Consider the following 138,007-nt stretch of genomic DNA (forward strand, 5'->3'; position numbering starts at 1 on the left):
TTCTAGGCGTCTTTTCAGTTTGTCCCAGATTTTAGTCAGCATATCATGAGTTACAGACGACACAGAATTCCTGAATTTCTCCCGCAAGTGTGTGTAAATTATGAACCCGGGAAGACTAGACAATGTCCTTGACAAAAACCCACAACAAGAAACCCATGGGGGTTACATGGTGGGAACGAGGTGGCCATTTGGTCGGGCCATCACGCCCGATCCAGCGACCGGGAAAGTAAAGATTTAAAAAATCCCTCACGGATATGATTTAGCCCAATGAGGTGGAGTGCCTTCTTGCTGGAAAATTATCATAAGTTGCTGTTCTTATAATTAAGATACTACATACAACCCCAACAAAACCAAGTAAACAAACCAATTTACATTTTTTTCGGCAAAGAAAAATTATTCAATGATTCCATCATGCATTACACCGCACCAAAGATTTAGTTTAGGACTGGCCCTTTAATTTTCAATCACCCAATCTGGGATTTTAACCCCCCCCCCCCCAAATTCTACAATTATTGTGTCTGATAACCTTCCCACTTAAATGGATAGTCGTTGAACTGCTATAGGGGATTGGATTTCGTGAAAAAACAACACAAACCGTGATTTCTCTTGTAAACTCACCATTTCTGTTTTGTTATTATATTGAATCATGATTGTATTGTTGTTAATCAGCTGTGTTTAGGCATTACCAATTTTATTAAACAAAACTTGATTAATCCCTTCAAAACAAGGCATACAAGTTAAGTGTGGCTCTAAAGCTCTCCGGACGCCAGCGTCCTAGTATAATCCTAGCCTAATGGTTTTCGTACAGCAAAGCTATTAAATCAGACCAAGGCTTTGTGGACACCCGATATTTCGATACGAATCGTAGGCCTACTAACTTTGTCCATCGTGTCACTCACAGTTAGTTGTTGTCACTCACTTTGGTGTACTATGGGTGTATTATGGGTGTACGCGAAACGAACGCAAAAATAATAACAATACAACAATGAATGTTTCAATAATAACAATGAATTTTTCGATTATTTATAACCGAATGCATTTTAATCGATTTATGACGTCCTCGAATCAAAACTATGATCAACAATTATCTTTTCCTACAGTTATCTAACAATGTACATGTTCTCTCATTGATTTGAGAAAGCAAAGTGGCCAATTCGCTCATCAGTGAGACAAGAGACATCAGTGTTAACATTGTCTCACTCTAATTACTTTGTCTCACTCCAGATTTGCAACGTGAAGGCACGGAATACTGAGCGCGTAAAATGCAGGCAACGTCGTATGCGCGCGAAATACGTTGGCAGCACTGGCTGTAAATCAGCTAGTGAGCTGTTGTACTGTTGTATTTGTCACTTCACATTGAAGGTTATATTAAAAGTTCACTTCTGTGTAAAAATAGGTTATGTTTCTTCACCAATTTATTTGTTTTATGGTAACTGTAGGAAAAGTATAATGTGCAACTCAACTCGAGTTCCAGGGCCGATTTACCGAATAGGCACGGTAGGCACGTGCCTAGGGCGCGAGGCAATTGGTTTTTTTTTGGGGGCGCCAACAATTTGGTAAATAAAAAAATTGGTGTTTGCATGCGATCACGGTAAACTTCTGATAATCCCTCGCGGCCGTGTAGACATCGTAATAGTCTCCCGCGTTTGCGGCAAGATTCTTACTATTTTCCGTGGTCGGGTCGTTTAGACATAATTATCGTCTTCCATGATCGAGGCAATACATAAGCATATCCAGTGGTCGTGAGGAAATTATCATCGTCTACCGTGAATGAAGGAAAATTCTGATCTTCTTCCCGCGGTTGTGTGGACATTATCCTCGTCTTGCGCGATCGCGGTCAAATTCTGACCACCCTTCGCGGCCGTGAAGTCATCAGTATATCGTCCCCTGCGGTCTTGTGGACAAAGTAATCGCCTCCCGCAATTGTGGCAAAATGGTAATTATCTCCCTCGGTCTTGTGGGGATCATCATCCTCTTCCGCAAATTAGGCAAAGTTCCGACCTTTTCCCGCGACCGTTTGGCCATTATCATCGTTTTCCGAATCGCGGCAATATCTGATCACCCCTCACGGCCGTGTATAAATCATTATCGTATCTCCCGCGGTCCTGTAAACATCGTAATCGTCTCCCGTAGTCGTGAAGACATTGTAATCGTCTCCCGCGATTGCGGAAAAATGGTAATCATTGTCTTCCACGAATGAGGCAAAATTTTTCCCACGGTCATGTGGACATTATCATCGTCTTGCGCGATCGTGGCATAATTCTGATCATCCCTCACGGCCGTGTAAAAATCATTATTGTATCTCCCGCAGTCCTGTAGACATCGTAACAGTCTCCCGTGGTCGTGAATACATGGAAATCATCTCCCGCGATTGCGGAAAAATGTTAATCATGTCCCGCAGTTGTGTGGAGATCATCATCGTCTTCTGCAATCGCGGCAAAATTCTTGCTGTTTCCCGCGGTCGTATGGACATTATCATTGTCTTCCGTGATCGTGGTAATATTCTGATCATCCCTCGCGGCCGTGTGTAGACAAATTATCGTCTCCCGCGGTCACAGAAACATCACTGATGTTGTCATGTGCGATCACGATACATTGAAAACTCTAGGCAGAAATACAAAATTCAGACATAATTCCCGGTTCAAAAAACTCCCGCATGATTCCCGGATGTCCCGGTTGGTGGACACCCTGTTATATATATTGCAAAGGGGCGCTACTGTTAGTTGTGCCTAGGTCGCTGACAGGATCAAAAACGGGCCTGTCGAGTTCAAAGTACAATTGCCTCACTCGAGAAACCATTCCTAAGGATTTCTCTCGAGTGAGTCAATTGCTCACTTTTCTCACTAGTTGCACAAATAACTATTTCAGGACTAGTACGGTATAATCATCAAAACATCTGAATTATCCAAAGACTGAAAGAACTTTTAAATCTCAACGCATGTGTCAAAAACTGTTGATTTTAAAGCAGTGTGACAAAAAATATAAACTTTTGCAGAATCTCAACGCTGTATAAACCGTTTTGGAGTTAAGCATATTTTTGTAACAAACACATACAGACAGTCAGCCGCTATAAACGGAACGAGATCGAACGTGGGTACTTAATTCATACACATTTGTGCCTATTTCGACCCAAGAAATCCCTTCGAAAAATTATGTCCCCTCCTTATTTTCTTTAACACCTATATATAAAACTTTATTTACTACAGTGTCAATACATATTTTATTACTGTAGTAGTAAAGCTATTTTTAAATCACTAAGAGCGCTGTATTGAGAAGCACATATGTCCTGGTAAACTAGGAAGTTCTAAAATTCTTTGTCTACCACGGCTTGTAGCTATAAACTATTGTTGGGGTACAATATAAGATAGTTATCTCAGACACAATGACCAATTACATTGCGTCCATCGTCAGCACGACTCCTGAGCAGCGGAAACATATTGTCGCTGCTGTGGTTCGTCTAACACAATGCTGAAAGTGAAAACATCCATCTCATATAAATATGTAGAAAACACTATGGCCCCGGAGTTGTAGTTCAGTGTTCTATGTTCTAACTTAGGAACCACACCCAAGGTACGTTAGCTGGTTTAATTACCTGTATTAGTTTCGTGAAATTGTTATTTATTTAATCATTAGGAATTAAATTTTGTTATGTGTTAGGAATTGTAAAAATATCATTTTCTAAGCTTATTGTTAAAACAATTGCATCCTAGGAAGTGAACCGAGAGTGTATTGTTGATAAGGGTTACTTACGAAGTCGCAGGACAGTTTGTTCTGTGAAAATAAAATATATTCCAAAACAGAATAACTTGCAGACAGAGTGTACGTTTTCCCCCCTATAATGCTAGGCACGAGCCTGGGATTGTTTTTCACATTACTTCAGGCTAGACCTAGGGATTGCGGCATTATAACTTAGATCAAATCCATAGGCGATTTGGTGGGATTTGAACCCGGGACCCCAGGAACCGAAGTACCGTGCTCTAACCACTACACCAGCTCGCTCCCCTTTAATTTGTACTTGCACGTACTTGCTATAGCAATTAATAATCTACTCATTTCTAGTGTTTGTCTTAAGTTTATATATATGTTCCATCCTGTAACCTCTTCAAATGTTTATTTTTAAGATCTTGTTGGATTTGACAGAATGCAATGTTAATTTATGTTTTACCATTGACTATTGGATAGAAGTTGTATTAATAGGCAAAGGTATTACATAAAACATAAGATTTGTTAAATTTAACCTGCTTTAAAATATTAATGCTGGAAATTTTTAGCCTAGGGTAAATAATAATCATAAAATTGTTTAGATCTTTAATAGCCAAAGGATCTATTCAAAGAACGTAGTGAAGGACTTAAATAGAAGATTTAAGAAACCATATCAAACGCAAGATTGTTCTCTATTTCTTAAATAAAACTGATTAAAGGATTAGTCCGTGGCGTTGGAAGATGTACTTAAATGTGGAAGCACAATTTATTATAAAATTTTCAAATCATGATTTTTATTTAAAATGCTTTCTCTAGAATAATAACAGTAATTTGAATATGATCTTTAAAATTAATGTTATTAAAAAACATGTTCAAAAATAGTAGTTATGTGAACCTCAATAATAAACTAAACTTTTAACTAGAGTTCAAACCAACAAACCCTTCCTAACTATATTGTCAATTATATAGCCTACACGCGATGCACTTTGCAGATCCTAGGGAAGTTCAGTCGAGATCAATAACATCTAGATGGATAATACTTAAACCAGCCATGAATATATAGACATCAATAGAATCTATATATTAATAAGCAAGCAGTTTTCTTTTCACAGTCATAACACGATAACGGCTTGACGGATTTTAACGTTTGATGTATCAAATTAAAGGTATTTTCATGTAGATGTGCAAATACGTCTCAGAATATATAGAAACGGCATCACTTAAGTACAGTTAAGGGCTAAAGTTTGGGAATGGCGCTATCTGTTGACATTATATCAAACTCAATTCCCTTTGTTTACAACTAACATATGGACGTAGTTTGAAATAATTTTTAAGGTTAACCACAGACTGCAGGACTTATTACTTCCAGAGCAAAGCTGGAATTTATATTTGTATTCAAACGTGTATTAATTATGTCTGATTCATAAATTAATAGTTTCCTAGCAAAACTTGAAAACAAATTGTTTGTAATAGTTTAACTTATTTACCTAACATCGCATTTTCCAAAATCGTGTTGTTTTGGTTTCAGTTAGCTGTGATGAAATGAATGTTTGAAAGTGATTATTTACAGTGCAGTTACCCATTACATTACCATATCGTGTAATTTACACTGTATATCAAAATTCCGTTGTAGTGTTTTATGTTGTTTGGTTTAACTTTCGTATTTTATCTAAATTTAAGATTAAATGCCACCTGTAAGACGAAGAACTGTGAGTGGCTGGAGGAAATGCGAACGTGACCACTTGCATCAACCTCCCAATACGTTAAATTGTTTAAATTGTGGTTGCTTCCATTTTAAGCACACACAAACTGGCCGAGACAGTAAACTTAATTGGTACTCTTTGTTACCACAAATGAGAGAACCCTTTACCTCATATGCGGAATTCATCATACTTTTATGAACTTAATAGAAACTCCCAATTTGAGAACAAGGCTGTGAGGCTAGATCTAGACATTATTGGGACGAAATTCGTCAATTAAATTCCGCCTTTGCCATGGTCAGCTCTGAAGCTCATTTATATGAGAGGATCACCCAGGGGATCTACAATTTCAAGATCCATGACACGTTTTACCTCCGAGTAGGTAATCTAATTCCTTAAGAAGGTCATCCTGAACACGCACAGGTGTATAAGTACGACGTTGGCACCCAACAACGCATGAAACCCAATTGAAAGAAGGAATGGAATGAAAAATGTGCGGGAAATAGGGCCACATTGCCTACCCATTTGCCCAATCTTTTAAAACTTTGGCAGAAATGTGTAGGGACGAGAGCTCCGAGGAGTCAAGTGAGATTCTTATGTACATAATAAGAGACAAAAGAAGTGACTTTCCTAGCCACAATAATGCTATACCTGGATAGATGTCGCAGCAATTTTAAAGGCTGAAAACAGTGCACCTCCTGGCCAAATAAATCTTAGTTTCTTTTTTCAAAAAATAGTGTTAAACGCGAATCCGTTCTAGATCGGTCGTTGGATCCACTTGCATACCTTCTAATATTCCCAACCGGAGACTTTGGTTAGACCCCCTAATTTAAATACGCCTAAAACAGAACCTTACCGTAGTAATAATTTAACAATGCTATAGTACGTGTCAAACTGGTTGGCGTTAAAAGAGGGATTTAGGTCTGGACATATCTACATTAACAAATCTGAACAGGTCTACATTAGGTCTTAAAAACTCACTTTACAGTGTGTGGTTGACATCTACGTTCTCATAGAGGGCACCCGCCTACTGCACATAGAGATAACCAAAGCAGTGTGAGAGCGGATCTATATTTAAATATTGTAGGCTACTTTTATAATTTTTTAAAACATAATATTTTTCATATTTCTTTAATCAGTCATAGACTTTAGAATGACTCTTTGATTGAGGTCTTGATGTTTGTGTTTTTGTTGTTTATTTTTCTATTACAAGTTATAGTTTTGCTCGATTTCGAGCAACAGGTTATCTAGTCAAGATTAATCAGACAACTCTTTAAAACTTTATTGAACATATAATTCATTTGTGGTTGTCGTTAATAATCGACTGTTGGTTAAGAAACCAATAACTGTGCATGAGTTGACCCTTAAGAAAATTGAGTCAAAACTAACGTGTTAATCTTAGATAACATCTTAATCTTAGAGTTAATAAGACAACATGTTATTAACTAACAAAATTCATATTTTACTTGATTTTTTCATCAAAATTTTAGAGTTTGAGTTTTGAGTGGATATATCCGTATTGGGTCCCCCTGAATCCCAAAAGGGGTTTTCGAAGTGATGTCTGTATGTGTGTGTGTTTTTGTCTGTATGTATGTGTGGATGTGTACAGAGCTGTATCAGATTGTGATGAAAATTGGAATGTATTAATCAATGGTATCTCCAAAAGTTTTTATATTTTATTTTAAATATTTATTTATAATGGTGATTTCCCGATAAAAACCTATTAAATAACGGAAAAATTGAATTTTCTCGAAAATGGCCCAAACGATGTTGATAAAAAATAGTATGTTATAGACCTTTATATTCCGAACAAAATTATACAAATCCTATTGCTGTACAAATCACGGTTCAAAAGTTATTGTAACTTATGTTATCCCCCCCCCCCCAAAGAAAACCATAAAATGACGGAAAAATTAATTTTTGAAAAATAACCGATTTAATTAAAATTAGTAAACTAAATCGTAAAAATCTGTTAAGTAGGGAAGAAAGGGATGCTACAGAGAAACCCCTGCATGTTTACCTGTCGAACCTGAAGAAACGAAATAACTCATCAATTACCCGAGAATAAAATGTTTATAAATAATTCCTGAAATATGAGACCCTGATTTTTTTACATGGGCTTACACCACGAATACTATAAAAATCTTTTACAGTATTCATGGTTTAAACTGTACAGCACTGCCAGCACAATTACTTTCGGTGTCATTGTTAAATTAGCATACTCGTACTAGCAATCAATTAAACAATTAATGGATTAGTTATCTAGTGTATACTATTTAAACGAGTTCAAATAATAAAGGAATGGTTTCGTGTTTGTGTACGTATACAGACTTCTATGATAACATACAGTTTTAGTGTGAGTGATTGTTGTGTTTCAGATGTTACTAAGGCTACTGATTCCTTACCTTGCAACCTGCTTCGCTACAACCAGGTCTGCTGTGTCTGACATGTACACCCAGCTACCAGGGTGAGTAGACTAAGTGAATTTCCATTTGCCCGATTGGATTTTCAATTAAAATCTATTTAAATAGCATTATGTTTAACAAGTAGCCTACCTAGGTTTGCTGCTACAAGGAGGGTAATAACGTGGGACTACAACAGTTTACTTATTTTCCATAAGAATAGCGTGGTAATTTTTAATTTAGGATGTGTTGAATTTTCCCCATGACCAATAACCGTAACAATATACAAAATTATTTGTTTTTAAGCTCTAAAAAAATTGTACTAAGAGAAATTGGGACTTTGTTTGTTTTGAGGGTCAAAAATGAGAAAACCCAATTTTTACCCCACAAAACCCCCATAAAATATATAAATAAAAATTTGAACGAATAGTGTTTTTGGCCTCTGGGGACATCAAAATGAAAAAGTAAATCGGTTCCGGGCCCAGGTCTTACCATGAGAACTACGGTAATAACTAGTTCCCTATATGGGAAATTCGCTAAAACATCTAAACCAGCTGTTACAGATATTAGTATAGACATTCGGGCTAGTGACGTCTTTTGTTTATGTTTTTGATCAATACCGTTTCTGTTCTAATATTCGTGATTTTTACTTTAGTAATCGTGCAAAGTAAAGTATAGTTGATAGGCCTCTGAGGACATCAATAAAAAACATTAAATCAGTCTTGGGTTGAAGTCTTACATGGTCTTACCATGAGATTTTGGCTTACAGTATAAGACAATAAGACAATAGCATTCCCTATATGGGCAATTTCATAAAAAGCTGCTATAAAATACCACTGTCATTGTCTTTCTAATACACCATATTTGAGAATGTCAAATTAAAAGGCCAACTTATTATAAACCTGTGTAAATCGTAGGCCTATACCCACATCAACCAGCCATATGTGTTTATCGAAATTTTATTGTAAACATCTTTTAAGACAATTTTGAATTCGCTTGATCTGCAGGGGTAGGCCTATTTATTTATAATGTTGAAGGGTCTGATATGTGATTTGTGACAGAGGGCTGTTGCCCAGTCCTGTGAAGTACTTCCAGCAGAACGGCGACCTGATGGCGGTAGAGACCAGTGACAACTCTGTGACCACAGCCTCCTCTGCTCAGGACCGCGTCCAGCAGCCCAGACTGGGGTATCCGCTCTACTCTGGCACCTCGCTCATGGTAAATATACTTTGCCTAATACAATAGCCCTCGCCTAAGTCCAGAGAAGAGTCGCTAGCATTTTATGGTTCGAGGATACACCCAGCTTGAACATATATTTTGATTTAATTTATTTTTGCTTCCCACATTTTCTTATTTATCCTGCTGGAATAAAGACTTTAACGTTTCATTCAAACGTTTTAACATACACTGTACCGCTGATAAAAATATATTTTCGTTAATCCCTTGTCCAGTTTATTAATTTTATTTTTATTTATTTGTGCTTACTCTTGCCAATGACACTTTCAAACGTTTTTTGAAAGGAAACGGTTGAATTAATCCCTGGTCTTATATTGTGCTTAAGTAGTAAAATATGCTTTTATTTTTCATAATAATCATGATTAGTCTTCTAATCAAACTGAGATTTTTGATTTGCAAGCTTTTACAGCGTTTACCAATAAAATCCAGTGGTTTTCGGGGGCTAATCACGTTGTTAGTTGAAGATTTCTACTAGATAGAAGAGCCATCCTCAGTAGCTAGGCTATAGACCTCCTGCTCAGTCTCAGCCTAAACAATGATACGTCTACCACTATATGTATTCTAATGTAACTGCGAGTCTTCTACACAGGGAGGGTACGGCGGCACAAGCCCCGGTGTGGTCAGCCCGGTCAAGCTGGACCTGGGAGGTTTACTCCTGGGCACTGTGGTCGGCCTCGGCGCTGTGCTGCTCATCCCCAAACTCGTCAGCATCTTCTCCTACAACCACCACTACGGACGAGGTAGTACATGAGTGTGAATGTCTGTGAAATGGCAAACCTCTGTAGCACACAACTGTGTCCGTGTTTGTGAATTAATTTTCTTCATATAAACAAATATGTTATGTATAGAACATAGAACCAAACAACCAAACTAGTTTACTAGTTTATTCATGTGCCTAATTTGAAATTAATTAATCAGTGTTACCATTAGCCAACTAGTTTTTGGGATGATAAAAAAGAGGTTTGTTTAAAATATTGGAAGGAGAATAACTTAACGTGTTAGTCACAGTTTCAGTTTCCTTTTTAAAGTCAAATAGGATACGTGCAACCCACAAAAAAGGTAATTACTAAGAAAACTATAAAAATGAAATAGTAATTAATCAAATGTTGCATGGACGAGATTTTAATCACGTAAGATTAGCTTGATCGAGAGATTCTTAAAGTTAGTTCATCAGTCTCATAATTGTCTTGTTGACACAAGTGGTGGTAGCAGTCATTGATCTATCTGTTTGTCACCCTGTTCTAGCTGAAGAGGGTGGAGTCAGTGTATCTGCAGGACTAGCAGATGTCATGTCCAGAGTAGACGAGGCTCTTGCGTCACAGAACATCAACTCCACCGCGTGTATGGAGCGTGCTGCGTGTTCTCTCAGCCAGACATCATTGGACACCATCACCAGGTGAGCACTTCAGGCCGAATATGACTAGAACTCTGTACACGGGGGGCTATGATATCTTCGCGATCACTAATGAATTTCTTGATATTACTGCTAGTACAGGAGCCGGTCTGTCGACCACGGAGGAACGTGGATACATCGCCGTGATCACGGGAAATGACGTTGACGTATTTGCGGATTTGCGGTCGTAAGGGTGCTCTAAATTTCGCAGTGATCACGTGTTATGTTAAAAACTTCGCGGAGATAGCAGGGAATGATCAGGGAATGAGGCGGAGAGCCGTGATCATGGATTGTTGTCATGATGATAAAATAACGGTCTATCTTTATCTATATAGCGGTATATAGATGACCGCAGTCTCAGGAAGGTCACGAGTGAAAAAAGTGCGGATTTCTTCAGCCACTTGGCGACCTGATCCTCGCTAATTCTCGTTAATGTATGGCCATTGCATGATTTCAAAATTACTCAAATATCGTGACTATCAATTTGCTTCCATCATTAAGTTTTGGAAATCGTAAGTTCCTTTTAAATATTTCTTATTTTCTGATAGAATGTTTTTGTTAATTTCTTTTATTAAAGCTTTTAAAGTTCAGGGTTGGTGTGGTAATCGGACAGGTTGATGAGTTTGGCGAGGAGGATGAAGAAAGGGTTGTTGTATGTAGGTGTGCAAGTAAGGGGGAATGTACTTCTGAACTTGGGGGATGGGCTTCTCTGGTCATGGGATTAACATGGGATTAAATTTTTAGGCCTCGCCACTAAGGATGCCTCTGACTGAGGCATCCTTAGTGGCAAGGCCTAAAAATAAAGATTTAATAGTCAGTACTACCTCACAAGACCAGTAAGTCAGGGTTTAGCTGATATATTTATTTATTGAACTACTCGATTGTCTACAGGAACCCCTTGGTGAGTTTCCTGGTGGAAGGGTCGCGGCTGGAGCGGGCTCTACAGGCTGGCAGGTCAGGTCAGAGTTGTGGTCTGTTGTATCCTCGGTGTGGTGTCAACTATCAGTCAATCTCTGCAACCTTCGACAACGTCGCTGCAGCACTTCAGACCTAGCATCACACAGTGCATAGCTAATGTCAGTGATATGTTTGGAATCTTGTATTATTTTACAAAAAAATGACACTTTTTAAACATTTCCATACGGTACCTTGTTCTTCTTAAATATTTAATTGGTGGTTAAAATGAGGGTTTGTATATGGTTCTCTCTGTTTGATTATCTTTATGTGTCTTTAGCTAATTTTCTGTCCACTGGGTGGTATGTGTGGTTTGATTTTAATCCTAACCAAACATTGGATACAATCCCGATTACCTTGGTGTTCAGTTTCTAGGGTCTAGTGGCACTCGTTAAAATAGTTACACTGTTCACGTTAGACTTAGGGTTGTACTTCCTATCTTTGTACCTGATGAGCTATGATCTATGTTAAGAGATCCGTTAATGCAATTGTAAGGTAGTAAAACAAAGCATTTTAACAAAGCATTTAAAAAGGCATTTTATCTACTGACTATTAATATTGTAGTTATGTACACTAGTAATATAAAGTATAAGAAACCTACGATGTATAGTTATAGACATTTGTACAACTTACCTTTCTTGTAGGCCTACCAGAATTAAATATGTATTTTTTAGTTTTAATTTTTACAGTTAATGGCTTTTTGTTATTTTCGTTTATGATTAAACAGTTTTAACTAGTGCAGAAGATTTTATCCTTCCTTTAAATTCCACGTCTTGCTTCTAAACCCTATACATAAACTTTAACCACACGAGACAAACTTTATCTAAAGGAGAAACCCCTCTACGATAAAGTGATTTAAAATAGTAATTACATCTTTAAAAAAGTTTAATATTGGAAAACTCTTTGTAAAAACACTCGTTGTGAAACCCTCTTTGACCTAACCTCCACAGTTATATAAAACTGAAGGCAATATTACCGGTAATGTTAATAAATACTTGAACATTAGTGCTCTGGGTAATGAATCTAATCGTATAACAAACACAGTTGATTTGTAAACCCACATATTGAAAGTCATAATTGTAAAATCTTCCTTCCAAAACATGGCATCACACAAGGCCACACTAAAAAAACAGGCCGTAATGCTCGTGAAGCATGACGTCACGATAGAAGAAGGCAATGACGTAGTTTACCGTTTGTGATCAGCTGCTTGTTTTAATCTTTCCTTGGAAAATAAATAAACAAAAACCCTTTGTCACAAAAATATTAAACATTACGTCATTGCCGTCTTCTATCGTAGCGTCATGCTTCACGAGCATTACGGCCTATCACATCCACGGGTAGTAGCCCATTGACAGATGACCAAAGATGTGGAAGATTAACTATACAACTGATACAGGAAATTTAATGCTCTTGAGTGTGGATCCGACTTTTAAAGCTTGAGGCCAACCCAGAGTCACTGTTGTATGCCGAGCGAAATGTTTCATGCTAAATTAAGTTAAGACTCAACGAACATTTTCGAACAAATTATTATGATAACCAAACATAAAGGGTCAGTGTTTGACGTATTATTATATGTCAAGTTGCTGAATTTTCATATTCATTTATAATGATAATCATTAAATTTATGGAATGCACGTGTTGAAGAAATTTTGTGTCTAGGGTTAGGATTTTGTATCTGGACCATCTTTATCGAACATTGTGCCTGGGTACAATTAATCGATAAATAATTATATACAATTTTTTCGTCATACTGCACCAAAAACAGCCCTTTTAAACACATGCGTTGTGGGTCTAAAATAACCCTGAAGGAATAAAAACCCTTTTTAGTACCTAGGGAGTCAGCTGTTGTTAACTCAGTTGTAAATTTCGGTTGTAAGTAATCGCATATATGAAAAGTATATATTATAAAATAAATACAGTAAAACGGTTGTTGCTTATTGTTGCCTTCATGTCAATAGTTCAACATATCGTTAGTTGTACACTAAACACAATCGTAATTGACGAAATAATTGAATCACTTACTAAACAGCTGCTTCTTTACATTAGCAAAATTAAACCAGTTGGAAGTCGTTTTGAGAGGTTATTTTTGCATACAAACTAGTTTCGTTTTGTAACATAGTTTGTTTAAATAATGGTGCAATATGAATAAAAATATAGCTCATCACAAGGGCGAAATAGTTATTTGTGCAACTAGTGAGAAAAGTGAGCAATTGACTCACTCGAGAGAAATCCTTACTCACGAGCCGTAGGCGAGTGAGGAATGGTTTCTCGAGTGAGGCAAATGTACTTTGAACTCGAGTTGCACATTATACTTTTCCTACAGTTACCATAAAACAAATAAATTGGTGAAGAAACATAACCTATTTTTACACAGAAGTGAACTTTTAATATAACATTTAATGTGAAGTGACAAATACAACAGTACAACAGCTGACCAGCTGATTTACAGCCAGTGCTGCCAACGTATTTCGCGCGCATACGACGTTACGCGCTCACTATTTCGTGCATTCACGTTGCAAATCTGGAGTGAGACAAAGTAATTAGAGTGAGACAATGTTAACATTGTCTCACTGATGAGCGAATTGGCCACTTTGCTTTCTCAAATCAGTGAGAGAACATGTACATTGTTAGGTAACTGTAGGAAAAGTGTATTTTCAATAATGTTTGTGAAATTAGCGGAATATTAACCTGTAATATACAGGGTTTTCATAAAATAATGGTGGGGTTTTAACTGTCTGTAAAACTAGTATAAAACAAATTAAATATTTCATATTGGTAGCCCTGGATCCGGTAGCTCAAACAATTTTTCTTCGCATTAATTTAACCAGCTGTGTTTATTCTTGTGCTAATCGACAACCTACTTATTCTTTAAAATAAACTTCAAGTTGTATTTTCTTATCAACATGTTTTCCGTCAAGGAAAGCTAAGTGTGTAACTAAGTGAACTAAAGTCAGTGACTCTAGTATAACGGTCATTTATGAAGACATAGTTTATTCAAAAAAAAAAAAAAATAATAATAAAAAAATGCCCTAGAAAGGACCAGAGATGCAGTCGCCATTGTAATAAGAGAAATGTTGAACGTCTTGGCTGGAATAGATAGATCATCGTCTGGACGTCTGTAGAGCAAGAAATAGTTGTCATGTTGAAACAGTTAAGGCTATGTATAAAATCTTTTTAATATCAGGAATCAACAAAATAAATAGTTGTTTTGTATCTTTCTCGCTTTTTTTATTTCATAACTAAACCAAACCATTATTTTATGAAAACCCTGTATAATACAAAACTTATAAGGTACAAAAATATGGCTATAAGAAAAGGTAAATCTTGAGGAAAGTCAAAAGAAATCATGTATGACAAAACACAATTTCGTAGTCAAAATAAAACTAAAATGTAATACAGTGAAATTTCTTTATTTTCATACGAGGTCATATACAAGATTCGAATTTTACTAGGGGTTCAAAACTTGTCTCCGATGCATAACAAATCGACAGTCAAGAAATACATTATGATATAAATAGTAGTTTTCGTTACTAGTCTCTTTAAGCATTTTGTAGGCATTTTGGGACGATATCGTGTTTAACCGGAAATTCGATTAAGTCACAAAAAAACATTTTAGGACGAGTTACGAACAATATTTTTCATTACATTGTCATATCCCTATAACAGCCCTATAAAACCAATGGATTTTATCTAAGTGATAATGCCGCAACCCCTAGGTCTAGCCTGAAGTAATGTGAAAAACAATCCCAGGCTCGTGCCTAGCATCCTTAGGACAAAAAAAATCCCTATAATAGCAGAAAATACAAAATATAGCCAAAACCATTTGAAAATGTTGACTTTACCAAACAAATCGAACGAATGTATATTATTGAAGTATTTTAAAGGATCAGAACAGCTGATTTGTTTTATAGATAAGCTTTGACATAACCATATGATTCGAGTCAGTAAAATTTTACGGACTAGTCCGCAAAAAGCTATCTTTAGGCACTCAAAACGATCCGTAAGACAGGCTGTTTTTCAGACAGTGTAATAAAATAGTATATTACGTTACTAGTCCTGAAAATACGTGTTTACCAGACGAGTGTGGTCGTTCCCGTGCGAGACGAAGTTGAGTACAGGATTACCGAGTCCGGTACACACATTTTGGACGAGTTACGTACAATAGTTTACGCCATACTACTAAATCCGTACAAATCCTTATATATTTCCACCAACTAAAGGACTAAAAATCACTATTATAACCACTCACTTACTAAATTAATTTAGTATGGCGTAAAATAATTTATGTTTGTTTGAGACAGTTATTTGAAGAATAAAACAAAAATAGGCCTATTCAATATTTAAAATGTGTTGATTGTAGAAGTACCATTTACTCTCTAAGGATTAAAAAATGGTCCTCGGCTTCGCCTCGATTGTAAAACTTGACCTCGGGCCAAAAAGAGTCACTTTAGGCCCTAGTCATGAAATATACTATTTCATCACTTGACAACAATCTGATCTAATTGAAAAAATTCAACTGAAATTAGTCAGCTGTTTAATACCAATTCGCCAATTCACGTTAAACAGTTGTAATGAAAGTTGACCAGGAGCACTGTCCCTTTGAAAGCGCTATCTATAAATAAATCATAGGCTAAAGGGTGAAGCCCTGAAGAAAACTGTCATTTTACTTACCATTTGTCCCTGCGCTGGATCACAAGCCTTAAAATAACAAATAAATAAAAAAAACAATTTTCAATTAAATCAACCAAACTTTCATTCACTGAAAAACCAATTTTGGTTTAATTGAATTGAAAAAAAACCCTGTTAAGTTAGGACAGGTGGAAAAGGGATTTTACAGAAAACACTCTTTATTGTAAAGACTTATGTAATAGACAACATCAAATAATGTACAGTATTATGTTTAAACATACTGTATATTTATACACAAGAATACGAACTAACAATGTTCTAGATGTGTTGCACATTTAATTATGTGCATTACGAATAAACTTTTTCAAGTTTTTAGGTTTTTATCATAGAATTCTTAGATTATTTAAATGTTAAGCTTTGTTCAAAGCATTTTGCCATTTTCAACGTAATGAAATAAAAGGCACATGCTTATGTAATAGCAGTATATTGAGCTGCTAGTAAGTTTAGTAATTATGTTTTAGTAAGTGGTGCAGTCATTAGATACAATTTTTGAAGTTTTAAAACGTCATGAGTCCATTCATATTTCTTCACATTTTTTATCAAAGAAACTGGTATATAAAGGTTCAACACAACCCCCAGGGATGTTTTGATGGGGGGGAGGGGTGTTTGTGGCCCTTCTTTTGTAATAAGTATTGGTTTTTATGCGGAATCAAAACTAAAGTTAATTTTGATAGCTCATTTCAAAGTTATATCTGCAAAGGTCAACTTGATGTCATAAACAAACCATTATTCACAAAATGAGTGTATTTAACCACTGGTAGAACAACGAGTACTTATTTATTTCCTTGTCTGTAATTTAACTTATACTTATACGTGTAGTAGGATTTTCACTCCGAGAATGCTGACTGTATCAGACCTTTTACATTAAGAAAATTAAAAATTACTAAAAACCAAATTGGAGTGCAGAGTTCAGTTTTGTACTGTAATAATCCACCTAATTTAGTAGAATACTAGCTCGTTCTACGCACGGGGATAGTGCAGTCAGTTGAAGTCACTGGTTAAAGTACTACCTCAACTAACTGAACACTTTATTCTGGTTGACAATTCCATTAACAAAAGTGCTCTTGTCTTTTTCGTGAAACACTGAGAAATAAAGACATTAATGCGTCACCAACACACATACACAAAAAAATATAGAATTTAATTAAGTAAGGAATTTGCTACGGTTTAACCATAGCAAAGTACATATAAAATTAGTAAGCGCCGTCAATGAGTGGAAACCTATTATGTAAGCTATTGGCGACAATGATTTAAAAAAAATTAAGTTTCCCAGTCCTAAACAACACTGATTCAAGGTCTTTTTCCCGGTTGTAAAAACTCAAGAACAATTTGATACACAAAGAATCTCCGGTTCCTGACCTGGATGATGCCTAGTAATTTAATTTCACATTATTGCACTTGCGATTAATTAAATCCGTTATGTAAGGGAACCCCTTTTTATCTCACTTGGTTTGGATTTTCTTTCAAAACGCGATCGGAAATGGTTGTGGTAATTGTAAATAACATAATGTAACATATCAGTGACAGCTAGAAAAAATTACCTTGATATTTTGTCTATGTCTTGATCCAAACTAACATCTGTTCGTTATTTCATAGATGACGTATGTGATAAACATTAGGAAAAAATTTGGAAAACTGGGGGAAACGCACAAAATTGGGTTTTTTAACGTTTGTCAATTAATTTATAAAGTAGTGAAGCCATATTTTAATGGCTATATAGACACACTAATTTATTTTTCTCTATTGTTTAGGTGAAGTGGTAGAAAATGGCTATGGTAGATGTGAAATTCTATAGTATGCCGTAAATTTAAAGAAGTAAGTTTTATCAAATCGTGTCCTCCCTCATTGCAAACGCAAAGCTTGAGTGTAACTGCAATAAGCATTTTATAATTACTGTATATGCCAATCCCGTACGAAGGACGGGTACTCTGCTAGTTTTATTTATATACAGGGTGTTTCGGTAAAGCGTAGCTGGCTATGCAGATTCAGTGATTCAGATTCTACATGCAAAAATAAACCGAAAATATAGAATAAATTTTTTTTTTCGATTTTGGCTGTTTAGCCGTAATCCGCCATTTTATATTTTTTTGAAAATAATTAATAACTCTAAAGCCCTTGGAGATATTTTTATGAAACTTGGTATACACTTTAAGGCTACACGTATTAACATTCTCCGAAAATATCTTTGGTCAGGCTCATCAAATGTAAAAATGGCGGCCGTTTAAAATTTTGTTTTAATGGCTGTTTTTAGTTGATTTTTACTTTAAAAATTTTAAATGGCCGCCATTTTTAATTTGATGAGCCTGATCAAAGATATTTTCGGAGAATGTTTATACCTGTAGCCTAAAAGTTTATACCAAGTTTCATAAAAATATCTCCAGGAGTTTTTGAGTTAAATTTATTAATTATTTTCAAAAAAATACAAAATGGCGGATTACGGGGCTAAACTAAGGCGAAATCAAAAAAAGTTAATCCACATTTTCAACTTATTTTTGCATGTAGAATCTGAATCTGCATAGCCAGCTACGCTTTACCCAAACACCCTGTAGATTAAAGATTATTATTGTACAGTAGTCTATTTGAAAATAGACAATGTATTATTTTTTTTTTGCAATAAATGACTTGATTTGATTTGAACACATTTCTGTGCGTGTTCAGGGTTCCATTTTTTATGTCAGTTATTGGGAATGAAATGATCCCATTCCATAGTTTCTATCTTGATTGGAACTACTTTTAATTTAAAAGACCTCTCTTAGCAATGACAATTACTTAGTCCTTTTTGTCAAATCGAACCAACAAGGAGCTCGCTAAGAGTTGTATGGATTAAAACTTGTTAACACTACTTACTCGTTCACTTCTTTGTAATTAAAACATCAACTGCACAGTAAGCTTTCGCATCCATCGGTGTTACGACGTGCTTTCATTAACTATCAACATTTACATAGCGCTACCGACAACATGAAAATGAGTACGCTTTCTAAGTGTAATATACACGAGGTTGTAGTTTTGTTCTTGTGGTTTTTGCCAATAAATGCTCTGTCTGATGAATTAGGCCTAAAAGTTTCTCGCAGTCTTATACTAAAAGATTACAATTGGTTTAACGACAATAACTTTAAGATGCTTTATGAGTGTATTACTAGGACAGTTTATAGATACTACGAGGGTAGGACAGTGATGATCTTTCCTGACGAAGTAAATGACGCTTTTATCGAAGCTTTCTTAGTTAAAGGAATAAATGCAACTTCTGCAATAAAGAAGAAAAATAAATTAAAAAGCTGGGAAGCCTACCACAAGTTTTATCTTCTCTTTCCAAAAGTAAATCGAAGCAACTTTAGTTACTACGAAGATTTTGTTTACAAAGTGGAAAAATCTTCCCTCGTGTTAATTATATGGCCTCCAAACACAACCATGGAACAGGTTTCGAAAGTCCATAAAAAATTCTGGCAGTTTCGGCTGATAAAAGTGGCAAGTTTCATTCAGGAACGTACCAGTGATGTAGGTGTTTACGTGTACATTCCGTTTAATAACAAACGTTGTGGCGACGGAGCTACCCCTTATCGAGTCGATACATGTACTCCGAACGGATTCCTGAACAATTACGATGTTTATTCCGGGATCACGAGGCTCACAAACTTTCACGGTTGTACGTTGAATGTCGTCGTCAACATCCAGTATCCAGATTGCTACTTGGAGGACTTACGGAACGGTTCTTGGGCAGTTCGAGGCAACATAAACTACATGTTGAACGCATTCAGGGATCACTACAACGTCAGCTTTGCATTCTACAACCTGTTCAACTTGACATTCAACTGGTATTACTACAACACCTCTATAGAGGCCACCATGCGCCAACACGAGAACGAGTCATACGAGTTCGGGGTCGGAGCGTTCTCTTTGATGACCAGAAACGACAACCCTTTCATCGAGTATACGTTCGGGCCGGACCCGGAGTGTTTAGCCTGGGCCGTTCCCAGCTTCGCCGGCGAGCGGCCGTCCATATGGATGACGCTGGTCAGCGAGTTCCCCATCGTGGTTTGGTGTCTCTTAGGTACTGCGATAGTGGTCGGCACAGCGTTCGTAGCATCGTCAAAATATGTCGAGGACAATAACCTGAGTACAATCAGAGTTATTCGCATTTCCCTGATGATGGTGTTCGCTATGACTTCCGAATCGCCTAAAATGAAGTTCCTCTTTAGGTCGCCGAACGTGTACCTTTTCGGATGGTGTCTGTGTGGTCTGGTGATCCGCTGCGCCTACGAGGCCTCCCTAGGAAGTCTGCTCACGCTCACAGTTCCAGCACAACAGCTAAAGTCAAACAAGGAGCTCCTGGAGAGAAATTTCAGGGTAGCGGGAGGCGTGCAGATGTACACATTTTTAGAGGAAGCCTCCACCAGAGATGAAGTTCTAAAGAAATTGATGAAGAGATTCGAGATTCTTCCCCCTATAGACGGAAGGGAGATGAGGAAACGAATTATATTGCACAAGAACCTCGCGATCATCCAGCCTGATCACTACACCAACTTAATCGCCACAAGAGCCGCTGCACACTTCAAGACCGGCTCAGGCATCACCTCCATCAAACCGTGTCTGCTCAAGACATTCTCTTCTCCCATGATCATCAGGAAGGGGTCGTTCATGTCTGATTTGCTCACCTCTTTTTCTACACATATCTTTGAGGCTGGACTGGGTCAATATTGGAAATCACTAGAAACTAGTGTTCCCATCTGGGAGCCGTCACAGACCCGTGGGGCACCTCTTCATTTGGACAAATTGCGTGGAGCGTTCATTTTCTATTTTACCGGAATCACAATTTCTACAATTGTTTTTGGTTTTGAAATGCTCAAATCACAATCCGGACAGTGATCACTTATACATCACATCACATCCCGAATAGGCGGCCCTCTTTTATAAATGGGTCCGGTAGGTTGTTTGTTCAATTTTCAATTATGTTCCATCGCGTGAAATGTTACAATTTGGCTAGAGAATACAGTTAATGTGGTGTTTTGCTCATAAATGTGTTTATGTTCAACCTGATAACATTGTAAAATCACTAGCTGTTTCTGTGAAATGGGCAACACGCCAAGTGGCAGGGAGTTGAGGAAGAGAGCGGCAAAATCATTTTTTAGACAGTGTAAAGGTGTTACAAAAGTCCCTAGAAAAGTAGCATTATTAGTTAATTAAAAAAACATGATCATGTGTACAGTAAGTGTTGTAAGTAACGCTAAAAATGATCTTTGATGGTGTAATTAACGAGTTTGATGGAAAATGTAAAAATCCCCAATCATGTAAAGTGTTAGTAGTCAGAGTGTTTGTAGTTACATCGTAAAACATTTGTTTGGATTAGAACTCGTGTGGTATAATTTACCAAATTTTAATTTTGTAAACCTGCCCTCGGAAATAAAAATGTGTACTTCAGTAAAAGTTAAACTAATTGCATTTAATTTATGGTTTACGTATTTACTTTACTACTTTATGCAGGCACTCTTATTAGCAATCTAAATAAACACATAAAACGATTCTTATCGTTGTTATTTCGGATGAGCGTGTCAAATCGTAAAATTCCTATTTGAATTTAATTATTCAAATCGAAGGAGGAGGATGGGGCGCAACTACAGTAGGCGCTGCTACCCAATATAATCTTCGGTTAGCATGTGACGCTCTCAGGCCCCGCGTCACATGCTAACCGCGGGCCTACAAATGAGGCCTAAAGATGAGATTAAATATTAAGTTACCAGTGTATTTTTTGTTTTGTGTTTTTGATGTCAGACGTATTCAATTCAATTATTAAAAGTATTAAAGTATTAAATTACACAGTGTACAGTGTATTGAATACAATCGTATCCATAAATATATAGCTACATTTTCAGGAAAATAGGCGAGAGATAAGTATGATTCGGATCTCAGGTCTTATAAAAATGTGGTACTTACTAATCTATTGATTGGTGAACAATTTAGTAGATTGTAGAACAACCTACTAAATTCGGATGGAAGAGTGCAGGGCTTTGGTAATCAAAGTCCACGGTTCAGACCCCTCCAATTACCAATGATTTTTTAGCGATGTTATAACGCAATGACCCTTTTAGTGTAAATCGGTTTCAGGCTGGAGCCTAACGTCTTGCGATATGAAGAAGACCATGGTAGAGACAGTTTATTCTATACACAAGATTATAGTGCACCGTGTCAAATGGTATGTGAATGTGACGATCATAAGCTTGGTTCAACCACTATGTTTGGTTATATTATTTAATACATTAATACTTTTTTAATGGAATATCGATTCACTAGGAAAAGTAAGGAGAGTACATGTACAACCCCTATAGTTTGCTGATAGCCGAATAAAGCGGACATTGCTGCGGGGAGGTGTCTCTTGCGTGTTAGACCTTATCACGAATTACGTAAACTGCACACGGACAAAGACCCTCAGAATCTTCCATCTCACAAGATCTCCACATCGTCTGGCACCTCATTGTTCGTTAAAGATGTCACTTCCTACACTTCCTTTCCTGTCTAACTATAAGGAAGTTTGTATAGCATCTGTGTGAAGTATGAGATTAAGTGATTATGAGCCTGTCTATTAATTAAATCACAGTAAACGTTTACTTATAGTTTGAAGGCCACTTTCTGAGCTGCGAGACGTAATACATTTAAGGCTCACCTCAAGAGACACTTTATCCCTCAGTGTAGACCAAATTTTTTACAATTTAATAATAACTAACTGTGGTCTATTAAAATAGTATGCAGATTTCTTATTTGATTATTTTTTATACTGGTAATGCCAGTGGCTTCGTGAGAAACCTCTAGCAACCTCTGGCCTGTGAAATGGACTGAAATATCAAGAAAAGGTCTCATATGCCATACACGTTTCTTCTTAAGCCAATTTGCAAAATACGAAAGTGTTACATAATATGATATACCACCGTTCTCATCCTCCGACCCGACATCATTTTGCATGTTCCAGCCTATAGGAACCATGGTTTGTAGAGATTTTAAAGTGCATCAGAATTGTTAAATACAAAATTGTTTATTTGAATACATAAAATGGTTTAATGAAAACACTTTTACAAATACTGGTTTACAAAAATATATGTTTTATTTAATTTTAATATTTTTTGAGGGAAATAATGAAAATTGGTTAAATGGGGTATCTGCATGCTTGAAATCACTTAGTGGTAGAATCGATCAAATCAATGCTTTTGCTGTTCATTTATAAAAACAAATGGTGTCTCACGAAATTATAAGAGTTTTCCTCCAGCTTACTGCAGTCATTTCTTTTCATTCTTCGCACAACAATAGAATAACGAGCCCATATTAAAGGACGACAGTTAGAAATCAAAACAAGAGTAAGACGAAGTGCATGGGTAGACAAAGGTCGGTGCAGTAGGCCTATGTTGCGGAGTCGTTTAGCAGAACAAACAAGTGACGTAACTTTCTCCGGAACAAGAGGCTGAAAGTGTGACCGAGGACACAATACTGGCAAGTGCTACACAGGACAGTCAGAGTAGCAGACGACATGTCGAGGTCCTGGGCCGCCGCCGCCGCTGTACTCGTCCTAGGCCTTCTACCCATCAGCAGCGCCGAGGATCACATACTCACCTACGGGTAAGTCAAGGAGTCTTGGGCACAATGCAGCTGAAAACTCTTTTGGTGGGTTTGATTGCCTAAAGCTATATTGTTAAATGACAAACCAAAATATGTTTTACACAAATAATTACCAACCTTTTAACACATTCAATTCTAATACGTTTGCACCTATGAAAACTCTTAGAAAATTTTTTTCCAGCAACTGGTGGGTTGGATTTTGTTTCAATGCAAACACATATCTGTTTCCTTTCGCTATATTTTTGGTTAAATAATTCTTCCAGGACTCTGGAGTTAAGTTTGATTAATGGCCTTTTTGAAATCAGTTTTAAACTGTATACTGTATTGTATATATCAATCTTGATTACTGTTTTTAAATGCACTAACGATTTTACCTGATGATCTACGATGTACAAACTGTAAATAATTATAAATTGTAGAGATCGATAATACAATTTTTCTTCCTCCCATAATGTGCAATATCAATAATAAACATTGGTTGCATTTTAGGAAGAAGTGTAGTAAATGCACAATAAATTACCAATAACACTAAACCATATAGACAACAATGCATATCAGCTGATTGGTAATGAAGTAAATAATCAAGGCTGCCAAATCATGAGCTTTTGTCTGTAAACAGTGCTCTTCACTTGTAATTTGCGTTGCATAAAAAAACCCTGTGCTTGAAAAATTAAACCTATTATACATACAGGTTAATGAAGTACAGGTACCAGCCTTATATATTTTATTTACATATATTATATACGTTTTCTAAATTATCAATATAATTTTTTATTAGTAAAACAATTAACAAAACAATGGTAGGAGAAGAATGGAAAGTAAAACATAAGCTGCTCTTCAACTCAAGGTGGAAGATGGATTGTATTGATTAAATTGGTCGAATGCAGTGATATAAATTAGGTTAAATACGTACAGTAGGCCTGTAAGTCATCTTCTTACTTCTTGTTATTTCAACCAAATTTTCAATATTGTATCAATGACATTTAACTATAGATTTAAGATACTCCAATTCAACTTTTACTTTATAATAGCACATAAACTGCCCGACGTTTTTATATGAGACACTTTCAAATAAATTTATTTATTGACTATACCTATGCGTTTATTCATGGATCAGCAATCAAGACTCTTAATTATTTGTAGAATAAGCAGTATTTATTTAGGGATAATAGCCTCTAGCATGTTCATTGGAAAACAGTATATTATTTCAACAGTGCGTAAACTGACTCTTTTCGACCAGAGCTCAAGTATTACGATAGAAGTGAAACCGAGGTCGGAAAATTGGTGAGGGTTGCTTACAATCGAAGTTTACAACATCTGACTATTACTCCCTAGAGAGTAAAAGAGCTATTTTGCCGCACTCGTTTTTTGCCATTCTCCAGTATTCCAACCAAACACAACACAAAACCGCGTGCTTTTATTAGGCACGTTATACGTGTACGCTTGAAAATAAGTTGGCAACACTTAAAGATAATACGACTACGATCAGCTGGTGCAGCGTAAGCGTTTGCTATTTCGTTCAGCTTGGATTTTGGATTTAACCTAATCTAAATCTAAAAACGTGTTGTAGGCCTACGTATAGTGTGTGTTTGGAAGACTAATTATATAATATGCTTTATAGCAACTATAGGAAAAATATAATGTGTAACGCCTAGTTGCACAAATAACTACAATAAAAAATTACTATCGTTGCCAACCTATTTTCAAGAGTACTCGTGCCTTATACAATCACACTATTTTGTGTTGTTTGGTTCCATACAGCCGGGTTTACACAAGGCCCCACTAGTGGTTTACACTATGTAGCAAAACCTGCTAAAAAACTTTCGCTATATAACATTGTTGTATAACTTTGCTATAAAACAATGCTATATAACTTTTGCTATACAAAAAAGTTACAGACAATTTTAGTGATTCCGGTGCTCGTGCTATATGCTATAAGAAGCACAACTTCATTCGTATTCCATATCGAAATGTCGCGCCGAAGAGACCTACACTGCTCGCGGTAGCTATCACGGTGATCTTAGGATTTTTAGGAAGTAGAGGTTTTAGATTCGATCGTTTTGTTGCTTCGAGAAATAAGTACAGTGTAGCAGATTTATTTCGGGACCTTAATGATGACGATCACAATTATGATCCATAATTAAAACGCGAAATAAGGCGATGGTAGCTTCAAAAACGTTTTACGTATGACCACAACACAACGCTGGTTGTCCACGGAACAGTTCAATTAAAGTTTATTATAAACTTTAAGTATAGCATCCCCCCAACTAAATTTGCAATGACATTCGTTGCGACAAACTAAAAATAAAACTGATAGGCCTAAAATACGGGAAACATATTACAAGTGTGATGTTGAACATTTATATTTTTGAATTATCCCGGGTAATAGCCTTATGGACAAGCGTACTTTCGTTACCGGCGTTTTGTCAGTTCTCTTTTCACAGTGTCACGTCAAATAGCATAATCATAATTGCGGGCACGAATACTATCGATGTTGACGTGATCACGGGGGCGGCTAATTACAGACGTTGATACGCTAGTTTAGGGTAGATAAGTTCAATGTTGCCGTGATTGCAACAGATGGTCATCAATAATTTCTTTTCCTACGATCACCTTGCCACTATTTCTGCGATTTCGGTTTTTCGGTTTAGACCAGTCACCATTTAAGTACAGTAAAATAGTGTACTTAATCAATACAATCATTTTGGCACCCATAAGGTGGTCGCCACCCACATTATTTAAGTATCGGTACAGATATCAACGTCTTCAGTACCGGTACTACCATCGACGATATTACCATCACCAGTACTGTACTTGTACATTTCCTAAGAACCGGTGCTATTGAAGATTGCCTTCAGGTACCAACAGCTGATAGTGACCATAAATCACTTCAATAAACTTGTTTAAATACTGTAATTTTTGTTCCAGACCTCAGCAAGAAACACTTTACACATTGGAGGGAGAAGAACGCAGTACACCCCACGTTTATAGACAAAAATTTAAAAGGTTTTTGTCTTTCAACAATGATGCGAGCAACATCAGAGTAAGTTATTGAGCATTCCTACTAACACTAAGTTATCTATATTTTTTTTATTTTTAAGGCGGGTTTATTAGCATGAATATAGTTATATAGTGATTTTGAGTAAAAACATGCTACAGGTACTCAAATTAGTTACACATACATTTTTAGACTATAGTACTGGTACTGCATTTATTTTAATTAAGTGGTCAAGTTTGTGAATTTCGATACCAGTAGGCTAATACAAATTTCAACTAACAAAATTCATTCACACCTTTGCTTCTCATACTTTGGACCCTTATTGCTGTACGGTCTTCCCAACGGCCTGGTAAAGCAATACATTTAAAGTATAGCTAAACTTTATGTTTTTTTTATTGTTAAGGATTGTCTAGTGTATAATGGCCAAATAGTAGAATAGAATATCTAGTACAGTGTCAAAAGTTGTTCTGAAAAGCTGATGTACCAGAAAAACACTTGATAGAGGCATTTTTATTTATTTATTTATTCAACACTATAAACCAAACAAGGCCAATCATTGGATTGGCCTTGGTATTGCCAAGGCTTTTTAACAATAAATTTAACTAATGTTTAAAAAAAAGACGGCAGCTTAATTAGTTATTTATTAATTAATTATTGATTAAAATAAGTATTATAATTATTTTAATTATAACATTAATTATTTTAGCACCCTTGGTTACTTTACGTATATCCCCTAGGTGTGGTACAACAAGATACTTTGATGGTTACATGCTTTTATATTTAAATTTTATAACGGATCACAAAAACCTCAAAGTTTATGTTCTATACTGTGCAGGTGGAGATGGTGTTTGCAGTGCCTTTTCTTCACATTCCCATCGGAGGCAAGACTGTGGAAGGTCCCTACGGCAACGGCGTCACTCCCGTGGTGGACATCAACGCTAAGTCCCTCCTCACTGCCAGTGTGCTGCTCTTAATGCTGTTCTTCGTCATACCCAAGATAGTCAGGGTCTTTGTACCTACAGCTCCACAGGCCAGAGGTACACAAGACAAACATATGTAGTACAGAAATTTATGAAAATTTGGACTCTACAAATGTTTTTATGGAATGTTAAACATTTTTGTTTTAACAGTCCTCAAATCTTTTTTTATACATTCTATTTTATATATTATTGATTCCAAAACAAATTTCAAGAATAGCTACTGGTCTTCTAGAGTAGATATAGTGCTCATCCTTATACTCAAATAATTATTGTGAATACTGTACTTGGCACACAAATTCAAACCTATTACCAATGAATACAGAACCTTATGAGAAGCAAAGGTTCTGTATTCATTGCTTTTACTGGCCAGCTACTGCATTTCTGAAGTCTTTCTCTCATAACTTTGTATAATAACTAGAAATACTACACAAAGTAGTTAGTAGATAAATTAGCAAAAGAAGCAATTTCAGAAGATACCACATTACAGAATACAGATACCAATTAAAAATATTAAAAAAACCACTGACAATCACATTACAAAAAATTATGGAACAAACCTTTTCTCAAAACAAACAAGCAAATAGGTACAAAATATCAAAAACTAATACAAAAAGATGGGTTAAAAAACAAAAATGAATTGATTAAATCTTAGTGTTCCTGGCTGGTGGGTTCTTCAATCCAGTTTAACCTCTTTCAGTTTAGGAAAGTCTGCTTGATAGACCCCAAGCAGAGAAAATTCTATACTCTGACCTTCATCAATGATCCCATCAGACCATTAGACAATATACCAATCATTATACTACAAAAAAAAAGTAACCATTTTGGGACTGACACATTATTCTTTTTAGAAGGCAATATCCCAAAGAAATCAACCAAAATGTAAAAAAGATGTAAAATATTGAACAATGCAGCTGCATTGCTTATACCCAGCAAAGCCGGAAAATTGATAGGCAAAACAGAAAAAAGAGTTTGAAATTATATGGAAATTTATAAATTTTCTGTAGGGAGGACTTTAGGATTATAATTTCCAAAAGTCTCAAGTTCATGTTTTCCATAAGGGATTGTTCAATCCCCAAATCCAGTTTGTGATTCCCTTTACCAAATCAAATTGTCTTTATTAGTATGCAAGTAAACATAAATAGTGTCAGTTAGTTGGACCATGTTATGATGCCGACAGTGGAAAAAGAATTTATGGGAAAACTAAGTAATGTAGAGCTCTTACACCCTTCCCCTTGGATCATTACTAGTTTATAATACAATAACTAAAGACCATTTCCCGCACTCGTCTTTATCATTATTCTGAAAATGTACTATCTTCCTAGCGGTTTACACATATAGATCTATTTATGAAATCTGTATTTACCTGTCAAAGTATTTTTACACTTCAGTTTTATGGCAAAGGACTGTATATTAAATTGAAAATTTCAAAATCAATCCTGATTTTCTTATTATGCTAGGAAGATTCTCATTTTCAAGCATGATTTCACACCTAGATCATACTTTTTACAGCGTTTGAGGAAGGTGAAGTGAGTCGTGTTATCCGAGGAGTGGAGGAGGTATTCCACGTCAACAGCACAGCCTGTTGGCAGCAAGGGGTGTGTTCTCTGGTACAGGCCGGACGACGCAACATCCACAGCGACCATCCCTCCAGCTGGGGCAAGGTGGTGGATGGAGTCTCCAGGTGAGACTGCTAAATAATATTGACAACTGGCACTAAAGTGTAAACACAAAGTAATAACTAGTAGGGAATATTATGATTCTTGTGGTAATTGTCTGGGACTTCAAATAAGATCAGACAAGAATTCTCTCACCAATCACCAATATGATGGAAAATATAATTTATTCCATACATTGTATGTTTACAAATACTGTATTGAGGGAGAACGTTTGGCTTTCGTTATAAGAGAAAAACTCTGTCTCTGGAACTTAGTATGAATTATGGACTCAAGCAGAAAACTAAAGTGTGCTTATATTTTTTCTTCAGGGAATTTTACCAACATCATTTGAAGGCAGTTTTTGGAAACTACATAGTAATAGATAAACATGATGGTGTAAGATGCATTGGCTATAGTCTGTCAACTAGGGAAACCTGACGAGGAAAATTGGAATGAAATAAATTAAAGTCATGAGTACAATAAACCTCCTAAGTATGTGCTCAGATTTCGTGGTTTTGTCAGTAGTAGCGATGTTGTGGGTTCGGGTTCTGGTTTCTGTCACTACTTATGATCAGTATTTGGATACAGAAGGTATAGTTCACCTTTGTACTGTACCAGCTCACCCCTTGCTTTGCTGGATATGTTTCACGCACAGGCCTCTGTGGCCCATGAGGACGGGTAAATGCTAAAGGTTTAAGGTTATAGACAATTAAGGAAACAGAATCTGTAAACCTCTTGAATAAAAAATAATAATAAAAGACTGTTGAAAGACATAAGATCAACAAACTGTCTGGCACGGTATATCACTGTTAAAGTACGGTATCGAAGTAGAATGGTAGCATGTGTACAATTAATTGCAATATCGGTTTGATTAAATTAGACCTACCTATGTTATATTTCTTACTATTGACATGATATAATATAATAGATAATTGTTTGGTGATCAAATGAAGAATATTGAATCTATGATCTAAAAAAGTATAATTTCAACATCTCAGTTGTTAAAATTTGTAATAAACTACGAAGGAGTTGTGTTCTGAAGAACTGTCTTACTAAATTGTGCTCTATTTACTAAGCAATTATAATTAAGTGTATTATACCAAGAACATATTTAATGTACAGTATGCAAAATTATTCTCAGGTACTGCTAGTATCTCCTATTCTTTGACCAAACGGAAGCACTGGTTAAGCTGATATCAACTTAATATGTATAAACAATGAAAGCTCTACAAACACAAGAACTGTAGAGGATTTTGAGTTATTTGTCCTTTATTCAAATAAAGTTAATGGACTTCTGAGTCTAGCCCTTTGCAACCATTCGTAAAGTGCGTTGAAGTATTTTTAAGGTAGTTACTGCCATAGTGAATTGTTTTCATTCGTCACAGACAATCTTTTCATAATTTGTTTCTTTTACTAAATTACATGATGTCCTGTTGACAGACTTGATTGTATTGTTTCAGTTTGAAGTGGGTGGAGAAGACAATGGCTGGAACATGGCTAGGCGAGGCGGTCTCCTCAGCCAAGCAGGACAATGACGGCTGCAAAGTGTTTTACAATCAATGTCCGTTGAGTCCAGACAAGCTCACTCATTTCACCAAGGAGTTGGCTAGAAGATACATGAACCATCTCATACATCTCCACAATACCAACACTGTGAAATGATCACTTTTATGTGGTACTAATCCAGGTCCAACAAATACTGTAACTTATAATGGAAAAGTATTTTATTATAGAGCCAGGTTCAGCGTGTATCATATGGAAGAAATTTACTTTTGACATATTGAGTCTATTGGAAAATTTGCACCATGGATCTCTTTGCAGTCACTGTATGTTAAAATTATAGGGGGACACTTTACCATGCAAAGTTTACATTGATGTAAGCCTGTCATGATTTTTTTTACATAACTACATTATTTAGTTGAAAATGAAAATAACAAGACCTAAAATTGCTATGATAAATTTCCTGTTGTTGTATGTTTAAAGTCTTAATTATATTGCCTAGAACACCTATGCTTTCCATAATGAAATATTTGAAATGAAGATCCAAAAAGAGACTCAGTAAACATAACCTGCGTGGTAATTTATTATGGCCATGGTAGGACCCTGAGTCGTTAAAGAGGATGTGATTCAAAATAAATTTACAGAATAGAGAATTCATGCAGTTTTCAATCATAGAAAAATTAATACGGATATTATTATTATGTCAGGTTCAGATTACAATCCCTGGAGGAAGATGGGATGTTAAGGTTTCCTTATGAAATTAATCATCTATACGTTTAATCTGCTCATTTTTATTACTGAGATTTAGCTATATGTAATTTAATAAACTACTACAAAACAAAATAGAAACATTATTTACAAACCTTAAAACTATATAAAAACATGTTTTAAAATAATTGTACTGTTTCCTATGGAAATAACTCTTGAACAAACTATTTTCCTGTATCACATTTTCTTTGTCTTTATTCCATGTAGTTTTAGTAAAAATAAAGATTGATTTTACTTTAAATCGTACACAGATCAATATACTATACAGAGCTTTTTAAAATGTCTTTGATTTCTTGGTTCTCCGTTTTTGTGGCCATTTCTAAGGCTGTTAACCCTAAGAGATCTTTTGCTTGGGGATCAACTCCATTTGACAAGAGGAATTTTGCAATGTCAGCATAGCTGTGCAATGCTGCCTGTAACAGAACAAAATCAAACATTACACATCTACAAACTGAAGACAGCTCATTTTAATAATCCATCAGTAAAAAAAACGTGTGACTGTTAAGGAATAATAATGCATTATTAAGAACATTTTATGTCTCTAGTTTGACCAAAACAAACAATCAGCTAAACTATAATCTCTTACAAATAGATACAGTACAGTAAAACCTACAAAGGTAAACATTTAAAATTTGTATCCTTTATTTAAAACACATTGTAAGAGTAGATTATTTTTATTTTTGCTTGTTTTTGCAATAATTTTTAAAGTTTTGGTTTGGTTTGCGACCACCATACAGATTACAAACAGAAAAATGATTGCAAATAAAACTTATTAAATAAATAAAATGATATAAACCCTTTTCCAAATCTAGAGACGAATATGAATTTGAAAATTCATGCCTAGTACTAAAATAGCATATGTAAAGTGGTTGTAATGTAAGTTATAACTAATAACGGAGGATTTTTTGGCACTCGAAATGCCTATGTGATTGCCTAGTTCCACCAAGACCTTTAAGTACAATATCATCTGATTTCTCAAGCAACACTGGATTATACTCCCGTCATAAAACTTAGGCGGTTTTAGGGGAAGAAACCTATCCCCTCCACTTGATCATACCTTTGAAATAAAAGCTCAACAGCAGCGGTATGTAAACATCAATCAGCTGCGACATAAACAAAATACCCCTGCCGCAGCAAACCTGCCGACTAAGCGAATTTCCATTTGTCTGAATTGATTTTCAGTTAAATATATTTTAATAACATTAGGTTTAACGAGTACCTAGGTTTGCTGCTACAAGGAAACTAATAAAGTGTGTTTTTGAGGAAAATATTGATAGCTTAGTACAAATTAAATAAATTTGCCAAGTTTGATCAAAATATATCCATAAACAAGCAAACTACAACATTTGACAATATTCTCCATAAGAATAACATGGGAATTTAAAATTTACAATTTTTTTAATTTTCTCCGTTACTAATAATCGAACAAAATACTTTTGTATACTAAATTATTTGTTTTTTTAAGCTCTTTAAAAAGGTCTAAAGAGAAATCGGGAAATTTTGTATTTTGAGGGTCAAAAGTGAGAAAAACCAATTTTTACCCCATAAAACCCCCTGTAAAGCCCCGTTCCCATGGTCCGATCGTGCTGGTTCGCGAACTCATTCAAGTTTATCCCGCTTTACACCTTTAAACCAAATTACATCAAAATCGGACAAAAATTACTCAAGTTATCGCGTTCACGGACGTATATATATATATATATATGTCTATATATATATACATATATAAAAATTTGAACGAATGGTGTTTTTGGCCTCTGGGGACATCAAAATGAAAAAGTAAATCGGTCCCGGGTCTAGGTCTTACCGTGCCACCTACGGTAATAGCTACTTCCCTATAGGGAAATTCGCTAAAAGTAGGAGAAAACTTCCCCTCAAACAGCCTAAGTTTTGTGGACGATGGTTAATATTCTGTGATGTTTCTGTCTGTACCATGTGCAGAGCAGTGCGGCCGCTGATATCTGGTTGTCCCAGGTTGGCTCCGGCTGCATGATATGACTGCAGCCTCTTCAAATTGCCATAGCTTGCAGCACTGACAAAACATCACAAACATTGTATCAACTAAATTGAAAAAACAATGCTACATTTTACTTTATTTATTTATGCTGCAAATGACCAGCAAAGATCTTACTGAAGGAAACTAAACTAATTTATGGTCATGTCGGAAAGTCACCATCTTACTTTTAGAGGGATATATCAATTAATACCCTTATGTCATGTTCAGTAGAAAATATAGAATGTTTTTTTTTTTTTTTTGCGAGGGGAGGGTAATATAAGGTTGCGTTAAGTAGTTTTAAGTAGACATCCGTACTTTATCTTACTTTTGCTTCTTATTCAGGGGTAATTTACGCTGAAAGCCACTTTTACTTTACCTGGATCATGGTTCTTTTTTGTTCTTTATTTTCTTCATATCCATATTTTATTCCCTTTAAAATGTACATATATGCATAATTATCAGATAATCTTTACTTAATTACAGTACAACTCTAATTATCTGAATCAATTAGGACAGGACCCCATTCAGATAATAAAAAATTCAGATGATTGGATTTTTACAGAAATTTCGGTCATTGTAAAGAAAATAGGCCGAGTCATGCCGAGCTTTTACTATTGCGATCGTTTGTAAATTTACACTATATCCACAATCACATAGTAATTATTATATAATTTTTATATTATTTCTGTAAGTGATTTGGAAAATCGGCGATTCGGATGGTTATTCATAGGATGTCCTTATCAAAAGACTAGTTCCATCAGTTCTACTATGTGAAATCTGGTTTCCATGTTAATATAGTGATTGAAACTTCGTCTTGAAATTCATTACAGTTTGTAAACAAGCAGAGGTACTTAAGTAGAAAAAAGAGGAAACCCTATCAGCACACTCATTTGATACCAGTTCATAATTTCAACATGGTGTTGAGATTGGGCAAAACCAATCTCCTTAACAATTATTACCTGCAAAGCTGGCAGCCGATCTGGTTGGGTGTGAGTGTGAGGTGAGCTCCGCACCTTCGTAACAGTTTGATCACTTCCACGTGATCATGTTTGACAGCATCCAACAGTGGGGTCTGATCAAACCTGTCCTTCATGTGAACACTAGCTCCGTTGAGCAGTAGAAACTTCACCACTTTAACATCACCTATCGTGCAGGCTATGTGCAGTGGCGTCCGCTTGTCTGGATTGGTAGCAGAAATGTCAGCTCCGTAGTTCTTCAACTCTGCAATCTTCCCTGTGTCACCTTTTTCCACAGCTGAGGTCAACATCGCTGGGAACAGGATGGCGTGCAACATCTTCACCTCCGTCGGGGATGAGATGTGCATTGATCTTGCAACAGCATCAATCAAATCCCAATCCTCCAAAACTGGTGTTTGGTTTATTTTACCACTCGTTAGTTCCCCTCGCAGATTGCTTTCCAGCATCTAGAATTAAAAATTGTTAAGTAGACTTTCATGGGAACTATTAAGTCACATATAACTTTAACTATACAACAAGTATATAATCCTTAATCCTTAGCAGATTTATTATTTTGATTTCCTTGTGTTTGCCAGAGGATGATGTTATCACTTATGTCAAATAGACATCAAGAACTTGACTGTCACCATATTAAATCTTACAAAGAAATCTGCTAGAATTCAAAGACAACTTAAAAAAAAGAGATTGTAGGTAAATACTGCAAGTCATCACTCACTTATTTGTACATTAAACTTTTACAAAACTGTAAATTAATTCCTAAAAGGAATAGAAATGTTTGGCACACAACAATATACTTTAATTATGTATTGTGTTTGGACATAGAATTCACATAGAAATTGCTCCACAAATTACAATGTTGGTAGAAAATCTACTTTTACCATCTACTGTGTAGTAAATTAGGAATAGAACTATGCCCTACTTAGAAAAGAATTACTGTACCAAAACATTCCTTTGAAACAAATAATACAAGGGCAATTTTACCTTCTTTAGATGCATTAGAATAAGGTCACAACACCTTAAATTATTGGTAAGTAGGCTACCTAATTTTAGCACTACAGGCAAAAACTGTTATTTTAAAAAATTTCAGAAAATGAATAACTAATGAAACAGGTCTAATACAGTCAAAAAATTAAATATTTCAATTCTGCATTGAATGTTGAAAGGTTAGTTTAAAAATAAACATCTGTAGGAAAAACGACCATAAAAACTCAGAGGTACATTTAAAAATTATTATAGAAATACCTAATCTTTAGGAAAACAAATTATTACTCATATCTCACATTTCTCTTGGTATTGAGGTCCCAGTCAGACTTTGACAGGACGTAGGCAAGTTTTGTAAGAGCAGCCTCAGGGGTCATGTCATAGCCAGGTATTACACCTGAACTATACAGCATCTGAAATAATAGTCTCAGTGTGTAAATTAGAATTTGTATATTTTGTACATTTAGCAAGCATGGTTTTTAAGAGCATGGGTCAAACACTGGTCACACTTGTTACTTTCTTACTTTAAACTTTTGTTAGGTAGCATCGTTAATTGATATACCACTAATATAAAGATTAACAGATGGCATCTAAATCCAAAACTAACTTCAATCGGATTGAACCAGCAATACATATGGATAAAATAAATATAGACATGTAGTGTGTTTCAATAACTTCAGTTTCATACAACGCTGTGCTCTCCTCACTAGCTATCCATCTTTTTAAATATGTACAAATGCTTTGCCTTGAATTTTAACTCTAATTGCTAAAAATGCTTGTTTCTTCCCAGAGCTCAGATTTTTTTCATTTACACATTGGCATTTGACATAGCGATTTTCCCATATATTCATTCGCAAGTCAGCAAGAGAATGAAAAACATTGTTGTAATTAACACTGTGCAAGTTGTTAATTAAAGGAAACAGCCCAGGTTTTCATTTTCTTGAAATTATGATTTTCAAGGGCTTTTTTCCCATAGTAAACTATAAAATGACCGACAAATTTAGTAAAAAAAACGGCTTGACCAATTTTGATTTAAATCCAGCGTGTTATAGTCCTTATGACAAGTGTTTGACCCCTATTGCTGCAACAACTACAGTTCAAAAGATATTGTAGCTTTGTGATTTTCTCCATAAAATATCATTGTTAGTCCCACCAGTATCCATGATTGTTGACAAGCTATAACGAGAGAAAGTGTGTGTCAGATTGTCAGTTGTTTTTTACTAAATTTGCATAGATATTATGCATTGACTTGACATGTCAAATACTCACAGCTTTGCATGTCAAATTCTACTCTGTCCATTAGTAAGTGTAGTCTGTAGTGCTCACCTTGCCAGTTTCGTAGGCAGGACACACAGAGCCTGTGGCACATTGTGTGATGTTGATGATGAGCACACCTCTCTTGGCTGCTTCCGCTATCACCTCCAGTAGGTCCACCCTGTTGCTGGGCATGTTGCCTGACCCGTACGTCTGCAGCACCACTCCCTCTATGGGGGGCTTCAGAAATGTCTCCACCTGCCAAATACACCCTCCCAATAGTGTTGTACTATGACATATAAATATTCACAATATGACACGCACTATACAGGTATACTCCAAGGTAAATTTGTTAGATATTTCAAGTGTTTAAGATTATAAATCCTACCTAGATAACTACTGATTCATTGAACAAGTGGTTATGGTGCCTAATTTTACAAAAATATAACAATATGATGTGAAGATTCGATTTTAAAGTTACAGTTACAGTATTTGTTTCATCATTATAATTTAAATAACTCTGCCGTAGAAAGTGGCAAAAGACAAATTTGGTTTTTAAAAACGTAGGTTGGCAGCATTTACAAGCAATTGAATGCACGGGAAACTGGCTGTGTTAGCATCGGCGCGGACAAAACTTTTTGTGTTTCTGAAAATATTTACTTTTTTCACTTGCAACGTTAATTGTTTGGCAAGGCTATTCAATAAATCAGTTGGTCAGTTAACTTAGCTGAACTTGGTAACTTAACAATCCCAAGGACCCACTAGAAAAACAGGCCTTGCTGCAGCGCGGGCAGCGCAACACTACATCACAGTGGTGGATAGTTGTACCATAGATTAAACATACTCCCTTAGGAAGTATGTTTAATCTATGGTTGTACTAAAGTTGCCGGGCATAAACAGCCAGCCTATTTACCAAAAACATATGGGATATCGATATGGCAGTAAATATATCCACAAGTGTGACGTCATGCATCCTGCAGCATGGCCTGTTTTTCTAGTGAGGCCTTGACAATACACTCTTTCTTTAATTACTTATTGAGTTGAATATGTTTGGTTATATATGTTTCCAAAACTTAAATGTATTGTAGTTTAAAACAATTAATAACAATCTGATCAGGAATTCAAGGTATTTAGTTTTATATATGGTTTTCTGCAAATAACACAAAGGTTTCTCAACAAGAATTTCCATTAAAATAGTGAATAGAGAAGAAGAAATTAATAATTTGGCTAAAAATAATAACAAGAATTAATTTTCCAAAATGATGCTTTTTTGTACTCACTGTTTTTGTTTGAATACTTGGAAATACTCTAAGAAGCCCAACATTCTGGTTTAATTCACAGTGGACAACAAACTTCTCCAAAGTGCAAGGTCGGAAGATAGAGCGATAGTCAACTGTAGAAAAAATTATTATAATAATGTCGATATCGCTATACATTATGAAATTAAATCTGAAAACTTACCAACAGTGCATTTATTAATATAGCTTACACATGAAGACTCTATAAATTAATAGAATCCAACACCCATTAAATAGGCCTAAGTAATGAGGAATTAAAAAATATATATATTTATTGTTTACTGCCCCACAGACTAAAGAAATAGGGGGGGGGGGCGAGCTAGGAGGGCCCGTGAGCAGCAGGGATTGTTGACAGGGATTTTTCGGGAAATTTTATCGGGACACAGGCCCGCGATTGTGGGAAAGGCTCAGCCACATGGGCCCCCTTTCATAAAAATATTTATATGAGAATTACCATAAGTTTTTTATGATGAAAATTTGTTAAACCCAGTGCTCCACTAGGACAAGTAGTTTAAAAGAGCTAAACTGACACTATTTCTTGACCGATCGATATGAATTCCCTACCAACCTAAGTAAAAGAATTGTCATCAGTCATGCAGGTTACATCAACTGTTCTCGTGGACTGTGTGAAGGCGCTATAATAGGGCCGTATTTAGAACCAAAGTGGCCCCCGGCCTAGGAGGATAAAACATTAATGTTAATCCTCCTAGCCCCCGGCGGGTGACACCAGAGAGGGCCGATGGAAGACGATGATGACGCCTCGGTGCCTCGGAAGATGCCGTGCCAAGCTAAAGTGCAAGTTTAGGCGGTAATACATGTGATAATGTTTTAAAGATTATTGGGAGAGGGGGGCCCGGCGAACAAACTTGCCTTGCCAACAAACACCGGCCTACGGGCTCTTATTGCCGCCACTGGATGGGTATGGGAATAATTTGTGGATAATGATAACAAATTATAAAACATGTAAATAAATTGTATAAACAATGTCTCTTTCTTAAAAGCTTTTAGAATTAAGTAATATATTTAGTTAATATGTTGAAATACCTTCAAAGTGGATGCCAGCAATGACCAGAGGAGGAGTGTTTGGTGAGTCAAAAGCATGAAAGCTTTCAGAACTAACTTTTGTAGTGCGGTTGCCTCTCAGAAGCTTGTAGTTAAAAAATAACGTTACTTCAGGAATGACAAAGTTACCAGCAATTAGTAGGGAAGACAAAAAGTTGTCTATACCATCACTTCGCACTTCAAAAATTGAAATCTGAAACACCACAGAGAAACTTATATTATAAAAACATTTGGTTAGCAATTAACATCTTCTTAAAAATAAGAAGGGCGAGGTGAAAATGGAAAACCTAATTTTTTACATTTCATGGTGAGTACCGCAACAGAACACATCTGTTATGACTATTATTTTTCTTATATGAGTTCTTCTTGCTAACAAAAGATATTGTATAGTGTTATGTTGGTAAATGTTCTTTTGACGATAGACAAACATCTTCATTAACATTATTATTATCAGTAATTACTCGTGGTAGTTAAGTACACCTTGCAACGTAGTTAGGTGAATATCTCTGTACAAATATTATTTGTTTATCATTTGGAATTGTTTTGTTAGTTTAGTTTGGTCTATTTTGTTTTTGGTGGACACTTGCATTCTTTGTTTTGGCATTATTTGGTTTGATAACTTCTTAGTTTGTTAGAGGATTTCACTACTGAGGTCTGTCACTTGCCAGACCTGTCACGTCACGTGTTGTTGCCTGTCACGTTGTTTCATAGTTTGTTGATTTTCAAATTCTAAACTACTAAAACTAGCACATTAAACAAAAATAAATGTTATGATTTTTTTTGCTACTACATTTCTTCTAAAGAAATTGAGATTATGCCTGTTTTTCCATTGGGATTTTAGTATATGGTAATAGTTTGATGCCAATTAAAATACACAGATGTAATTAGTTATTACTATAGGAATGTTTCAGTACTTCGGAGATAAAGTTTTGGTGGGATAGGACAAAGTAAATTAATCAGTAGGCGGAACTATTTTCCCCTATATCAAGTTATCTTCAGAGTAATCTTTGCTCAATAGTTACAACTGATGTTTTCCCCTCTGTACTGTATTTTGTAATTTGCTAGTATACTGTGGATGGCTTGTTATTAACACATCTGACAACTCTTTGTTTACCTTTTCCTTGTTAATTTGTTCAACCAACATAGTTACATGGCTAATCTTAAGGCCAATGTTAAATTTCTAAATTTTCAAATGAGTTGTGTAGTAAAATTAGAATTTTCTTGAGGTAGGCTTGGTATATATTACAGACAGACAACCAGAGACATAGTTCGTGTTAGAGTATAGGATTTAAATATTTTAGTCAGCAGATTTGCTGCTGCAGGGGTGGACAAGTTATTGTTGTCCTGAGACTCACCACTCACGTACCTGAGCGCCTGTGATGACCACTGTCTTGCCCAGGTTCTCCAACATAAAGGACAGAGCAGAGGCTGTGTAGGACATTGTGTCAGTCCCGTGGAGGATGACAAAGCCATCGTAGAACTCATAAGCTTGCTACAAGGTCAATCACTCTATTAGATCATTAAACAATTAACAATTACTATAATCTGTGTAATATTAATCAAAAGGGGTAGTTTTTTTGTGAGGTGCAAAAAGTACTCAAGCTAAGCTGAATTTTACACAATTTAGCTTATGAACTCAGCAATTGAGATATTTGTGTTTTTAAAGCTTGCTCAAACTATATGACCTGAGGATGTACACGATTAATAAGTGTAGGTAGCTTAGGGAAAATTAATAGTTATACTCTCCCTGGCAAAAACGAACATATTTTTTTAAAATCTTAACTTTTTTATGTTACATTTGAATTCTGTTTCTATAATCGATCGTATGGGTGAGTAAATGATTTATAAATTCGATTTAAAGAACCATATTATTCTCTACTGCATACCCCTTCAAAATGAGGGGTCACTCAATAGGGATTGCTATTTAAAAAAAATAAGTCACAACCCTACCCCCTACCCTGTCAGGGGGGTTGAAAAATATTTTTGATGGAAAAGATCACCACTTACCATCTTTTTACCGTCTTGTGAGTAACAGTATAAGCGTAAATATATGTTTTAAGTATCATAAGACGTATCTTTATGTACTTTCCGTAAAAGATTGCGGAACCTTTGTTACAATCAATGCCATAAACAGAATATTTATATCTGTTTCGGTTTTAAAAATACAGATTTGTTTCCATACTTAATATACACACATGTATATAGATATAGATTGGTAACTATGAACTCAATTTAAATTTAACCCTATAACTGCCAGAGTTTGTTTACAAGTTGGTTTACTCACATGAATGTCATAAGCTATAGTGCTCCAGTCCGCCATGGTCATGTTACTGGAGTCCAGCAGAGGTTCGTACTCCGTGATGGAGTACACTATTCTGTGCATCCCTTGAACATTCCTGAGGCATACATCATGTTTCTGTAATGTCTACATTGGTAAGAAAATTCATAAGTAAAATTTAAGATACCTACATAATTTAAGCAGGTTTCCATCATATTCTTTCATACATACACTTTTAAGGTTGAGAATAATTGAAACTTTACTGTTATATGATGCTCAACATTTCTCTGTCAAGTATGATAGTTTTTGCACATGATAGATGTGCAAAATAGATTTTTTTAACTTATATTCATCACAAAAAATCATATATTGTGTTGGTAGGTTGTGTTTAAATGAAAATAATATTGAAGATGAAGCAATCTATCATCTAAACTCAGTGACAATATTATGAGTTTGATCACTAGTTGAGTATGGGTTGTTCTATAACTTTTGTTTATTGACTGCAGTTCTATAACAAACAAATCAATATTAACTTTTTACTGTATACTAAGCTTATCCTATTGGACAGGTTTGTAAAAAAAAAAAAATTATTATTAGGGGGTAGCCTACGATAAAAAATCAACATATTTTTTAAATTTTGAGTGATTAGGATGAAAATGTGTGAAATTATAGCTTATGAGATCACAAAAACCAAGCTACTAACGGAAGAACTAGCGGTGCCATGTCCGAGGATGAGCCGAACATCGCCTTGGCGTACTTAGCATCATGCATCTGAGGATTCTGACGGAGCTTTTTCTCAAACTCATTAGGAATAGGAACCAGAGCTGCGAACATAGTTGTACATGAAAATCGTACACGGTAACACATTTTAATACAACATTTATTCTATTTTATTCTAACATTTACAATTCCTAAATGTTAGAATAAAATACAATTTTCTATTTAAAGATGAAAAATAGTAATAAAGTTAAACAGGAATATATACATCTTTATTAGATTATTCTTATGAAATCAAACATGAATAAAAACACAAATCCTTGATAAGATTTAGGTATTGATGGACACCTTCAGGGTTAAAACTAATTAAAACTAAAATTAAAACTAAATTTAAAATTATCTATGGACTGTAAATGTTTTGAACAGATCGTAACGACAAACAAGTATGTTTTAAGTTTTGAAACTGCAATACACTGCCTCTAGTGTATTTCAAGGCAGCTGGCAACTGATCATAACGTGGCTGTACATCTCTTCCTGGAATTCTTATTGTACTTACTTTGTGTAGTCAGTGGTATCATAAATAATTAGTTTGAAACCACCAACTGGGAAGCCAAGTGGTTTAGATATACAGTAGACATCCTCTTTTCCGGACATCTTTTAACCGGACTACACTCGGCGGAAATGACATCTCTTTAACCGGACAATTTTTATCAACACATTGGTTTAACCGGACTAACCGGACTACACTCGGCGGAAATGACAGCCCCTTAACCGGACAGTTTTTATCAGCACATTGGTTAAACCCAACCCAGCGAGCACAGTTTAACCGGACTAGATTGGCAGGAAGTTGGCAGTACTGAAACGACTGTTCTCGTGGGAAAGATTTGAGACCAGTGATCACGTGTCTAAATACAATGCTCTCCTAAATTTAAGTCGAATACCACAGTAAAAACAGTCCGTTTTAACGAGTTTTTGGGGACGTCAGTTTAACCGGAAAACCCGTTATCCGGACAGGCCTGGGTCCCGAGGAGTCCGGAAAAGAGATAGTCTACTGTATTTAATGGTGGCTGGTGATCCCAGCAGATTTCATTTTTAACTGAACTATTAGATATTAATTATACTTGATTATTATAACAGTTAACATACTATTATCAAAACCAGGGTCCCTTGAAAAAAAAGTTAGGAAATTAGCTAATTGCATTGGCTTATAAACAAAATGAAATAACAACATGATAAAACTAGTATTTGTTAACACTGATTAACTTATGTCACCAAAGGATGTGTCACACTTTATTAAGTAAATGTTATCTCACCCTTATCACCACAAACATTCCATCAATAGTTGTATTAATTATCTTAGGCTTGGTATGTTTGTACACATTATATTTCAGTTAAATAATATAAAGTATTTTTTAACAGAGCCATTAACTTATAAAAACATAGTACATTTTTATGGGACGTTAATTAAACAACTTTTAATTTAAGTAAAAACTAAATAAATGGGTTAAAGTCCAAGGTTACTTAAGTTTTATTCCTTAAACAATTTCAAACAATGCAGAACTCCCAGTGTGAGTAGCGAAACATTCCATTGGCCATTATTTTGCTGATAAGGTCAATCTGTTCTGTTGACCTGTAGATTATCATTATTGTATAACACTCAGTCTAGTGAGGGATATTTTATTGATTCATAAACACTTCAATTCTGTATGATAAAGGGTAATGTTGATGTCTTCTTCCAACAACTTTTAAATTGAAGTCTTTAAGAAGCAGCACTACTTATCAAGTTTATCAAAATAGATTGGAATTTTAGATTTTATTCCCACAAATTGTTGAAGATGTCTCTCATGAATACCAATGGATGTCCTTGTCCTAAACCAGCTAATTTGAATTCCTCAGACGAGTTTGCAAGTTAACTAAAACACCTCTTTCAATTCTTAGTTTCTCTTCACCTTTGGAATTTCAATATTTTGATCGCTAACAGCATACTAAACAAACCGGCAAATTCATAGACAAGGAGATGCTTTCAGACACCACAATTTTACTCATAACAGTACTTGTTCATTATCTTCTTGACAGAGCTGCGAACAAAGCACTTTGCAAGTTTTTAAATATTTGAGATAGGTGAAAACTCTGTAAACAAAAACACCATAATGTCGAGGATGAGCTGAAAAAATCACCGAATTTGAATGTTTAACATTGGTAGATTGTTCAATGGGTTCAGCTTCGGAGTTACTGGTGTTAAATATTATCACTACAGGCACAGACAATATAATACAAACGTTCATGCTTCTATTAACATTTCCTAATTTAACTTTAGTATGAATGTACTATTTGACGATTTACAAAAACATTTCAGACGATAACTCATATTTCAAGTTTATTGATTCAAAAAAGTAAAACAAAAAAATTCTAGAAAAAACTAAATTGGAGAAAACGTTGAAGAATAAGTTAATTGTAGTGGTGAAGAGAATTGAGATGGGTGTTTTGGCAAGTCCAGTTGTTCAGTCACCAAATTCTGACACAAGAGTGTGACCTTTTTAAAAATGTCCTTTTTTTATTAGGTATTAGGTGGATTAATATCATTGAGTGATAAACAGGCTTTGTTATATTAGTAGAAATTATACCTTAATATGAGCAATATTGGATTAAATATGAAGCCAAAATATGCATGAATTTAGTTTAAATGTTAGCTACAAAAACGTCCGTTGCTCAGTTTAATTAGGTTATTGATTTTTTATCACATTTTAGCCGTCCCTTCAAACCACCATTGCTCTTTTGACATCGATGTTCTTAGCAAAAAATATTGAGGCTAAACGTCTTTAATAGCCTAGGTAGTAAATTATTCATGATTCCGCCGAGACAATAAAGGGAACCCATCCTTAAAAACAGTCACTTTTATGTCACTTGTTGGAAATTAATTAAACCCAGACAGCAAACAAGGTTAGTTTGTCGAGAACGACCGTTGACAAGTAATTTACATGCATATTGACTGAACCCCTGATTGATAAATTTAAGTAATACACTTGGCGATTCACCAGGACTCAAGCTGAATATTGGATGGTATTTGCCAAGATACACATTTTACTAAGGAAAATGTCACTTTGATGTTGATCGACCTCAACATTTACTTTGTCACTAGCAGAGTACCCGTCCTTCGTACGGGGTTGACATATAATATAAGTATAAATTGCTTAAGTTGTACTCAAGCTTTGCGGTTGACAATGGGGGAGGACACAGTTTGATAAAATTTGTTTCTTTAAATTTACGGTATACTAAAGTATTACACATCTACCATTGTCATAATGTTCTACCACTTTACCTAAACAATAAAGAAACATTAATTATTAAAAATTCGCAAAATATCACAAATTATTCATGAAATTAAAAACATAACAACTGTAAACAATCCTACTTTGACAGTTCTCACTGCACTTTTGTTGTTGCCTAGCTCAAATAAGCTGTTTTCATAAATGCAAAAAAAAAATTATAGTGCTGCACCCTGTTGGTAAATCTTATAACTTTTTAATGCTTTTGCATATCATAGAATCAACTTTTTTAGTTGAAACAGCTGACAAAATTCTTTAATTCTCTTTAAATATAAATACTCATAAGGTTAACATGGGGAACTGCAGAGCCACTGGGGCGCAGCCCGAAAGGATTTTTGAGATAAGAATATGCCTATATGTTAATCGGGAATGTGAGCTATCATCATGCCAAATTTCAACCCAATCCACCCATTAGTTAATGCGTGATTGAACTTCAAACAAACAAACAAACAAACAAACACACAAACTTTCACATTTATAATATTAGTAAGATTAGAATATTCGGTACTGATTGCCCTCGATAACATAACTTTGGATGGTTGTGGTCCGAGAAATACATATCTGGTCATATTATTTATGTTCTCACTACAAAAAATATATTTTGTGTTGGTTTAATTTATTGGTCTATGGTCGGACAGCACTCCAGCAGACAACTTGTGTCACAAACTTGTTAGTCGTTAATATTGTGATACAATTTTGGACAAATCCACACGCATAAACTTTTGTTTAGTTATAGTATATTTGATACAATTTAACGACTGAGGTCGGAAAATGAGCGTGGGTCTAAATAGTAAATTATGCTATAAGGCCAAGAAATATCGGTTTACGGTAGGAGCATGTTAGTTGGTCCCGTTGCGAGGCTTGCCAAAAGCAGGATTTCATGCGAGTACCGCAAACACTTCACGGATGAAATGCCAGTTGAGTACGTTACTTTTCACCAAACTTCCAGCAACAATATATGATGGTTAAAACACAACCCCTCCATCACAACACTGTTTAATATACCGTTCACTATTTTAACATGACATTTGAACAGAATCGTCAACAGTAACGTTTCTAATCCTTTCCAAAATTTATTTTCGAAAGTAAAATGTGCCTGGCCAAATAAATGTCTAATTCATTGTGTAGCTTCGATGAGAGCTTGCCACGGATATTAGAACACCAACGGTGGATCATAAACGTGTTTTTATTAATACCGTACTGAAATTGAACTGTCAAAAAAACTTCCAAACCAGCTGTCATGGCTATTTGTTACATTGTACAGTAACGTAATTTGTTTATGTTAACTATACATACAGTTTATGTAACTGTTTCTCGTAAAGCCTAAAGAAACTCATAATTAGCTTTTTTTTAAGGTAGTGTAAATGTAGTGTGTTGAAAGCACCTCTCCGGGAGAGTCACGTGAAATATCCCTACACTTATCGTCACACTACAAAAATAATTAGCTGTACGCTTTGTAGACCACGAAATCGTTCCAGAAAAGAATTGTAAAACTTGTTGAATGGATTATGATAAAATCAGCCGAAGCACGGTAAAATCAACTGAAGTACGGTAAAATCTTCTTGATTAAGGTAAACCGGCTGAAGTAGGCTACAGTACATCAGCTGGAATACGGTGCAATTGTGGGGTAAAATCATCTGGCGTACGGTAAAAGTAAGTTGCTTTTTGCACCTATGCTTAGGGTAAATAGTAACCAAGTAGTCCAGCACTGGTTGCTCGCCATCTCAGTAAAAAACAATAATATTGTTTAGACCTGTAATGTCTTGTAAGTCTTCTTTTTATAATGTTAAGGGAGAATCGAGTCGGAAGTACCTCGCCGACGCTGCGTATAATTAACCTGGTGCTGTGTTGTATCCCATCCGCTACAACACAATAAATGCTCCTAAACTTTTTTGACCGCAGTTATCTGTTTTTAGGGACTTTCCATCTATGGATTTAGGCCAGAAACCAGCTATTATCCGGACTAGCAAGCAAATTTACTACAGTAAATACTGCAGTGAAAACGTCGTTTACACATTCACTGCATGGCTTACGTAGGCTTGTAATTTTTATTCGTAGGATAAAATAAACGATATGCAAACTGACACATACTCCCCTCCCATTAGTTTATCAACAACCTCTTAAAATGAGTAAGCGTAGGGTAGGCCCTACCAGTCGCATTGCACAAAAAATGTCACCCAAGCTCATTTCATATATCCTTGGCATCTCATCGGTCGTTAAGCTGTGAAAGTCAATTTATGTACTGATAATGAATTAGGCCTATACTGTTTTACCGTCAGTCGTTGATGATGAATCAGTCGTATCGTAATACTCAGTCAACGCCGTCATTGGATTAGTAGTCAAGATAGTAAAGATACCTACGGTACCCATTCAAACAATGTAAACATTGCCCGTCAAGTTTGTTCATTGAAAAATTAGTGTCAGTGTTATAAATCAACATAGATTATTATAGTGTAAACATTTGTTTTGGACAAGTCTCTAGTGCAATGTTCAAGTGGGTTATTTGTTGTACATACGTCACACACAGAGTACATACGTCAATTTATAACAAACATGTCAACAACGATTAAGAAAATTAACGAATTACTATTGTATGAGTATACAGATATGTCGGTTTACCAGATTGTACGAGTAAATAAGTTTACTCCGCAATACAAATATGAAATACGAACCGCAATACTAGTGACGATCAAACTAGAAATTAAAATCGGACAGAGTGGGTTTGAGCATGGCGGCATAAAAAACGTTTTGGTCTTTTTGAGTCTCTTCGCGTAATAAGATTTATGTATTGAGCAGTGAGCACATGGTCAATGAAGCCACTTCTGGTAAGCTTCTAAGCTACTTGTATATTAAGCATTATAAAAATATATCACATTGTAGAAAATATAAATTTGTTGAATTACAACATTTTATCATTCTAATTTTCGTTTGCCGTTACTACTGTTTACTTTGGCAACAGTCAATTTTTACAGTTATCGTGACGTAAAGTTTCCCAGTAGGTAATGCTTATTGCTCAAGTTTTCAATATTTCAGAACAGTAGCTCTCGAGTAATATTATTCAAAGAACAAATTATACAGCTTTAACATTTCCTAATATTGAAGCGTTTACTATTGGATACTGAAGAAGTAAAAGGCTCTAATTTTTTGAGCAGTGTCTTTTTTTAAATTAAATTATTTTTTATTCAAAAAATTGGGCAGCATCATAAACAGTACAATCAATTCGCTATATTCAACTGGGAAAGTCTTGCATACTGAGATATAGAGTAACATTTTATATGAAACTATCTAGAGTCGGTGAATAGCCCTTATTTTCACGATTGAAGGAAGAGGACAATGACTTGAGCCATTTTGTAACACAACAATGCACTTTAGGAGACACCGTTTTCCTGTTACATGAGGGTTCCGCCCGTGCAAATTCACTACCAGGAAGGGACTTGGACAGCAGAGGTTTGATTTTATCTTCTGGTCGGGAACGAATGCTGACCGCTGTACAGTGGCGAAGCACTTGCAAGAGTTTATTTTTTATAAATACCAACGATTTTTATAGACAGTGACACTACGGTAATTTCAGAAAATACGTAGCAAGAATATTGCTCAATTATCAGTTAGGTACTTACTCGTAACGTGTTAATGTTGGCTATGCTATACTTATAAGAGTCTAGAATACGTTTGGAATGTTCGAATACCGACACATCTGCCATTGATATTAGTTTGTGTTATTATATAACTGCATTGGGTATAAATCTATTTTAAGTTTGCTGCCTCATTCAGCAAGGCAATCTATATATTTTGCGTTAGTGGTCAAGCTTAAATTGTCCTAGCTGGTGTCATCACATTTATTTATAAATATATAATATTATGTAGTAATATGATTCACTGGAATACACACAATTTTTTGCGGCCTCTAATTGATTAATTATTTTCCCAAGTATATGATAAAATTTACCATTTACCGTAATGCAAACAGTCAAATGAGGATTAAAGAGTAAAGTCGTCAAAAACTATGCATTATACACTCTCACTCGCAACTTAAGTTGACAATTAGGGGAAATCAATCGATCTTTTCAGTTTACAGAACTGAACTAACAATTTACTTGTTACTGGAAAGAACATTGCGTTTACAGTATTTTGTAAACGACCTTCGAGTGAGTCTACTGCCTTAAGGCCCGTTTTGCCAGAAGCGTCTGGTGCGTCCGACGCTCAGCGATGATCGCTAGAGCGATAATCGCTCAGCGTCTATCGCTCGGGCCTATTTTGCCAGAAGCGTCTGTTCCTTGCGATTATTTGATCAGTAAGTGGTTTACTTTGGTGGGAAAAGGAGTGTTTCTGAAAATAACCTGTAAAAAGCAAATAGGTAGTAAAGTATTTGTTAGTTGAGGAATTAGACGATGATGAGATATTAGAAATGTTGTGCAAACGTAGGGAAGAAGTGCGTAATATGTTTTTAAAGAGGCCTGAAGAGGGATATTTTAAATTGTTAATTGAAAATCAATTGACAATTGACTTAACAGTCGTGTGCTGAAATGGCTTTAATCGGTTTTTCATCTTCTTCACTATTGAATCCCCACTTTGTTTGTGACATGTCACTAAACTTGAAAACACAACTCATTTAAGGAAACAAAAGTTAAGTCAACAACTAAACACGTGCTTATTCCAGTAATAATCGCTAGCGACTGCGTCTCCGTCTGCTCCAGGAGCAGTGGTCCGCGTCAGACGCTTGCGTCTCAGTTACAGACGCTGGCGGCTGTAGCGATAGACGCTTCTGGCAAAATAGGCTAACCTAAAACAATGCAAAGCAGTGGGCAGCGATAGACGCGGAGCGATAGACGCTGAGCGTCAGACGCACGAGACGCTTCTGGCAAAACGGGCCTTTACTGGGCAAAGGATTAGGCAACGTAGACGCAGAGACATCCCAACAACCAACAGCATTGTCATCGTGTCTTTTTTTGTCATTCACTCCATTGTTTCCTACGTACGAATGAGGTCGATTTCGAAATTAGCCAGCTGATAAGTTGAGGCCCTGATAAATTATTCTTCTGTACACTTAAACCATAGATTAAAGAAGTAGACAAGTTTACAGCTGTATCTACTACTACCAAAGATTACATATGCTACGCAAAACTACTACTTTCATCTATGCTTTGTTTTGTTTTAATTACAAATTCGAGGTAACTCTGCTGAACAAATCAAATCAAATTAACTCCAGAATGTTGGAAACAAATTTGAAAAAAAAACTGCGCTGATTAGTACATTAAACTACCCCCATCACAACAAACCGGCAAACTACGCAAATTTCCTGGTTGGATTTTCGCTAAAATTGTCCTACATAATGTTTCATTTATTCCCTTTTAAAAACTAAACATTAAGTTTCGTGTACCTACTTAGGTTTGCTGCTACAGGGAAGGAAGTGTGTTTAGTGAATTGTGATAGCTTACAGTATGAAAAATAAAACAAATTATTCGACAAATTCGGTAAAAATATATCTTTGAGCAAGCAATGGTACATCAGTTAACTTATTCTTCACAAGAATAACAAGGAAATATTATATTTACGATGTAAGAAATGGGGGTACCCTACCTATTATTACCCCATAAAAAATCCCCCATAGAGATCCCTGAATGTCTTAATACTGCAGATTATTCGTAGGTCAAACTTATCAGAAAAGCCATCATATCATAATAAGCACGTATTCTCCTCACCTCCGTCATCGCCGCGGACCATGCCGATGGTACCGCCTGTGTAGATGACCATGACGCGGCGATAGTCGGTGACGTCATCGTTGCTCTCTGTCACACTGAGGGCGGCGGACCCTCGACGTGCGGCGAGTGACTCCTTCCTCAGACCAGACACGTGGTTGTGAACCGGCGACTGTGACAATCCGTTCATCGCTGCACGCTACACGCTTGACTGACACAGTCACACTGCGATGCGAGATGTGGATGTGGCTATCAGATCAGCAGCACACTCACACTAACTGGCGGCGCGTGCTTGCGCGAGCGCACTATCTCTCCCCCCCTCACTTACCAGTGGAGTGGTGCCGGTGCCGTGCCGTGGCTCAGCGATGATGACTATACCACAAACACTAGAGCTGAGATGACATGGAATTAATTTACTATAGGTTTATGTACTACAAGTGTATACTTTTTATCTTCGAGAACCTAATCTGTTTACAAATGACTTTGTTTTTACTATTATCTTGTTTGACTGGTGATGATAATGCTCTGTCAAACCCTATTTTTGGTTATTAAATTAACCACGGGGGCGTTCCGAATTCCAGAGTTTTTGCCATTTCAGCTTGAAGAAACAAATATTGGTTGTACTTACTTAAAATATTTTCAACTTGCGACCATATGCCAGAATGCCACAACTATTTTAACCATTTCTGGGTTTAACAACAGCCTACTACTGAAAATTCAGTTAATCAGGACCCCATTTTTGTTTCTCATTAATAAGATTGGTTTTACTGCTAGTTTATGTTAGTATAGTGCTATTGTACATTTTTAAATTTATATTTCACTAAATTATTTGAAAAGCTTATCGTTTGGATACAAAATAATTTAAATTTTTACCTCTACAGCCAACATAGTAGACATACATGGATATTGTTTTTTTAATCAATATTTTTGAGTTTGAGTTTTGGGCCCCCTGACTTCATAAGTGAGTGATGTCGGCTGACTGTGTATGTGTGAGGGCACAAAGCTGCAGACTACATACCAATGGTCCAAAACAGTTATGATGATATTTAGTGTGTGCAAGTACTAATCCATGGTAAATCCAGTTTTTTACATTTTTTTATATATTTTAATATTTCCCATGAAACCCCAAAATAATGGAACAATATGATTTTCTCACAAAAGGGCTTGAACGTTTTTGATATACATTTTTTATGTTTTTGTCCTGTTAACTCTTAACAAAATCACAAAACCCGCAATGCTGTAAAATATACGGTAAAAAGTTATTGAAACTTTTGTGATTTTCCCCATAAAATATCATTATAACTACAGTACTCCCACTGCTAATACCCATGCCAAAGGTTGTTGTCAAGCTAATGGAAGAAAGTATGCGTCAGATTGATGATACACTGTTTATTTTTATTCTATTTCCAGTTTATTCATAGATAAAATATGAACATTAAATCATTAAATGTTGGTAAAGTGGAAAAAACATTATGACTCGTATTTAAAACGAACCAGATAAAAAATGAAAAAGACCACCGTTATTAGTTATATTCTATTTATCGTGTCATAGAACATTTTAAAGATTAACAATGTATTAGATACAAACTTTTACGTCAAACGATAATAAATAAATGTGGATTATCATTAAACACTGGGGGGTTCAAATAGAGGCGATGTTGTTTACTAATTTAATTTATACAACCTAATAATTAGTGGAATTGCCGATGTTTGGTACCCTAGAAAATGACATATTCTACCTTGTACAAATAAGTATACTTTAATGCTTAATAACCTTGATTAAAACATGTCATTTAAGGATGACAAATGGGCTATTGTTAGTGTCTGGTAATGTTGCGGAAACAAGCACTGGACTCGAACTCAGTTTGGCTAAAACTTGACCAGACGTAACACTGAGGACCACTAGAAACCCTCGTAAACAGGTAGCTTATTTAACATGGATTGATTTTTTAAACTATTTAGTTGTATTCTTTCTGTAGTCTGCTTCTTGTGGTTAATTCAACTTTGTTGGTGAGAGTTGTCAATTTCCAAGTTATCATGCCGAATCAGCTCAAATTTCTGGCTTGAGCTCACACTGTTTTAACAAACTTATAACAACACAGGGGCACTTGGCTTCTCAGTTCAAGTTGTTCACATCGAATTGACAAGCCAAAAATGTGTGTAGCCTAGGAGCCACCCATCTTGGGTGTTAATTGGGTTTATTTTATGCAAATAGATAAATTAAAATATAGTAATTTGGTTTAAGCTGAAAATGAAACCATTAATAATAATGTTCAACGAGTTTGATTCCTCAAAAATGGTTTTACATGTTAGTTGTACTTTTATCTATTGATCAACTCATCTGCTCAACAAAATATTATTGATAACTAAATGCTCAAAATTTTTTTAGCGAATTTCCCTATAGGAAAGTAGCTATTACCGTAGGTCTCATGGTAAGACTTAGGCCCGGGACCGATTTACTTTTTCATTTTGGTGTCCCCAGAGGCCAAAAACACCATTCGTTCAAATTTTTATATATGTATGTATATAATATTATAAATGTGAAAGTTTGTGTGTTTGTTTGTTTATTTGTTTGTTTGAAGTTCAATCACGCTTTAACTACTGGTCGGATTGGGCTGAAATTTGGTATAATGATAGCTCACATTCCCGATTAACATATAGACATATTCTTATCTCAAAAATCCTTACGGGCTCTGCCCCAGTGGCTCTGGAGTTTCCCATGTTAACCTTATGAGTATTCATATTTAAAATGGATTAAAGGATTTTGTCAGCTGTTTCAATTACACAATTTGTTCTATGATATTCAATATTATTAAAAGTTATAAGGTTCACCGACAGGGTGCAGCACTATTATTAGATTTTTCATTCATGACAACATAGCTAAATTGAACCAAGAACCACAACAAAAGGCTGTGATGCATAATGAGAACTGTTAAAGTATAGGATTGTTTTCAGTTAAGTTTATGATTTTAATTTATAAATAATGTTTTGATAATTTGCGGATATTAGATAATTTACTTTTAGCGAATTTCCGTATAGGGAAGTAGATATTTTATTGTTTAGATGTAGTGGTAGAACATTATTGATATGGTATATGTGTTATACTATAGCTTCCGTAAATTAAAAGAACCAGATTTTCTCAAACCGTGCCCTCTTCCATTGCAACCACAAAGCATGAGTATAACTGCATTACGCATTTTATACTCATACGCAAACCCCGTACGAAGGACGGGTAATTCTGCTAGTATATATATATATATATATATATATATATATATATATATATATATATATATGTGTGTCTGTGAACACGATAACTTGAGTAATTTTTATCCCATTTTGATGAAATTTGGTTTGAAGGTGTAGGGCGGGATAAACTTGAATGAGTTCGCGATCCAGCATGATCGGACCATGGGAACAGGGTTTTATCGGGTAAAAAGTGGTTTTTCTCACTTTTGACCCTCAAAACACAAAATTTCCCAATTTTTCTCTTAACCTTCTTAAAGAGCTTTAAAAAACAAACAATTCAGTATATCAAAGTGTTTTTGTACGGTTATTGGTTACGCAGAAAACTTAAAAAATTGTAAATTTAAAATTCCCATGTTATTCTTATGGAGAATATTGTAAAATGTTGTAGTTTGCTTGTTTATGGATATCTTTTGATCAAACTTGGCAAATATATTCATTTTATACTAAGCAATAATTATTTTACTTAAAGCACTCACTTTATTAGTTTCCTTTTGGTTTCCTTGTAGCAGCAAACGTAGGTACTCGTTAAACCTAATGTTATTTAAATAGATCAATTGAAAATCAATTCAGCCAAATGGAAATTCGCTTAGACGGCAGGTTTGCTGCGGTGGTGGTATTTTAATTTACTAAACCCGATCCGAATAGGGAATAGGAGTGCTAGTTCAATTATGTAATGTAAAGTATATTGGCTATTCTGTTGAATCTGTAAAATGTTAAACCTATTGAAATATAAAACTCAGTTCAGATGTAGGCATATTATAATCCTCATGAGGTATAGTACCTATGTTGATACTTTAGCCAATCAAATTTCACATATTCCCTTGATTTTAAACATTTTAAGAGTATTTTATGGATTTTTGCACATTTTTATAAATTTAACTTGTTGCTAGCACATCCATAATACCGGGAGTTTACTATAAGAATGACAAACTGGAAGCATCAACATTACCATTGACAGATAGAATAGAATTATACTATCTGTCTATGGTAGCGGCACATCGCAGAACCTTCCTTTGACAGTCTATATTTAATATAAACTGTCAAAGGAAGGTTCCGCTATGTGCAGCTAGAGCTTGCTCAGTGTTAGATTCGCTGCCGTCGTCGGCTCCTCGCCATATGCTACCAGCAAATGCTGCAGCGGTGTGTGCTGTAACTACACGGCACTTCTAGCGGTGGACACCAGAACATAAGCACTGCTGTCGGTCTATATTTAATCCTTTTTGTCTATGATTATACATGAACTATTTTTGTATTTATTTCATTTGAATACAGTAGAGATTAGTTTTCTAAAACATACAATTAATTAGGCCTACACTAGATAATTTGAATTAAAAAAGCTATGTAAATCCGCATAGAGAAAAAATTGCAATGCTGACTTCAAAGATTTATAAAAAAAAAAAAAAAAAAAACTAAATGAAACTGAGGTAATGTTTTATAATGAAATAATTATCTTAGATCCTCTTACAATGTGAATGTGTACATTTGAGAGTCAACCCTTATACTTAAAAAAATCAAATTAGAACAACCAGTCTGCAATTGAATAAATATAAATCAACCCTATGACTGAACTCAATTTGTCAATGCAAATAAAGTAAATACTAGCCAAACTAGTTGAGGATGAAAATATAGACGAGAAAGCTCAAAATGATGGCTTTGATATTCGCTTCCTCTCAAAATGATCTTTTCTTCAAGAAATATCATCAAAATTTATCAAATATTCAGAATGTTCGGGGGAAAACCCTTCAAGTTTTAGTATACACAATATAAGATAAACACTAAGATGAAAGGCAAAAATACAAAAATAAACATGTCTCTATAGTACCAACATTTCTTTTTATATAAATGGATCATAAATGTTAGTAATTCACAATTCTTGTACCTTTGTGGTACAATGTACAATACCCCATCTAAGCCCCAAAGGATTACAGGTTGAATGCTCTCAGCATAAGCATAATCACAGGAAATTGAAATTATTTTTTTTGTCTATAGTCTTAACATGATCCTAATTAAACTATATTAATAATTCCGAAAAATAATCGTCTACTTCTAAGTACCCACATTATTAATAGTCAAAAGTAAAATTCTGATAGAGGAACACACAGTTTTTAGTACACTGTATTGAATTGCCTGATAGATGCACCTAAATAAGAATCCACAAGGCCTTATTCTAACTTCCACCAAAGAAAGCCGCCAAGTAGCTATTTATTTCTTTTAATCATTGTGTTCAAGATAAATATAGCTTCCATTTTTATTAAAATCTAGCAGTTACCTGGTGCGAGTTGCTGCGCTAACAACTATTATTTTTAATGGTAATTTGTTCTTTACGATAAATAATAAAAATGTATACCATAAACAAAAATAGAATATTATTTTTCTTAATTGCCAGTGGATAAACAATGTTTTTTGTTTTTTCATTAGGTGTATAAATATAACTACCACCACGTGAGCACACAACATACAGCTGTCCGTGTGAAAAGTATGCATTTTCTAAATTTAAACCGACGATAGTCAGGGATTGCCCTTGTGCTTCATACCATTGATTGCGAAAGCAAGGCATAAAGGAAATTGTAGTCGCTTGAATTCAAAGGTCAATTTGGATTAAATCATCGGTATTCTTGGGATTAAGACTATTTCTTCTTTAACTTACCACTGATGATTGTTGCTTCGATCAAGTTTGGTGTCATTTTTTTAATCGTCAGTCTGGTTACCTTGGACAGCTTGGGTGGATTTAAGTTTCGCATTAGTATTATTGGAGTTCTTTCTTTTAATAACAGTAATGTGGTGGGTTGATGACAAATTGGGAGGCATTTTAATACCTGAGATAGCACACACATTTATTATTCACTTAATAATTTATGTTAGATTGTGTGGGTATACAACAAAAGATAAAACTAATAAGACATTGCCATACCTTTTATTGTTTATAATACTTTGATAAAGGTCTTTACCTTTTCTTATGTTTACATATTTAATAGTGGAGGATTTAGATGTTGTGTACACAGGTGTGCTGCAATTGGGATTTATTTAATATGTTGTTTTATACCACAAACATAGTTTCATAATTCTTGTAAGGATTCCATTTTGTTCCTTTAAAGTGATTGTTTTTTTTTTTTTTTTAAGCTTTAAGACAAATCTAGCAAAGAGATGTATATGCTGCTGGAATGAGAGATTAAAAATAATGTAGTATGTACTGTGTATTATTATATTGCCATGTACTAATAACTAATTTCAATATCATAGTTCAGTGACAATCATTTTTCTCACCGAACATTCTGTATTTTAACATTTTTAAACAGTAAAAACATTACTATACAATATAAAGACAATGTTTTATTTACTCATTGCAGGAAAACAAAAGAAGACACCAATCCTCCAAGATTATACAAAAGGAAATGAAGATCTACAAAGATATATTTATACAAGGCTTTGTACTACTTCTTTTTATGGCAGTGAAAATCAAAGGCCAGCTGAATTTTCTCTCATACTTGGTGAAAGTATACAAGCAGAGAGGTTTACCATTCAGGGACAATCCACTATTGGGAAACAAGCCGATATTGCAAGAGTACGACTTTATAGTGGTGGGTGCGGGCCCGGCCGGTTGTGTATTGACTCATCGTCTGACAGAAGTTGCTCAGTGGAAGGTATTGCTATTGGAGGCTGGACTAGACGACAGCATCTACTCGGACATTCCTCTGTTCAACACGTACTTCCTGTACACAGAGCACAACTGGAACTACTTGTCAGAGTACCAGGAGACAGCGTGTCAGGGGATGGTTGGCAAACGCTGCCCTTGGCCCGCAGGCAAGGGCATGGGTGGTGGGACCATCATCAACGCATTGATTTACACTAGGGGGAACAAATACGACTTTGATCACTGGGCGAGCCTTGGAAATAAAGGATGGAGTTATGAGGAGGTATTGCCTTACTTCATCAAATCAGAGCAGGTACTTATACCTCAGTATAAGAACTCCACTCATCACGGGCATTCTGGTCTTTTGGGAGTGGACTTCCCTCCTTTTCACACTCCCATCAGGGACGCATTTATGGAGGCTGGGAGGGAGGTGGGATATGAGTTTGTTGATTACCACGACCCTGACACTCCAGTAGGGTTTTCTCCAATACAAGCGACCATGACAAATGGTAGACGAAATGGAGCCTCTAGGACATTTCTACACTCTATTAAACAAAGAAAAAACTTCCACGTAGTAGAACAAGCTCATGTAACAAAAATATTGATTGACCCGATGAGCAAAAGAGCATATGGAGTAGAATTTATAAAAAAAGGACGTAAAAGAAAAGTATTTGTACGAAAAGAAGTTATTCTTGCTGCAGGGGCTTTTAACACACCACAAATTCTCATGCTCTCAGGTATTGGCCACAAGGATCATTTGGAAGAAATGGGGATACCAGTTATTAAAAACTCACCTGTTGGTGACAATTTACAAGAGCATATAAGCATGGCTGGACTAGCTTTTATGGTAAATCAGAAAGTAGGAGTAGTCACACGGAGATATTTACAAAATATTCGTCGATTCGCTTTGGATTGGATAATAAACAAACGAGGACCCTGGACTTCCCTCGGTTGTGAAGCACTCGGCTTTATAAAGACTAAATACGCTAATGACAGCAAGTATCCAGATATCGAATACATATTCCTTCCTGTATCTCTCGGATCCGATGGCGGTGCTTCATTGAGAGTAGGGATGGGAGTGAGTGATGAAATGTACAACGCAGTATGGAGTAACATATCTGAGCTAGACGCGTGGAGTATTTGGCCGATGATTCTGTACCCAAAAAGTCGTGGAAAGGTTAGATTACAGAACACTAATCCTTTGACACCACCTAAACTGTACCCTAATTTCCTCACACACCAGTACGACATTGATGTTTTATCAGAGGCACTCAGGCTTATAGTAGAACTGAGTAAAACCAAAGCTTTTCAAAAGTTGGGTTCTGTGGAATACAAAGTGAGGTTTCCCGGTTGTGTCCAACACGAGTACGGGTCCCGAGACTACTGGGCCTGTACAGTACGCTACCTGACTACACAGCTGCACCACCAGTGCGGCACAGCCAAGATGGGGCTCGCCTCAGACCCGGGAGCCGTGGTGGACCCAGCTCTGCGGGTTTACGGGGTGTCTGGGCTGAGAGTGGCGGACACCTCCATCATGCCTACCATCACCGGGGGCCACACCATGGCTCCGGCCTACATGATCGGGGAGAAGGCTGCCGACATGATCAAGGACACCTGGCTGCAAACCATCAAGTAGCCTCTAATAACGGTAGATATTTTGTGGGACTGCAGTAAAGATGTTAAATATACATTTAAATTTGTTTTCTCAACTTAGCTTCTATTGAAAATATATTGCTTACTTTTAGAATTGTTCTTCTTTCCTTCCAATCTACTTTTAATAAAATAAGAAACATAAGGTACGGAATGGAGTACAAAAATTAATGGTCATAGCATCACAAGTATCTACATGATTCGATCCATAAGGTTCTAAATAGCCAATCACGGACAAGAGTGGATTTGGATTTTTAATTGATAGGCCTACTTTACTTTACAATGCATCAATCTATGCTAACAACTCCAGAGTATTATATATACTTTGCTATCTTTAAAATTATAGTCAGCAAGTAAATAATTATTAACTGTAGTAATGAACAAGAAAGTAGATAATATGAGTTTTAACACAACTACCTAGCCATTGAGAGATAAACCATTTCAAACTTTTTGATTGTTTTTCCATTGAAGATGTCATAGAATGTATGTTTACTGTATTGCACATTTTAATTCAAAATGGCCACATTTAAAAATGATTTCAGTGTAAGATGATATCATTTAGGGAATCAATTAAACTGACACATTTTTCATTAATATTATGTATCTGCTTGTAAGTAATACAAATAAACTCAATTAAAGGTTTACAAATAAAATTGTAAATGACACCAATTTTTTTTGTATTAGGCCGAGGACTACTTTAACCCTCCGAGTGTCAACTGCCCGAATTTGGGCGGCTTTTTCGGACCAGGCGAGGGTCAACCGCCCGAAATCGCACGGCTTTGCAGGCAGTCATTTTCGGTCAATATATAGCCGTACGATCGCTTGATGCCGCTTGATACTTAACACGTTCGCTACTGAGCGTCGCATATATGCAATGCCGCGGTCATTGCCATAGACCGAGGTATACATTTGAATGAATCTTACACATAGACCTGCTGTCACTTGGTTAACAGTACACACAGACCACGGGTGAAAACCTGTAAAACAGTGATCATTTACATTGTACGCTACAATCGTGTTTGTAAATAATTTATTCTTGTTTTTTGTATTTTTTATAACCTTTTGTAATGTTGCATATTTGCGACACCCGGTCTACAGCGAAGACAATAGTGAAAATGATCATAGTTTTCTTGAAATAGACCAAACGTCGCATATATGCAACAGTTAATTTTTGTTTGTGTTTTGAGGTGAAAGTAAGTAAAAAAAACAGATTATCAAGAACAGTTTATAACTGAACAAAAATATAAAAGCTACATAGGATAATGCAGCATATACATACTGCAAGCATACATACATACAGTGATGCAGAAAAGTAAAGACCAGTTTTTCCAACTATCGTATGTCGTCCAATCATCATATCCACAGACCAAGCGACGCAGTTGTGCGTCAGACATCTCTGTAGACCACTGCAGGGAATTCAGTGCCTTCAAATAGACCGTTACAAAGATATAAGCATTTTAAAAACATTAGAACCCCGACGCAAATATACGACGGCAGTCTATTTTAATGAGACTAGCCGTCATGCGTGGAAACCGGCCGTCGCATATGTGTGTCGCTGGTCCATGTGAATGAAAATTATCGTACTATTGCAGTAGCGAACGTGTTAAACCAAACTGGTTAGCGGACTTTAGGCTACATGACAACTATTTGGAAGTGCCGTTTCTTACGATATTTTAATTATTATGTGTTGTTAACAAACAGCAGCTGTCAGCTGGCGACGCTGGCGTTACAAATGGCATACCTTTGTTGATGACAGATGAACTGTGTTGTGAGTTGTAATAGTGATCGAAGTAAGTTTGTATATAAAAGTCCATTATGTGTATATATTCTTTTTCTTTGTAAATTTTTAACAATATTTATATTTTAATTTTGCTGTGAGGTGTGATAGACTTTGTTTGTTATACTTGTAACATGAAAAAGTATAATATTTGTTTGGAACTTATGGATTTGAACCCATGCTGGATTTTATCAACATAAGATAAGGACACAAAATATTGGATGTTTGTATAGTCAGTTTTATTTACTTTCATAAAATAAACTACTTTATAAATGAGTTATTAGTAAAACTCCGCAAAAGTGCCAAAATTTGCGTGACATTAACAAAAATGTGACATGACACCCGGAAGGTTAATGACACTTCTAAGTAGGACTAATGACTGACACTTCGTATGGTGTTTTTCAGTTTGATTTAAACAGTCAACTACGAACGAACCCCTTTTTGGGATCGTGACATTTAGATCCCGTACTATTTTACAACTAGCTGTTACTCACGGGCTTCACCCCGTTTGACTTCATAAGTATTAATACAACTATTGATTGGTTAAGTTAAGCTGAAATAAACAAAACAGAATACAGTAATACAAACAAAATATCACACCTGATTTTCATAAGGTAAATAAATTGAAAAAAATAACATACAAATAACTAATAAGTACAGCTGAGATATTTGTAATATTAGGTATATGGAAAGTTCCCTTTAAAAAGGAATTACGACCTTAAAGGGCAATTTATGGAAGTTTTGCAGAAGGTTTCTCGTCACAAAAAACATTTTAAGTACATGGTTTATGGGGGTGTGACTTGCGATTTATATATGGATGAAATGAGAAAAATTTTAAAATTGGGCCGAAGAAGATACTTACATAAAGAACATTTTATAATCCTTGAATACAAAATAGACCTTTCAACGCAAGCCCAACTGAGACTGATTACTACCAGAAAAATTAATTACGATTATGAATTATGCCTGTAAAAGATCGTTTGAAAGAGATTAAACAATGTTATTTTTACTTACAATTATGTGTGCAGAACAAACTGGATTTTTTGAATTAATTCGTTTAAATGCATAATCTGAAACATTTGAAAACCAAAACATTTTGGCAATGAAATGACATCACTTGCAAATGACATCAAAGCCCAGCCAATCCTGCTTTTCTCCATTAGTCACTATCACCAGAGGATTAACGGTAACATATATTTGATAAAAAAAACATGTTTTTTTAAAGGTGCACTTGACGTTGATCGTTCAATATTCACTTGACAACAGTCCACTAAATCAGTCACATTTAAATATTTTGTCTTTTTTGTATAAATCCAAAATAAATAAGATTTTTAAATTTATGAAGATACTGCCCAAGCTCTGGTCTTGAACATATTTATCTAAAAATTACTTAAGGAATATTTTTTTCTGACTGTCCAATGCCCGATCAAAAAATAATTTACTTCTAGTCTAATTGTGTATGAGGAACTATGGGGTACAATTCAAATGCTATCCATAGTATGTGCATATTTTACTAGCCACCTTGGATATCAGTATTTATACTTTTGTCTCTAAGTTCTAAGTTAGCATTGTTGTCAAAAACTTCTTCTTCCTCCTCAGGCACATTGGTTTCTCTGTGAAATAGTCTGCTGAATTTTGCATCTGAAAATAGTTCTTCTTGAAGATCGTTCTGTAAAAGTCCTCCCAAAAAACTTTCTGCCGACAGGATAAAAGAAGAAGAACTAAATTCTGGCCATGATGTAAATTCTAAGAAGATCTCCAGATATTCATCTGGAGTGAGGGAGCCACAATCGGTATATATAGTGTAACCTCTTGTAATGAGGCGAACTCCACAACCCGGCACCCACCTTCTAGAACAGATTATAATTTAGTGTTAGAACTAGATCTACTTGCATGGTAAAAATAACAAGTACCATGAGAATGAATATATAATGAGAAGGGTTTGAATCTTTCCCTTTCAAAATCCTAAAAATACTTTAGAATAACAACACACATAAAATTGTATTTTTCAAGTACCGGTAACCTTTTCCTATGAAGGCACAGAAATATGTCATGAAGCTTCAGAATAGGACTTTAAAGATAACTATGACCAATACTTGACTTAATAATGCAAAATAAAAACACAGCATTCCATCAAAAAAATAGTTGGTATTTTATAATATTTTTTGCATGCGGTTAAAATAACATTTTGGCTTGGTTTATTCTCAACACAAATACCATATTTAGTTTTTTCTCTAGAGACTATAGTGAAAAGTCAATCATCTAAGAGCCTTATTATGCGCGGCCACACGAGTGGCTCCCCACCGCGACTGCCCAAAGACCACATTTAGCGGGCCATGTAATCATATGGAGCTTAGGTATGGACTGTAGTCGCTTGACCCTCGCCATTGGTCAAGCGACTGTCGCGCCACCAGCATGCAATGTTCTCATATGCTGCTTATTACAGGCCGCCACAGTCGTGGGTCTCAGCGCATCTCCCACTCGCCGCAGTTACGAGTTTTGTGCCAAAATTTTCTTATTTTTATTATATTTAACATACTATAGTATTATTGTATAATTGTTATAATATTTATATTAATGACAAAACTATTATATTTACTTTAAGGCTTTAAGGTAAGTATTCTTGTGTGTTACCCATAAGTCACCGTCTATTTTTCTAAAAGTTCATCAAAAGAATGTTTTTTGACAATAAAAAAAAACATCTTGTTATCCTCTCTGAGATCATCATAAAGTGTCAAAAATACTCCTTTTGAAAGTCTTTCTCTTAGTAACGGATGGACTCCAATCCAATACTTTTGTTTCACCTTAGTTTACGACGTTTAAGTAAAAGTAGGACAAATAGTTCATCTTCTTTGCTTGACTACTTCACCATTTACACTGAGAAACTACAAGTCTGTATAAAATTTGTTCAGACGGGCGACCTCATCACACCTGTGGCCACCCCAAGCGACTGAGCAGTCGCGGTCACGAGCCACTCGTGTGGCCGTGCATAATGAGGCTCTAACTAAGACAGCAATGTTCTTTGATCATGATTGATTCGTAGCAAACGGATTGATGTTTAACTTAATAATAACAACTTACGTCAATCAATCCAGTATGTTTATGGAGGATGCACGTTTCGACCTTTAGGTCATCTTCTGCTCCGCTTTTTCACTAGGTTGTTACGTACTTAGTTGCATTGTTGGTGTAGCAACCGCGTCAAATAATTTACATTGTGAAACATAGTCAGACCACGTAAACATAAAAACACAAAACACAACATTGACGAATACGAAAACATTTGAAATACTATCACCGTGCGCACGGCTGAACGGGCTCGGGACTGCGGCGGCACTGACTTGTCCAGGCACCCTGCTTTGGACTTTGAACATGACGTCACTCACTCCTTGTATTATCCGTCAGTCGAATAATGGTGTCATATACAGGATTGGCGTCAGAATGAATTTTTTCATTTAAAATATTTTTGTTTAGCTTGAAGTCCTTGTATATGGCCATTTCCTCTATTCTGTCAAGCCGCTGTCCTTTCTTTTCCCTCGCTAAGATTTTCAAGTTACTACTTATATTTGTATAAGTGTGTCCCAGTTCATTTAAGTGCTCCGCATATTTTGATTTAATATTTGTTCCTGGCGTTCTGTTAATATTCTCAAGCTCTTTAACATGCTCTTTAAATCTCAGTTCAAAAGATCTGCCGGTCTGTCCTATATAAAATGCGTTACAATCATTACAATTAAGTTGGTATATACCTGAAGCTTTGTATTTATTTATATTGTTGGGTTTATTCGTGTTGCTTAAGATTTTCTGTAAATTGTTTTCTGATCTGAAAGATGTGGTGATATTTTGTTTTTTAAACGTTTTCTTGATAATGTGTTCAGTTTTCTTTGAATACCTAACAGATGCATACTTCTTGTTTGATTCTGATTGTGATAAATTAGGTGATATATATTTTGCCATGCGTTTATTATACATTCTGTCAATAAGAGCTGGACCATAACCATTTTGCTGGGCTATATATTTAATGGTATTCAATTCCTTCTGTTTGTCTGTGGTACTCATTGGAATGTTAATTAATCTATGTAACATGGAATTGAAAGCTGAGAGTTTGTGTGATAACGGATGATAAGAAGTTGCGTGGATTACTTGATCGGATTGTGTGGGCTTCCTGTATATTTTAAAATGGTGCTTATTGTTAACATTGGATATGGATAGATCTAAGTAATTTATGCTACCATTAGATTCGGTTTCTGATGTGAAGGATATATTGTTGTGTATGGAATTTAAATATTTTTCAAAGATAGCTGTTTGTCTCTTATTGCCCTTGAACAGACATAAAACATCGTCCACATACCTCCACCAATAGATAATTTTACTATTGTATTGATTGCCTGCGAGTATTTTATTATTTTCTAAATTATGAAGAAATATTTCGCTAAGAATTGCTGAAAGTGGTGAGCCCATTGCCAATCCCTCAGATTGTTCATAGTAATTGTCATTGAACACAAAATAGTTTTGCTGGACGATAATACTGGCCGCGGTAATCACTTCCTTTATCTCATTATCACTTAGTTTCCCCCCTTCTGTTAATCTCTCCTTCAAAATAGTTAATGTTTCTTCTACTGGGATACTAGTGTACAAACTTTTTATGTCATACGAAATCATTGTTGTACCTTGTGGTATTTTGATGTCTTTGATTTTGTCAACTAGGTCAAATGTGTTTTTTAAACTTTTGCTGTCCTGTAAAGTGATTGATTCTCTGATGATTTTGTCAATTTTCTTTGCCAAAAAATAAGAATAAACCCAACAATATAAATAAATACAAAGCTTCAGGTGTATACCAACTTAATTGTAATGATTGTAACGCATTTTATATAGGACAGACCGGCAGATCTTTTGAACTGAGATTTAAAGAGCATGTTAAAGAGCTTGAGAATATTAACAGAACGCCAGGAACAAATATTAAATCAAAATATGCGGAGCACTTAAATGAACTGGGACACACTTATACAAATATAAGTAGTAACTTGAAAATCTTAGCGAGGGAAAAGAAAGGACAGCGGCTTGACAGAATAGAGGAAATGGCCATATACAAGGACTTCAAGCTAAACAAAAATATTTTAAATGAAAAAAAATTCATTCTGACGCCAATCCTGTATATGACACCATTATTCGACTGACGGATAATACAAGGAGTGAGTGACGTCATGTTCAAAGTCCAAAGCAGGGTGCCTGGACAAGTCAGTGCCGCCGCAGTCCCGAGCCCGTTCAGCCGTGCGCACGGTGATAGTATTTCAAATGTTTTCGTATTCGTCAATGTCATGTTTTGTGTTTTTATGTTTACGTGGTCTGACTATGTTTCACAATGTAAATTATTTGACGCGGTTGCTACACCAACAATGCAACTAAGTACGTAACAACCTAGTGAAAAAGCGGAGCAGAAGATGACCTAAAGGTCGAAACGTGCGTCCTCCATAAACATACTGGATTGATTGACGTAAGTTGTTATTATTAAGTTAAACATCAATCCGTTTGCTACGAATCAATCATGATGAATTCGGCTTGTCAAGCAGAGGTAGCAATGAACCAATATAGATACACTAGGTTGGCAATAGATCAGACCATTGAGAACATAAGATTTAACAAGTTCTGTCTGGAAAATGACATTACGCCCAACTACATCCACATACGGACGAATTGCAAAACAGTTGCAGCCAAATTAGCAATCTCCGTAGCTAAGAAAACCTGGCTAAAAACTGAAATAAAACAACTTTATTCTAAAAAAGACAGGTTAAATAAAAAATTGCTTAACTTACACATACAAATAGGACAATCATTGAACAATGAAAACATGATTGCATTTTTACAAAAGGTCAATGATTGGATTGAACCTATCATAAGTAAAAAACGAGATACTCAGAGAAATAAATTAAATAAACTTTTAAGCATTCAGAAACCTACACAAACAATTGTTTCTGACCATGAATTCTACCCCAGAGTTGTAAACAATACTGATATAAGTTTTGATAAAGACGAACAGGATCTATTAAACAAAGGTTTAAAATATTGTGTTAACATAAATGAAACAGAAAACATTGTCAGCTCTCTTCTTGACGTAGAAAGTGCCACCCAATATGTATCGCATGACAAAAGAAATCAAATTAGATATGATATAGTTAATAAGGTTAACAACATGCATAACATCCCCCAAAATAAGGACAACATTCGCAAAACCATCAAATCAATTAAAAATAAATTAGAAAATAACAATGCTTTGATCGTAAAAGCAGACAAAGGTAATACAACAGTGGTTTTACACAGAGATGCTTACAACAAAAGGGTCTTGGACTTTATTAATGACAATGATATAAATAAGCTAAACAAAGATCCTACCCTTAAATATACCAGGGAAGTAAATAAATTTATTAATGAAAGTAAAGAGCTTTTTAATGAATCCACGAAAAGGTTTCTCAAAGTGACAAACCCAAAAGCCCCCAAGATAACAGGCCTCCCAAAAGTACACAAAGCCGGAACCCCAATTCGACCTCTTATCAATTTCAAAGAAGCCCCATCTTATTTTTTGGCAAAGAAAACTGACAAAATCATCAGAGAATCAATCACTTTACAGGACAGCAAAAGTTTAAAAAACACATTTGACCTAGTTGACAAAATCAAAGACATCAACATACCACAAGGTACAACAATGATTTCGTATGACATAAAAAGTTTGTACACTAGTATCCCAGTAGAAGAAACATTAACTATTTTGAAGGAGAGATTAACAGAAGGGGGGAAACTAAGTGATAATGAGATAAAGGAAGTGATTACCGCGGCCAGTATTATCGTCCAGCAAAACTATTTTGTGTTCAATGACAATTACTATGAACAATCTGAGGGATTGGCAATGGGCTCACCACTTTCAGCAATTCTTAGCGAAATATTTCTTCATAATTTAGAAAATAATAAAATACTCGCAGGCAATCAATACAATAGTAAAATTATCTATTGGTGGAGGTATGTGGACGATGTTTTATGTCTGTACAAGGGCAATAAGAGACAAACAGCTATCTTTGAAAAATATTTAAATTCCATACACAACAATATATCCTTCACATCAGAAACCGAATCTAATGGTAGCATAAATTACTTAGATCTATCCATATCCAATGTTAACAATAAGCACCATTTTAAAATATACAGGAAGCCCACACAATCCGATCAAGTAATCCACGCAACTTCTTATCATCCGTTATCACACAAACTCTCAGCTTTCAATTCCATGTTACATAGATTAATTAACATTCCAATGAGTACCACAGACAAACAGAAGGAATTGAATACCATTAAATATATAGCCCAGCAAAATGGTTATGGTCCAGCTCTTATTGACAGAATGTATAATAAACGCATGGCAAAATATATATCACCTAATTTATCACAATCAGAATCAAACAAGAAGTATGCATCTGTTAGGTATTCAAAGAAAACTGAACACATTATCAAGAAAACGTTTAAAAAACAAAATATCACCACATCTTTCAGATCAGAAAACAATTTACAGAAAATCTTAAGCAACACGAATAAACCCAACAATATAAATAAATACAAAGCTTCAGGTGTATACCAACTTAATTGTAATAATTGTAACGCATTTTATATAGGACAGACCGGCAGATCTTTTGAACTGAGATTTAAAGAGCATGTTAAAGAGCTTGAGAATATTAACAGAACGCCAGGAACAAATATTAAATCAAAATATGCGGAGCACTTAAATGAACTGGGACACACTTATACAAATATAAGTAGTAACTTGAAAATCTTAGCGAGGGAAAAGAAAGGACAGCGGCTTGACAGAATAGAGGAAATGGCCATATACAAGGACTTCAAGCTAAACAAAAATATTTTAAATGAAAAAAAATTCATTCTGACGCCAATCCTGTATATGACACCATTATTCGACTGACGGATAATACAAGGAGTGAGTGACGTCATGTTCAAAGTCCAAAGCAGGGTGCCTGGACAAGTCAGTGCCGCCGCAGTCCCGAGCCCGTTCAGCCGTGCGCACGGTGATAGTATTTCAAATGTTTTCGTATTCGTCAATGTCGTGTTTTGTGTTTTTATGTTTACGTGGTCTGACTATGTTTCACAATGTAAATTATTTGACGCGGTTGCTACACCAACAATGCAACTAAGTACGTAACAACCTAGTGAAAAAGCGGAGCAGAAGATGACCTAAAGGTCGAAACGTGCGTCCTCCATAAACATACTGGATTGATTGACGTAAGTTGTTATTATTAATGTTCTTTGAGTGCATTTTCTAGAGCGAATATCTTATACAGATTAGCTTTAAGAGTTTGGGAGTATAGGGTAGGATCTAGGTTATTTCAAATAGCTAATTTACGCACAGTAACTTATAAGTACAAAAGATTTTTGAGCTAGTACTGCAAGAGAGGTTTTCCAGATTGACTACAGCCCTAAAAGTGAAGAAAACATAAAAAAGTTATCATAAAACACTATCTACAAAGAAGCCACATTTTTTATTAAATTATGTAGTATTTTAACAACTCTTATTTAGTCCATGTTTCAGTTGACACCAGGTACCAGTAGGCCTGATATGATAAATCATACTTACTCCATTAGGTCAATTAATGAGGCAGATTGTTTACGCATCATAAATTTCACAAAATATAAAAAGTTTCTGAGCAGATCTGGAGATATTCTTTGTAACAGGTCTCTTTTGGGTGTTATTCTGACCAGGCATACATTGTCACTTGCTTCTTTGTTCTGGAAAGATATCATAATTAATTAGTTAAAATGAAAATTAACTAAAGTTAGTAAGACAAGTTTGTAAAACTCAACAACACTGTGAAACTATTGTAGTACAAAGTACAATTATCATAATATGTATGATTATTTTTTTCCAATGTTTTATTGTTTCTTCAAAGGTGTTTCATGAAAGAAAACAACTACTAACTGCAACATAGCAAATTATACTTGCTAGATCAACTGACCTCTTTTGATTTATTCTTTGACCTTGGGTTGGCACACCAAGGAACAAATGCTTTCTCTGGTAGTCTAGCTAACTCTTCATGGTCAAACAAGACTTGAAATGCTACACAATTGCTTCTGTAATTTTTCTGATTACTTGGATTTGATGTGAGCTTCTGCAAAAGAAAACAAAACCCATGTCATTAGTTTATATATCAGTTTGAGTTTAGTGGTTGTTTTATTCTATGAAAATGTGTATAATTAAATAGAATGAACAGTAAGTATGTCACACTACCAAAAATGATCATTTTAGATAATGAACATTCAGTAAAACTTCACTAACTAGACACCCGGTAACTTGAAAGTCTGTGTAACTCGTCAGTCAACAGCTGACAGGGTGAACGCAAAAAAGCATATTTTTCAGAACATTTAGTTTTAATTTTTGAATACTCAACATTTCTTTGAAGATCGTTTACTAAATATGTGAAAATGCACAAGTAAGTAATCCATTTTGTATAAAAAATAGTCTGTTATGTACTCATTTATTAAAACAAAACCAATTTAAAGTATAAATGTTCTGGATAGCTCGACAACCCCCAAACTCGACCACCTCTGGGTCCACAGATTATTGAGTTGGTCAGGTTTTACTGTACCGGTACTTACCTTGCTTTACCTTTAGCAACACAAACAGAAAACATAGACACAGGATTTTTTAACAATTCTCTTATCAATATAGTTTGACCAGTAGTTTCAAAACCATTTCTCCACATTTAACATAAATAAAAGCCAAAAAATTAAAATCCATGTCCTACTCTAATTCCAGTGAAAAAAGACACAAAACAGGTGTTGTGTGTTATCTCTACTAAACTCACTAATGCCGTCAACTATCACTTTAGTCAGACACCGTCTAATTAAGGTTAGCCTACTCACATTATTAAGCTTATTGCACTTGTACAGGCATCAAACTCATGCAGGTAGAAAGATCTCACAGCTACACTCATCAGTGCAGCTCAGACACCGTGTAACCGTCAGCCGGCCAGCGTGACCACCATTTATGTGTGACACTAGCGCTCGCAGGTGAGATTCGACAAACTACTTCAAAAAGCACCAGTAGGTTAGCAGTACAGCATACTGCACCACAAAACCCATGATGGGCTACACTCGCAACACAGCGTCAATGGATTGGACTACAAAAGCTTAGCTTAAACAAGGCTCCAAGCTCAAGCTTTCAACTTGCTCACTCTACACATTTGGTAGCCTACGTATTTATCTCAGCACTATTGCAGTGGGGTATCTTATAGGTTACCTTAGATAAAATATACCAGCCTCCCCTTTGTAGATTTACCATCCTTATGGATCAGCTGAAAACAATTTTGATGGATCCTTCCGGTGCCGGTAGGTAGCGGTGTGCAATGCATCGAAAATGCATCAAAATTCTGATTCGATTCGATACATTCAGTGGTGTTCAAAAAACAATTTGATTCATGTGGGAGTCAGTATCCATGCACAAAAAACGCCTGCAGAAAGTCAATGCAATACACGCAATACAGCAGCGTGTTGTTGAGTTTTCTTTGCGAAGACGTTCTTATTTAATTCATTCTTTGCTTGTAAATATTGCTTTTATTGTTTTATGATTTTTATTTTGACATTGCAAATGGTGAGAAGTTTTGTTAAGTGTAAGCAGTGTTGTACTACTGTAAACATAGCCAAAACAAGTACCTCAAAAATCATTCTAAAAATAACACAAGTCTGACAAATTGTTACTTGATACTTAACTAGTAAAATTGATGTTTTAGACAGATAAATTTGGTTTTTTTGTAGGTCTGAAGCTATGTATACCTTGTAGTTAGTAGGTCTGATTCCATCCTCTCATTAGTACTAATTCAGTAGATTTACAAAAATTTCAGAGTCCCAATCAAAATCTTTTAAACTAAAGCGGCATTTACCTAGCGACATGGTTAAGCCAGTTACACAGCATGCCGTGGCCGGAGAAACCCATCCCTTTGAAACCAACTGGGGACTGTTTTTCTAGCTATGTGGTACGCGACTAACTATAAACCATGCAGCACGAAGCGTGTAGCGTGATTGGGGAGCACTGCAGGGCCGCGTTAAGGGTCAGTGGAGCCCTGGGCAAAGCACCCCCCTTTTTTTCCTAGTGCGGGCGGGCAGTGGTTGGGGGGCACCTAGTGGGCGCCCCCAAACCTCCGGCGCCCCTGGGCATATGCCCAGTCTGCCCATTTATAAAAGTGGGCCTGGAGCACTGCCTCGAGAGCAGTCTAGTCAGTTATTAACCACACCACTAAATTGGGCTGTTGTACAATAGAAAAAAGAAATATGGAGGAGAATACTGGTTCGAGTACCGTTGATGACGACTGTTTGTTAACAGACTGTGTGTCAGAGTTTGAAGTTCTGTGAAAAATGAGCCATCCTGAATTTAAATAAACACAGCAAACCTACAGACTAGCAGATTTCCATTTCTTGCCTGATTAGATTTTTACTAAAATATCTCCTTGAAAATGTGATATCTATTAGGGTACCTATTTAAATAGCATTACCCCTAAAAAAACCCCCATGCTGGTTCGCAAATTAATTGGAATAAACATGGTTTACACATTTATTGCAAATTTAATTTCTTGCTCATTTTTCATGGGTCATGTTTCACTCAAATTATCTTGCTAGATTACGGAAAAACGTAAAAGTTAATCGGTCCCAGGAGACCAAAGGTAATGGCTTATTTCTATGTGGGTAATTTGCTAAAATTATCTTTAGTTAACCTAAAGTATTCCTTAAATTTTATTTCTTCATCCATCAGGTGCCATCGCCATCAACAAGAATTTTCAATAAAGCACCCTCATGGCTCTTCAGAGATTCAAACAGTTCATTACAGGATTTTTGTCTGTTGGGCAGTAGAGCTAGGGCTATGTTTACATCTTCGTCCATCTTTTCTTTTTTGACCAATAACATGAAAGTAAGACAGGCACCTCTTTCTTCAATCCTCAGCAGAATACTACCGTAGGAACCGCAAATTGTGCCATACTTTATAATCATGCCGTTCCTTAACAACGCTGCGTTCTTTAACGCTATCTTCTTTAACTCTATCTTTCCATAGCAAAAATAGTACTTCCTTTTTCTCATCTGAAACAAATTCCAGGTATCCATTGCGCATTTCTTTAAATCTACCAATTCCCCGGCATTCCACTTCTTTCATCCAAAGAAACTTTCATTACAATTCCATAGAACTATTTAATAGTCTTCCACCTCAACTGAAGGCCGAACAAGATCTAAAAAAGTTAAGAACAGGTCTAAAGTCCATGTTGTTAGACAGATAATTTTACAGCGTCCGTGAATACCTACTTTAGTGGTCATTCCTAAAGTCATGTGCGCATGTATAGTTATTTAGTTATACAGGGTGATTTTTAAATGAGTTCCCCCCCTACTTTTTTCTACATTTCTTAAGATATCAACTCCGGACCACGTCAGATCATTTTAGAGTAGTAAGTACTTCATTTTAACTGGGTATAAATCTTTGGCCGCCATCTTGGATCCACCATATTGTATACAAAGTTTTTTTTCAAATGTAAAGGTAGGGTTGTGACGCATTATTCCAAACTAGAGTTTTACGCTGATTACAATGCCGCAATTTGTTTTAAAAAATCTTGATCCGTTCTAAAGTTATAAGGACTTTTTATAACTTAATTTTTAGCCCATTTTAACATTGTGCATTTACAAACTAAGACCATAATCTCAAAATAGTACTAGATAAAGATAAGTATACACCACCATTCATTGTCGACCTATTTTCACTTGGTTATGACGGATGTATTTTTTCAGCCGCCATCTTGGATCCGCCATTTTGAAATGTGACAAATTAATTTAAATATGAAAGTGGTGTTGTGACCCATTATTTTGAACTACTTTTTTATGCTGAACTCAATGCCGCAATCAGTTTTTCATTTGCATGTTTGGTTTTTGAATTATTGAAATTTTAAAAAAGATAATTTTAATATTTCATCAAGAAAGCTTGATAACCAAAAACAGATTGTGGCAATGAGTTCAGCATAAAAAGGTAGTTGAAAATGATGGGTCACAACACCACCTTCATATTTAAATTAATTTGTCACATTTCATAATGGTGGATCCAAGATGGCGGCCGAAAAAAATACATCCGTCATAACAAAGTGAAAATAGGTCGACAATGAAAGGTGGTGTATACTTATCTTTATCTAGCACTATTTTGAGATGATGGTCTTAGTTTGTAAATGCACAATGTTAAAATGGGCTAAAAATAAAGTTATAAAAAGTTCTTATAACTTTAAAACGGATCAAGATTTTAAAAAACTAATTGTGGCATTGTAATCAGCGTAAAATTCTAGTTTGGAATAATGGGTCACAACCCTACCTTTACATTTGAAAAAAAAACTTTGTATCCAATATGGCGGATCCAAGATGGCGGCCAAAAATTTATACCCAGTCAAAATGAAGTACTTACTACTCTACAATGATCTGACGTGGTCCGGAGTTGATACCTTAAGAAATGTAGGAAAAAGTAGGGGGGGAACTCATTTAAAACTCACCCTGTATAGTTTTTCAGTAAGGAATTTTGGTTATTAAGATGTAGGCTACTAAATTCATTTTTTCTTGTATTGACTTGGCTAATGCAAGTATTGTCAGTTTGGCCCAATAAATGACTTATTGACTTATTTAGCTTAATCTCGTAGCACACAGCGCGATTACTGAAGTTGGAGGAAAACGCACCCTAAAGTGTTCTAACTGTTGTGATGTTTGAACTTTTTACTTTATATACAATGTCTCCGAGAAACTTTTGTTCATATGTTTTTTCAGTTTTGTTTGACAACTAATAAAATACGGTACTTTCGTATTATCAAAGGCCACCCTAATACAACGCGCTGCGGCGGTTAGGTTTGGTTATCATAAACTTTCTATGACTCATATGGTATCGTTTGATTCATAAAGAAACGAGGAAAGTCCTACAAACATATGTATGACAACCCAACCTAACTTAACCGCCGCAGAGCACTGTAAAATAAGCGGGCTCCGTATAATACAAAAGTACCGAAAATACATGTATTTACCTCATATATATCAGCAGGAAACATTAGAAACAGCTCTGGCCTTCCAAGCTGACACAGCCCGGTCTGCAGAGTTATGGAAAGCATGATATGTGCTATGAACCTTTCATTAGGCATTGCTCCAATTACCTTCACAGCAGGTTCTAAAATCAAACAAAAATATTGATATAAGTAGATTTATATAATTTACATGTAATATGCTATAGCCTAATTATAAATCATGTTGTTAATTTTAACACGATCACTGCGGCACATATGAAACAGGCGCTCGCCAGGGCGAACCGAATCAGCAAACGCAATTGGCATTCAAATATTTCAGTCTGACAAATCCCAAAAGAGCAGCAGTGATTGTACTGCGTTACCCCGAGAGTGGATGTAGTTTAATGAAACACCTAAGGGTAGCAGCTAATGTGGCTTGAAGAGAGAAAATCCCCGAAACCGGGAAAAAAGCATTGCCAGAAAGGATTTTACGGGAAATTTAAGTACTAACCTACACCAAAATAAAGCTTGCACTCTAAGCTACAGGCCGGTAACGATCATAACGTTCCGCGTAAATAGCTGAGCTCACACTGTCAATTACGACTGCACAGCACCTGGCACGCAGTCGGCACCGCTCGATTTCGACCGCTCCGCAGTGAACGTGTTAAGGCAGTGAATGTGTTAAGGGTTTTTAGAGAGGATAGTAAGGTTTTTTAGTTTTAAGTTTTTATCAAAGATTTAAAGAATAATAAAATAACACACCCCAGGACATTGAGTGCTTTTAAGTTTTAATTGCTTTAAAAATATTTCAAAACACGTGACACCAGTTCCTTTATTTTTATTTAATAGCAATATTTCAGAAGGTGAATTGAATTTCCATTGTGCTTGAAATTAGCAAACATTCCTATGTTTGAAAACTGAAATGGATACATGCAATATGTTATATATAGGACAATCTCATTCATTATATTAGTACTAGGTGAACCTGCGCGAATTCGCACGAATAATAAATTAGGATATTATAGCAATGTCGTTAGAAGTTGCGTCGTTGTATCGACGTTGGTCTTGAGCTCGATCGTTGGCTTTATGCATTCTAAGTTCTTTTTGCTGTTCAGTAGGAGTATTTTGCAGGACGGAGCTCATCATGCTGAAAACTTGCGAGTATGGATCAACATCAACCAAATGTTGTGTCAAAATGTGCATGAGTTCAGTGCTGCAAGAGCCATTAGCTTTGTTTAGAATTCTTTCTTGAACAGCGGTTTCGACGTCGTAGATATAAATTTGGGCATATGTGGGATGCTCCCCTTCTGACGGTTGAAAGGTGCCAATTGAGTGATAAATTGTGTGGTGCACCTTATACATGAAAGGCCCTCCACCGTTATGTTCTTTAATTTTTGCTCGAGTGCTGACCATTGCGAGCGCAGAGTTGTATGATCTAATGTTCTCTTTGTAGTTTCTGCTCAAATGATTTGCTCCATTAAGTAGGCTCTGGACATAATAGCTTTCTCGGTATGGAGGTAGATTCACTTTTCCTTTATGGCAGCAGGATGAAAATCCTTCGCCTCGTCCTCTTTGTTCTTCTTCAAAATGTAACGCACCACATTTCTGACATTTTAATGCCATCTCGCCAAGTGAATGCAGTTGAATTCTCGTATTTGTCAGTGTAATTTTGTAAGTACACGTTGCCACTAACCGTTCTAGCTCCTCGTCTGGGGTCCTTATACGTTTTGCATTTTTTGAGTATTTGCACCGTGTCAATATTTCTTTGTCGTCGGGTCCTTGGCATGTTTAAACGAAAATAAAATGTAAAACTTTTCTCCCGTCGTGTCCTATAGGTAACATTCCTTTGCCGGGTTTCTAATTATTAAAAAAAAACATGCAAAATGTTTACATTTCAAAACCAAACAAAACAGCTGGGATTTTTTAAACTTATAGGCTATATTGACATCTGTTTCAGAATATAATAACATTCAATCAATCACAATGTTATCCTTATGGAAGGAACTTTGAGGGCAGCCCACGCCCTTAAAAAGATATATTTCGAAAATCTAAAGCCAGTTTGCACATCTACACACCTAGACGAGCATTTTGGTATATAATATGTGGGGTTAAATCTTAAAACAAAAAAGCCTTATTGTTCACAAAGTTTCATGTCGCGTATTAAATATATAGATTTGGAAGATATTTGAAAAGATTATGAAGTACGTCATGTTCGTTTTTTTCAATACCTACTGTACATACAGTAGTTATTCTTGTACCCGTCAAATTGGATTCAGAGCCTCTTGGCACTGAAGTAGCTCTTCAGGCGTTGTAAAATGTTTCACAGTGATTTACTGACCATGAATTGGATCAATACAGTATACTCACGATTGATCAGTACAGTATACTCACGATTGATCAGTAAAGTATACTCACGATTGATCAGTACAGTATACTCACGATTGATCAGTACAGTATACTCACGATTGATCAGTACAGTATACTCACGATTGATCAGTACTACTCACGATTGATCAGTACAGTATACTCACGATTGATCAATACAGTATACTCACGATTGATCAGCACAGTATACTCACGATTAACCGATCCTTGATTATCTGACAATATTTCTACAGACAATCCAGAACCAAAAATGGTTTAGGCTACCTACTATTTCCATGTAGTGTGACCTGTACACTGTTGCAGACAACATCGAAACAATTTAATTTGCTGCTCATGTTTTTACTTGGAAGATCTGTAGTGCCAAGGGCTTAAGGTAGAATTGAATTTTCTTTGTAATGCTGGGCATTGGGCACCTTTGCTTTACTGTATTTTGTAAATCCTTATAAATATAAAATTTGCAAATGCAAACTTCTCTTCTACTCTCATAGGCCTATCTTTGTTGGAATTCAAACGGAAACCTGAGGCTGAGTAAACGGGTACCGTACCGGTATTGGTTTGTCTTATTTTTTACACCAACAGTAAGTTAATCATGTTTTTACTTTGTTCGTTATTTTTTATACAATTTTTGATGATGGCTTAGTTAGTTTCGTGATGTTTCAGTCCAGGGAGCCGAAACCCCACCGGACTGAGGCTGTTCTAGGACCATGTGCTCTTCTAATAGTTTCTAAGGAAAGCCTATTCATTGGTAAAATTGTGTTAGTATTTTAAAGTGGCTTACTTGATCGAAAAATCATAAAACTTACCATCTTCCCAATTCAAAGATGGCAAACCATCAAATATCATTCTCATCTTATCCCCGTTGGTTAGGGCATCTGATTTTATGATATTTCCAAGGTGTTGTAAGTCTGCCTTTATTAATCTTGCACTGCTTTTGTGGAGCTCTATCAGTTTCTGAAACAATAATCAAATTGAGCTGATCAAAATAGAAAGCAGAGTTTCACCATAAAGAAAACTACAGTTGGCCTACTGCAGTACTTTGATAGCTAATATGTTAGTTTTTATAGTGAATTTCCCATTTAGGGAATAAGCTATTACCGTAGCACTCATAGTAAGACCTGAACCTGGGATCGATTTGATTCGTAATTTTAACCTTCGTTTTACGGCCACTCTCCGACAAAAACTGATTGCATTTTTGGATTCAGCGTGAAAAAAACTGTAGATATAAATAATATTAAATAATTGCCAATAAATCTGACAATTTTAAGGGAATATTTGAGTAGAAATCCAACCAGGTAAATTAGTTTGCAGGTTTGCTGTGGCGAGGGTAAGTTAGGCTATTTTACTTTGCTTCATCACTTGCCCGTGGTCTGTGTGTACTGTTACCTACACCCGGTCTAAGTGTAATATTAAAGTGTAAACCTCGGTCCGTGGCAATGACCGCAGTGTCGCATATACATGACAATTGGTAGCGAATGATCTAGAAATGTGTTAATTCACGGTGAGGTAAAATAACAAGAGCTATTACTAAATGGAATTCACCATTTTGTATCTATTTAGGGCCTATGATTTGATAGTGACTTAGGGCCTACTATCTTAACAGCCTTATCAGATAAACACCTGAATTTTTCACTTACTAAGTTAAGTTACCTTTAGGTGGTCATAAAGGTCAGAATCTGGTTCATAAATTCTCAAATTTTGTAACTGGGTTTTTAACAATTCTTCAGTAAGAACCCCTGCTCCAGCACCAATTTCAATGACATGTCCACTGTAGGTTTCAAGATGTGCCTGAAGCTTCTTCATAATATCACCTGGACAAACAACATAACCGTAAGTTAGGCCTATAGAATAAACTTGAGTGAACCTTAAAAAAGAACCATTCCTCAAAATTGGTAACACGTAACATAAGTTACTAATATAAAATTGTGGGATACCAATATGGATTTAACTTAAGTGTGCAAAAAAGATATGAAGCAACATGTATAGTGTAAGAAAGGGGATTAACCCCGTGCCCACGGTGCTCATCTATTCAGACACTCTGTTCACATTACACTTAGTCGACCAGTTGGTGTGAACAGAGTTGAACAGTAGCATGAGCATCGATTTACAAATTCCTTTCCCAGCTGATGTGAGCTAGGCGATGACCGGTAGGGCTGACTTCCAAGAAACACCGTTAACCTATAAGCCACACACCCTATCAGTAATCAGCCAATGAGAAGGGCTAATGAAGAAGATGGAGGGGTCAAGACTCTTGGAGCTAGAGGATCTGAAGGAAAACGTCGGGGAGATCACCACGGGCCACCGGAGAAAGAAGATCGGGAGTTTGGGAGTGCGTGTACCGGTGCGTGTGCTTCTGGGACAATTAACAGTATGTAAAAAGAATAAAATATATAGGCTAACAAAAGTTTTGTCAAACATACAAGTCATGTAATTTGTCAGTAACTAATTCTTTTAAATTTTCAATTGATTTTCTTTTCTTGTAAATTTAACGGTGTACATTAATTTATCTTATTATTGTTGATTTTTGCCTTTTCGAAGTTTTCTTTTGCTGTTGTATCACTTAGTAACTTTTGTTGTTTTTCTAAATTTAAATTTTTGTTCATTACACGTTGAGTAACACCCTTAAGCAGTCTTATGTCTCATTAACCTAACACCTCTTGACTAAGCTAAGCGAGTGAATACTTTTAGGGAACTTAAACTTAAAGTGAGGCATGGGACTCGCAATAGACATACCACGAACAAAACAACCTGCGCAGAAACAAAAAGATCACGTGGTTCGCGCCGGTAGGTGTGGCTTACCCTTTAAACCTGCGCGGCTCGAAACGGCCCAGGGTTCTTTTGTTTCTGGTATTACTATAGCCTATAAAAGTTATTGGAACTTATTACTTCATAATTTCTGCTGTTTGATACTTTATGCCCTAGCAGTTTGGTCTGAGAGAGATCGATTAGGCCTACCTATTTCAATGGGTACTTGGTTACAAACATCGGTAACCTACCATCGATGTAAAAACGTCAAACGTTGTTAGAAAAACATTGATGTTTAAAAAACATCAACTATCGATGCTCATCACTAACTTAATAGAATCATACTAGGGTAAGTTAGTACTAAGAATATAACCCAAGTTATGGATAAGTTATAGGCTACTTACATGCAACTTCTTTGTCAATTAGGAAAATTCTTAATTTATCTTTCATTGCAGGTTTCTGAAAGAGGTATGATGCTGGGAGAAAGTTTTTAAAAGGGGTTAAATGTGGGTAGGCATTATAAAAAGTATTAATTTTATTGATATGCTTTTGCTTGGGGCTTAATTTGACTGGCTGAGGGTTTTCTAAGCTGTCAGATTCCTCATATGATGACTCAACTTCATTTGAAGTCTGAGCTGATTCGTTTAAATTAGAGACTAGGCCTAGGCCTATCCTTTTATAAGCACAGTGATTGAGCCCAAAATGTCTCAAATAGTTTCTAAATAGCATTGTTAACACCTAAAAATTACTAATTACATGAACATAATGGATGTGTTAACCTGAACCGTTCATAAAAATATAGGCTAGTGATGATAAATCAAGAATTAATACAGTAACAACTGATTGTTTCTGAGCGAAACAAACCTAAACACAGTCGCAATAGCACGATTTGTGATAGTAAAAGCACATCACGAGAATATCACTTAGTTAGTTTATTTAGTCAAATAAATAAACATAACATAACCTAATCTAAGTTCTAACCTAACCCTAAACAGTAACAGAAACAGACAAAACTGAACTTATTTATTTACTGATTTTTTTTATTGGTTCGTCCGGTCTTCTATTTTTCTGTTACAGTATTATTAGTTAGGGTTCGTTTCATTGTATGAAGCCTTAAGGTAGAAGTTAGGCTATGAAAACTAAAAAAAACTTTTGTATATAATCGGAGCAAGAGATTTATATAGAACGAAAATTGCAATTTTTTCTGTTAAGCAATTAAAGGTGGCCATGGTTAAGCAAGTATATGCAATGGGCATCGTCAATACAATAACAAAATTGTAATTATACACCACAGGTTTTAAAGAAACAAAAAAAACACACAGCAAACAAAACCAAAAGCAAGCCATGCACAAAGACTAAAGGCAAAAACAAAAAAAATCAAACCATGCACAAAACCACTGAGCTAACAAAACTACTGGCAAAAAAGAAAGCTATCAGCATTGAATATATAGGTATATATTAGTTAATGATATCAGTTACTTGATTTGAAAAATTCACTAAATTACTGTCAAGTTTTTTTGGAATGTATCGGAGTCGGAGATCTTATAGAGAGGGAATGCCAATAAGAGTGCCCAAATGATACAATGAATACAATGATTTTATTTGGCCAATCAACAACATTGTTACAGACTATGTCATCAGTGTACAAGCATAATGTACAAGCATAAAATAAAATAAATATCGAGAGTTAAAAATCAAACCAAGCAAAAATCGATCAAAACTAACCATGTGAAAAAAAAATGTTCAAGACCATGCACAAAATGATACAAAGGAAACCAATGCAGTTCATGTAAAATGCATGCACTTTGCAAAAACAGGTAACAGGCTGTTCAGAGGAAAACTTACTTAACTAACTACAGTGTCAAAAAACTCTTTAAATTTGAAAAAAAGGATTTTCAATCAGCCAGTCTAATATTGCGGTTTGGAAGTTCTTTCTTTCCAGATTTCTCACATGACCAAGAAGGTGATTGAACAGTTTTATTCCTGAAACAGGGTATGACCTAGCTCTTTTATCAGTGTTGGACCTAGGAATAAAAAGCTTCGCACTAAACCTAGTGTCATGATTGTGCACTGAACTGGTTACAGGTAAATCATTCATGCTGTTCTTAATACTAACAAGGCATTGGAATATATACATATTTACAACTACAGTTAGAATTCTTTGTCTCTTAAACAAGGGCTTACTGTGTTCTTTATAGTGAGCATGACAGAGAATCCTTACTGCCTTCTTTTGCAGTCGCAGGATCTTTTCGACATTGGGTGAGTGGCCCCACAAAATTAACCCATAGGATATGTGAGGTTGGAAAATGCAAAGAAGGGCATTCTAAGGGTACTTTGTGGCAATTGGTCACTTAGACGTCTTAAAAGATGCACTACTCTACTTAGTCTAGTACAGAATTGGCTTATGTGGTCTTTCCAATTGAGACAGGGGTCAAGGTTATACCAAGGAGTTTGACAGGCTCTTGGAAAGGAACTTGATATAAGGCTCTTGGGGGTCGCTTTACATGATATAAGGGAAGTATCATCTGCATACAACATGCAATTACCTTCAAGTCTGGTATAGAGGTCATTGATTGTCACTAAGAATAACAGAGGCCCCATAGCATGTATAACATAATATAGCATGTAGGATAGCATGTTTAACACCCGAATAAAAGATTGTTGTATGATAGTACCAGATTAAATATAAATAAATACTAATGTAGAAATCAATGCTAAATTTTACTAATGACAGACATAGGTATACGTTGGTCTTTTGGTCTGTCTGTTTGTCTACTACTGTCACACTACTGTATGCGTTGAACTCGCTCGATTTAAGTCCCTCAAAATCCGCCATGGCACCATGACCATGTGTCTCGTGCTCGTGCATGCGCCTTGTCGTCAGATGTCGAGACGTCTTGTCGTCTTGTCAATTGTCATGTCGGTCGTCTGTCAGCTACTAAAGTAGTTGTTGCGGAAGAACTTTTATTTATTTATCGTTTCTAGTTTAAAAATATACATAGGTACAAATATACCTACGGAAAGAAATATGGATGAGAAGGGGTATGAAGTTAGAGAAATTGATTCTCACAAGGTTAGTATTTTTAAGAAACTGTACCCTAATGTTGACTGCCTAGGTATCAAATAGCCTACAGAAAAAAAATTATAACCCTTCAGTGTTCTTTCCTTCACATCCTAGGAAACAATTATACTCGGTCTCGCTATTATGAACACTCGTTTACAAAATTTAGTTTGAGGGGAAGTGATTCCATCTCCTTCACCTCACATTAAACTTTAAATCAGACAGCTAATGTATAGATTTGGAGAAAAACAAGTGTTGGGGAACCCAGCAAACCTTCCTCTTTTAAATAGTTATCTGCGATTGGACATAAGACATAAGATCAATTTATTTCCTTTAGAACTTTTAAGTACAAAGTCATTGGAAAACGTCAGTAATTCTAATAGGCCTACATTATGAAATATACATATTAAAGATTTTATGAATAAAACAATTCCTTCATCTTTATCTTTTTTTCAAAAGAGGAGATGTGTAAACAATTGAAATGTTCCTTCTCAAGATTTTCCGCTTATAGATTACTTAACACGTTCGCTGCTGAGCGCTAGATGCCGGGACGGCGCCAGTTGCTGAACTACGCTCGGCCGCTGCGTGACATTGCCACCGATACACTGAATTACAGTAAAAACAACAGTAGTTATACTGGATGGCAATGTTCTGCAATAAAACTGGCTTTGGATATAGTACTAAGTGATTCTGATAGATAGCAGCACTACCCAGGTTACAGTCGGTAAAGTAGTGTCGCTATCTAGCAGGAAAGAGGTAAAACAAAGCCCTGTTCCAAACGACCCTGGTGGTGATTTGGGAAACTATATTTTTTATTGTCAGAAAAGTACGTCCCCACGAGCTGCAAAGAAATATAGAACGCTTGTGACGTGCTGGCTTATCCATAGCAACGTTAAACAACAATGAACGGTGACGTTCTGGAACGTTCTTAGCTCCTGGCGCCGTGGCCCGGCTGACGTTCCGGAACGTCCGTAGCAGCGAACGTGTTAACTAGAGGTTTGTACAAAATAAATGTTTCTCTTGATTGTTGCATTTGTTAAGCCATTTGTTGTACCTACATTTGCTGTCAGCATTTGTTGTACCTATGTCTGCAACTGTCATGAGAAAGTTTAATTTTTTCTAGATTACTAGATTTATTAGGCCTACATACATTGTATAAATATTGCTGACATTTAAATAAACACCCACTGTTCATCACTCAGTCATTTCAGCAGCAATAAGTTAGAACATTATTTTTAAGTTTTTAAGTTTAGTAATACTTGAAATACTTGTCTTCTACATCGTTGACCGACATGTCGGATGGATTGCGTCATGTTACTATTTACATATAAACACTATAAAAACCATTAAAAATGTCTACATATACTTTTACTTCTACTTTTGTGGCGGACGTGTCACGTTAAAAAAAGGGGTTCGCTTTCCAACTCATGCAAGGCGTACAATCGCCTATTCAGCAGTCCATCACGAATCGCCCTCTTAAAGTCTGGCAGGTCCATGTCACGCACTCGCTTAGGCAAGGTGTTGAAGACCGTAATTGCCAAAGATATATGCTAATTACCAATGCCGTAGCCTACTAACCGAAACAATCACCATGAACATCTTGGTAAGGACTTCTCAGCTCTCTTTGAGGGGAATACGAGAGAAATTGGTATTTTGTGCTCACGTTGTGCTGGTCCGAAACAATCGCCACAACAACTATTTCATTAATAACCTCTCGGTAAGAACCTCTCGCTAAGCAAAAAATACAATCAAAACTTCTCGAGAAGTTCAAACAATCAAAACGTTCAGATTGTAACATCATGCAATCATGCAAATAGGGTTGCTGAATTATCACATAGCTCAAGCACATAGCGTCCAACAACTTCTATATTCTACTCCATATTATAATTGTAGCCTTTAGCCTAAACTAAAAGTATGCACCTGTTGACATGTTACTAAACTTACAAATAATGTTTAAATACAAACTTTTCCCAAGTCATTTTAATGTTATGAGGTCAAAAAATCCCTGATTCAGTAACTTAATAGGCTTTTCCCAACAAGGCTATCAATACGAGGTGAATATCAATACGTAATTGTACTTTACACCATTACCTGCATATACCTAGAAACTCTTAGTATTTCTTTAAACAAGTTTTAAGCATTCAATTAAGCATTGTGGAACTCTTGAGGTACCGGCAGAAAAATTTACCTACCTAATTTAAAAAAGTCAATTCTGTGTATACCCTACTAAGCTTATTTACACATATTTATTTTATTACTGAATTAAACTATGGTAAGTTAGGCCTACTTAATAACATTTATGATAGAAATTCTTGTTTTTATTTTCCAGGGTAAAGGATTGTTTGCCACCAAAGGTTTTGAACCTGGTGATGTGATTTTTGAAGAAGTTCCCCTTGTATGCTGCCAGTACGCTTGGAATAAAGATTATGGATACTCAGCTTGTGACCACTGCATGAGGTAGGCTTTAAACGTTAATACATTTGTTTTATTTCAGTGTAAAAAAGAATTGGCATAATCCTACTAATATTATAATTGGGAAAGTTTGGATGGATGGATGTTTGTGACAAGTAAACACGAAAAATACTAAACCGACAGGGTTGAAATTTGTTATGATGATAGCTCACATTATCCTGATTAACACAGACATATTCTTATCCCAAAAACCCTTCCAGACTCCGCCCCAGTGACTGGAGTTTCCCATGTTAACCTTATGAGTACCGGTATTCATCTATATAGGCCTATATAAAGCTCAAATACCACTGACTCATTCATTCATTAACTCACTCATCACGAAATCTCAGAAACCATAAGACCTAGGAACCTGAAACTTGGCAGGCATCTTCCTTTTGGGTAGTAGACGCTCACCAAGAAAGGATTTTACCCTCCGACCTCTGGGCTCCGCCCCAGTGGCTCTGGAGTTTCCCATGTTAACCTTATGAGTACTCATATTTAAATGGAATTAATGAATCTTAACAGCTGTTTCAATTAAACAAGTTGGTTCTGTTCTATGATGTTCAATAGCATTAAAGTTACAAGGATTAACAACAGGGTGCAGCACTATTATTTCTTTTACATTTATGACAACAGCTAATTTGCAACCAAAAGGTGAGTGAGCGTAGCGAACAAACTTCAACCAAAAAGTGAGTGAGCGTAGCGAACAAACTTCAACCAGGACGTTTCAGGACGTGATTGAGCCATGCGAACGAGATCATCTTGAAAATTAAGAAGTTAAACGGGGCAAAGCCCGCGGGTTACAGCTAGTATTTTTATAGCCTAAGGAATTAAAGAATTTTGTCAGCTGTTTCAACTGCACTAGTTGGTTCTAGGTATTAAATAGCATTAAAAAGTTATAAGGTTTACTAACAGGGTGCAGCACTATTATATTTTTGCATTTATGACAACAGCTAATTTTATATAGGCTACCGGTAATTATTATTATGAAATAATTATTTTTATAAAGCGCAAGTTAATTGGTATAAATGAAATAATTATTTTTATATTTATTTTATAAATAGATGATTGTCAATGAACAGGCAACACCTATAAGCAAATATCGTCATTCACGATCTCGGCAACTCGGCAATACCGTGGTCGTCACTCGAAGTCGCGGCAACACGCGTAAGTAAATGTTGTTGTCTCGGTAATAATATGATCGTCATTCGCGATGGCAGGAACACTTGTGAGCATTATTTGCTATTCCAGCGATACCGCGACCGTGGGTGACGATCCCCAAGAGTAAATATTGCGGTCTCAGTGATAACGTTAAAGTCATTCACAATTGCAGCAACACTCGCGAGCATATCTTGCAATCCTGCAATCGTCTCCTGCGATCGCTACTACATTGTGGACATCTCTTTCGGTATCAGTAACATTTCCTTGATGATCTCCAGTGATCGTGTCATGATTTACCTAGGGATGAAATGAAAGGGAACCAATGGAATGCCGTCAATGAATTAAAACTTGGTATTGGTAGTAAAAATTGGCTCTTGGTAATCATTGTAGTCCTTGGCCCACCCATACCAAATTCAAGTACGATTCTCGGTGCCCAGGTTGCCTGGATACCCAGATACTCTGTTTCAATATGTGTATAGTACACCAGTACACCAGTACACCTCTCTCACACTTTCCATATTTTTCCCAATAAGAGAAAATTGGCTGTAAGCATGTGCCTAGTGAAGTGAGCTATCTTAATACCAATCTTCTAAACTAAATGAACCTTTGATTTGAAAACTAAGGATCAGGAATAGGCCTACAAACTTTAACCCTGATTTGGCTGACCTTAAACTGCCAAATACAAAATTCTTGCATAACATTGCTGTTAATTTTAGCTTTACTTTTTGAAAACTCATTGTCAATTATTCTTTTCTGCATCACAATTAAATTAAATGTTTAATCAAGTTGGTATATCTTTGACTAGGTCTATACACTTCTCAATTGACTATTACTCTCTCTACTGTAGGCTACTTATAATCAGTGTGCGTCTGTGCGAATCGGCTGCAAATCTCACTTCAACGCTTTTCACATCGTAAACATTGCAGAATTGCTGTTTTATTGTAAAATTATCGCATTTAAAATGCATATCGTATAGGCCTATGATGGAATAAAAACATATTTGGTCACACAACATTTGTTTACAAGATGATTTTTCACATTAAAACTGCTTGAAACTTTGAAAAATGTATAATAACCTACCGGTATATTACAAAATAATGAGTTCAAACAAGTTTCAAGAAACATTGAAAAATGGACTCCTTGAACGTGCGTTTTATAAAATAGAAGAATTTTATAACCATCCCTTGAGTTAATTTTTTGTTTTTAATTTGCTTAACTACTGTACTGTATTAACATTATTTGGCTAGGTATTTTTTCCTGTTACTTTGTACTTTGTATTTTTCTAGTCTAGGCTCAATTTTGACAATGCACCTGTTCTATATGTTATCACATCTAAAAGAATGTTATGTGCAAATAAATAATGTCTAATGTCTAATGTCTAATGTCTTTATATGTGTAAACTAGCTGATCTGAATTGTACACGGTTTTAACTGACTACTAAATTCCCGTACGTAGGACGGGCTAACACCTCGTTAAATTAAATGTTTAATCAAGTAAACTAAGTATAAAACATCAAAAATATTTGGTGTTGTGTTTTCATCAGTCCTACCTAAAAACGTTAAAGACAAATAGGTAATACTGTAATATCATTGTAAATATACTGTACCCCTGCTCTGCCCCACAGGGGGTCTAAGATCCAGTCATTTTCTAATGGAAGTACTGCCAAAGTGCAAGGCGTTTAAAAGAAGGTGTGTGCATAGTGACGTCACGTGCAAGCTGAATGGGTTTTAATTGACCAAATCTTATGTTTTCTTGTAATTTCCCAAAGACTTTCAAATGACAATCATTATGAATTAGTATTGAATATATAGGCCTAACTCTATTCAGCTTTTTATATCCAACATAGTGTTTTATTCAATTTTGAATATACAGTAGACTCCCTCTTATCCGGACTCCTTGGGACCGAGGCCAGTCCGGATAACAGGTTTTCCGGTTAAACCGACGTCCCCAAAAACTCGTTAAAACCGACTGTTTACTGTGATATTGGACTTAAATTTAGGAGAGCGCTGTATTTAGACACGAGATTACTGGTCTCAAATCTTTCCCATGAGAACAGACGTTTCAGTATTGCCCATTTCCTGCCGATCTAGTCCGGTTAAACCATTGTGCTGATAAACAAGTATGTGAGTCGGTGGCTCAGTATGTGAGTCGGTGGCTCAGTCGGTAGCGTTGCGGACTTCGGGCCCAAGGCAGCGATGTCATGGGTTCGGATCCTGGTCACTGCCACTAAAATTTTATCAGTACAGTTCACCTTTGTACTGTACCGGCTCACTCCTTGCTTTGCTGTAAACGATCCACGCACGGGCGCTTAGTCTATGTGGACGGGCAAATGCAAGGTTAAAAAAGGCCGCCAACCTCTAAAAAAAAAAAAAATTGTCCGGTTAAAGAGAGGTCATTTCCGCCGAGTGTAGTCCGGTTAAACCAATGTCCGGTTAAAAGGTGTCCGGATAAGAGGGAGTCTACTGTAATCATAGTGTTATACAGTAGCCTATATTTACATATATTTATGCTTATACTGTTACGTTAAGACGGTAAATATACAAAAAAAGATGGTAAGTGGTGATTGATTTCGATTGGACACTCCAATCATCATCAGACCCAATAGGCGAATGACAAGAATCTTGAATGGCGTCCCTACTTAAAATACCCTATTGGCTACCGGAAGCACCGGCCAATACATTTTTATAAGTACAACTGGAATCAAAATTTACTTGTTCATTAATCAACTTATTTATATTTTTCCTGAAAAATAAGTTGATTAATGAAGAAGTAAATTTCGATTCCAGTTGTACTTATAAAAATGTATTAGGCACTTATGTATGTATGTAGGGTAGGGAAGGGGTTTGTAGGGGTCTTTATTTACCAAAAGAGCACCACTATAGCTTGGAAACACAATCATACATCATTAAGTGAAGCCATCATAGCTAGACCTGACAAAACATTGGTAGCCGAGTGGTTATAGTGCTCATCTTAAAATCTGAAGGTCGCTGGTTCGATTCCAAACGAGATAGTTTCCAGATCCAGATACCATATTTTCATTGGGCTATGAATACATTTTGCTATCTAACAAAAAGATCGACGTTAAGATTGTAACAATACCGGGGTTTGGACCTTACCCTTACGGGGTTTGGAAAGCCAAAGGGTACTATAAAACACAAAACTGCACTAATCTAATGAAATGCATTGCAACCATGACATTTTATACCATGCACATAGTGATCACGACACTAAAAACTTGCAGTATAGCCCAAGCAAATTAGGAAAAATAGAGGAACAAATCTATGTATTCCCAATGTTTTCAAAAATGTGTCGGGGAGGGTCCCCTAATGAATATATGATAGGTGAGAATAAAATCACCCTGCCGCTCTCTGGTGGTGGGAGGTGTAAATGCCCGAATTTGCGGTTTTTTGCTTATAACTTAAAAACGGCGTGTTGTAGCTTAAATTGTTCAATGTAAAAGTTAAAGCTTATTAAATTTGCTACAACTTTGATCATATACATTATTAGTGAAAGACGCATAGTTTCTGAGATATCCGCGCTCAAAAAAAATATAATGTTCGAAAAAAGATTTTCACCTTACATTTTTTGTTAAAATCTTATTTTTTCTCCTGCCTTGTTATTTTTCAGAAATATTGACGGAAAGAAGGTTGTAGAGAATTAAATTTACTTCAATAATATATACAAATATGTAAATAGATAAGATGTAGGTAAAAGTTACAGCGTGTTTAAGATTAAAGAGTAAATCGTGATTTACACAAATAATTACTAAGTCTTGTTTTTTTTTCATTGCATGATTTGTATGGTTTCTTATAATTATTTAGGCCAAACATAAGTATATTTAAGGTAAAAATTGGTAATAGTTATGTAAATAACAATTTGACAAAATATAAAGGTTATCTATTTATTACAATGATCCAAGTTAAAACAATTAAAACATACAAAATAAATTCATATTTAATTATAGAACTAATGTTGACTAAGGTAACATTAGTTCTATAATTAAATATTCTAGTTCTTGCCACTGAGAAATACATCACAAATTCATGTTATGATAAAGATTGATCTCATTCTTTTTCATTGTCTTCTTCCTCATCATCGAACATTGTACAGAGCCTAGTCTCGTTTTCTTGTCGGAAAGAAAGTTCTCTTGCTTTATACAACTGCCCCACGGAAAATATCGTACTTGATTTTTGCAAATGTACTAAAGATTAGCAGATATGTAGTCTAACCAAAAATTTGATGATGGAGATGTCCTCGATAGTGATTATCAGTTCCAGATGACACTAGGTTGAGAGACAGAAGTTGGACCCTCTCGTTCAAAAGGAGCCAGACCATGGATATTATAGTATTAAATCTTTGTTTCGGTAACTGTTGGTATAAATAAAACTGTTGTGATTTGAATTTTGAGTTTACAGAATCATTTTCATTATCCGCATTTTCCCTCCTCCCATTTTAAACAGTAAACAGGTTACAAACCATATTTTCAGGTAACTATTAGACTAATGTTGATTCCCCTAACAGGAGATGTTTACATTTCTTATTGTACCATTTTTTATCTCTTAAATATACTTATGTTTGGCCTAAATAATTATAAGAAACCATACAAATCATGCAATAAAAAAAAACAAGACTTATTATTATACAAGGTAATTATTTCTGTAAATCACGATTTACTCTTTAATCTTAAACACGCTGTAACTTTTACCTACATCTTATCTATTTACATATTTGTATATATTATTGAAGTAAATTTAATTCTCTACAACCTTCTTTCCGTCAATATTTGTGAAAAATAACAAGGCAGGAGAAAAAATAAGATTTTAACAAAAAATGTGAGGTGAAAATCTTTTTTCGAACATTATATTTTTTTTGAGCGCGGATATCTCAGAAACTATGCGTCTTTCACTAATAATGTATATGATCAAAGTTGTAGCAAATTTAATAAGCTTTAACTTTTACATTGAACAATTTAAGCTACAACACGCCGTTTTCAAGTTATAAGCAAAAAACCGCAAATTCGGGCATTTACACCTCCCACCACCAGAGAGCGGCAGGGTGCTTTCATTCTCACCTATCATATATTCATTAGGGGACCCTCCCCGACACATTTTTGAAAAAATTGGGAATACATAGATTTGTTCCTCTATTTTTCTTAATTTGAACTTATTTGCTTGAACTAGTATAGGATTTAGAACTGATATCTGAGCTGGCTCTTTTTTTTATAAAAAATAAACTTCTTTGAGTTAATAGCTTAGCCCTAGTAGAACCTTTTTCTTATTTGCCCTAGGCTGTTATTTGGTTTTATAGTATTTCCATTAAGCCAAATGGTTACTGACTTTTTGTTAATTCTTCATGTGGTTGATTTAGGTTATTTTAGTGACTAAGATAGATTTTTTTTAGTCACATTTGAGTTTGTGATATTTATCACTTACCTTGATGGGTTGGATGGAGATAATCTTTTTTAGAAACACACCTGCTCTTCCTTGATAACAACTTATAAAGAACATAAAATAACGATTTTGCAATAAATCAGAATTTTGGGTAATTTACACTTGATTCCAGTTTGAATCTAATGTGTTATTTGAAAGCTGTTATTTTAAGAAAATGTAAGCGTAATTCAACACTTGAATTAAGCTTACTTGTTATCTGGGATCACTTCTCTCACACTCGTACTATCCTGACTCATCCCTTGCTTTGCATTATACGTCACATGCATTTGAGTCCTGGATGTAGACGGATATTTACAACTAGCATGGCAATGGGCACATGTGTGCCTAATATACATTGATATACTGTATACCGAGGAATCATGATTTACAAAGTCGATTGTAATGTTCCCTCTAGACCTCTGGAAAGTGTTGAAGAGAATGTCCGCAGGCTCACCAGTAGACACATAGGTCTACCTCACCCGGAGTGTGATCCTACGGACAAGTCTAGGCATGTCAGCTGTCCTTCGTGTGGGGTGAGTCAATTAAAAGGTTTAGTTTGATTTGGTTATTGGTTGTAATATTCTTAAATCTTGTATGAATTAGGCTGCGGCCACATGGGCGTTTTTTTCACGCACAAACGCAGCGTGAAAACACGCGAAAAATTAGAGTAGCATTGAAACAAATAGACACCCGCTACTGCGGGAAAACACACTGCGTGTGGCATACCTCATTACATTTAATGCTGCTCATATTTCTTGCGTTTTTTCACGCTGCGTTCTTGCGTGAAAAAACGTCCGTGTGGCCGTAGCCTAAAGCAAGTTAGATTCAGCTGTTTATCCTAAAAGGAAAATTCCAATAGGGTTGAAACACAAAACAAAGTACCTGTAAAGCAAAAAATAATCATGTCAAAACTTTAAAAGTATCTTTTTATTTAGAATGAGCGTTGGTGGATTTCATAGATTTATAACTGAGTTTCACAATATTGAAAAGAGAACTAGAATCAAAACCATGTTTTGTTTTGTTGTTGAACAAGTTTTGATGGGTGGAAAAGGTTTAAAGAAGCATGAGACAGGCCTAACCTACTTTACATTATACATTTACTGTAACTTATACATGGTTTGCCTGTTAATTAAGGTCTCCAGTTAGCTCCTGTTTATTTTTGCGGCCAAGCAAGTGAGTTCAAATCTGAAACCAGCAGCAAAGATTAGTCTTGTCACAGTGGACGATATCATTGTAAGGGAAAATCGACGATCCTGCCAAGTATCAATATTGTTCTGTGGGAAGGAAGTTAACCCGGCTTGGTCGCAAAGGAACATGTCGGAGATCTTAATTGACAGAGAACCCATCATATATTTAAAGTAGAAAGCAATGTGATTAATTGGTGTTAACAATAGAGAGCTTTGAAAAAGACCCAATAATCTTTATTACTTTCTTCAATCTGTACATGATCAATCTGTACAGTCAGTATTATACTCGTAGTAAATGAAATAGAAAACCCAAACCTAGTTTCTTCATTTGCTACATTCTCTTTGTATCCTGTTGGTTTACAAGTTAATTTAGATTCAGTTGATGAACTTAATGGTTTTGTATTTAGCTTAAATGTTTTGTGTTGAAAGTTTCTTTAATTTTCTTTCTGAAGAAAAGGGGGTAATATTTTGGTCAAACTAATGGGTTTGCTGCAGGGTCAGACTATTTCATATAATCCAAGCCTGTAATTCCTTTTACAGGTGAAATATTGTTCAAACTCATGTCAGAACCTTGCAAGCCAACAGTACCACAGAGTTCTCTGCTATGGGCCGGACCATCCCATCAACAGCCTCATTGACACTTGGAAGTAAGTGAAGGTTATTGAAACAATTTTTTTTTTATTTAGAAAACAATGTCTCGCAAAGAAAAGAATGTAGGGCACAAGACACTGTTAGAGTGGTGTCAACGTGGAACTCCAACCAACCTCCCATTGAAAAATTGTCTATAACCTATGAATTTCTACCTAATTATTTTTTTTATTTCAGTGATAGAAACAGAAAGAACGTTTTTTGTTTCACGCTACCTATTCATTTATTCATCATCATAATTTATTTACGGTTATGCAAATTCAACATTAACTCCTTAGAGATCCAATTTTTTAATCTTTAACGCAATACCAGTAAAAGTAAATAAATATAGCCTAAAAAAAATGTAAATAAATAATGCACATATAGATTTACAAAAATGAACACAGGACTCAGAGACTTAATGTAGTTACTGATCTTAAAAATGATACTGAGCTGAATAGAGCAAAGTAACTACAACTCAAGTTATATAGTGTATGGAAGCTACCATGCAAAATTTTGTCCACTAAACCCAGTATACTACTGATCTTTTTGGAAATGATTACACTCCCTCATAATGGTTGCACTCAAGTCACACACTTAAGTGTAGGTGGAGACCCTAACTTGGTGGAGAGGTTGTCCCCAGGATGCATTCTGATACACCACTGTCTGCAGCGTAACGCTATGCAACGCCATGTAACCTTACGCTGCAGACTCCCAAGACATACCACGACAGACATCTGCGAAGGTTGCACAGCCCAATCATGACTCAGTTCTCATCACCCAAGTGGATGAGTCCAGATGAGCCCAATGCGCATGCGTGAGGGCCCATCAGTCACAGTTGTAACGTTACGTCTGCCCCCGAGCACTCGGTGAACGATCCAGCACACATCTCTGCTGGAGTCCGCAGAGTCTGTCTACGGCTTACTTTTGAAACAACGGTAAGCGATCGGCTCAAAAAATCTAAAGTGTAATATAGCGTTACGGCGCAGACAGCGGTGTGTCACTGCCTTAACTACGCACCTCTACCCAATTGAGAAATCTCATGGCTGATTAAACAAAGGTCAACAAATAAATAATTAACTTGTCATCATAAATTTATTACATTTAGTCTACACTAATGAATTTCTATAACCCAAAGGTTTTACAAATCCATGATTTTAAATCAGCCCTATAGATCGCTATACTCGTAGTGTAGCAGGCTTACCTGAATGAGGAAGTGTGCATCTGTGTACAAAAATGACTAAAACTTTACACCAGCGGTATTTAAACTTTTTAATCCGGCCGTTTATCTTGGATTTTTTTACAACCAACTTGATGATTCAATTATACTAATGATTTCAGAAGTTTAGGCTATTACTGTTTAGTGTGTAGGCCTACCTGACACCACATCTATTTGTCTTAGATCGATGCACTACCCTCCAGAAACAGCAACCATCATGTTAATTGCCAGGATATTTGCTGTTGTTGAGCAAGCTCAAGACAAAGACGAAGTTGTTTCTAACTTTATGAAGGTAAGGACCAATTAATTGCTTGTTTAAATTAACAAAGATATCGTATTATTATTATTAAATACTTTTAACAGTAGGACTAATTGTTTGCATTGAAAAATATTTTAACTTTCAGTTTTGCCACCGGTCTGTAAATGAAGAGGATGAAATTGCTCACAAACTTCTGGGTTCAGAATTCAATCATCAAAGGGAGGTGCTCAGACAACAGATGGCTTCTCTGTTCCCCAGTGAATACGTGAGACATGTAAGTACAATCAAAACTATCGTCCAAAACAAAACAAGAGTAATTAATTTGTGATAGATGGGCCTGTATTCCTGATGTACGGTATCTATATTATTAATATGCTACATGAAACTTTGTAAACAATAAGGCTTTACTAACTTTGCAAATGATCAGATATTTACAAGAAATGTTGATCATATCGAACCGTTATGTACATTGTGAGTTTTTCCATAATATTTGAGTCGACTCTTTCAAAGTCATCGGATGACTGTTATTCGTTTTAAAATAACGCCTGTAACACTTCACAATTACTCAAATTCGAGCAACAGGTACACTAGTTTGTAATAAATTGAGAGAAAGTCATACTCTTTAAAATTTTATCCATTCTTTTATTGCTACTAAATTTCTTTTGAATTGATAATTTACTTTGAATGTAAATGTCTTCTTACATTGTACGGCCCGTGTTGAACTATAGGGAGTGTCGAACTATCGAGATTCTACTCAAACTGTATCAGGTATTGGGGAGAGGGGGGGTTGTTAGTGTTGCGGTTAGAGTGCAGTAATTCTGACCTACAGACCACTACTAGGCCTATTATTGGTTTAAATGACCCACATAGAGTGTCGTTACCAAGAATAGACCTGAATAATTATCGCTATGAAGATAATTAGTTTTACACAGGTACATATTTTAACCTGGAAATGAGCGCAAGGTTTGTTTAGAATGGTGTGAGATGACCTGTGTAACTTAATTACTGACTAAATTCAGCTTTTTTCAGTCAAGACCATTATTAAAAAGCCCAATAATCAAAGGCAGCTGGACCCAGTTTTGAACCATAAAAAACTACTTTCTCAGGATTGAACCATATTTGGTTCAAGAGCTATGAAAGGTCTCATATGTAAGAAAAGGTTCATGTGGTTTTTGACTCTTTGGATTATAGACAAAATATGATATGAATATTAATATCCCGTTACATTCTAACCGTAATTCAATTTATAGAACATAGATCTCAAGTTTTGTAGTTCATGAAGCATAGTGGAATAAGAATAGTCTGAACAATGAACATCCTTATCCATGACGGATGTTAAAATTTTAACCCATTAATGAGCCCCATTGAAAATGATTTGATGCCTGCAGTGGTTGACACCAGATGGGTTTCGCTCCTTGCTTGCGCTTATCGGCACAAATGGTCAGGGTGTCGGCACCAGTGTGTTCAGTGCTTGGCAGAAACAAGTGTTACAACTCACACTACCTCCCGAGGAGACGTCTACTTTCAACTCTCTCATTGACAAAATATACGATGAGATGGACGAAGGTCAGTAGTAGGCCTACTGCTGTAAGTAAAGGTGTCACATCTGTTTTTCTTTTAAGTGACCATTGTTCTCAATTATATCTCACAATACAACACATTTTTATTTAATGAAAAATAATACTCCTTAACTATTTTTTTACTGTAACATTACAGATTTCTAATATCTGTAAGATATTAGTAGATCTGAAAGATACAAAAACAATCTGAATTCTTACCAGCTTGTTAATTCCTACATGTAAGTACTAGCCACTTTTGAATTATTGTATTTTATGAATCATTTATTTATTTATTGAGCGAAGCTCTTATACGTCGACTCTTTTGCATTTCGTAATACGCAAACTCCTAGACGGCTGAATCAATTGTTTTCAAATTTTGCATGTTGATAAAGACCATACCGGTGAGTGCCAACATCTATATCCCTCCAAGTGTCTCTAGTTTTGGTCTTAATGTTCGCCCATTTATTGCGCAATCGCAGGGTTTTATTAAAATGTATCTTAGAAACTTAAAAACAATGTAAAGTATACTGTTTTATATATCATTTTGTTTGGAAAATTATGGGCTTCAATGTAACATATAAAACATAAAAAAAAAATGTTCAACAATTTTTGTGGGGTTAACATTTCTCAAAAATTATAAAATAAATGAAAAAAAAATTTATTTGCGCTCAATAAATTGTTATAATTTATAGGTCTACAAATATTTTAAAATAGCCACTTTGTTCAGAATTTTATGAGGATTCCAAAAATAATATAAGGAAGTAGATTTGCAAATAAATAAGTTATGGGCAAAAAACAGATTTCGGTACATAGCGTTTAGCTAAGAATGCATAGCCTAACCATAGCTAGGAATCTGGCTGATAATTTACATCAATATCACTACCTACTTTTTCAGGATCATCAGACAGCCCTTCAAAATCACTTAAATCTTCTTATAATGCACCACGTATATCACTACTTTTGATTTTTAACACTAAAACAATGATAAACGTAATAAAACACATCAGTCATCGGTCCGAGGATAACCAAGCTGCTTACAAATACGAACGTCAGCTGTCTGCTACAATTATGATCGGCTCGAGAAAAAAAAGCGCTTAGAGACAGACCTCGGGAGAAAGCTTAGAATCTGCCAAATAAAACGATATCTAACTCGATCCAGTTCAATCCGATTTTGTCAGTCATAGAGCCTTCGCCGTAAACAGTGTTTGTGAGTCAAAAAATCGACACAAAACACTACACAAAGTGTGTTATGTGTCGTAAAATCGGAGGGATATGGCGTTAAAAAAGTCTCTCAGGAATCCGCCCCACTGGGTCTCAAGTTTCAATGTAATCCTTATGGAAGCAGTATTTGACACATAAACAAAGACATATGATCAGCTGTTGACTTTTGAATGCAGTATGTAAATAAATAGCTGATAGCATTATTCCACAGATATTAGAACAGGAACGGTATGGATCATAAATATAATCAAATGGCGGCACTAGCTTGAGGCCCGTGACGTAGGAAGTGGTGAAGGAAGTAGTAAAGGCAAGCTGTTTGGGGTGTGGGATCTGTTTATGACCATTACATTAAAAGGTAATTGCAATCCTATGATGCTATGGGAAGGGAGGGAATCAGGTCCGTGACGTAGGAAGTGGTGTGAAGGAAGTAGTAAAGGCAAGCAGTCTGGACTAGGGGAACTGTTTGTGACGATTAGATTAAGGTCCGGAGTTTGGGAACCTTTTATGACGATTAGATTAAGGTATCTGCAATCCTAAAACGCTATGGGAAGGGAGGGAAACAGGTCCGTGACGTAGGAAGTGGTGAAGGAAGTAGTCAAGACGAGCTGTCTGGAGTGTGGGAACTGTTTATGACGATTAGATTAAGGTATCTATAATCCTAAAATGCTATGGTAAAGCAGGGAAACAGGTCCGTGACGTAGGAAGTGGTGAAGGAAATAATATAAAGGCGAGCAGTCCGGAGTGTGGGAACTTTTTATGACGATTAGATTAAGGTATCTGCTATCCTAAAATGCTATGGGAAGGGAGGGAAACAGGTCCGTGACATAGGAAGTGGCGAAGGAAGTAGTCAAGGCGAGCTGTCTGGTGTGCGGGAACTGTTTATGACGATTAGATTAAGGTATCTACAATCTTAAAATGCTACAGGAAGAGAGGGAAACAGGTCCGCGACGTAGGAAGAGGTGAAGGAAGTAGTAAGGTGAGCATTGTGGAGTGTGGGAACTGGAAACCGTTTGTAGCAGTTAGATTAATGTATCTGCAATGCTGAAATGCTATGAGAAGGGATGGAAGCATGCCCACAACATAGGAAATGGTGATAGAAATAGTAAAGGCTAGCAGTGCAGAGAGTGGGGAATGTTTTTGGCAGTTAGATTAATGTATCTTCAATCCTAAAACGCTATGAGAAGGGAAGGAAACAGGCCCCACGATGTAGCAAGTGGTGAAGGAAGTAGTAAAGGCTGGCAGTGCAGAGTGGAGGAACCGTTTGGGCAGTTAGATAAATGTATCTGTAATACTTACATGCTATGAGAAGGGAAGGAAACAGGTATATGACGTAGGAAATGGTGAAGGAAGTAGTAAGGCTAGAAGTGCAGAGTGTGGGAACTGTCTTTGGCAATTACATTAATGTATCTGCAATCCTATAGTGCTATGGAAAGATAGGGAAACAGGTCCAGGACGTAGGGGGTGGTGAAGGAAGTAGTAAAGGTAAGCAGTGTTGAGTGTGGGAATGGATTAATGTATCTGCCATGCTAAAATGCTATGAGAAGAGACTTAAAATGATTATGAAGCACGAATCGATACATATTTTCGATACATGCAATCGTTTACAATCGAAATTTACAACTTAGTTGACAACAGCTGATTTTTACTCCATAGAGGCTAAAAACGATTTTTACTCCCTAAAGAGTAAAAACGCTACTTTAGACCCGCAACGCATGCATTAAAAACGACTGTTTTTACTGCAGTATGACAAAAACAATATAATATGAACCGTTGATGACTCCGCTCAATTTTGTGGATGCCTCTGCGAACGCCACCTAGTTTATTTATGGGTACACCATTTTTACAAGAAAATACGGAGAAGTTTGTACAGAAGAAAATACATAGAAAATACAGTGTGTCTTTCTAACAAATGACTGGCCAGTACAAAAGTAGTGAAAAAGACTGGAAACAACAAGATTATAAGAACAAAACATACAAGATAACCTCAAATAATCATTTAATTATAAATAACAAACTATCAGAACAAGTTACAGAACAATACAATAGATTCACAATAACAAAACCAGTATGCAACATAGAACAATAATGATAGCAATACAGTAAAACCATGCAACTTGAGTAAATAGAGGCAGAACAATGTTGATGAAAAACAGATGAATACTTGCACAAAAATAACAATATGATAGACTCTGTAACAAGAACAAGATAACAACAGATAGACTAAGACTATATTAAGAAAAATACCCCCGCCGCAGCAAACCTGCAGACTAAGCGAATTTCAACTTGTCTGGTTACATTTTTACTAAAATATTTCCATAAATAAGACATATATATTTCCAATTTAAATAACGTTAGATTTAACGAGTGCTTAGGTTTGCTGCTACGGGGAAGGTAAAAAGTGTTTTTTGACCATATGTCAATAGTATAGGATGAAATAAATAAATTTGCAAAATTTTATCAACATTATATCCATAAACAAGTAAATTACAACAGTTTTCATTTTCTCCATAAGAATAACATGGGAATTTTAAACATTTTTTTAAATTTTCTCCGTGACCGTTAGGCATACAACAGCGCTTCAATATACTAAATTATTTCTTTTTTTAAGCTGTACAAAATGGTTGAGAAAGAAATTAAAAATTTTTTTGGTTTTAGGGTAAAAAATGGGAAAACCCCATTTTTACCCCATAAAACCCCCCATAAACCCCTGTTCCCATGGTCCGATTATGCTGGTTAGCGAACTCGTTCGAATAAACGTAGGTTTACACGTTTGTACCAAATTTCATCAAAATCGGATAATTTTTGCTCGAGAGTTATCGCGCTAACGGACACATATATAAATATATCTTACTAATATTATAAATGTGAAAGTTTGTGTGTTTGAAGTTCAATCACGCATAAACTACTGGACGGATTGGGCTGAAATTTTGCATGATGATAGCTCACATTCCCGATTAACATATAGGCATATTCTTATCTCAAAAATCCTTTCGGGATCCGCCCCAGTGGCTCTGTAGTTCCCCATGTTAACCTTGTGCGTTTTCATATTTAAAGGGAATTAAAGTATTTTGTCAGCTGTTTCAACTAAAAAAGTTGGTTCTATGATATGCAAAAGTATTAAAAATGTATAAGATTTACCAACAGAGTGCAGCACTACTATTTTTTTCTTTGCATGTATGAAAACAGCTAATTTGAACTAAGCAGCAACAAAAAGCTGTGATACGCAATGAGGACTGTCAAAGTAGGATTGTTTACAGTTGTTTATGTTTTTAATTTCATGAACAATTTGTGATATTTTGCGAATTTTAATAAATAATTTTTCTTTATTGTTTAGGTAAAGTGGTAGAACATTATGGCTATGGTAGATGTGTAATACTATAGTATACCGTTAATTTAAAGAAGCAAATTTTATCAAACTGTGTCCGCCCCATTGAAAATGCAAAGCTTGAGTATAACTGCAATAAGCATTTTATACTTTTATGCCAACCCCGTACGAAGGACGGGTACTCTGCTAGTATATAAATATATTGGAAACATTATAACAACATTAAGTACCCTTTTAAATTCATTTTAATTAAGAAACGACATGTTTCGACACTTAGGTCATAGTCATGTTTTTATACAAATACAATAACAGATTAATGCAAAGAATAAATATAATCATATGTTAAGCTAACTTAAAATTTAGAGGATCTTGATCTATTCTTTGTTTAATTTTGCGTATATTATATAATATTTCTGTTTTATTGCAATTGTAGGATTTTTTCGAATATCGGATTTTTTTTGTTGACGTTCATGGTATTCAGTAAATTTTGAGGAAATCTTTTGTAATTTGTGTATATATGAAAATCTTCCTTGACATTTAATTTTGTTTTATTTCTTTCATATTCTAGAATTTCTAAATTTTCATTTATATTTTTGTATTCATGTCGAGTTTTGATAAGGTGCTCTGCAAAATTTGATTTCATTGTCGTTTGGTTACCTGATTTTAACGCTTGTATATGTTCTTGGAACCTTTTTTTAAAGCTACGACTTGTTTGGCCAATGTAGGATTTATTACAGTCTGAACATTACAGTCTGAATTTGATAAATGCCTGATTTGTTTATATCTTTTACTTGGTTGTTATATGCTTCATTAGAAATTTTGTTTTTTATCATCTGAAAGGCATTATTTTTAGTTCTGTAACTTATTTTCAAATTAGAATTTTGGAAGGTTTTTCTTGTTGCCTTGTTTAAGATTGTACTATGGGGTATGCAAATGAATTCTTTTCTATTGTATTCTTCAATCGATCTTAGTGTTTCAAATTTCTTCTTAATTTTCTTTCGAATCATTTTTTCAACTATAGAAGATTTGTACCCATTTTTCAAGGCTAAATATAGGATGATGTTTTTCTCTTTTTCAAAATCTTTGTTTGACATTGGTATATTTACTAATCGATGTGTCATTGAATGAAAAGTTGACAATTTGTGCTGCCACGGGTGATTTGAATTTGATGGTATGATTATGTCTGTTGTAGATGGTTTTCGGTATATTTTAAACTTATGCTTGTGTCTTTCTTTCGAAATTGTTATGTCTAGAAAGTTGATTTGTGAATTTTGTATTTCTTTAAAGAATTTAATTTGCGATGAAAGATAATTTATGTGTTTATGTATTTCTTCTGCTTCAATTTGAGTGCCTTCAAATAGGCAAAGAATGTCATCCACATATCGGTACCAACCAATATAATATTTTTGATTTGTTAGGATTTGTTTCGTTTAAAATCTTGGTTGTTTCTAGATTGTTCATGTAAATATCTGCTAAAAGTCCAGAGAGGGGAGAGCCCATGGGTAAACCGTCTTCTTGTATGTAAAATGAATTGTTGTATTGAAAATAATTTTGGTTTAGTGTAACTTTTGTTAGTTTGATTACGTCATTTAAAGTCTTGTTAGTGTTCCATGGTCGATTAATTGTTGTTCGAGTATCTCAATGGTTTCATCTATAGGTATGTTTGTATACATATCAATTACATCAAATGAAAGAAACAATGAGTTCTGTGGTATATTAATATCTTTAATTTTGTCTATCAATTCGTATGTATTAGATACATTGACAGTGTTGTTCAAATTTATATTGTTTTTTATTTTACTGTGTAAATATTTACATAAATTGTAAGTAGGGGCTTGTCGAAAATTGACTATTGGTCTAATTGGGATGTCTTGTTTGTGCGTTTTTGGTTGTGCTCGTAATGTGGGGGATTTTGATTTGGCATTTTCAAAGATATTTTGTCTTTTTGTGTGATGCTTTTACATTTTGATATTGTTGAATTTGTAGTTTTTGTGAATGTCTCTGTTGGGTCTTTTGTTAATAATTTAAATTTACCCTTTTCAAGAAAAGTACTAACCTTATGTTGGTAATCAGTTTTCTTTATGACAACTATTGAATTTCCTTTGTCAGCTTGTGTTAATATTGCATTATTTTCTTTTAATTTTTCAGTTATAGAATCAATAAGAGATAGGTCTTCTTTGGTTTTTCTTTTGGCATTTTGTCGTTTGTTTTCCAATTTTAATTTGTTTACTTCATGTATAAAGTTGTGTCTAAAGTGTTCTTGTCGGTCGTCTTCTTGTTGTCTTATGGATATTTCTAAGTTAAGTAAATCTTCTTTTATGTTATGTTTTTGATGGTCTAGATTTAGATTATATTTCATGGAATTTCCTAAAAAGTTTTCTTCATTTTCTGTGAAATTAATGTCTGTTATATTTTTCAATTTTGAAGTGAATTCGTTTTTGATTGTGCTTTCGATCTCTAATAGGTAGTTTGTTTGATCTCCACGTAATTTGGTAAGTTTTTTTCTTTGTATTGTTTTCTTTTTGTTGATCATAGGTCCAATCCAGTTTTTTTATATATTCTAGTACTTCTTTGATTGTTTCAGAATGGTAAATGGTCTTCATTTCTTCAAATTTGGTTGTCATTTGACTTTCAATGTCATGTAGTTTAGCATATAGGAATTTTACTTCTTCTTTTAACCATATCTTTTTGGCTGTATTGATTGTTCGGATTGCTGCTTGAGATTTACATTTTGTATGAATCTGTACGTAATTTGGAGTAAGGTTTTGAGCTAAACATAGTTTGTTGAACTTTATGTCTTCAATGATTTTTTTCTTTTTTTAGGTTAAGGTATTTGTATTTGTGTATCACTTTGTGGTTGTTAGCCATATTTATAATAAGCATGGTTGTGATTAGGGCTACTATATTAATAATTGGAAACATTATAACAACATTAAGTACCCTTTTAAATTCATTTTAATTAAGAAAGGACATGTTTCGACACTTAGGTCATAGTCATGTTTTTATACAAATACAATAACAGATTAATGCAAAGAATAAATATAATCATATGTTAAGCTATGTTTTAAGCTATAATTAAGTTTCTTAATTAAAATGAATTTAAAAGGGTACTTAATGTTGTTATAATGTTTCCAATTATTAATATAGTAGCCCTAATCACAACCATACTTAATATAAATATATATATGAATTTGAACGGATGGTGTTTTTGGCCTCTGAGGACCTCAAAACGAAAAAGTAAATCGGTCCCGGGTCTAGGTCTTACCATGAGACCTACGGTAATAGCTTATTCCCTATATGGGAAATTCGCTAATAAATAACAATGCAGTAAATAGAAAGTTTAGAACATGCAAAGATAGATGCAGGAGATCAGGATGAAGTAGGACAAAGGTAGGAGATAAGCATTTCCCTCAGCAAAAAGATGCCAACACACGAAAATGGCCTGAAAGCCTTTGCTTGAACAGATAAAGGCAGTAAGCCTCCTGTTATAGAAAAACAATATGATTTGATAAAATTCCATCTCAATAATCACAATTAAAGCACATTGCAATATGTTAAGAAAGGCTTGAACCATTGACTATTTATAGAACTAGAAGTTTTCACTGGTTTTTGAAATAAAATGGTCGTTGAATTGATCCACCTACAGAGTGCATTGATGTTAGTTACTGATTGTTGAATACGTAAACGTTTAACTAAGTTAAACTGACAGCACAACTTATTGTACGCTATTAAATAGAATGTTTTTATGTCACACAAAATATTTCAGTACCACAACAGTAACAAAAACTAAGGCAGAAAATTAAATTTTTGACTGTAACACAAACCGCGAGTGGCTCATTCAACTATGTACTTTTTCTATAAAAGACATGCTAAAGCTGGTCCATATAGCTGGGACGTCTATTCCAGTACCCTTAAGTCAATGCTTAAACTCAAGAAAATAAACTAGTGTCACAAAAACACAACACAATTCCTAAAGTTTTTTAAAGAAGTAAGCAAAAACATTTTATAAAATATCACTAAACTGATGTAAAGAGTATTGCAATATAAGGATGATTGGAACTGTTTTCAGTGGTTGGTACTTTCCTGAACTGTGAAGGGTCAGCTCTGTACAGTCTGCAGCGTCTAGCCAATCACAGCTGTCAGCCGAACGCCACAGTCACCTTCCCTCACAACGACTACACCCTGTCTCTGAGGGCGGAGAGGACCATACAGCCCAATGAGGAGATCTGCATCAGCTACCTGGACGAGTGCTTGTTGAGTCACAGCCGTCACACTCGCCACAAAGTGCTCAGGTCAGTGCTGCAAAATAATCATATTTATTTTATATTTCTTTATGATCCTTTTCTTTGGCTTTGCAGAACAATTTAGAAAAGATTAATACCATAAATTACACCTAAACAACAAAACAGTAACTAATCGTAATTGACCTTTTTGAAAGAAATGCTTTGTAAGAGTGCTCAATAAATTTACCATGTGGAGTGTCGTAACCTAACGTTACGCTAGAAAAGTGGACAAAACAGCAAGAGAACCACTTACGTTCGTTGGTGGACATAGAAGACGGAGCCGTGACGAATCATCCCACTTCAGGGCCCAGTGCACAGTGCAGCCACCCCGCAAAACATAATAACTCTTCCGTTACTAATAATTATGACTGTTCATATATGAAACTATAATGACTTCTACTACACTCGTCTTCCCCATATAAAAAAAAGTCAATATCATAAATTCAAAATTAACTCAACTTTCAAAATAAAATAAATTCACTTTCAATATAATGCAACAAAAATTTCTTCTTCCCATTATTCATTAATTATTTTACAAGTCCAGCCTGTGAGGCTTTCGCACAGTCCGTCCAGACTTCCTCAGGGAGGGTGGTGGGCTGCACTGTGCTAGCGGCGACGCAGGAGTTGGCTGAGGCTGGGCTTGCCCTAGGCTCTCCCTGGGACTGGTAGTAGGCCTAGGTACAGGTGACATCATCAGGGGACTAGTTGGTCGATCCTCCGGCGGGGGTGAATTCTCGGGTACTTGGGGTGATACAACGGGATCCTTGGGTGATACAAAAATCTCCTCTTCTTCTGCATACCGAGCTCTCAAGTGGTCTGCATGACAAAATCGGGGTTTTCCACCAATGACACTCACAAGATAGGTGACCGGACTTCTCTGTATAATTATTTTGCCAGGAACCCAAGAAATCTTTTCATTTCGGACAGTTTTGACATAGACTGCCTGACCTTCTGAGAAAAATCTACTTCTTCCCCTAAGCCTATCAGCTGCATCTTTTTGTTCCCTGTGTTTTTGATCAATGGATGACTGGAGATTGGGTTTTAACATAACCAACTGTGTACGAGGCTTCCAAGACAGGAACATTTCTGCAGGTGTTAAGCCAGTAACTGTATTTGGAGTGTTGCGGTACGCAAACAAGAAATTATCTAATTTCATTTGAAGAGTGGTACGCTGAGAACGCTGATGTTCCTCAATCACTTGACGCAAAAGGTTTTTCTTGACCTCCTGAACACTTCTCTCTGCAGATCCATTTGAAGCCGCATGATACGGGGGAGTTAATGTGAACTTCACATTGTTGTTATGCAAAAAGGTTTTGAACTCTTGACTAGTAAAAGATCTTCCGTTGTCCGACACCAGTTCGACAGGCAATCCATACGATGAAAACAAGGTACGGAGTTTCTCAATAACCTTGGAAGAATTCATGGAACTCATGATAAATACCTCTAACCATTTAGAGTATGTGTCAATCAAAACTAAAAGTTGCTGTCTCGACTCTGGATCGTCCGCAAAGTCAATGTGTATCCTCTGCCATCGAGTTGATGTTGTAGGCCATTGCTGCAACGGTACTTTAGGTACCGAATTCCTAGTTAACTGACAAGCAGAACAAGAAGCCACTACGTCCTCAATCGACTTTTCCATGCCTGGCCACCAGACATAACTTCTCGCCAGCATCTTCATGCGCGTAACTCCCGGGTGTTGATCATGCAACATTTGAAGCACAGATGAATACAGTTTCTTTGGAATCACTACACGAGAACCCCACAGCAAACAACCTTGTTCCACGGACAACTCGTCCTTCTTCCTTAGAAAAATAGCTAGTTCCGGCTCAACAGAGCTTGTCCAGCCGTACATCACAAAATCTCGGACCTTCGAAAGAATCGGATCCTTATCCGTCATTTTACCTATATGCAAGGCAGTAATAGGTGCAATGTCCTTGACAACACAGAAATTGTTCATCACTTCTGTACACACATCTACATGTGAAACAAAATTAGCATCCAGCTCTATAGGTTCCGCTTCTGCTAAGGGTAACCTAGACAACGCATCAGCGTGAGGGACATCCACTCCCTTCCGGTACCTAACCTCCAAATCATATGCTGATAGAATCAAGGCCCATCTCTGCAGCCTAGCTGCCGCCATACTAGGAACGCCCTTTTTAGAGCCAAAAATAGCCGTCAACGGCTGATGATCAGTCTGTAAAATACAGTGTCGTCCATATATATACTTATGAAACTTTTTGACTCCAAAGATCAAAGCCAGAGCCTCCCGATGTAACTGAGAATAATTCCGTTCACTGGAACTTAACGTTTTCGATGCGAAGGCAATTGGCCTTTCCTGCCCATCGATAAGATGAGATAGAACAGCAGCCACCCCTCTGGGACTCGCATCAAACGTCAGAACTATGGGCTTTTTAACATCATAGTGAACTAACAAACTTGAGTCCAACACCCATGATTTACTCTCCTGAAAAGTCTTAGAACACACCTCCGACCACACCCATGGATGATCCTTATGTAATAAGTCATAAAAACAGCTTATTCTAGCAGACAGGTTAGGTATAAATGCATGATAATAATTTATTAGACCAATATAGGCTCGTAACTCTTCCTTAGTACTAGGCTCAGGCGCTTTACGCAGTGCAGTTAACAAACTTTCTTGTGGACGGAGACCATCTCGAGTAATCACATGTCCTAAATACTCTATTGAAGATTGCAAAAACTTACATTTTTGTTGGTTTACTCGAACACCAAACTCATCAAGGCGTTGCAGCACTTGCGCCAGACGGGCGAGCCCCTCTTCCTTAGAGCGAGCCGCTACTAAGACGTCATCTAAGTACGCCACCGTTCCTGGAAGACCTGTTAAAATTTGGTCGATGGCTGACTGAAAAATTGCAGGAGCTGAAGACAAACCATATGGTAGCCTTTTTAATCGATACAGACCCTTATGGGTGGCTAAGGTCAACAGATGTTGCGATTCATCCGCTACCGCCAATTGCTGATACGCATTTGAAAGATCAAGGCAGCTAAAAACTGAGCAACCGCCTAGAGTTGCAAAAATATCTTGAGCCTGAGGAAGCGGATAATGTTCCATTTCAATACACTGATTAAGAGTAATCTTATAATCGGCACAAAGCCTAACACCATTAGGCTTAGGGACAACCACAAGTGGAGTGCTCCACTGTGAATTAGTAACTCTGTACGCAACATCCTCTTGAACCATGCGGTCCAACTCACTCTAAACTTTCTCCCTTAACGCAAAAGGCACTGGTCTCGCCTTACAAAACTTAGGGACTGTCCCCTCCTTTAAGACAATATGAGCCTTAACACCCTTAATTTCGCCCGTTCCAGGCTGAAAAACTGACTTAAATTTACTCTTCAATTTAGCAATGTCCAAATCAGAACTGTGATCCACAGTGGCTTTACATGAAAACACATTTTGCCAATCTAACCTCAACTGACCTAACCAGTTTCGGCCCAACAGAATCGGTTGACTCTTACTTTCTAAACTAACTACTGTCAAAGGCAAACTCGCCTGCTGATTATTATATTTAACATTGACATTCACTTGTCCCAGAACAGGTACATCATGACCTGAATAAGTAGTAAGTTTCACATTTGCTGGCCTAAGTTTGAGGTTAGAAAATTTATCATAAAATATCTCAGAAGGACATATAGTCAAGGCACTGCCTGTATCTAGAATCATTTCTAAATATACATCATTAGCCACTAGGCCTACCTTATAGCCGTTGTCTGATCCTGATTTAAGGTTGTACAGACCTATCTCTGCCATTGGAACTTCTAGGCCTAGGCCTACCTCTTCCTCCACTTGATGGACCCCCATCCTAGGTGTCGACTTTTTACCATGGAAACTAGAAGATTTCTTGGCTTTACACACTTTCTTGAGATGACCTACTCCCTGACAACCATGACACTTGTAACTGGCGAACGCACACGCACTAGGCCAATGACCAGCAGAACCACACCTCCAACAAGAGTTTCTAGAATTTTGATTTTCACTACTCCTATTCACGAAAGTTTTAGGCCTATTTTGACTTTTCACATTGATTTTCGCAATGTCCCCACGAGGTTGCACAAATAGGCTTGACTGCGATTCGGCCTGTTCCAGCCTGAGCGCTAACGCATAAGCTTCGTCAAAGTCCAATTCCTCCGACAACAATTTATGCCGGATAGTTTCATTAGAAATGCCGGAAATCACTTTGTCCCTCAAAGCGTCTTTCAAAAAGGTACCAAATTTGCATGAACTAGCCAAATGTTTTATTGAAACCACAAACTCCGCTATGCTTTCGCCCGGCTTTTGCATACGAGAGTAGAATACATATCGCTCCGCCACAACCAACTTCTTGGGCGCATAATGTAATTTCAACAACGCTGCAAGTTCATCATAGGTCTTAGAATCTACCTCTACCGGTGATAATAAATCGGATAGGACCGATAAAACCCTGGGACCAATAACTGTAATTAAAACCGACACCTCGTTCTCCTTCTTAACATTGTTCGCTTTGAAAAAATGTTTCAGGCGCAACAAATAGGGCACAATGTCCTCCTCACTTGGATTAAATTCAGAAATCCTGCCAACACTAATACTCGCCATTTTTAATCATCTCAACTATAATACGCACTAAAACAACAACTGTTATCGCGTACTACCCTAACTATGATAAAAAGGTTTATTACCGACTGCGCCAAAACGTCGTAACCTAACGTTACGCTAGAAAAGTGGACAAAACAGCAAGAGAACCACTTACGTTCGTTGGTGGACATAGAAGACGGAGCCGTGACGAATCATCCCACTTCAGGGCCCAGTGCACAGTGCACCCACCCCGCAAAACATAATAACTCTTCCGTTACTAATAATTATGACTGTTCATATATGAAACTATAATGACTTCTACTACATGGAGGAATGCAGTAGTACTATGAGTGTAAATGAAGATACCTGGGCCCTATATATCTTCCACTAATCACTACTACAGCCAGTTTAATGTCCCCTTTTTTGTTCTTATCTACGCCGTTGGTATTTTTTAGAGGAGATAAAAGTGAGTGATATTTTAAAGTTTTTTAGGAAAGCGGTTTGAACCCAAATGGGTACTTCAGTATTAAACGGAGGCCACCATTACGAAACGCGCCGTGGCACTTATAGAGGGTTAAATTGTTATAGATGTTGTAGTAGAACTATTCTAGTATTGTTGTGAGTCGAGCGTTATCAGATGAGTCATGTGTCTACTCGCAGAATCCCCTCCAAGTAGGCCAATGTCAGGGTCGTTGACCGGAGCGCGCGTCATTACCTGTCATCGCCTGTCACTGTGTCTGAAACGGAGGCCACATTTTGTCAGCGCGCTGCGGCGGTTATGTTAGGTTGGGTTATCATAATAGAAAGTATAACTCGTCTGGTATCGTTCGATTCATAACGAAGCGAGGAAAGTCCTACACACATAATATTTACGATAACCCAACCTAACATAACCGCCGCAGCGCGCTGACAAAATGTGGCCTACCGACATTGCTGCGTTCTGGGTTGCACAACGTCAGAACCAGGCGTCGGATTAATTCTAAACTTCACCTGTTAATCTATTAAAGTGTGTTCTTTCCAAGTATGTAGTTATTTTTGGTATCCGGTACGAAATATTTCTGTAGGTTAGGTGGCCTCCGTTCAATACTGAAGTACCCCCATATGCTTTAAAACCATACCTTTCTGTTGATTACTTGCTTTACAAATAAACCAAAATAAAGCTTCCTAGTGCCTCCTGTGTAGTATAATAACAAGTTATTCAATCTTTTATTTTACTGTATGTGTTTTAATGGGATTATTATTTTTACGATTTTTTCATTGTAGTGGTCCAAATTAAATTCTGGCTCACTATCTATTAACTTAATGGACTTATTTATTTTTAGGCCTTTTCTGTTGAGTTCCACTCTTAAGAACAGTAATGTGCAAAGGTTTGATAACGTTAACCCATTGGGGAATGAATTAATGCGCTACCTGTAGCACCCTCTGGTGGCAATTAATTTTACCGAATTTGTAGACTTTTACTCTAACTGCTATAGAAAGAAAACCTTAGGTAATAAATTAATAATTCTTTCACCATTTTGTTCACGGTAAAATTGTCTACAGAAAAGTGGTAATTGGATAGTCAACCAAAAAAACTACCAAAAACCAAAAAATATATGTATATATAAAGAGTATAAAAATAATAATTTTAAAAACAATAGTTTGAAAGTAAACTTGATATACAAATTCCAAGATTAATCCAGACACCAAATAACACTACTATTATAAAGGTCAATCGATTCCCTACGTAGAAAAATCAAAAGTTGTGTCCTTTTATAAGTAATAACATTTTTTTTAAATTGTTTGTTTACCTTACCGCAGCTGATTTTTAGTGATATGTAGTTTCCATGGCAACACAAAATTGTTTGTTATTCGCTAAAGTAAATGAGTAAATACGCAAATCAAGAAGCAAGATATTTATAAGCATTATAATAGTAAGATGAAACAAAAAGGGCAAAAAATAATAATAACAAATGGCGCTGCCTAGCGGTGATACGAGCGGCTCTCGTAAGTCGGCCGCCGGGCCTGCAGCGGCCGTACGAGTAACGCTCGTAAGTCGGCGTCAATGGGTTAAGGTAGGACTTCCTAGCTGCTGAATTCTGGTGCTGAATACGGCTGTGGGATTGTAAATGTTTAGCGAGTGTAGCTGGGTTTAGTGTATAGCGCCCACCAAAGGCGAGGGAAATGACTGTACCTTACCCATAGACAAAGAAATTGGGCCCGAAAACACAGCCTTATTTGTTAGCTTATCCACCATTACTCATGATGTTTTTAATATCAACCTTTAAGGTCATAAGGTAACTGAAATGTGAATGTACAGGGACCACTACCTGTTTGTGTGCAGCTGTGATAGATGTCAGGAGCAGGCGGACGATCCTGACGAGACCAGTGAGGAAGAAGAAGACGAAGAAGAGGTGTCAATGTAAATGGAATAAGAAGATTTCAAATAAATGTGTCTAACTTACTCTGGTCATTAGATGCTTCTTAACCCCTTTCATATTAGGTTGTCAGATAAGTATGAAATAAATTCTTTTTATATAACACCACCTTTTGGACCAAATGAATCGATTTCCTTGTTCTCATGTTGTTCCATTATCCAGTCCATGTATCCAACAACAAATCTTATAATGTAGTGTCATAAGGGCAAATCACTTAAACCACCCCTCCAATATGAAGTTGCAATAACTGCTTTTAAATATTGAGTGGATTGTCGAGCAACGGTACTGAGGAGGAAGGTGCAACACTGTTCTTTTGATACAATTTAGTTCATTTTAGGTACCATACTTGAGAATGATAGTGCAATCACTTCTTTGGCACTCAGTGGTAAACACTATGGATACCTGAGTGTGAATGTGCAATCATTGTTTTGATATGCTCAAACCACATTCAGATGTTTGACCTTGGCATTACTAAGGCCCCTATTAGACGAGGTAGCCTGGCGACGTCGCCAGCGACCAAACTGGCTACTCAGCTTGTCAAGGGTCATTGATTCGTATGGATGTTATTACACTAGGGTAGCCAGCGACGCAGCCACACTTTGGCGACCGACTGGCTACCGAGCCCCGTCGCCACTGAGGTAGCCACTGGCTACCCATATTGGCGACGCTGCGTTGTAGCATATGAAGCTTATTACACTAGGTCGCCAGTATCACGTCGCCACTCGGTCAGTTCATATCACGGGGTACTTGCACACTGTTGTGTTGCGCTCTGTTGTGTTGTGAGTGGGTGAATTGTTCACTTCAGTTGATAAAATGTCTATATCTGATTCAGTCGAAGGGAGACGCGAAGATATGAAGAAAAAATAAGAACCTCCGAAAGGCGAACAAAAGAAAGAATTAAAAAGGGTATAATATAACCCTTTTGATTCTCTTGCACTAAGCATTGGATGAACGTATATTTGTCCCTTCCTTTGCCTCCTTTTCTTCAGAAGTAACAGAAGGAGAAGATACTTAATCACTCATTATTCACTGTAAACATTCTGCTCATAACAAGTACAAGTACAAGACAAATACTCACAACAAAATGAGTAACTTCGGTAAAATTCTAGCTACTCAACTGGCTACTAGGTTTGGTGGCCAGTGCGTCGCCAGCTACTGTCGCTGGCGACGTCGCCAGGCTACCTCGTCTAATAGGGGCCTAATAGTGGGGTCATACTCCACCATACTACATACTACACCAACTCTCCATTGGTTATGTGGAGAGAGATCAGTACGAGGTAAGGATTGAAAAGTGGCGGCTTCAAAAACTACAAAGTATTAATGTACTCTAAACCAGATATTTACCACCTAGTAGGTTAAATATCATTGGGTTTATGAAATTTGCTTTTGTTTTCATTGGGCATATTCCCAATAAAATTGTATGATAAATTTAAACGGAGTGTACATTAATGCTTTGTAGGCTTTCTAGCTGTTACAAACCGAACAGTTTAAAAATCAAATAGATATCTATCCATCACTTAAAGTCAAAAGTAATAATGAAATTATAATTATAAAAATAAAACTAAAGGCATTCCTTCCTGTAGCGAATTTGAGGTAATGAACCTAAAATTCAAATCTCTGCGCGAAATCATAGATCAGCTGACCACAGGCGTACTAGCATTACCCACAATCCTTCCTTGGATAGCAAGTTGATGTCACAAAAGAAAAGAAAAGATACACTAATTACTAATGCTTTCTTAAAAATGGTAAGCATCAGGAAGTGACAAAACCAAAATTTAATGTTTTCCTCTAAATAATTCATACAAGCTGTTATTATTTAAATTTTAAAATACTGTAAATTGAAATTGAGTAAAATTACTCATTTTTTGCAAAAGAAGATGGGATTTTTTAGTCAGCCTTCAACCAAGTATTGGTAATTTAATACTCCCTCACCGACAAGACATTTTAAGATATCAAATTTCATTCCATATTCTTATACTGTAAAATAATATTGTATTATTGTAAAACCGTAGTATGCAATTTCAAGAACACTTGTATTTTATTGAAAACTAGCAGAGTACCCGTCCTTCGTACGGGGTTGGCATACAAGTATAAAATGCTTATTGCAGTTATGGGTGAGGACATGGTTTAAGAAAGTTTGGTTCTTTTGTTCTACCACTGCCCCTGAACCATAGAAAAAAGTAAAGGGCTCATTGTGTACCACAGCTTTTTGTGGCTAGTTGGTTCAAATTAGCTGTTGTCATAAATGCAAAAAAATAATAGTGCTGCACCCTGTAATTATGTAACTGAAAGAATCCTATTATAATGAAATGACATTAGCGTATGGTTTGACAGCTCCATTTAAGTAATGTTAAATAATGTTTACATTCAGGATAGTGACATCATTATTTTAAATATGATCCTTACCCTCTCTGTTCTAATATTCATGCAGTATTTAAATGAATGTTTGAACCAGCTGTATGGAATTGTGAAATCAAAATTAATTTGACAGTTAGTACTGCTTGTTTACATTTTTAAACTTTGTAGGTTTGTTCTTTGTTGTCATGGATACCATCAATTAAAATTTACTTTGAAATCTCTCACCTTCGATTTTTGAAAGCCCACGGGGCATAGCCCTAGGACAATATTGAAGCGGGAATAGTTCTATATGTATCCTCGGAACTGTAGCTTCATGTGTGTGCAATTTGAGCCCAATAGGTTCAGTAGTTTTTGAGATTAGCTCATACAAACACACACACACACACACAGACACCACCTCTTCTTTATAATAGTATAGATAGATATAGATTACACTGATTGCATTAAATGCAATCATGATTTTTAAGTTTATCTTTGATAAAGTACTGTTCTTTTTAGTACAGTATCAATTTATAAAAAAAATCATATATAAATTAATCTTTACAGTTATTCTCCGTAAATATATGGAGATTATTATTTACCCATGTAAATGACCGAAGCACATTGGAGCAAAAATATTAAATGTCTCTAATACGAGAGCGAATTGAATAACTGGCATAAATACAGTAGAATCGTTTACTGCAATGAACTTTCAAATCGTTTGTTGCTATTTATTAGGTACAGATCTATATGAGTTGAGCTGATCTCTTCCAACCAGTATGAGTAAACTTATAAGGATGTTAAATTTTAACAGTCTTATTGAATAGTTGTGTTTTAAATTTATACGCATTGGTGTTAAATTAAACGTTCGACTATTGGATACTGAAGACAACACAAATGTATTTGTCAATAATTGATATTTATCAAACAGCTGTGTAGTTATCCAGAAAGCATGAGGTGTGAGGAATGTTGGCATTCTGTTTGATAATGTAATGGATGCCGGAAGGGCCAATCATGCAAAACTGATTGGTTCTGCTGGCTACAGAGTGTTTTGCCCATAAACGAGAGAGATAATGTCAGTAGAGTTGTGCCAATTATCAGCTGGTGGGGTCCACAGAAAGGGTGTGCCACTCCCACTTGACAGTCAACTTAAAGATCAGAATAGCAGTAGAGTCTTTCATAAGAAAAAAAATTCAATTTTGGAATGATAAATTCTTAAATTGACCTATTTGTGGATCGTTTATCACATTCTAAGAATTAAGGCAATTACAAAGTCAAGTCAATCATTTATTTTCACAAAACATTCACAGATTCAGCATAGCTGGGAAACAGGTGAAATGGTCATATACATAAAATACATACAACTATAATAACTAAAAAATATGCTAAGAAATCAAATTAATACATCATTTAAAAATCATTTACTTTATAATGCACTCTGTCAAGCAGCAATTTCGTAACCTCTTTTTTATTTTTCAAAAGATTATAATGATTTAATATTTTCAGGCAGTTTATTATACAATTTTCTCCCTAGATATTGTGGAAGGGTTTCAAGTGATGTAAGTCTATGAATGGGCAGTTACATATCATTTCGGTGTCTTGTTAAATAATTATGGCTATGGTTTTCATTCATAAAAGATTCAAGATTTTTTCAAATCAAGATTAATGTTTGCAGGATGTAATTTGATGGAAGCGTTAACATTTTCAATTCTCTAAATAATAATTTAAAGGATTGTCTGGGTTTTGAAAATGTCATAATTCTAAGGATCTTATTTTGAATTTTGAAAATGGCTCGGCAATTGAGCAGCTACCCCAGAACTTTTCAGTATTCCATACAACATGTTTGACACAAACAAAACATAATAAACAATCATCCTTGTCTTAGTCATTAACATGCTGCAGGACAGATATCTGGAAACAGACTATATTAAGTTTATTAGCTAGAATTGATGTATATTTATCCCAATTTATAGTGTTTTGTACATGAATACCTAAACAATTTTGTAGATGACGTTTCATTAATAATTTCTCCCTGAATATTAATATTTAATTCAATGTTTTCTCTATCATGAGTAGTTTTGAACCTAATAAATTGAGTTTTAGAACAAATAAGACAGCCCATTTGCTGTAAACCATTTGTTTAAATCCTCAAAAGTATGGTTTATCAAATGTTGTAAATTGTTAGGGCTGTTTGTTTTTAATATAGCTGTTGTATCATCAGCATATTAGCATATAGAACCAGCTTTGGGTTTAAATTAAAAGGCAGGTCGTTAATATAGATTAAAAACAACAAAGGTCCCAATATAGAGCCCTGATGTAGAATATACCACAATAGCTCATTTTCCATTTTGAAAAATTATAGATGTTATTTTTAAAAATAATATTTCTTTGAAAGTGGTTTGAAAGATAGGATTTTAACGTCAAAGCAATTGGAGACAAATTTTAAAATTTAAGCTTAGAAAATAAAATGTTATGTACAACACAGTCAAAGCTTTTGACATGTCACAAAATATTCCAGCAACATTCTGAGACCTATCAATGCCACAGCCGAGCTCCCACAAGAAGTCAGACAGAGCCTGAGTTGTTCTACGTCCTGATGTAAAACCATATTGTTCTGTCACAAAAATGTCGTTACTTTAAAAAAAAGATGATATTTGGTCGGTAATAATTTTTTCAAATACTTATGAGAAAGCTGGTAAAATTGAAATTGGACGGCAGTAGTCAGGATTTGATTTACTGCCATTCTTGAAAAGTCGTTTAATAAGCAAATTTTAGTTGATAAGGAAAAGTTCCACTCTTACGGTTTATTATGAAGCATAATAGACCTGGAATAAAATTGTTGATTTTTTATCAGCGTTACTGGGATTTCTTCCCAATCGGCTGATATTTTAGTTTTTAGGAAACAAATTGCTTCAGATGCTTTTTCTTTTGAAATTGGTGAAAAATCTAAAACAGGTATATTATGATTAAGGTTAACATTTCTCAACAATACATGGGCGTTGAAAAGGTTAAACTTTAATAATCCAAAGTCCAAAGTAAAGTTTGTCAGTTAATGATATTCATTGGTCAAATAAAAAATAAATGATAATAAATTATCTTAAACAAAGCTTATTTTGTAGCTAAAAGTGTCAATGACTTTCAACCTCAATTGGTACTAAACAAACCGAAGGTAGCGTATCACAAGCGGATATTTGTTGATTGTCTATCAAAGGAGACTTGTAATAGTAGCTTAGTATTCATGAAGATCCCATTTATAACTGATTGACATTCGACGACATGGCATCCCATCCCAGGTAGGTTGTGTACGAGATTAGATGCTATATCACAGGACAGTCACAGTACAGTACAGTAGTTGCAATGGTCATTGGACAGGTCAGGCCAATGAGCAGCATTACCTGTGATTGTACATGACCATGTTGGTTAGTTAATGATATAAACTCTAGTGCAAACAATAATGATATTGCAACCACTCGTGATAACCCACAGGCAAATTGTCTTTTTATAGTGTTTTTAAAATATGCGAATATTACATTATTATATGTACGAGTATAAAATGTAGGTATTGTGCTTGTGACATAAATTAGTCATCAGCTGTTGATATTGTGAACATTTTTTTATTTGATTATCTTTGGATGATTTATTATTGATTCTGGTTGTCATGGAGAAATTAATATTTACCAGAGTTGGATTGTTCTGATGTGGAAAAAATGTTAGTTCTTTTTTAAGCATTAAATATCTTTAACTATTTTTTTTATTTGCATGTTGATTTAATTACAAGCTATTTCGGCATTATGTCAGGTACTGGTGTTAAGTTCTCAGACTTGATTAAGCAGTATGATGGAAGTGGTGATTTTAGTGAATGGTTAAAGAAACTAGAATTGGTATGTAAGCTCCAAAAGGTGAAAGACTTGCAGACAGTTCTCCCTCTATTTTTGGCTGGAGGAGCATTTTCTGTTTATGACGGGCTAGCAGAAAATGTAAAGAGTAACTATGAGGCTCTCACCAATGCATTGCTGCAGGCCTTTTCTGCGAACAGTTTTCAGGCTTATGCAGAATTTACAGCTAGGCGTCTACTACTGGGTGAGTCACTAGATGTATATGCTTCTGATTTGAAGAGACTGGCAAAATTGGTGGACCCTTTTGTATCTGATGAGTGGATTAAGAGCGCAGTTGTACATGGCTTGCCAGAAGATACTCAAACCCAGTTGAAAGCTGCGTGTTCTCTTCAAAGCATGGAGTTGTCGGATGTAATGACAAGAGCTAGGAATCTGTTGGGCAGTGAGTCAAACTTTGGGGCGGTTGCACAGGCTAATGCCAAAGTTTTCAAAGTTGGTAAACAGTGGTCTAAAAAATGCTTTGTTTGTGACAGGGAAGGTCACGTAGCACGTTCATGTCCCCATCCAAATCGTGAGTCAAAAGTAACCTGTTACCGGTGCGGGGAGGTAGGACATTATGCCTCAAAATGTTCACAAATTCCAAAAAACGAGTGAATGGGGCTGCCTTATGTTGCGCGGGTGGCCCAATTTCTTCAGCGCAACTCCCTACATTAACAATAAGTGTGTCGGGTTTTAAATGCTGTGCCTTGCTGGACTCAGGTTGTTCAAGGAGCATTGTGTCACCTAGTTTAGTGAAATATGGAGTAGAACTGAAGCCAGTAAGTCAAAGGATTATAATGATGAATGGAGAATCAGTTGAGTGTAACATGACATGTATGTTACAAGTTTTGATAAGAGGTGTTCCGCTCACAATGAGTTGCTTGGTTGCCAGTGTATTGCCAAGGTATCAGATGCTTCTAGGGATGGATGCAGTGACTGCAATGGGAGGTGTCACTATTGATGGAGATGGCACTATTACGTTCAGGGACGTTGGTATCGGAGCGATGGCTGAGGCCAAGAAGGAGCTGTGCGTGAAGGAAACCTCGGAGAATGGCAACGATGAGATCGCTATTAATGATTGTGACTTTAATGCGAAATTTGTTGATGGAAAATGGACTGTTGAATGGAATTGGAAAGATGGCGGTAAAACACCTAAGATAAATAACCAAGTACCTTCATACTCAATTTCAAAAGAGGCAAGGGAGGCGTTTGACGCTGAAGTGCATGATTGGATAAGAGACGGTTGGCTCCAGCCTTATGACGGGGAGTTTGATGGCTTAATTCCTTTAATGGCGGTCGTGCAACATAACAAGGACAAAGTGCGACCTGTAATGGATTACAGGGAATTAAATCAGTATGTTTCAAGCCATACAGCAGAGAGTGAGGTTTGTGGGGAAAAGCTAAGGATGTGGAGAAAGCTAGGAGAACATGTGAGCACTATCGACCTTCGTAAGGCCTATCTCCAAATCCATATTGCTCCTCATTTATGGAAATTCCAAGTGGTCCGATTTAAGGATAAGAATTATTGTCTAACGCGACTCGGGTTTGGTCTAAATGTCGCACCGAAAATAATGAGCAAAATTGTTAATAAAGTGCTGTCAATGGACCCAATAGTCCGAAGTGCTACGGACTCTTATGTTGACGACATAGTGGTGAATGAAAACATTGTTGACGGTGATGTAGTAAAGAAGTTGTTGGAAAAATATGGGCTGTCAGCGAAACCAGTGGAGCCACTTGATGGAAGTAGGGTTTTGGGGCTTAACGTTTCAAAAAAAGATGGCAAGTTGATGTGGACCAGAGACAACAAGATAAAAGCTTTGGATAAAATTGAGACCAAGAGGGATGTGTACTCCTTGTGTGGGCAGTTAATCGGACATTTCCCGGTGGCTGGTTGGCTTCGACCAGCATGCAGTTTTCTTAAGAGACAATTGACAGATTTGAAATGGGACGATGTGGTGAGCAACCGAATCAAGATAATGTTAGGAGATATAATGGAAAGCGTAAAAGAAAAGGATCCTGTGTTTGGAAAATGGGCAGTGTCATCTAGTGACAAAGGAACTGTGTGGTGTGATGCTAGCAGCTTGGCGATCGGTATTTGCATTGAAATTGATGGTGAAATAGTTGAGGACGCGTCTTGGCTAAGGAAAGAAGATGATTCGGCGCATATTAACTTAGCTGAGTTAGAGGCTTTGTTGAAAGGAGTGAATTTAGCTTTGAAATGGAATTTGAAGGAGTTATACTTGGTCACAGATTCGGCCACCGTTTATGCTTGGGTAACATCCATATTAACAGGAGACCGACGTATTAAAACACATGGGATGGGTGAAGCTCTTGTAAGAAGACGGCTGGGTTTGTTAAAAGACCTCATATCAGAATGTGGCCTTAAGGTGAGGATGGATCTGGTTAAATCGCAATTTAACAAAGCAGATCGCCTGACGAGAGTTCCTAAAAAGTGGTTGGCAAGAGAGGAGGAAAAGATCAGTATTGCAATGATGGGTGAAGAAGAGGATGAGGATAAACAAAAGTTGGTCAAAAGAATCCATTGTCTGCATCACTTTGGTGTTAATCGGACTCTTTTCACAGTTAGGCGTTGTTACCCGGCCGTTGAGTTTAGTAAACAGGATGTTGACTGCGTAGTCAAATCATGCAAAGAATGTTTATCTGTTGATCCATCCCCCATCAAATGGAAGCCGGGGCACTTGGATTGCGACAAGAGTTGGCACAGGCTTGCGATTGATGTGACTCACTTTGGGTCATATAAATTTCTTACAATTATAGATTGTGGTCCAAGTCGGTTTTGCATTTGGCGACGGATCCCAAGTGAGACTAAAGAACAGGTAGTAAAAATCTTACTTGAACTGTTTTCAGAACGAGGTCCACCCCAAGAACTATTAATGGACAATAGTGCAACATTCAGATGTGAACAAATTGAACAAATGTGTGAGGAATGGGGGGTTATCCGTCGTTTTAGGTGTGTAAACCGTCCGTCCGGCAATGGAATCGTTGAAAGAAACCATAGAACGATAAAGAGAATGGCAACAAGAACCAGAAGAAGTGTCCAAGAAATGGTATATTGGTATAATTTAACACCAAAAGAAGATTTGAATGAAGAGTCGACACCAAGCTCTAAATTGTTCTGCTACAGGTGGAGGTGTAAGGGCGAACCTGTAAATTGTGACGATGAGCAACTAAGAACTGAGTTTTCACCTGATGAACCTGTGTTTGTCAAGCCTAAAAACTCTCTATGTACTACGAGATGGAAGCCTGGTGTGGTCTCACGGCAGCTCTCACAAACCAGCGTAGAGGTTGATGGTATGCCACACCATATTGCTGATGTTCGTCGTGCTGGTGATGACACCACGGGGGCGTGTGCTTGTGACATAAATTAGTCATCAGCTGTTGATATTGTGAACATTTTTTTATTTGATTATCTTTGGATGATTTATTATTGATTCTGGTTGTCATGGAGAAATTAATATTTACCAGAGTTGGATTGTTCTGATGTGGAAAAAATGTTAGTTCTTTTTTAAGCATTAAATATCTTTAACTATTTTTTTTATTTGCATGTTGATTTAATTACAGGTATTATAAGTGACAGAACACACTTTATTTATTTAGACATAGGCATACACAGGCTAGGCCTTAAATTTAGTAATGTAATATTTTAATTTAGTAATTATGGATTGATATATTTAATGTTTTAAACAATTGTTAACATTTATCACATAAGTATAATTTTTTTTCTATAATTTGGTCATTGTATAGTATAGCACGCGGATCGCGGAGTTGAAAAGAAATTAGAAATGCCATCGTGCAATTAATTTGTAACCCAAGCCTTTGACTTTATACAGGGTGACCAACTCAAGGAGGTCACCATTGGGATATCGGAAACGGTAAGAATTAGAGAACACTTTAAATGGGGGATATTCCTTTATTTTTTGTGGCAGTTAAAAATATGATTTTATTTTTTCGAAATTCAGCCACCATTTTCCAAAATAGCGGCCAACTTTGAAATTTCTTACAAAAGACCCTATATTTTATCATGTTTTCGGATAGAACATGCAGTTTAAAAACTTTTTTATTCTTGACATTTTTTCGATAAACCCACTCGTTTAGGAGTTACAGCCTATGGAAAAATGACTTCCGGTGTACATTTAAAAATACCATAAAATTTGTTAAAAATATTAATTCTATTATTTCAAAAATGGCGGCCATTTTCCAAAATGGCGGCAAACTTGAATAGTGGAAACTGTGTATTTTATGGTCTTTATGGAATGTGGATGCAATTTTATGACTTATTTGACTTATTACTCTTCGCATTTTCGCTATAAACCTACTTGTTTAGGAGCTACATGATGTAAAATGTACACCAGAAGTAATTTTTCCATAGGCTGTAACTCCTAAACGAGTGGGTTTATCGAAAACATGTCAAGGATAAAAAGGTTTTTAAATTGCATGTTCTATCCGAAAACATGATAAAATATAGGGTGTTCCGTAAGAAATTTCAAAGTTGGCCGCCATTTTGGAAAATGACGGCTGAATTTCGAAAAAAAATAATTATTTTTTTAACTGCCACAAAAAATAAAGGAATGTCCCCCATTTAAAGATTTCTCTAATTCTTACCGTTTCCGATATCCCAATGGTGGCCTTCTTCAGTTGATCACCCTGTATATCGGAATGTAGATAATGTTGGATTCATGCTGTAATCTAATATAAATTTGTATTTTAGTTTTTTTCTTAATTTTTACGCTGATTCAACAAAATAAACTGCATCTACAGTACTTGGGTTGTATTTTTATAAATCATTCCTCGAACCATCTACCGAAGAATCTGCTAACTCTGAATAGTGTTTACTTTGTCATAGATATTTGATTTAATAACTAGTCATTGCATTTTATGCTAAGAATTAAATTTGATATTTCATTAGCCAAGGAGTAGCGGTATGTTAAATACAAGAGTTAATTCAAATTAGAGTTTTATGTAATGTATTTTGGGAGCTTCTTTTAGCAAGTAAGAATATATTGTTTTCTTAGAATTTTACATTAAATTCAGTCCAAAATTAAATATAATGAGAAGTGGTTATTAATTCATTAAATTGTGGTACTGTAATACTTATATCAATACGAGAATTACGCCATTGTCTCAGTTGTATTGGATTATTGGATGTACTTGGATTCTCATTTGTAGTCCCTTGATAGAACAGAGCAGCAGAGCAATGATCTACCCCCCAGAGTATCATCTGCAGACAACATGAACATAGGAAACCCTTCACAGACAAACAAGGATTCTATACCTTAAGATGAGAGTAAACACATTCCTAACAGGTGTGGGTGTGTGTGCGTGTGTGTGGACTAAGACGAGGTATCCGGGAAATAATAGTTGTGGCAGGGAGTACATTAGAAAATACTTTCTAAACTACTCAACTATAAAATATTCATCTACAAATTTACGTTCAACGCTCACGTGTACGGAAATATAAACGGATAAAATTACAAAGTCAAAAGTCATTCGATGGTCTCGTGATGTAATGGTACACTTTGTGTATTCACATAATAAAACCTTTGTAAACGCTTCAAATTTAACGCCGACTAAAATTATAATGTTAGCCTTCTTTTTTGAATGAATAATGAACATGTGAATAGCATAAAAAATTAACAATCAAAAATAATTGCAAGCCGACAACAGTGCTGTGAACGATTGTTTGTGGATTAACAAGAGGCATTCGAGCGGATTTTACTTTAAACGTGATCTCTTGTTACGCGACTAAAGCTGGAAAACAGGATAGATTTATATACTCTCGGGTACAGTTGAAAACAAACCTTGCAAATTGGAAAATAAATTATGTCCCAGTGGTCTGCGATGCCAAATTTTGGCAAGCAGATATATGCCTGAATCCAGAGAATCTTTTCTAATATCCAATGTATGGATATGTTTAATTTTAGTATTTTATACACTAATGCTTATCAATAAATCACTGTAGTAAAATTTTGCTAGCGTAGCAGGTGTCAATATTAAATGTAATCTATTTAAATAAAATTACAGTTTTGTCTGTAACCTTGAGTAGAATCATGAAGTTTTTTCTCCTCAAGTTCTTTCTGTGTGTCCGTGACGCCAAAATGCCAATTTACGCGGCATATTATAAACAGTACCACAAGCTAATATTATTCGTTTACAATCGGGCTTTGTTACCGATGTAGTTTGTTTATGTTTATGATATAATATGCCGTTATCTGTTTTAATATCCGTAAATACTTACTTATAACTAATTAAAACACGCTATCAATAATTGTTTCACTTTGTAACTGGAAAAAAGTACTTTAAGTATTAACATTTACCAGAATCTAAAAAAATATAGGGTGGTTATAAATTGCACGTCAATCGGGATATGATTCAATACCTAAACATAATGGGTAAAGTTTATATACACATAGGTACAGAACGCTTCGTTAAGGAGTTAAAGCCTTCAAAATAATTTTGATTAGTATGGAACTTTTAATTAGTTGAGAGCCACTTTGAAATTTCGCAACCAATTTTAAGAGCTTTAGCTTCAGTCTCTAATAGTCGTTGGCTTTAGTAAAATATTTTAAACATTTTACTCACCAGTGGCGGGTATATTCTAGCCCTTTTGTAGTTGTACCATATATTTCGCCATAGAACAGTTATTTGTGAATATATGTACACATATATATATTTTGTTTCTGCTTCAGTGATAAATGTAGAATATAATAATATACAAATAATTTTTTTCTAGCAATGTGTTTAAGCGTAGTAGCAAAAGGTTTGCAAATTTTCGGATAATGCAAATTAGAAATTTTAAAAGCAGCCACAAGAAACCACAAAATATTTTTTCACACATTTGATCTAAATGTAAAGGCTATTTAAAATATGATTCCCTACGTAGAAGTATCAATGTTTTTAAAAATAATAATAAAAATAAAACTATTTAAAAAAATCTACAAAAATATATTTTTTTAAATAACCTGAATGCATCAACAGTAAATAAATATGATACAGAATAATAGAAAAATAAAAGATCTTTCTGAAAATATATAGTTATTTTTATGTTGTTTCACATTTTAATATTATAAAGTTCCGGACCATGTCGTTCTAGTCCATAAATGGACCATGCCACTGAGAACTTAATATTTTGTGGTCCAAAAACGCCCAACGCAAGATATATGTTTTTAAAAATATTATACCATTAGAAAGATGAGATTCTGAGGATTTGTTTTCATATATAAAACATTATTTAGCGAGTATTATGTAGCGAGAAACATAGTTTGTAAAAAGTAGAGAGTTCACAATATATTTTGACGACGGAAAGTTGTCATCCTCTAATCACCAAAATAGCTGTTTATGGCGATCGACAAATAATTGTGTACAATATTATTACATATTCTGAAACTACAATAAATTCCCTACAATTTATATATCTCCGAATCTAAGGTTGGTTGTAAAAACTTTTTGTGGTTGTAAAAATGTCATAAAAGTTATGTTTCTGTAAAAAAAGATTCAAAATTTTACATTCTTGCGTCATTACTCAGAAACTTCCTTATTCAACTGCATATGACTATATATTTTCAGAAAGATCTTTTATTTTTCTATTATTCTATATCGTATATTTATTTACTGTTGATGCATTCAATTTATTTCTTATATGACAAAAAATTAATGTTGTAATTAAAAAAAAATATATGTTTGTAGATTTTTTTAAATAATTTTTGTATGAGTATTTAAAAAAAAAAAAAAAAAACATTGATATTTCTAAGTAGGGAATCATATTTGACATAAAATAAAGGTCATTTTTGAAATCCCCACAAAATCTACGATAAGAATAATACAGTAACATTGGGGTGTTCAATGAGCTTCTACTTAAGTTTCATAGTAAAAGTTGAACTTTTTAACGAAGACATAAACTTTATAAATATCAAAACCGTTATTTCTATGTTGCGAAGTACCTCTAAAGTACCCAAATAATAATAATAATAATAATAAAACTACATAATTATCAGTAGTTTTCACTTAAAAAATATTTTAAATCCATTATTTTTTTATTTTTTTTACATGGCCTTGTTTTTTTACAATGGTGCATACATTTTACTATTCAATGTTAAGGTAACTAAAGGTCACAGGTAAACCTAATATCTAAAGGTTATTATGATTGCATTACACAATTTATAGCTTATTTGATGAATAAGTTTTTAAAAGTATAGATGATACCTTCAGAGGAACTTTGCAATCTATAAATAAGAATTTTAAAAATTAAAAGGTTTTGTCTTGTTATACATTTTAACTTTACGACGAAACTCACCCCAATGTTTATGTATTATTCTTATCGTAAATTTTTAGAGGATTTCAAAAATAACCTTTATTTAACAATACATGTCTTTCTTACATAGTAATTTAAATTTTTTTTAATACCATTATTTAAAAAATCATAATTTATCTTTTATTCCCTTACCGTTTGAGTTGGGAACCTCAAATTAATATGCATCATTCAATAGCCATTATGATGTAGTTTGACAGATAGTTTTTTTAACTCTTATGACCGGACACCCTGTATATGAAGTATCTACACGATTCTGAATTTATCAACCTATACACTGCAACCTGTATTTTTATTTTCACGTTTTTTATTCTAAATTCACCGCCCCTATGCATGCAAGGCGTGTTATTTGACTATCTAGAGATCATATATTATACACTGAGCCCGATTTATAGTCATCGATGTATAATACTCTACATTATTATACATCGATAGTTATAGTATACTGTGTTTTGTAAACGTCTTTATATCATCGCATAATGCCCTTACTATGTGACAAGGTAGCTACAGCAGTCAATCTGAGCAAATTCTCTCTCTAATGTACAGTAGGCCTAAATAAGACACACCGAGTACTCCTGTAATTGAACATGGTAATATTATAATGCCATATAAGATAAACACGACATCTTGTAAAATTCAAGTTTTATTCTTATAAGGCTCGAAAATCTCTATAAAGGATTCTTTTCTTGTCAATGCTTAGTCAAACCCCCGTTCAACTGATCGTAGTAGTTAGTGACTGTGCAGCTTGTATAGGTGATAATTAGTTCCAAACAATGTTATTAGTGACCGTTCATTACTAGGTACACGGAGACTACAATCTGGCTCACCACAATGGCTTATACCCCCATCAGTGGTAAACCAAGTCCATTACAAACTGGTCAAAACTAACTCGTAGTAAACATTTTTCTTCACTGCCTCACCAGTGAACAACGGAAACGAGATAAAAATAAGGCAACAACATTAATATCAGTATTGTATGTGCTTCATGATTGAACTAACCGTATGCACTTTACACCACTTTCCTATTCATGTTAGTCACTCTTTTTTGAAAAAATAAAATATGAAAATTCACGAACTTGCTTCCCAAATTGAATCAGGTGTACGCCACTCACAAATACATATTTAGTATTCATACCTCGGCTGGTTACCGCCACACCCACCGGCAGATATCCGCGTTCCCGCCGTGGTGCCGGCCTCCGCCCGCGGCACAGCGCAGCTTCATGATTACAGACAATCGTTATTGCATCGTGTTTCGCCTGTTGACCAAGGCCGCCGCCGCCGCACGAGTAGACAGCGAGACTCGTAAAGTGTTACCTATTGTTATTCATCTTCAAAGTGATGCATTCTGGCCTCTTTGTCAAATTCAATTCGACACTAATACAGTAACCCATTTCTCGAAGATGTGCTCTAGGATCCGTAGTTATCTTTGTCAATCTTATTAGTTATCTTTGGATTTAGCCAAATTTATGCATTTCAAAATTATATCTAAAGTTTTAAGCAGAGTCATCCAATTGAAACCCTATTTGCTATAATGTTGACACGAAAAAGTAATATTGTATACTACAAATGGAAAAACAAACAAAAACCTTGTTTTGGGTAACCTCCAATTTTTGTATGTAGTCCAAAAGAATTATCAACAATGTGCTGACTCTTTGTTGTTGGAGTAAGCAAAATGAAGCAGTAAGCATTAGGTTAGGGACAGTTTGAACCCCAGGCGGATATACGATTTTAATTAAAAACCAATTGATGTCTCAGATGGACGTAGGCAGGGTGGATGGATGTTTGTGTCCTTTTCAAATCAGGCATTTTGATACTCAATTATGTGCAAAGTTATGTGTCAATCAACTTTCTTGGAAAAAATACGAATTTTCTGTTCATAAATGAGGTAAAAAGATTAAAAGAGACATAATTGAATCAATGACTAACCCAAGAGACTAGAAGAGTAGCCTGATACTTTCGAACGAAACAATAATAATGGCCCTACAGGTTATGGCTACTGCAGGTTATTACCAAGACATAAGTCGGTCTAGTGGGTGTTCCGCTGTCAGTCATTTGAATGGTCAGATATTCATCACTGCCTTGACTAGCGATAACACGCAGGTTACTGATGGACAATGGGGTGACCTTGGGGCACGCCCTGCTACTTGTCTCACGTCGATCGATTGTTACCAGCACAACCAAGTGAACAAGGCAATTAATAAAATAAACGAAGTATTTATAAACGAATATTAGAACAGGAACTGTATGGATCATAAACATAAACAAATGACGTCACTGTCCTACATGTACTGTGAACTAACTTGAAATTGTGACTGTGTGAAAACACCGCGAAAATGATACTGATCACGTATACTAGAACAGAAACAGGTTTGGATCATACGAAAAATGACGTAATTGGCCCAAATCACTAACATAATTAACAAATGGTTTTGACAGTTCCATTTAAGCAATGTTAATAAATGCTTACTTTGAGCCAGTAATTTGCTTATGTTTATAATCCATACCGTGTCTGTTCTAGTATTCGCGATTCTGATGTATTTGTACACTTACGGAAACCCGTGCAACATCCTCAGTGCAATATCTGAGTGTTGTACGTTTGTTATCACTCACACACTGACAGACTACACCACCGTTATCAGGTTATCACTTCTGTTGGCCTGGATCTCTGTGTAGATGAATCCACGCCGAGCTTCAATTAAGATTACGGTTTGACAACTATGATACGCAACATTTCTGTTGCTAGATTTCATGGTAATCCATTTTTACGTCACTCCACAAAAATTTGGTGATAATTTTGCATACAGCACTTGAGTACTATGATATCGAATGAATCGTTTTACTGAGACTGGTGGCCGTCCATTGGTCGAAAACTCGATTAAAAATATCATCATTTACAGACTTCTCTATTTTAACTCCACGCTGTAAATAAAACATGCAATTGTAATTTCTTAGATTTGTTTTGATTTTCTGTTTATATTTTGTTATTATTACGTCACCAGCATGGCAACCCATAAAACCCATGTTATGTTTTTTGAATTTCAAATAAATTTTTGTGCTTATTTTTGAGCCAATTTTAATTTATAAAGGGATTCTGTAAATCTACAGGAAAATATATTTCTATGCGTAGATTTTTCCTGGAATGCACACGAGCTGAGAAAAAGGTTTTCAAGAAACATGTTTTCCTATTAATATATTGACTAGAACTCATGGTAAAAAATCTTTTCCTCAAACTTCACAAATTTCGTAATTATTTAATTATTACTTGAGTACTATGAATCGTTTTGCTGAAATGCCATAAGTCCAAACCACTAAGATACTATGTTTATAAAAATCAAACCTGTCGTAATAACGGGAATGTTTCATAAATTCAATTTCACATTCATCCAAAAGAAGATATACTATTGGAAATTAACCATACTGTTACGTTATGTTTTTACTTTCGCATAGTGTCAAATAAATTAGTAAATTAAAATAGATTAGTGCCAAATAAATTAGTAGTAGTAGTAGTAAAATAGATTAGTAAAAAATGATATAATGAAAAAAAAACTATTTTTTGTTTTGACTGAATAAGAATTAAAAATTAGTTTTAATGAAACACTATCCCCCCCAATGCTACTAATCTAATCTTTTTATACATTTTAATCGTAGATATTCAACTGTGTGGTGTCACAATAAAAAATTTCGTTTTACAAGTGATACTGCGTGTTGGACATTTGTACAGTATATTTTTTAAGTTAAAAGTTCAGTTTTGTAAGTAATCATTTTACCTAATCCATCAACGCAAATTCAATTTTTAATGTTGTTTGATAAAATATCCATCTTTATTAGAGTTTTTATAAAGTAAAAATTGATTTATAGAGGTGGCTGTGATTAAACACATACACGAAGATTATTTGTCAGTACCGTGCTTCCTTTTTGATCGAATGCGACTTTTGACATGATGCAAGAGCGATTTTTTCACCTGATTATAATTTCCTTTTTAACAAAATGACAATTTTATATAAAGGAACGGAACCGAAACAGGAAATAATTGTTCACATGAATAATAGAATGCAGAGCAGCACATTAAAAGTCTAATGTGTTGACATCCAGGAAGTTATAAATGGAAACTCGTTGTGTCTAGTGATTAATTAATTCATCTATCAATTAGTAAACAAACAATTATGTATCTTGTATTCAATATGATAATCAAGTCTAGCATTTAGTGAGCATATTTAATGAGTTGATATTTCATTACTGGGAGGTGATTCTATCTCGGTTTGAAATAAACAATTAAGTTTAACCTACTTACAGATGAACCATATTTTCATAATTGAATGCACAAATTTCGAGAAAAACTTTATTTTAGTGTCATACATATTTGTGCTACTCTTTAATATTGTTTCATATGTTTTCACTAATTATTCAATGTATTTTTTAAACAATGTGTATACTGTACATCATAAACTATTGATATAAACGATTTTGAATACAATTATGTCATACTAAATGTTCATACAACTAGAAAATGAGGGAATATTTAAACTCAGGATTGTTACGGCATGGCAGGTCCATGAAGTTGCGAGACTGCATGTAAACAATTAGCATTAACCTAGTTAGCTGCTTCTCCCCATGTCATCAAAGAGTATTCAAGTTATCATGTTATGCAAATGAGTCGTATTATAGGTGATGGAAAATTGCAAATGAAGTACTACAACACTGGGTGTCAGGATTGCTAATGAGATATTGGGCATCTAAACATGTATATAGTGTTGTTTATTTTGAATTGTGAACTTTGTGAAACTTTTTAAGCTGTATATTTTAGAAATCTGAAATGCGTCTTATAGTCAGTAAGCCAGTCTGTCTACTGTGTGCCTGTCGGTGACCCCGCATGGCAATTTATGCATTATCTACATACTCCGAGAAAATTAGACCACAGAACAAGAAGAAACGCGCTGTATAATTCCCGTATTAATATTTCAGAATGCCTTTGACTAAGCAAACATGGAATATATAAATCCAAAATAAAACAAAAAATCTTTAATTACAAATATTATTACTTTTTGTTGGTAAATTAATGTTTAAACTCCCAACTTGCGCGATATTGGGCACATATCACACTAGACTTTGATTAAACATGACAAGTATCAAATACCAGTCAGAATTTATTCTATTTACCAATCAATGGTTATTATTTGACTCCCAAAGAATTTAATTTAGAAATTTCTTTCTAACAATATTTTGGGCTAAAAACCAACATTTAGTATGCCAAATCATTCTTGTACGTCTAATAGTTGGGAAATCATAACAATCTGTAACTTAAAAATGTCACGTGTTCATGTACATATTTAGCTTGTTTTTAATTTTAATTTTGATCAAATTTTGCAAATTCATTTACTTCATACTAAGCTAATTACATTTCAACGAAAAAACACACTTTTTCACCTTTCCTGTAGCAGCAAACCCAAATACTCATCAAACTTGATGTTATTAATGGAATAAGTCTGGAAATATAATGAAACTCCAACTAGACAATTTATTGGAAAGGCACTTAGTCTGCTGGTTTGTTACGGTGGAGGGTATTGCCTAAAAGGTAATTGTTAATGCATTATGCAATATAAAGTGCCGAACATTCGAAGTTAAACAAATCTAAACATATGCTAATCATGTTGTTTAAATCAGACCTCTTGACACAGCGATTAACGCTTTACATCGATCTCTATTATTACTAAGCTGTAGTAATAATAAAGATCGATGACGCTTTAAATAATTACGCATTGTAGTGATATAAAAGCACCAACACAGTTATTGGCATCTTCTTCTCTAAACTCGAAATTTTAGTTATCAAATTCATACCACAGAGTTAAGGTGACTGGGTATTCGGAAATAAGGAGTTAAGTTAAAAAAAAAACAAAAAAAAAAACTGAGGATTGTATAGTTGTTGAACTAAAACTCCATTACAATCACACGGGGAAATGTATTAGAGAGATCAAGGTTCTTCATTACTGTATTATTATTTTGTATTGGTAACTTTTTTGCTCAGCGTTGTCGGTGTTGCTCTCACTCGCCTACATAACATGTGCTAGTGCCAAAGATTGCAATATAAATACACTGTTTTTATTTGATTTATAAATGAATTTTAAACTGAAATGTTACATGCCATTTAGTTAAAAATATGTTCTTATAGTTTTGTAAATACGTCAGTAGACCAAAAGGTTAATTCAAAATAAGTACCAATTCTTATTCCTATCTTACATACCATCCATTTTCACCTCTGAATTGACTTAAGTTTTGGGTATTGTGTCTCAATACCTCAAGTTCTTGAAACAATAGCTAGATATTTGGTAGAATAGTTGTCCCGGGAATTCGCCGACGCCAATACACATAGTTGTGTGAGTAATAGGTATGTGATAGTTATAGAATCACTATTGAAAGTTAGTTTCTACAGCATAACGACAGTTGTGTAGTTCGCCAAGTCAATACCGTTGGACGAGCTCAACTTTACCTATAATAGGGACATTGGCGGAGACTTACAGACGATATGCTAATTCTTATCTTCTTCACCTCAAACTCCAGCATGTAGCTTATAGACGTAGTCACAATGACGGGCAATGAACCTTGGTTTACCAACTTTTTCGCTATTTATAATACTTTTTATTATACAAATGTTACTACTAAATTGTAATTGAAAGTAGTAGTTAGTCTTTCATCGATTCAAACGTATCGAACATTATTAAGACAATAATCTAACGGATTATCTTGCAGAAGTTTAACTTCTTTTAAAAGCAACATTGAGGTAGGTAGTTCCATGAAAATATGTTTTGCTCATACATCTTATATTGCTGTTAAAAAGCGTTACACAAATTGAAACGTGTTTATAAGTCCCGCTAAAAGATGGACCAAACTACACAACATGTTTACAGAAAGTTTAAATCCTAATGGGTTCCTAGTGACAGCTATAGCGTGAAATGTGTGTTGACATGACTGGACGGTGCGGAGTGGTGAACCACATAAACACATGCGATGAACATCTGAACATGTGAACACGTGCACTTCTGAACATCGTGTACACATCCGTCGCACCGGCCTAGTTCCTATGTCGAACCTCTAACGTTCAACTTGTTATCAATAAAGCTTCGTTAGATAGAATAAAGTCTGAGTAGCATGTTGGCTATTAAAAAAATATTGCGCAATGTTTGCATATAACTTGTTCAGGTGTATATGGTATGATGTATTTCTTTACATCGTTGTAAGCTTGTAAGCCACATACAATCGTTATAGCTGCATGTTTTAAAATACTGTTTAATTTAACAAACAACGAATGGTGGCATTTCAGTTAAGTTATTATTATAGTGTAATTTTTCCCCTATTTATACTACAATTTGTGAATAAGTTGTTCAACCATGTGAAGTAGAAATCCAGAAATATAGCAGTGTGACCGAGCAATAAATATGTCTGGGATTAAACACTATTTGGCTTTTACATAATGCATAGAACAAAATATGATTATAAAACATAAACTTACCTTACCCTGGGCTTTTTCTATGATTCATAAAATATAGAGACTTTAAAAGACTAAAGTATTAATATAATTAAGACACCATGTTTTCTAGAACGACAGTTGAGGAGTTTGGTCTGTTGTCTACGAGTTTCAGTAGCAATTACAGCAATTGAAACCAAGCGTTTCTAATTATCTCTCTCTAGCTTTGGATGAACATTGTTTTGACAGTTAACTGAACAGAATAGTAACTACGCTGCTAATGACTTAAATTTTAAAATCATTCACTCACTTTTAAGTAAAAATATTTGCTTTAAAAGCAATAATAACACTACTTTTACCATCTTACTTGTTTGGAATATTTTGTTGGCGTAAGACTACTACTGTATTTACATTATGCGATATACAGGGTGTTGGTAAGTAAACAGCCAAACTCCAGGAAATAGTTCATGGGGCAAATTAAAAAGAAAATGAGGAATAACATTTTTTCTAAGTCGCTTTGTTAACCAGATACCCACAATTTTGTACTTTTCACATTAACAGCTTTATCTTTGGATTTTTCGAATCGATCTTTATGAAACTTGGTATGTATGTATGTGAAAGTAGAAGAGACCCATGTTAGGAAAAAAGTTATCTTGATTCAAATCAAAATTTCAAAATGGTGGCCATTTACATTTAAAAAAATTTAAATGAACTAAAAATAATCGCTGATTTAATGAGTAAAATGTCAAGAACACTTTTATTTAGCATTTTAACCTTCCGATTAAACGAAACCAAATTCAACAAGACCGAATAAAAATAACTGAAATAATATTAAGATTTTTAGTTGCAAAATTGGGTGGAATAGGACTGAGCTAGTCAGGTTTGACTCATTATACAACTTGATATTCTTAATAGTCTATGTATTTTGACCCATAGAACCATTTCCTGAGTTTGGCTGTTTACTTACAGGACGCCCTGTATATTATATGAATTAATACTAAGTGTGAAGGCATTCAATATGAGTAAAAATCCTACAAAGATTATAAAATAGTCTTTGATAATGGCAATACCAATGATCAAGTAGCAGAAACATTGATAACACTTTCCTGGAACTCGACTTATTCATAAAGTGAATTTTCTCATGAATGAGAGGAGTGAGGAGTGACTGTGTGGAAGGGAATGTGGTGGACGACCCTGACCAAGACCTACAAGGTCGCCCTCCAGCGTCTCTTATCGAACCTCGTAGGAGCTTCTTCGAATGGTGACTGGTTAGGCGTAGCTTAGAAATTCACAGAAGAAGGCCAATACAATAGAGGAATCTATAGTTTTTGTTCCTCTGTGCTAAAACATCCTCACAACAACAAAAAGAATATGTCATAGGTACCAAGGTTCTTAAATTTTTGTGTAGAGGCCTATGTGTACATTTTTGCTCTGCGTTGTCAATGATGCTACTTTCTCTCGCCTACTTAACATGTGCTAGTGCCAATGATTGGACAATAGTTACAGTCGTATTCATGTGTAAATGCCAAAGCCAGGTACAGTTATCAGCTGACAAAGCGGACTAATTGCATCCGTTGCTTCTAGCTGTCGTAGTGATCTTTCTCGAGTAGAAAACAATTGTTGATTGATTTGAGGCCATTTGACTAATTTTGATTCACACGAATCAGCTTGCATATCAATGTTCAGATTTTAATATATTCTTTTAGTAAAATAACTTTTGCAATATCCTTGTTGCTTTACCTCCTATTAACTGTTAATTCTAAATGGTAGTTGATAAGTATGAGAAACAACTGTATTGTGTCTGTCCTAGTAAGTGTTTTGGGGTATGCGTGATTCAAGATTATGTAGGAGACGTGTTTGTCATCACCAAAAGAGAAACTAGCATTCTCTAGTTTAGTATTCTCGTTTGCTACTGTCATGAACAGTCATCTTATCGACATCTTAGAGGCCTAATTCAATTTTATTGAACCAAAAGAAGTTTTAAGACATGCAATTTATCTAATTTTTTTATAGGTGTAAAAACTATGTGTCTGATATAAAAAACATCACAAATCACGTCTCCATTAAGTTGTAACTGTAAACTCAAATAGATCATGTCGACTGTCTTACCCACTCTAAATGCGATGAGCTTATAAAAATTAGTTGATTTTAATTTATTTGCCAGAAGGGCTGTCAAACGCAATCTTTAAACCAAAACATTCCAATTTAATGCTTTCTAATATTTTGTAGACGATTTATTGAAAACCCTAATTACTACTTAACGAAGGATCTCCCCCACCGTGTTAGTGAAAGGAGGAAATTAATTGCCACTAGTTGGTTGTTGTTTTTATCGCTGAACAACAAACAAACGTGATCAAGTAGCAAACGTTTTTATCACTTTATCATACAAATAAATTAAAATATTCTTAATATAATGTATTGATACATCCGCCAACATTTCGGGATATAAGTAACTTTTAATTTGAAGAAATATTATAAAATAATTGGTTGAAAGATAATCATCGAGTTACGAAAGAGCTAACGTTACCATTATGCGTATAAATTCTAGTAACAATTTGATATTATATGTTGGTTTAG

At 35.5% G+C, this 138,007-nt stretch overlaps 7 protein-coding genes across 7 annotated transcripts; 5 read left to right on the forward strand and 2 right to left on the reverse strand.

Annotated features, from left to right (window-relative positions):
- Positions 1-7,793: 7,793 nt before the first annotated feature.
- LOC128984431 (uncharacterized) lies at positions 7,794-11,494 on the forward strand. Its single transcript, XM_054403753.1, has 5 exons — positions 7,794-7,869; positions 8,866-9,022; positions 9,630-9,780; positions 10,286-10,436; positions 11,325-11,494. The coding sequence occupies exons 1-5, from the start codon at positions 7,850-7,852 to the stop codon at positions 11,485-11,487; spliced, it is 642 nt and encodes a 213-aa protein (XP_054259728.1). The 5' UTR covers positions 7,794-7,849; the 3' UTR covers positions 11,488-11,494.
- Positions 11,495-23,574: 12,080 nt separating this feature from the next.
- LOC128987532 (uncharacterized) lies at positions 23,575-31,665 on the forward strand. Its single transcript, XM_054408428.1, has 5 exons — positions 23,575-23,675; positions 26,604-26,718; positions 27,509-27,710; positions 29,163-29,334; positions 30,769-31,665. The coding sequence occupies exons 1-5, from the start codon at positions 23,587-23,589 to the stop codon at positions 30,968-30,970; spliced, it is 780 nt and encodes a 259-aa protein (XP_054264403.1). The 5' UTR covers positions 23,575-23,586; the 3' UTR covers positions 30,971-31,665.
- Positions 31,580-51,398, reverse strand: LOC128987525 (L-asparaginase). Its single transcript, XM_054408415.1, has 11 exons — positions 51,165-51,398; positions 42,126-42,246; positions 41,429-41,540; positions 40,511-40,636; positions 39,127-39,337; positions 38,065-38,177; positions 36,857-37,042; positions 35,830-35,943; positions 34,532-34,995; positions 33,509-33,608; positions 31,580-31,989 (listed from the first exon to the last, which is right to left on the reverse strand). Exons 1-11 carry the CDS (start codon positions 51,349-51,351, stop codon positions 31,837-31,839), a joined length of 1,887 nt encoding a protein of 628 aa, XP_054264390.1. The 5' UTR covers positions 51,352-51,398; the 3' UTR covers positions 31,580-31,836.
- A 6,455-nt stretch (positions 51,399-57,853) lies between these two features.
- LOC129001598 (glucose dehydrogenase [FAD, quinone]-like) lies at positions 57,854-59,677 on the forward strand. Its single transcript, XM_054428955.1, has one exon. It carries the CDS (start codon positions 57,854-57,856, stop codon positions 59,675-59,677), a length of 1,824 nt encoding a protein of 607 aa, XP_054284930.1.
- Positions 59,678-62,515: 2,838 nt separating this feature from the next.
- On the reverse strand, positions 62,516-81,633 carry LOC128983013 (dimethyladenosine transferase 2, mitochondrial). Its single transcript, XM_054402135.1, has 7 exons — positions 81,048-81,633; positions 79,549-79,709; positions 78,705-78,852; positions 75,541-75,680; positions 70,471-70,623; positions 70,092-70,243; positions 62,516-63,318 (listed from the first exon to the last, which is right to left on the reverse strand). Exons 1-7 carry the CDS (start codon positions 81,370-81,372, stop codon positions 62,982-62,984), a joined length of 1,416 nt encoding a protein of 471 aa, XP_054258110.1. The 5' UTR covers positions 81,373-81,633; the 3' UTR covers positions 62,516-62,981.
- A 1,922-nt stretch (positions 81,634-83,555) lies between these two features.
- Positions 83,556-113,523, forward strand: LOC128987539 (histone-lysine N-trimethyltransferase SMYD5). Its single transcript, XM_054408441.1, has 9 exons — positions 83,556-83,716; positions 86,034-86,161; positions 93,161-93,278; positions 94,473-94,579; positions 95,962-96,070; positions 96,183-96,311; positions 97,426-97,603; positions 106,212-106,434; positions 113,316-113,523. The coding sequence occupies exons 1-9, from the start codon at positions 83,672-83,674 to the stop codon at positions 113,419-113,421; spliced, it is 1,143 nt and encodes a 380-aa protein (XP_054264416.1). The 5' UTR covers positions 83,556-83,671; the 3' UTR covers positions 113,422-113,523.
- A 6,038-nt stretch (positions 113,524-119,561) lies between these two features.
- On the forward strand, positions 119,562-123,034 carry LOC129001607 (uncharacterized). Its single transcript, XM_054428968.1, has 2 exons — positions 119,562-120,102; positions 120,492-123,034. The coding sequence occupies exons 1-2, from the start codon at positions 119,562-119,564 to the stop codon at positions 123,032-123,034; spliced, it is 3,084 nt and encodes a 1,027-aa protein (XP_054284943.1).
- Positions 123,035-138,007: the final 14,973 nt, after the last annotated feature.

The sequence above is a fragment of the Macrosteles quadrilineatus genome, unplaced genomic scaffold (genome assembly GCF_028750875.1).
Source record: "Macrosteles quadrilineatus isolate MER2022 unplaced genomic scaffold, UCM_ALF_1.0 Scaffold_1__1_contigs__length_201487025, whole genome shotgun sequence".
Lineage (NCBI taxonomy): Eukaryota > Metazoa > Arthropoda > Insecta > Hemiptera > Cicadellidae > Macrosteles > Macrosteles quadrilineatus.

Coding starts and splice junctions, on each gene's coding strand:
- LOC128984431 (XM_054403753.1), top strand. CDS start 7,850: ATGTACACCCAGCTACCAGG. Junction 9,781..10,285: donor CAACCACCACTACGGACGAG/GTAGTACATGAG, acceptor ACCCTGTTCTAG/CTGAAGAGGGTGGAGTCAGT. Junction 10,437..11,324: donor TCATTGGACACCATCACCAG/GTGAGCACTTCA, acceptor GATTGTCTACAG/GAACCCCTTGGTGAGTTTCC.
- LOC128987532 (XM_054408428.1), top strand. CDS start 23,587: ATGTCGAGGTCCTGGGCCGCCGCCGCCGCTGTACTCGTCCTAGGCCTT. Junction 23,676..26,603: donor GATCACATACTCACCTACGG/GTAAGTCAAGGA, acceptor TTTTTGTTCCAG/ACCTCAGCAAGAAACACTTT. Junction 26,719..27,508: donor ATGATGCGAGCAACATCAGA/GTAAGTTATTGA, acceptor TATACTGTGCAG/GTGGAGATGGTGTTTGCAGT.
- LOC128987525 (XM_054408415.1), bottom strand. CDS start 51,351: ATGAACGGATTGTCACAGTCGCCGGTTCACAACCACGTGTCTGGTCTG. Junction 37,043..38,064: donor CAAGTATTCAAACAAAAACA/GTGAGTACAAAA, acceptor TGTATTTGGCAG/GTGGAGACATTTCTGAAGCC. Junction 31,990..33,508: donor GCCGCACTGCTCTGCACATG/GTACAGACAGAA, acceptor GTTCTGTTACAG/GCAGCATTGCACAGCTATGC.
- LOC129001598 (XM_054428955.1), top strand. CDS start 57,854: ATGGCAGTGAAAATCAAAGGCCAGCTGAATTTTCTCTCATACTTGGTG.
- LOC128983013 (XM_054402135.1), bottom strand. CDS start 81,372: ATGCTATTTAGAAACTATTTGAGACATTTTGGGCTCAATCACTGTGCT. Junction 75,681..78,704: donor ATCTTTGAATTGGGAAGATG/GTAAGTTTTATG, acceptor GTTTGATTTTAG/AACCTGCTGTGAAGGTAATT. Junction 70,624..75,540: donor TTCCTGCTGATATATATGAG/GTAAATACATGT, acceptor TTTCTTTTGCAG/AAGCTCACATCAAATCCAAG.
- LOC128987539 (XM_054408441.1), top strand. CDS start 83,672: ATGGATGAGAAGGGGTATGAAGTTAGAGAAATTGATTCTCACAAG. Junction 94,580..95,961: donor AGCCTCATTGACACTTGGAA/GTAAGTGAAGGT, acceptor TATTTGTCTTAG/ATCGATGCACTACCCTCCAG. Junction 96,312..97,425: donor CCAGTGAATACGTGAGACAT/GTAAGTACAATC, acceptor TGATGCCTGCAG/TGGTTGACACCAGATGGGTT.
- LOC129001607 (XM_054428968.1), top strand. CDS start 119,562: ATGTCAGGTACTGGTGTTAAGTTCTCAGACTTGATTAAGCAGTATGAT. Junction 120,103..120,491: donor TGCCAAAGTTTTCAAAGTTG/GTAAACAGTGGT, acceptor GTATGTTACAAG/TTTTGATAAGAGGTGTTCCG.